The following is a 143,167-nucleotide window of genomic DNA, read 5'->3' as shown; positions in this document are numbered from 1 at the left end:
CTCAAGTTCGAGTGTTCGCCCTGCCATGCACTTGCTGGGTGACCTTGGAGCAACTGGCCCTGAGCCTCACCTATAAAATCAGAGGGTCAGGGGCTGTCCCTCCGTGGTCGGGTGCAGCATCCCTGTCAGGCACAGAGCTCACTGTGCTCTCCACCTGCCAGCTCACGGAATCCTCACCGCGGCCCAAGGACAAGGCGGGGGTGGGGAGGGGTCCTCTCATCCCGGCGAATGGCAAAGGGGGTGCCCCCAGGAAGTCAAGGGCACAGCCAGCCACCAGCCCGCCCCCAGCCATGAGACCCTGTCTCCTGGTCACGCCTGGGGCACGTGGACTCTTATTGCGTCCCCACGTCTGAACTGGTTTCTCCTTCCTCGGCAGGTCCAACGACAAAGATTAAAAGACATTTCATAATGCAGAAATACAAAAAGCAAATCGACAACTTCTATCAGTGACGTCATTGGCAGAGCTGCTCCCGGCTGCCCCGATGGTGAGACTGGCTTCGCTGGGCTGTGCCTCAGATGAGTCCAACACAGCTGGTCTCCCCCGAGCGGCAGGTAGGTCCCTGAGCAGAACTGCAGAGGCCTCGTGTGCACACGCACCCACGCGCGGCTGCCGTGGCTTCTAGGTAGTGTCTGCCCTCAACTCACGCTCTTCCTGGGTCCCAGCAGGGCATGCAAACTCCCTCCTGCTTGGCCACCAACTCTGTTAGCTGTTCTTCCTGCCTTTTACTTATCTCATAGAGGGAGCAGGGCAGCCTTCCCATCCAGGACCAGAGCTTTGGTGAAATGCCCAAATGTTTCCTTGTGACTTATTTGGAGAAGCCCTTTTGTCAAAAACTGTGGGTGGGGGACTTCCCTGCTGGCGCAGTGGTTAAGAATCCGCCTGCCAATGCATGGGACATGGGTTCAAGCCCTGGTCTGGGAAGATCCCACATGCCACAGAGCAACTAAGCCTGTGAGCCACAACTACTGAGCCTGCACTCTAGAGCCCGCAAGCCACAACTACTGAGCCCGCATGCCACAACTACTGAGCCTGCAATCTAGAGCCCGCGAGCCACAACTACTGAGCCCGTGGGCCACAGCTACTGAAGCCTGCACGCCTACAGCCCGTGCTCTGCAACAAGAGAAGCCACTGCGATGAGAAGCCCGCACACCTCAACGAAGAGTAGCCCCCGCTCACTGCAACCAGAGAAAGCCCGTGCGCAGCAACGAAGACACAGCGCAGCCAAAAATAAACAAATTTATATATTAAAAAAAAAAACAACTGTGGGTGGGAGAAGTTCTACTGGCCGGGAACCCAAGGAATGAGGTGTGTCGATCCACCCTGGGGGGTAAAGGACAGAGACTTGAGCTCCTCCCACCTACCCGTCTTCTCCCCCTTTTCCCCCAAGTCTTGTTCACAGGGAGCCCTGACGACATCAGGAATCACTGATAGGATTTTAGAACCCCAGCTAGAGGCACAGTGCAGGCAGAGAGGAGGATGCAGCTTCGGTTGTCCCAAGGGTCACCTGTAACCCTTTAGTGGTCAAATCATTCTCTTCTGATGCCCACAGCCTACCCACCTGTATTAGTTTCCTAGAACTACCATAGGACAAAGTTCCACAGACTAGGGTGCTTAAACAACAGGAATTTTTTTTCTCAAGGCTCTGGAGGCTGGAAGTCTCCAAGGTCAAGGTGTCGGCTGGGTTGGTTCCTTCTCAAGTCCCTCGCCTTTGCTTGTAGACGGCCGTTTTCTCCCTGCATCTGTGTCCAAATTTCCCCTTCTTATAAAGACACTGGTCCTATTGGATTAGGGTCCACCCTAATGATCTCATTTTAACTTGATGACCTCCGTAAAGACCCCAACTCCAAAGACACTTCCATCCTGAGGTCCTGGGTGTGAGAACTTCAACGTACGAATTTGTGGATCCAGCCCATGACACCACTGTATCCATTTTCTTTTCTTCATTGTTAACCGATTCAACTTCTCCACACCTTTGTTTGTCAAAGTGCCGTGGGCGAGCCCAGCAGCTAAACACATCACACTCATCATTCCGCGTCTTTTGCAAGATTTCAGATTTCACTTCGTGGTTGGGTAAGAGATCAACCAACACTGACGTGGGGGTGGGAGGTGGACCCTCTCTGCACCTGTGCTGTCCAGTATGGCAGCCAATGGCCCACAATGTGGCCCGTCTGAACTGAGATGTGCTGTGGGTATAAAACCCACACTGGGCTTCCAAGTCAGTGTACGAAATACAGAACATACAACACCTTATTCATATTTTAAAGTATTGACTGAATGTTGGAATGATGCTCTTTGGGACATACCGGGTTACATTAAATATAGCACCTAAGTCAATTTCACCAGTTCCTTTTTTATGTGGCTATTAGAATTTTTTTTTTTTTTTTTTGTTGCACGGGCTTCTCACTGTTGTGGCCTCTCCTGTTGCGGAGCACAGGCTCTGGACGCGCAGGCTTAGCGGCCATGGCTCACGGGCCCAGCCGCTCCGCGGCATGTGGGATCCTCCCGGACCGGGGCACAAACCCGTGTCCCCTGCATCGGCAGGCGGACTCTCAACCACTGCGCCACCAGGGAAGCCCTAGAAATTTTTCAGTTACCTCGGTGGCTCACGTGATACTCCTCCTGGCGAGTGCCACTCTAAAGTTCATGGGAGAAGGATTCTTTTTTTTTTTTCTCATTTCTAAGTGGATCCGTTCATTCTGGAATATTTCCATCTTACAGCACCCTGTGGGGTCTCAGGGAATGAACATATAATACATGTACCAAGGATCCCCATGTGATAACTTGTCTTTCTCTTCTCTCTAGCCTCCAAGAGGAAGACCCCATCACGACGTGATTTGCTGCTCTGGGCAGGGACTTGAGTCTCTCGTGTTTTTAAGAAGTCAGATTCCCCATGGGTCAGTCTCTTTGTCATCCACCTGTTGAAGAGGTACCCCCCTCTCAGACCTGCCATGCGTCTTGAAGCGACAGGGCCATCACAGACCTCTGAATTCCCATGAACCTTCAGGGCGTGATCCTGGGAAAGCTGATGGGGAGGTCTCTGAAGAACTGCCTGTTTTAAAGAAAGATCTGACCTCGTGGGTTCCAACTGGCTTTTTTTCCTCTTCGGAGGATTGACTTGAGACATCAGAGAAGAAAAGCTTTCACACGTGTGAAGAAGAACTGGGCCCCCGAACCTACTTGCCTTCCTGGGAGCAACTTGAAAACCCTTCCACTAAGTTCTGACAATAAAGCACTTCAACACCCCGTGTTCTGATTTTTGGCCAGATGCGAACGTCTTGTCCTTTGTTGAGAAGCTCAGACTCTAAAATCAGTTCTGGGTTCAAATTCTGACTGGCTGTGTGAGTCCAACCTTCTGAGTCTTGGGAGGGGACGTTATCTGTAAAAACAGACCCCCATCTCACAGGGTGGCCGCGGAGGGGCATCAAGATGACCAGAAGGGGGCAGTGTCTGATGCCCCAAAGCCCCTCACACGCGTGAACAGTGATCATCACAGCACCCCGTTGGTCCCAGTTAACAGCTGGGATTCTTTTTTTTGTATATATAAATTTAATTTATTTCTATTTTATTTTTGGCTGCGTTGGGTCTTCGTTGCTGTGCGTGGGCTTTTCTCTAGTTGCGGCGAGCGGGGGCTACTCTTGTGGTGCGCAGGCTTCTCATTGCGGTGGCTTCTCTTGTTGCGGAGCACGGGCTCTAGGCGAGCGGGCTTCAGCAGTTGTGGCTTGCGGGCTCAGTAGTTGTGGCGCACGGGCTTAGCTGTTCCGCGGCACGTGGGATCTTCCCGGACCAGGGCTCGAACCGGTGTCCCCTGCATTGGCAGACAGATTCTTAACCACTGGGCCACCAGGGAAGTCCAGCAGCTGTGATTCTTGATGAATTCCATCTTTCGGGAAAGATGAGTTTGCTGTTGTCATAAGGTCCAAGACAGCAGCAGTTTGAAAGAACACAGAACTTTCTTCCTCTCTCATCCAACAGTCCGTGTATGGACAGACAAAAGCTGATACTGCACGTCCACAGTATCTGGCCCTGAAAGAGTATCGGCGGGAGGAGCAGGGAGGGTCAGCCCATCAGGACAGGAGGAAGAAACCCTTCAGTGTCCCTTAAGGTTCTAGATATCCAGAGGGGCACCCCTTTTCTTTTAGTTTCAAACATCAAATTATAAATCGATAAGAAATGTATGAAGACGTTCTCCTTGCAAAAAGCATTTGATGCAGATAAGGCTTAAAGCCCGCCTCCTCAATTTGGCAAGTCTTTATGTTTTTGAATATGTAAGTATGGTCGACCCTCTTTATCTGCAGGGTCCATATTAACAAGTTTGCCTGCTCACTAACATTATCTGTAACCCCCCAAATGAACGCCTGTGGTGCTTTTGTAGTCACCTCTGGAAATGCTCACAGCACTGGCAAATTCTAATGACCCAACGTGCGCGTTCACGGCTGAAGGTCGAAGAAGGTGCCTCCTCGCTTCGGCTCAGACTGTTAACGTGTGTCTTTTGGGGGTCTGTTTAGTGCTCTGTTTTTTTGCATTTTTGTTGGTGATTTCACTGTTGAAAATGGCCCCCAAGTACAGTGCTGAAGTACTGACGAGTGGTCTTGAGTACAAGAAGGCTGTGAGGTGCCTTATGGAAAGATTATACACGTGTTAAATAAGCCCCATTCAGGCACGAATTATAGCGCTGTTGGCCATGAGTTCAATGCTAGTGAATCATCAATATACCTTAAGGTGTTCCCAAACAGAAATACACATTACACAAGGTATGTACTGATCAGCAGATAAAAATGTTGTGACCGGGGGGGCTTCCCTGGTGGCGCAGTGGTTGAGAGTCCGCCTGCCGATACAGGGGACATGGGTTCATGCCCTGGTCTGGGAAGATCCCACATGCGGTGGAGCGGCTGTGCCCGTGAGCCATGGCCGTTGAGCCTGCACGTTCGGAGCCTGTGCTCCGCAAGGGGAGAGGCCACAACAGTGAGAGGCCTGCGTACCACAAAAAAATAAATAAATAAATACATCTACACGTGGGACAATTCTCTCAGCAAACAGACTGGAAACTGACAGAAGAACCCCTATACGACCAAAGCTGCAGGAAAGATCTCTCTATAACTGGGTTGGACAAGAAAGAAAAAAAAAGCATCAGGACAGGACCAGCAACCCTGGGAAGGATCTGTAAGGAAGAGAAGGTCCACACAGGCAGACCCTCGCCCTGGGGAGCCCCGCTGCCTGCTGGGAAACTCGCTGGGACAGATAGAGGGGCTGGAGAAGCCCAGACTCCACTCACGAGGAGGGCATGCATGCCGGATTGCTAACAGTCAGGGTGGGGAGAGACAATCAGAGGGCTGGCGGCTGCCGCCTCGCTGCACTTCTCCAATCCGAAGGACCCAGTGTCCTGGCCTCACACACTCCACCGCAGAGCCTGGTGTGAGATCAGGGCAGAGATTCAGTCTAGCTGCGCAGAGACAGACCGGGGTGCCTGGGGGGTGATCCAGGCCAAACCACAGAGACCACTGTCCGCACACGCACGGGAGCGGCGGATGGAACTGGGCGGACACTGTCAGCGTGCACATGGGGCGGGGCCACAAATATTCACAGCCATGAAGCACTGAATCTCGGGCAGACAGGCCCTGGGAGAGGACTTGATCTACCTGCAGAAGGCCTGGGGTCTCATCCGGGGGGGGAACCGTGGAGCCCACTGTCAGCACGCACACGGCAAAGGGGGGTCTGGCATTGTCGGCCTGCACACCGAATGGTGCCACGGAAACACAGAGCGGCTGGGCGCCGAGTCTCAGGCAGAAAAGCCCTGGGCAGGAGCAGGTGGTGATTCGTTTCCAGCGGGAGCACCCCAGCTCCACCCACTCTACACAGCAGCTTGGAGTCAGATCTGAGGCGGACAGGTCTTGGGAGAGGCCTGCCACGAGGCAGCCCAGGTCTACTCCACGACATAGCCCGGCACTAGGTCTGGGATGAACACGATGGAGAAAGGGATGTGACCTTGGGCCACACTCCGGGCATTGCTGTGACCACAAGGGCCTCACTTGCTTCAGCGGTCACCTCCTTGAGGGCAGGCACTCAAGGGCAAGGGAGACTCATCAAACCCAACCCTCAGGACTTCTACCCCAATAACTGGGGAGCAGACCCCACCCCAGCAGGGTGGTGACAGCCATGGAGCAAAGAGGAAGCCCTGCCCAACACCCAGCACAGGCTCTGGATACCACAACACCAACCAAACCCCCTATCAAGGGGGTAGCTGCTAGCACACCCCGAGGAAAGACGTGGTTGGTGTCCATACCAAAACCAGCCCTTGCGCCAAAAGTACCGGACTCAACACAGTCTACACAGGGACGCTCCCACAGAAGAACTCCCCTTCAAGACCACGGTAGACAACTGTTTCTCCTAAATTCATTGAGACAGAGAAACTTAAATAAAATGAAAAAGCAGAGGAACTACTCCCCATTGGAAGAATGAGAGAAATCCCCTGAAAGAACAAATAACGAAAAAGATGTCACCAGTCTACTAGACCCCAAGTTCAAGAAAGAGATAATAACAATGTTAAAGGAATTAAGAAAGATTATTAATAGAAATGCAGATCCCTGTAACAAGGAAGTAGAAACTATAAAGATGAACCAGTCAAAATTAGACAATTCAACTGGTGAGATAAAAAGCAATCTAGAAGCAATGAATAGCAGACGAAATGACACAGAAGAACATATAAGTGATCTAGAAGACAGAACAATGGAAATCACCCAATCAGAACAGCAGACTGAAAGACAAATTAAAAAAATGAAGATGACATGAGAGTTCTATGGGATAATATAAAGCATGCCAACCTATGCATAATAGGGGCTTCAGAAGGAGAAGAGAAAGGGATCAAAAATGTATTTGAAGAAATTATGGGACTTCCCTGGTGGCGCAGTGGTTGAGAGTCCGCCTGCCGATGCAGGGGACACGGGTTCGTGTCCCAGTCTGGGAAGATCCCACATGCCGCGGAGCGGCTGGGCCCGTGAGCCGTGGCCGCTGAGCCTGCGCGTCCGGAGCCTGTGCTCCGCAACGGGAGAGGCCACAACAGTGAGAGGCCCGCGTACCGCAAAAAAAAAAAAAAAAATAAAGTCCACAAAGAATAACAATGACGAATGTTATATGATGACAAAAGGACCAAAACAAGAGAGGATATTACGTTCGTTAACATATATGCACCCGCCGTATAAGCACTTAAATATATAATACAAATACTAATAGACATAAAGGGAGAAAATGAAGGAATACAATAATAGTAGGAGACTTTAACACCCCACTGACATCAATGGACAGATCTTCCATACAGAAAATCAATAAGGCAACAGAGGTCCTAAATGATACAATAGACCAGTTGGACTTAAATGATGTCTACAGGATACTATCTCCAAAAAGAAAAAAAAAACCAGAATACACATTCTTTTCAAGTGATCACTGAATGTTCTCTAGGAGACCACATAGTAGGTTACAAAACAAGCCTCAGCAAATTTAAGAGGACAGAAATTATTTCAAGCATCTTCTGACTACAATGGTATGAAACTAGAAATCAACCACAGAAAGAAAAACCAGAAAATGAACATATGGAAACTAAACAACATGCTGCTAAAAAACCAATAGGTCAACAATGAAATCAAAGAAGAAACCAGAAAATATCTAAAGACAAGTGAAAATGACAACACAACCTTACAAAATCTATGGGATGCAGCAAAAGCAATTCTAAGAGGGATCTTCATAGCAATAGAGGTCTTCCTCAAGAAACAAGGAAAAAATCGAAATAAAAAATCTGAACTACCCCCTAAAAGAATTATAAAAAGAACAATCAAAACCTAATGTCAGGCTTCCCTGGTGGCGCAGTGGTTGAGAGTCCGCCTGCTGATGCAGGGGACACGGGTTCGTGCCCCATCCGGGAAGATCCCACATGCCGCAGAGTGGCTGGGCCCGTGAGCCATGGCCGCTGAGCCTACGCGTCCGGAGCCTGTGCTCCACAACGGGAGAGGCCATAACAGTAAGAGGCCCATGTACTGCAAAAACAAAAACAAAAACAAAACCTAATGTCACCAGAAGGAAGGAAATAATGAAGATCAGAAAGAAAATAAGTAAAATAGGGATCAAAAAAAAAAACAGAAAAGATTAAAAAAAACCCAAGAGGTGGTTTTTTTGAAAAGATAAACAAAATTGACAAACCTCAAGCCAGGCTCACCAAGAAGAAAAAGAGAGGACCCAAATAAGTTAAGAAATGAAAGAGGAGAAATAACATCTGATACAATAGAAATACAACAACAACAACAAAAATACACAAGAGAATACTATGAACAGTTTTATGCCAACAAACTGGACAACCTAGAAGAAATGGACAAATTTCTAGAAACATACAGCCTGCCAAAACTGAGTCAAGAAGAAACAGATAATTTGAACAGACAGATCATTAGAAGTGAAATAGGATCTGTAGTTTAAAAACTCCCTGCAAACAAAAGCCCAGGACCAGATGGCTTCACTGGGGAATTCTACCAAACATACAAAGAAGAACTTATACCCATCCTTCTCAAACTACTCCAAGATTAAAGAGAAGGGAAGACTCCCAAATTCATTCCATGAAGCCACCATCACCCTGATACCAAAACCAGACAAAGACACTGCAAAAAAAGAAAATTACAGGCCATTATCTTTTTTTAAAATTTATTTTTATTTTTTTATTTTTGGCCACATTGGGTCTTCCTTGCTGGGTGCGGGCTTTCTCTAGTTGCGGCGAGCGGGGGCTACTCTTTGTTGCGGTGCCCAGGCTTCTCATTGCGGTGTCTTCTTTTGTTGCAGAGCATGGACTCTAGGCACGCGGGATTCAGTAGTTGTGGCGCATGGACTTAGTTGCTCCGCAGCATGTGGGATCTTCCCAGACCAGGGCTTGAACCCGTATCCCCTGCATTGGCAGGCAGATTCTTAACCACTGCGCCACCAGGAAAGCCCCCGGGATGTTATCTTTGATGAACACAGATGCAAAAATCCTCAACAAAATATTAACAAACCGAATCCTACAATACACAAAAAGGATCATACACTATGATCAAGTTGGATTCATTCCAGTGTTGCGAGGATGGTTCAACATATGCAAACCAATCAATGTGATACACCACATTAACAAAAGTAAAAACAAAAATCACATGATCATCTCAATAGACAAAGAAAAAGCATTTGACAAAATTCAACATGCATTCATGATAAAAAAAAACTCTCACCAAAGTGGGTACAGAGGGAACATATGTCAACATAATAAAAGCCACTTACGACAAACCCACAACCAACATAATACTCAATGGTGAATAGCTGAAAGCGTTTCTGCTAAATTCAGGAAAAAGACAAGGATGCCCACTCTCACCACTTCTATTCAACATAGAATTTGAAGTCCCAGCCACAGCCATCAGAAAAGAAGAAGAAATAAAAGGTATCCAAATTGGAAGGAAGGAGATAAAACTCACTATTTGCAGATGACATGATACTATATATAGAGAACCCCAAAGTCTCCACACAAAAACTATTAGAATAAATGAATTGAGCAAGATAGCAGGATATAAGATTAATATACAGAAATGGGTTGCATTTCTTTACACTAACAATGTAATATCAGAAAGAGAAAATTTAAAAAAAAAACAATGCCATTTAAAATCGTGTCAAAAACAAAAACAAAAAAACCCACCTAGGAATAAAGTTAACCAAGGAGGAGAAAAACCTATACACTGAAAATTGTAAAACACTGATAAAGGAAACTGAAAATGATTCGAATAAATGGAAAGATATCCCATGCTCTTAGACTGGAAGAATTAATATTGTTAAAATGGGCATACTGCCCAAAGCAACCAACAGATTTAATGCAATCTCTATCAAACTACCCATGACATTTTTCACAGAACTAGAAGAAATAATACTAAAATTTATATGGGAACACAAAAGACTCAGAAATGCCAAAGCAATCCTGAGGAAAAAGAACAAAGCTGGAGGCATAACCCTTCCAGACTTAAGACATACTACAAAGCTACAGTAATCAAAACAGTGTGGTACTGGCACAAAAATAGACATATAGATCAATGGAACAGAATAGAGAGCCCAGAAATAAACACACACACCTATGGTCAATTAATCTATGACAAAGGAGGCAAGAATATACAATGAAGAAACAACAGTCTCTTCAACAAGTGGTGTTGGAAAAGCTGGATAGCTACATGTAAATCAATGAAATCAAAACACTCCCTCACACCATATACAAAAATAAACTCAAAATGGTTTAAAGACCTAAATATAAGACAGGACATCATAAAACTCCTAGAAAGAACATAGGCAAAACATTCTGGGACATAAATTTTCTTATACCAGTTTCCCAAGGCAAAAGAAATAAAAGCAAAAATTAACAAATGGAACCTGATCAAACTTAAAAGCTGTTGTATAGCAAAGGAAACCATCAACAAAACGAAAAGACAACCTATGGAATAGGAGAAAATATCTGCAAACAATGCAATCAACAAAGGGTTAATACGCAAAATATACAAACAGCTCATACAACTCAATGTCAAAAAACCCCAAACAACCCAATCAAAAAAAATGGGCAGAAGATTCAAACAGACATTTCACCAAAGAAGACATACAGATGGTCAACAGGCACATGCAAAGATGCCCAACATCGCTAATTATTAGAGAAATCAAAATCACAATGAGGTACCACCTCACACGGGTCAGAATGGGTACCATCAAAAAGTCTACAAATAGGGCTTCGCTGGTGGCGCAGTGGTTGAGAGTCCGCCTGCCAATGCAGGGGACACGGGTTCGTACCCCGGTCCGGGAAGATCCCACATGCCGCAGAGCGGCTGGGCCCGTGAGCCATGGCCGCTGAGCCTGCGCATCCGGAGCCTGTGCTCCACAATGGGAGAGGCCACAGCAGTGAGAGGCCCACGTACCACAAAAAAAAAAAAAAAAAAAAAAGTCTACAAATAATAAATGCTAGAGAGGGTGTGGAGAAAAGGGAACCCTCCTACACTGTTGGTAGGAAAGTAAATTGGTGCAGCCACTGTGGAAAACAGTATGGAGAGTCCTTAAAAAACTAAAAATAGTGCTACCATATAATCCAGCAATTCCTCTCCTGGGTATATATATGGAAAAAACAAAAACTTTAACTCAAAAAGATACAGGCACCTCAATGTTCATAGCACTACTAATTATAACAGCCAAGACATGGAAGCAACGCAAGTGCCCATCAACAGATGATTGGCTTAATAAGATGTGACTATATATATATATACATGTGTGTATACACACACACACACACACACACACACATCTCACACATAATGGAATATTACTGAGCCATAAAAAATAATGAAATATTGCCATTTGCAGCAACATGGTTGGACCTAGAGAATATTATATTTAGTGAAGCAAGTCAGACAGAGAAACGCAAATATTATATCACTTATATGTAGAATCTAAAAAATAATACAGCTTTAGAAGGTACAAGATGGCTCTTGGAACGGTGCCAGGCATGGGTGCCAGGCATGAATGCAATGTGGCTTTTGATGGCTTCTGGTGGACAGTTGTGTACCAAAGGGATGAGAACTGCTGCTGGGGTCTTAAAGCACAAGCTTAATGCTGTATCCATGGGCAAACAGGCACTATGCAGGAAGTTAAGCACTATGTAGGTACTAAGCTGAAAGCTGAAGGGGTGGACTTGAATCCTTGACCTGTCCGGGCCAACTTTTTGATCCTGGGTACACGTTTTTATCCATGGATGGCTTGCTTGGGGTGCAAGTTTTGGATATCTTTTATATAAAGGTGTCAAGAGAGGTACTGGCTACAACGCAGGGAGCAAGAAGTTTTAAGCAAAGGGCATTTATGACAGCAGTCATGCATCTTAACAGTTGACAGGCAGCTGGATGGATGCTCATGGGATAGGAGAGGAAACAACTTTCAATTTTTTTTAAAGCCTATTTTATTTATTGGCCATGCTGCACAGCATGTAGGATCTTGGTTCCCCCACCAGGGATTGAACCTGTGCCCCCTGCAGTGGAAGTGCAGAGCCCTAACCACTGGACCACCAGGGAATTCTCCAACTTTGAATTTTAATAAATATTTATGAACCATCAAAAAATAAAAATAAATTAAAAATAATACAAATGAATCTATATACAAAACAGAAACAGATGCACAGGTTACCAAAGGGGAAAAGGAGAGGGAGAGAGATAAATTAGGAGTATGGGATTAACAGATACAAACTATACATAAAATAGATAAGCAACAAGGATTTACTGTATAGCAAAGGGAACTACATTCAATACCTTTTAATAACCTATAGTGAAAAAATATGAAAAAGAAAAATATATGTATAACTGAATCACTGTGCTGTACACCTGAAACTAACACAGCATTGTAAATCAACTATACTTAAAAAAAAAAGTTGTCAAAGCAGTTCAATCCAAAAAAGATAGCTTTTTCAACAAACAATGCTGGATAATACGCAAATAAATAAATAACTTAGAAAACTTAAGATCTTTACTTCATACCATATACCAAAATTAACTCAAAATGTATCATACACCTAAAATATAAAAGCCAAAACTACAAAAGTGTTGGGAGAGAAAAAAACGTAAGGGAAAATCTTTGTGCCCTCAGATTAGGTAATGATTTCTTTTTTATTTATTATTATTATTTTACTTAAAATTTGGTATTTGTTAATTACAATTTGTATAGTCTTTTTTAATTTTATAAATAATTTTCAACAGTTTGGAAAAAAGATAATATTTGAAAACAAATGTGAAAATAATTTTTGATTTTTTACATTTAGTTTATAATTTTTATGACAGTATCTTCAAATTTTATACATTTTAAATAAACCACATTTTATTTCATTTTTTTAACATATTTATTGGAGTATAATTGCTTTACAATGTGTTTTAGTTTCTGCTGTATAACAAAGTGAATCAGCTATACATATACATATATCCCCATATCCCCTCCCTCTTGCGTCTCCCTCCCACCCACCCTATCCCACCCGTCTAGGTGGTCACAAAGCACCGAGCTGATCTCCCTGTGCTATGCGGCTGCTTCCCACTGGCTATCTATTTTACATTTGGTAGTGTATATATGTCAATGCCACTCTCTATGTTCCAGCTTAGGTAATGATTTCTTAGACATGACACCAAAACACAAACGATAAATGAAAGAAATGACAAAACTGGACTTCATCAAAATTTAAAATTCTTGCCCTTCAAACCATACTGTCAAACAAATGTCAGCTTTGAAAATGAAGACAAATGTATTTAAGAATCATGTATCTGCTAAAGGACTTGTAGCCAGAATATACAAAGAACGCTTACAATTCAATAGTAAAAAGACAAATGACTCAACTTAGAAATGAACAAAGGATTTGAATGAACATTTCTCTAAAAACATACAAATGGCCAATAAACACATGAAGAGACGATCAACACCATGAGCCATCAGGGAAACGCAAATCAAAACCACAACGAGATACCACTTCACACCTACTATGACAGCTAACATAAAAAATCTGATAATACCAAGTGTGGCTGAGGATGTGGAGGGACTGGAACCCTCACACATCACTGGTGAGAATGTAAAATGGCACAGCTACTTTGGAAAACAGTTTAGAAATTCCTTAAAATGTTAAATATGGAGTTACTACATGACCCAGCAATTCAGCTCCTATATATGCCCAAGAGAAATGAAAGCATATTCACACACAAAAAGTTGTACATGAATGTCCGTAGCAGCATTATTCATAATCACCAGATGCTGTGGAAAAGTCCAAATGCCCATCAACTGCTGACTTGATAAACACGATACATCCAAATAATGAAATACTGATCAACCATAAAAATGAATGAACTATTGATACATGCAAATGAACTTGTGCGAAGTAGAGAAAGCCAGACACAAAAGACTACAATGTTGTATTATCTCATTTATGTGAAATTTCTACCAAGGGGAAAACTACCTTGACGGATCACAGATCAGGGGTTTCCTGAGGCTGGGATTAGGAGCAGGACTGATCTCAACAGGCACAAGGGAAGTTTTTGGGGTGATAGTGTCCCCAAACTAGATTGTGGTGATGGTTTCATGCTGTATGAATTTATCAAAAGTCGTTGTACTGTTACAAGAGGTGAATTTTACAGTTTGTAAATCATAGCTCAAAAAATCTGGGAGATGGACTTCCCCAGTGGCACAGTGGTTAAGAATCTGCCTGCCAATGCAGGGGACACGGGTTCGATGCCTGGTCCGGGAAGATCCCATATGCCATGGAGCAACTAAGCCCGTGCACCACAACTACTGAGCCCGCACATCACAACTACTGAAGCCCGCAAGCCTAGAGCCCATGCTCCGTAACAAGAGAAGACACCGCAATGAGAAGCCCGCACACCGCAACGAAGAGTAGCCCTCGCTTGCTGCAACCAGAGAAAGCCCACATGCAGCAACGAAGACCCAATGCAGCCAATATAAACGAATAAATTTTTTTTTAAATCTGAAAAAAAAAAATCATCGGTGGGGCTGGAAGAGTATGTTCCGAAAACAAGCCCTAGTTCATCAGTCCAGAAGGCTCCATCACCTCTACAGCAGCTGACAGTGGAATCACGCTGTATCTGCTGTGACCAGGAAAACTGCTTATACTCAAGAGGCCGCTGAGTCAGGAAACTGCCGGCCAAGGCAGAAAGCTGATGCCACTGCTGCTGGCCCCAGAAGCACCTCGGCAACCAACCTGGCTCTCCCTGTTACATGTGGCACTTCCAAATCAGTCATGATTAGCAGAACCCAAGTTATGTCCAGAAACTTCCCTGCATGGGATTCTGGGGAATACAGTTTTTAGCTTTCTAGCTTCCGACTGTTAGAATGGGGTTGGGATCCATCATCCTCCAGGCAGTAGTGGTTGTCCTAGTGGCTTCTCTCAGGTAACATAAGTTCATTTGTGCATATCAATAGTTTGTTTTTATGGCTGAGTAGTATTCCATTACCTGGATGTACCACATATAACCATATGCATATCTTCGTTGGAGAAACGTCCATTCAAATTCTTTGCCCATTTCTGAACTGAGTTCTTTGTCTTTTTATTGTTGGCTTACAAGAGTTCTTTGTATATTCTGATTACAAGTCCTTCATGCTGTTTTAATGATTATAGCTTTATAAGGTGTTTTGATTTTGGCAGGACAAGACCTCCTTTGTTATTTTTTTTCTTGCAATTTACTATCTATGTAAACTAGTTTTTAAATATTTATTTATTTTACTTATTTATTTTCTTTTTTGGGGGGGGCTGCATCGGGTCTTAGTTGAAGCACGCGCGGGGTCTTCATTGAGGCGTGCAGGATCTTTCGTTGTGCTGTGCAGGCTTCTCCCTAGTTGTGGCATGCGGGTTTTCTCTAGTTGTGGTGCACAGGTTCCGGGGCATGTGAACTCAGTAGATGTGGTGCGTGGGCTTAGTTGCCCCGTTGCATGTGGGAACTTAGTTCCCCAACCAGGGATCGAACGCGCATCCCCTGCACTGAAAGGCGGATTCTTTACCACTGGACCACCAGGGAAGTCCTCCTATGTAAACTTTAAAACCAACCTAAGTTCCATAAAAATTCCTGTTGGGATTTTTAATGAAATGGCATTTATATTGATTAATCTGTGGAAGAATAACTTCTACAATGTTGATCCAGCCTTCTCATTCATTAATATGATGTCTCTTTCAATTTATTCATGTCTTTTCTTTAGTAAACCTTAATAATTTTGTTTTTTGGCCGCGTCCCAAGGCTTGTGGGATCTTAGTAACCTGACCAGGGATTGAACCCATGCCCCCTGCAGAGAAGGCACAGAGTCCTAACCACTAGACTGCCAGGGAATGTCCTAAATGTTAATAATTTTATTTTTAATTATCTCGTATAATTTCTGGTCAACTTAATTCTAGTTTATAGTTTGTGTTTCCATCGTGGATGTGATTTCTCCCTTTTTCTAGGTGGTTAGTGTTGATATATGGGAAAGCTGGGTTTTTTTGTGTTAATATTATAACTAGACACTTCACTGTCAATGTACTTCTCAAAACATATGGCTTTTTTTTTTTTACAGAGATGAGCATATATCTTCAGCAGTATTTTTTTACTTACTTTTCAATATTTATCCCTCATAAAGGAAATACATATAGCTGATTATATTGTACAAAAAAATGCTCAAACTCAGTAGAGAAATACATGTATTTTCTCAACGGTTCTCATCCTGGCCTCACTGTTCTCTTAACAGCTGTTCTTTAAGAAATGAAAGGCTACTAAGTTCAGAAAGGCTTTTCTATATATATATATAAATTTATTTGCTTTTAATTTTGGCTGTGTTGGGTCTTTGTTGCTGTGCACGGGCTTTCTCTGGTTGTGGTGAGCGGGGGCTACTCTTCGTTGCGGTGCATGGGCTTCTCATTGTCGTGGCTTCACTTGTTGCAGAACAGGGGCTCTACAGCGCAGGCTAAGTAGTTGTGGCGCACGGGCTTAGTTGCTCCGCGGCATGTGGGATCTTCCTGGGCCAGGGATCGAACCCATGTCCCTTGCATTGGCAGGCGGATTCTTTAACCACTGTTCCACCAGGGAAGCCCAGAAAGGCTTTTTTTTAAACTTATTTTTTAATTTGTGGTAAACACAAAACTTACCATTTCATGTTAATTTACCATTTAAAAATACATAGTTCAGTGTGATTAAGTAGATTAGATTGTTGTGCACGTTGCAAAACTGAAACACTATTCACATTAAACAACTCCCCACACCCCCTCTCCCCTGGCAACCACCATTCTACTTCCTGTCTCCATGAATGCCACTAATTTTAAGTACATAATAAGAGTGGAATATTTATCATTTTGTAACTGGCTTATTTCACTGAGCATAATATCCTCAAGGTTCATCCACATCACAGTATGTGTCAGAACTTCCCTCCTTTTGAAGGCTGAATAACATTCCATGGGACCACATTTTGTTTTTCCATTCATCTGTCAACGGACAATGGGTTGCTTCCTTTTGGCTACTGTGAATAATGCTGCCGTGAACATGGGTGTGAAATCTCTCTTCCAGTCCCTGCTTTCAATTCTCTTGGATATATACCCAGAAATAAGATTACTGGGTCATATGGTAATTCTATTTAATTTTTTGAGGAACCAGAGAGGCTTTTAAATGATTTCTTAGTTTATCAATCTCAACGGCATCCAACAATATTTGAAAATGCAGCTGTACACACACAGGAGACTATCTATAGATCATGCCTGGTGGGCTAATGAATTCATGAACCCCCAGGCACAGTGACTCAAAGTCCTTGACCTTTTGGGAGCCCTGGGTCCTGCTGACCCTGCCTTGCTTTTGGAAACCCCCTGCTTCTTTGGCCTCCATGACATCACACCTTCTGAGTCTGCCTCCTCCATCTCCCTACTCTTTTTCAGGCTCCCCTGTGAACTCCTTCTCTGAAAGCCAACAATGAATGCTGAGCAGTGACTCTGGAATCCCTCTAGCTTTCACACCTGAACCCAAGACTCTGCCGCCAGCTCCTCCCTGGAGATTGTCACCTTGGGAACCATGGGCTGTAGGGGCACAGGGTGAAGGGGCTTCTTGGGTGGACCCCTGCCCCCTAAGACTGGCCTCTGCAAAGGCGCAGCAGGCTGTGTTGCCAGGATGGATGCAGGCTGCGGAATCCACAGACAGGGTGAAAATGCGTTGCGGGTGGAAGGCAGGGGCTGGGAGCCCAGCTCTTTCAGCTTCCACCAGGGATGAATCTCTGCACGTGGGTTGTTGCGGGGGGGGGGGCGCCGAAAATACCAGAAAACAATTCTTTACTAACACGGCCAACAGGACCCCACGTGATCTGGCCCGCACCCCCTGTCTTGTCTCATTTCCTTCCACACCACTCACTTTTCCTTATCCTCCAGCCCCAACCGTCTACGTCACATCACTCTCTTCTCAGATGCTTCTCGCTCCCTTTGCCTGGTCAACTCCTACCCACTGTTCAGAGAAGCCTTCCCCGACCACCCTGTGATTCGGGGGGAGCCCAGTGCCTCCCCATCGCTGGTCACTCCCCGCCCTCCATTCGGCTGCAACCTTGCTTGTATGAATATCTGCCTGCCCAGTCCCAGGAGACCAGGTGCCCCGCAGACAAGTGCGAACAGACGTGAAAGTAACCTGGACACCGTGTCCTCGCCCAAGATGCTGAGCTCAACGAAGGAGAGACCTCACCCGCCAGTAATGAAAGCCAGTGGTGGCGGGCTCCTTGGGCCCCGGCTGTGGTTGGTGAGGCTCCCAGACAGACCAGTTTGAGGGCTGGGCCCCGCAGAGACGACCCAGGGTCTCTGAGCTGGCTTTGGGATCCCTGAGGTCCAGTCAAGATTTTTCGTTTTGGATAGGGGGACACTGTTTCTCTGCCTGGACGCTAGGCTGGGAGTCTGTGTGTGTGCAGGTGGTCACTCGCTGTCAGAGGCGCCTGGTCCCGGAGGGGAGGGGTCTAGAGGACCAACAGTTGGACTGAGTTGCCTGCTTGCTGGTGGGTCTGCTGCTGTCCTCTGCTCTCTGGGCCAGTGCATCTGTCTGTCCACCTGTCCCTGTGTCCTTTCGCCATCAGCGAGCCCCTGTCTTTCTCACTGTATCCCTCACGCCTCTCCCCTCACCCCACTCTCCCTCGACTTTCTCTGCCTGCATTGAGACAGGCTGGGACCTGGGACCCTTTGCTGCAGCGCCTGCACCTGGACACACCTCTCTTTGAGCAACAAAATACAAGGAAGCCATATGGGACTAAAAACTGCGTGCATAAGCAGGTGGGGCAAATTATAAACAACAAGATACAAAAAGACCAAAACCCCTCACAGCACCACGAAGCGGGTGGGCCGACCGCCTGAGCCACCACTCGCGCCCGACCCCTGGACCCTCACCATATAAGGAACCAGCAAGCAAGAGAACTTGTGACTTATTTTTTGCTCCTTCCTGCTGCAGCAGGGGCCGCAATAAAGCCTTGCCTGAATCTTCCTCACGCCTCCTATCAATTTCTGTAGACTAAGGAAGCCAAGATCCCTGCTTGGTAACACCATCAGTGCCACACCCCCGCCCCTGTGCCCGTCCTCCCCCGTCTTTCTCACCTACCTGGGGTCTGGGCCTGCCCTCACACCACCGCCGTTGAACCACAAAGCGGGATGGCGGGGTGTACCTGCCGGCACGAGGTCTCCTTCGTCAGAGAGGCACCCATCACTGTGGTGGTCTCTGGCACGGCCATCAAGTACGCCAACTACATAGCGCTTGGCTCCAAGCAGAGGAACACTCTGGCACCTGCTAGCCCACATCAGGTACCACGAGGAACGGCAGCGCGCTAACCAGGCCTTCCTCAAAGTGCCCTCCTGCGCCTGCGCACCGCCCTCTTCCCCTCCTGCGCCTGCGCGCCACTCCTTGGCGCCGCTTCGTCCCTGCTGCGCCTGCGCACTGCTCCTTCCTTCCTGCGCCTGCGCACCATTTCTTCCCTCCTGCACAGGTCCCTCGTTCCCCTCTGTGTCTTTGGCCGGTTTCTTTAAGGCTTCCTGAATTCGTGGGTTTGAATCTCAGCTTCACCACTACCCGCGTATTCTTGCTCAAATCACTTAGCTTCGCTCATCAACTTGTGTACATTAAATTCGTGTGATTTTTTTGTGGAAAAAAAAACCTACTTAGGGGCTTCCCTGGTGGCACAGTGGTTGAGAGTCCGCCTGCTGATGCAGGGGACACGGGTTTGTGCCCCGGCGCGGGAGGATCCCACATGACGCGGAGTGGCTGGGCCCGTGAGCCATGGCCGCTGAGCCTGTGCGTCTGGAGCCTGTGCGTCTGGAGCCTGTGCTCCGCTGCGGGAGAGGCCGCAGCGGTGAGAGGGCCGCATACCGCAAAACAAACAAACAAACAAACAAACAAAAAAACAGGGCTTCCCTGGTGGCGCAGTGGTTGAGGGTCTGCCTGCCGATGCAGGGAACACGGGTTCGTGCACCGGTCCGGGAGGATCCCGCGTGCCGCGGAGCGGCTGGGCCCGTGGGCCGTGGCCGCCTAGCCTGCACGTCCGGAGCCTGTGCTCCGCAGCGAGAGAGGCCACAACAGTGAGAGGCCCGTGTACCACAAAAAACAAAACAAAAAAAACCTACTTAGCATCACTGTGCCTCAGTTTCCCCATCTGTAAAATGGGGTATTATAGATAGATATAAATAATATTAAAATTTTAAAATTTATATGTGAACAGATCCATTTTATAGTTTAAATTTAAAATGTATTTCTTATACTGGCATTTTTACATAAATATATTAAAATGTATAATAGCACCTAGCACAAAGATTTGCTACAAGGATTCCGTGAGTTTACGCATAGCAAATAGATCCTGGACTTCCCTGGTGGCTCAGTGGTTAAGAATCCGCCTGCCAATGCAGGGGACGCGGGTTCGATCCCTGGTCTGGGAGGATCCCACATGCTGTGGAGTAACTAAGTTCGTGTGCCGCAACTACTGGGCCCACGTGCCACAACTACTGAAGCCCGCACGCCTAGAGCCCATGCTCCACAACAAGAGAAGCCACAGTGAGAAGCCTGCGCACCGCAACGAAGAGTAGCCCTCGCTCGCCGCAACCAGAGAAAGCCCACACGCAGCAACAAGGACCCAACGCAGCCAAAAATTAAAAACAAAAAAGACAAAAGGCTCAGGAAGTCTTTCTTAAAATATAAATTAATTATTTTTTAAAAAATAGCTCCTGGCACACGAAGCATTGCATTAGCATTAATTATTCTTCTTACAGTGGCTGTTACTAACTATGTCTCTCCTCCAGCGACTCTCATCCACGGCCAGGTCGTTCTTGATCACCCTGACTCCCCAAACTCACCACCCAGACTCACTCTCTATCACACACCCTTTTAAAATTTTCTGCCCGGCCCTACTGGCCCCCTGCGACCATGGTTGTATCATTTATTTGTTTAGTTGGTCAATTCCATGAGGGCGAGGGGCTGCACTGCCTTGTTCCACATGGGCCCCAGGATCTAGGATAGCACTGGCCCCTCAGGTGTGTGTTCAATGAATAAATGCCCACTTTCCAGATTCGGACAGGGCATAAGAGACTTCCAGGGGCTTGTCCAGTCAACATAATTAAGTATCCAGTGAGTACACAGTGATCCAGAGAAAACTGAAACAGGAAGGGGGTGGACTACTCAGGGCTGGGGTTTGAAATTTTAACATATGGTGGCCAAGGAAAACCTCTATGAGAGAGAAATTTCAAGAAAGACTTAAATGAGGTGGGGGAGGGTGCTACGTATCTGGTGGAAGGTGCTCGAGGCAGAGGTAATGGGGCAGTGTTAGGGCCCTGGGGCAGGAACGTGGCTGGCAAGTTGGAGGAACAGAGAGGAGACCACTCTGGCTGGAGCAAAGTGAGGGGGTGGGGGGAGTGGGAGAAGGTGAGGGCAGGAAGGGGACACGGCCTTGGGGGCTGCGGGGGCAGGTGAGGGGAGGACCTGGGGCTTTTACCCCAAGGGAGCCCTGGAGGACTGTGGGCAGCCCAGAACCGAACCTGACTCAGGTGCTCACAGGCGCCCTTCGGTGGCTTCAGGGAAAACAGACCGGGTGGAAACATGGTTGAGGTTGAGATGAAGATGCTTTGGACCTGGATGGTAGTGGGGGAGGGGATGAGAAGCGGTCAGATTCGGTCAGATTCTGGAGGCAGAGCCTTGACGGATCGGGTGTCTGAGAGAATGAAAGGCGCGGAGGATGGCCGAGATTTCCGGTCTGTGCAACTTGCAGGATGGAGCTGCCGGTAACTGCGATTGTGGAAGGCTGGGGTAGGGGATGACATCAGGGATTCTGTTTGGGCCGTGTTGAGTTTGAGATGCCTGTTAGACGGGGACACAAGGAGTGGGCAGTTGTAGCCGAGAGTCTGGAGTGGAGGGGAGAGGCCCCACCTGGATCAGAGGGCATCACCTGGTTCTGCCAAGATGAATGAATGGTGACCCATCTTGAATTTTCAAGTCAATCCAGACAACAGCACAAGTAATCATGTGTGCGGGCATAGCTGAAGCTACGAGGATGTTCACCCTGACATGTTATCTAATAAAAATGGAGGGAAGAAAACAACCCACCTAAGTATCAAACAATAAGGGGGATCATTGAATGATGGTCGGGCGGCACGGGGCTCCCTGATGGACATGCTGCGGCAGGTGAAGCCCACCATGTTCTATGGCATCCCCTGGGTTTGGGACAGATTGCCGGATGACCTGAAGACCAGCCAGCTGGCCTTGACCCCGTTCGGAAGACTGACCAGTGTGCCATGGGGCTGGGGCTCAGGGTCAACAAGAGTCAGCTGTCCAGAGGAGGCTGGGGCACAGGTGCCCACCGAGGTGCCCGCCTGGGCTGGGAATGGGAGTCCAGAGAGATGGCAGGTGGATCTGCGTGTGGCCCCCCTGGCCCGTAGGAGGCAATGGGGGTGGGGACCCAACCCCCCAGGGTCGAAGCGAGAGTGACACGTGACCTCAGAGGGGGAGCCCCCCCGCCTGGGGAGCTGGGTTTGGGGGCTGCTGGTGGATGCAGGGGCGGCTTGGGAGCTCCCTGACCCCTCAGCCCCAAACAACAGTGCCCGATCAACGTGCACACGCCGTCGCCTTCTGCCGGCAGCTCAAGAGCCTGTCCAGTGGGCTGTCAGATGTCGTTTACAACGGAGACCCTGTGGTCACGGAGTTCACTGGGCAGGCAGGGCATTGACACCGTGAACGTTGAGGTCACCTCAGTGCCAAGATCCTCAAGTGGACCATCCTCAAGCTGGGTGAGGGGGTCCGGGCAGGGTCGCTGCGCCCGAGGCCCTGGGGTGCTTCTTAAAATGCCATCTCCCTAGTGGGGACCCCCGGTGCCTCTGGGGAGTCTGACACGCAGGGGAGGCTGCGTCCACGACAGGATGGAAGTTCTCCTGGCACCCTGGGATGGGCCTATTGCACCCCTGTTCTCGGGGCTCCCCAATCAAGGCCTCCCGCCGTTCCGATGCCACTTGGCCCTCTGTGTCCTTAGAGCAGACTCGGCCGCTGACCCCTCGTCCCGTGGTGGTGGGGACTCCTGGTAGGGGTGGAGGGAAGGCCCCACCTGGAACTTGATGCCTTTACAGGGGTGACCATGAAACCGAAGAGGGCTGTGGTGCCCAAGGAAGCCTAGCTGAAACGGAAAGATTTTACGGGGAATATGACAAAGCCTAGGGGCCGGGAGAGCACTGTGGGCTCCTTTCCTCTAGGAAGTGACTGCTGACACCGCCCATCCCCTGCCCACCCGCCTCTCCTGTTGGATGATAGAGAAGCCACCTTCTAGAGGGAAGGGAACTGCTCCCAGGGAGGGAGCCGGTCTGAACTAAGATGCCCCTCTCTGGGGAAGCGTTTTAAATGTAGGAGAATAATAAGCTTGGTTTCACTAGAGCAGTGGTTCTTACCTGGGTGATTCTGCCCCTCCTAGCCCCAGCCCAGGAGACACTTGGCAACATCTGGAGACATCTGTGGTTGTCACAGCTAGGCAGGCAGGTGCTCCTGGCAACTGGTGGATGGGGGGCCAGGGATGATGCTCAACACCCCACAGTGCCCAGGACGGCCCCTCCCGTCCATAGTGCTGGGGTGCAGGGGACACGGGTTCATATGGAAACGTCCATAGTGCTGGGGTGGGTGAGGAGTTTCACGCTGAGGGCTCCGGAAGAGACAAAAACGGACGCGATAAAGCTTATGGGTGTCTTTACTTTGAAAAATACGGTTCTTCTTTCAGTGAGAGGTTGAGGGGTTGCTGCACCCCTTTTGAGAGATGGTGCGGGAACACCTCCTAATGTTCATGGTCACCCTGAGGTCCATCTGCGGAAGGGATCGACCAGCTCCCGTTTATACGGCGAGGGGGCCTGGCTGGGTTCAGGGGTTCACACACTGGACTTGGGGTTCAAAGGGTACATACTAAATGCCACCCTGCACCCGACCCATAGAAAAGACGTAAGAATTAACTGGTAGGCATGATCGTGCTACACAGCAGGGCCTCTGGCTCAGATAGGGGAATGGGGGGGAGGGGGGGCACAGCTGAAAGCGAGGCTCAGAGGGAGGATGATGAGGCCGTCACAGCCCAGGACACACTCAAGGGAACCCTCCTTCAATAGTCGTGTTTACAGACTCCCCTGGTGGTGCAGTGGTTGGGAGTCCTCCTGCCAATGCAGGGGACACGGGTTCGAGCCCTGGTCCAGGAAGATCCCACATGCCATGGAGCAACTAAGTCCGTGCGCCACAACTACTGAGCCTGCACTCTAGAGCCCACAAGCCACAACTACTGAGCCCGTGCACCACAACTACTGAAACCCACGCGCCTAGAGCCCGTGCTCTGCAACAAGAGAAGCCACCGCAATGAGAAGCCTGTGCACCGCAATGAAGACCCAATGCAGCCAAAAATAAATAAATAAAAATTAAAAAAACCAAAAAAAAGAGTCGTGTTTACAAACAAGGAACATGAAATGTCCAGAGAGGCCAACATCAGGAGACAAGAGGCTGACACAGAAGAACTGACACCCAGGGAAACAGAGCTATTTCCTTGGAGGCGGACTAGGAAATCACAGCCAAGAGATAAGCTAGGGGAGCTGGTTAGAGCAGTTTGCAGTCTGACGGGTAAAGGACTTGGGGGCCGTCACTTCTGTGCTCACAACAAGAAGAATGCTGAAAAACCGAGAATTGACACTTCTTGGGTCCGTCAGTGAGTTGAGGTCGCAGAGCAAACCCCTACCCTATAAACAGGAGAGGGGTGGATACACGGACACTCTGCTTACCTGGGGCAGAAACCACTGCCGGAGCCAGTGTCCGGTGGGGTGTGGAGCTGACTCACTGCTGGAGAGTGAGCGTGGATGAGCTTGAGGGGTAAGAACGCCTGGAGACCCAGGCTTGGGGCGGGGGGACGCACATTTCAAGAGCCCCCCAGGTTCTCACAGTGAAGATCTGAGAGAACAAGTAAAAACAAAATCAACTCTGGTGCTTCCTGCAGAAGGAGGGGGAAAGTAACTGTTTTGAAACACGTCTCAGAGCACTCTGTTCTCCTTAACAAAGGCCTGCCCTCAAGGGAAACTGTCTTAGCAGGGCCTGACCAAAGTGGGTTTTACCAGCGTTTAATTGACCTGGGGGAAGGGAAACACCCATCTCCAGGCCTCTCCAGGCTTCCTCTCACCTAAGGATACCAAACGAAACAAAACAAAAAGCTGAGAAGCACTTGTGAAGGTCACGGTCCAAGGGCACAAGCTCCCTAAAAGGTGGAGGCCACAGAACGCTTCCCGTCACACATTTTACCACCACACCAATAGGCCTCCTGTATAACAGGGTTTTACAGATAAAAAGGACTGCAAGGCTCAGACCCTATTTTAATTACAAAGAGTCACTAGGGAAACCCAGGGTTTCAGGATAGACAAAAACAAGAACACCTCCAGCTACAGCAAACAGTGAATGCAGCCTAACTCCTGGCCGGAGGAACATAAACCCTCCCCCTGAAGGCCTGTTCAGCTCAGTTCCTTTTCTCCAGTATACTGGGTCTAGCTTTCAACAAAAAAATTATAGAACATCCTAAAAGGCGAAACACAGTCCGGAGAGACAGGGCAAGGGTCAGAACCACACTCCAAGGCAGCGGAGATTTTGAATTTATCAGACTGTGAACCTAAAACAACTATGATTAATATGATTAACGTGCTACAGCTGAGGCCCTACTGGACATCATGCAAGAACAGATGAGTCATGTGAACACGGAGATGCAAACTCTAAGAGAAAATCAAAAGGAAAGGCTAGAAATCAAGAACTTCCCTGGTGGCTTCCCTGGTGGCACACTGGTTGGGAGTCCTCCTGCCAATGCAGGGGACACGGGTTTGAGCCCTGGTCTGGGAAGACCCCACATGCCACAGAGCAGTTAAGTCCGTGCACAACTACTGAGCCTGCACTCTAGAGCCCCCTAGCCACAACTACTGAGCTCCTGCGCCACAACTACTGAAGCCCACGTGCCTAGAGCCCGAGCTCCACAAGAGAAGCCACTGCAATGAGAAGTCCATGCACCGCAACAAAGAGTAGCTTCCACTCACCGCAACTAGAGAAAGCCATGCGCAGCCACGAAGACCCAGTGCAGCCCCCCAAAATAAATAATTTTTAAAAACCCAGAAAATTAAAAAAAAAAGAAATCAAGAACTATAATAGAAATGAAGAATGCCTTTGAGGGTCTCATTAGTAGACTGGACCAGCTGAGGAAATAATCAGGGACCTTGAAGATATGTTAATAGAAACTTCCCAAACTGGAAAGTGAAGAGGAAGAAAAAAGAAGGAAAGAAAGGAAAGAAGGGAGGGAGGGAGGGAGGGAGGGAGGGAGGGAGAGAGGAAGGGAGGGAGGAAAAGGATATCCAAGAGCTGTAGCACAATTGCAAAACGTGTAACATATGCATAATGGGAGTTGGTTAGAGATCTGAAAGGTGAATAATCCTGGAGGTTCCAATCTATGTCATAGGAGGTCCAGAGAGGGAGAAGAGAAAAGGGGAGGAGCAACACCTGAAGACACAATGGTTGAGAGTTCTCTGGGAGTCCACCAGATGGTACCCAGGATATGTTTTTTTTTTAAATTAGAATTAAAAACAATGTTAATGTGAAACTTCAGAACACGATAAAGAAAAACATTTTACAACATAAGCTGATTCGGTTATATGGAAAACAAACATGCAAGAATATCTGGGAAATTTCTTTAAAAATATTGAGGGCTTCCCTGGTGGCGCAGTGGTTGAGAGTCCGCCTGCCGATGTAGGGGACACGGGTTTGTGCCCTGGTCCGGGAGGATCCCACATGCCGCGGAGCGGCTGGGCCCGTGAGCCATGGCCGCTGAGCCTGCGCGTCTGGAGCCTGTGCTCCGCAACGGGAGAGGCCGGCATACCGCAAAAAAAAAAAAAAAAAAAAAAAAAAAGAATATTGATGAAGGGGGACTAGACCTACCAGATATTATATAAATTACAAAGCAGCGGTAACTAAAAGCTCAGTGATGGGCATAAATAGATATGCAGAAGAGAGAAGTCAGGGACAGACAGAAATATATGCAGGAAATGAGTAATGCATCAGTGGGGCCCTAGCTCACGGCAAACTGGAAGGTGAGAAAGAAAAAAGGAGAGAGGGAATAAATCATGAGAGAACTTTAAAAAAATAGAAAAATCATCCTAGACAAGAAGTAACAACCTCTAAAGCCATTGAAAGGAAAGACTCCAGCACGGTGGGAAATGCCATAAACGAAACCTGCAGGCAAACTGGGGGGAACAGAATACATTGCAAAGTCCTACACTTCATATTCCATAAGGAGCTCCTAAAGATACACATAGACACACAAGCACACAGACATAAATACCAAGAAACTTGGTAGAAAATAGGCAGGTCCACTGCCAAAGCTGTTCATCATAGATGCTATCACACACCTGCACGTGTATAGTTATGTGTGGTCACGGAATTAAATGAGGGAAAATGGTCTAAATGCCCACCAGCAGGACTAGTTATGTAAACTACTGTGCATTTACACAACATGCTAATTTGGAATGAACTCTAAGATATATTAAGAGAAAAGGATGCATGTATGCTGCCACTTGTAAAGGAACTATGTCTTCTTCATGCACAGATGGCTCTCAAGAGCTGTATAAGAAAGTGGAGAAGGAAAAGAAGTAGGAATGAGGTTCACTGCTTACTGCACATGTGCCCTTGAAAACTTTGAACTTGTGCTTGCATCACCCAAATATACATTTAGAATTTGAAAAAAAAAAGATTTGAAAAAATTCAAGGCAAAACATTGAAAAGGGCAGAGATGTCATATCGATAGAAGAAACAAATCGCTAAAATGTAAGAAACTGTTCACACGATACCCACAGGGGCAACAATGAGACTGAATGGCTGACTTCTCCACAGGAACAATGGAAGCCAAAAGACGATGGAGCAGCACGTGGAAAGTGGGGACAGACCATACCTGCCAATCTACAATTCTATACCTAATGCAAATATCCTTACAGAATAAAGATGAAATGAAGATGTTTATAGATGAACAAAAGCTGAGGGAATTCATTGTTGCACTAAATGCAATGCTAGTGAGATTTTTTCAGGCTTAAGCAAAATGATTCCAGAGAGAAACACAGAATGAAAGAAGGGGACCCCAAGGAGTCAGTATATGGATAAATACAAAGAAAGATTGACTGTAAGCAACAAAATAAACACATACCTGGTCTTGAGTCTCAGGGAATGCGCCTACTAGCTGTATTGTTGTAGGCGGGTCAACGCTTGCAGGCTGTTGCTTCATCTGTCGGTGGGGATTCTGACAGCAGTCCCTACCCTCATCGAGTGTTTGTGGAATCTGTGAGACAACTCCCAGCCCAGCGCCTGGCTCGTAGCAAGCCCTATTGTATTTTTACACATAAGTCGTCCTTTACTGTGTTATGGGGGCCTGGGAGTGGTGGGAACCACTCTGGACCCTCTTTCACTGTGTCCCTAATTTAGGAGCTCAGATGAGAAACTGTCCCCAAAGGCCTGCAGAATCTCTGGTAGGAAAGACAGGGCAGGGAGGCCATAGCCTTGATGTTGGAAATGGAAATTCTGGCTCCTGACTAGAAGAAAGAAGAAATGCTCCCGAGTACCCTGGTGTGGCCAGCTGACTCCCCAAGTGGCTGCCAACCCACAAAAGTGATTTTAATTATCTGCTGTGGGCAGAGAGTATTGGCCTGCAATGCCGACCACTCAGGAATGGAACTTCTGCTCCGCTGGTGGGACTGGAGCCCACAGAGTGGACAGGGCTGCTCAGATAGGGCCTGGGAGAGCCGTCTCCTTGGGGTTCACTCAGGTGGGGTTCACACCAAGTCCAGACAAACTGGCAGACAAGCACCCTGGCCCCTGGCAAAAGATGTCTCACATTTTCTGTCTGGCTATCATCCATCTACCCACCTATCCATCCATCCATCCACCCCCCCCACCATCATCCACCCACTCATCCACCCACCCATTCGTCCACACTGTGAAGTTAGGCTTGCTTTTTAACGCAAAACTTGCTGCCTGCGTGCAAGGGAAGAACACACCATCAGAAGCAGGACCAGACACTCAGTTCTCCGCCATCTCGCGCCTCTTGGGTTTCTGGTGGTGCCGACTCTCTTCCTACGGGATGCCAGCCTCGCTCACATTCCCTGTCCCCACTCGTCATGCCCAACAGGCTCGGTTCCAGCCCTCTCTCCTCTTCCTGGTCATCGGTCTGGAAGCACTGGGACGGGGAGAGGAGACGAGGAACCCCATGGTGCTCTGTGGCTCCACCCACCAACCCCACAGCGGGGGGGGGGAGCAAGCAGATACATGAAGCTGAACAGATCTCTGCTTTCCCATCTGACTTTATTTCACTTTTTTTCTATAAAACTCCTCCATAATTTCACAATTTAACAAAAAGTTTAAAATCCAGGACAGAAACAATCCTGTAACTTATTACAAACACAATTCTCCTTTATTCCTCTTATCCAGGAGTTGGTCTCGGGCCGATGAGTGTCCTAGTTCCTAGTTAGACACATTCTTTGTAAAAACCCTTGTGGGTAAGAAAGGTATTCGATACCTTTTGCTTTCAGGCGTCGGTTTACATTTTCTTCAGGAGATAGCAAAACACCGGGGTTTGCACTGGGGTCAGGGGGCTTAACACTAAACACACGGCAATCACAAAGTGCCGGCCCCTTCCTATGGAAGCGTCCCCAGAGCCCTGGTGGGCCCAGCTGCCGGGCAGCTGGGGGTGGGGTGGGGGGAGCAGCTGGGAATGCCGTGGTCGGGGCCCTGGCTGCCTGGCACGTCCATCAGGTGGTCACATGGCCAGCACTGGGGCCTTCTGGCCAGAGGAGGTAACAGAAATGGGTTGGTGCTTCCAAAGGCCCTGGAAACAGCAGGCAGGGCCAGATGCTGCTGCTGCTGCTACTGCAAAGGGCAGGCCCGAGAGCCCGGCCTTCCTCTAGCTGCCTCAGGGGCAGAGCCTGGCTCCTGAGCAGAGGGCCGCCCGAGTCACAGAGCCGGGAGGGCCTACAGCCCCTCCCAGGAGATCCTCCGGAAGGCGAAAGACTGGGGCCCTTGGGCTGAGGCTCCCACCCGCGACCCCCAGCGGCCTCTGTGCACAGAGGGCCAGGCAGCTGCTGCTCTCGGGCCAGTCCTTTCTGTCCAATGTCTTAGAGTTTCCAGAGAAGAGAAGTGCCCCACTTCAGAGTATTGTTGGCCTGCCTGGAGAAGGGGACGGTGGCAGCACGGAGCCTGCCACACAGGCCTGCCCTCTTCCTAATACCTCAAGGCAGTGGGGTTGGGAGAGAATCAGAGCAGATGGCGAGGAGTCACGGCAGTTTCCTCTGAAAGTTCTCGGGCCTTCCCCGAGTCCTGGGATCTCACCAGGAAGGCTGGCGTTCGGGGAAGCCTTGGAGGCGGGGCTCCCGAGGGAGTGTTTGGGGTCTGCCTGACAGACAGACAGAATCGGAGCAGTGAAAATGGTCAGGGACCACAGGGAAGGGGAGCGTGGCATGCCCCACGTGGGAATTCACAAACTGGGGGGAGGAGGGACCGTCCGACAGTGGGTGGGAGAGAAGTGAGCCTGGCTCCAGCCCTGGCCTCCTCTCCTGGAGCCGGTGGGGACCAGAGGAGCCTTGAGTCGAGGTCCCCAGCCCCCAGAAGCCCACCACAAGGTGGGCTGACTCTGTGAGGGCGTTCTGGCCGGGAGGGAGGACCTGGCTTGGCCCTTGGAGAGTTTCAGGCGTGCGAGGAGTTGGGTCTCCAGCCCTGGACCGGCGTGAATCGCAGGGGTGGGAGGGCCTGTCGCCGGCCGGGGCCCAGGCACGAGGGGCTGGTTCTGAGTCCTGACGCTCCTCAAAAAACTCCACAAACTATCCCGTCTTATTTGGCAAAAGCTCATTTTTTCCAAAGTTCGAAGACTCGGTCAACAGAAGGAAGAGGATCCTATGGAAGGAGGAAGAGGACGAGCCCCAGGACACCGACCCAGTCTCAGCCCGCGGCTGGCTGGGGGCCGGGAGGGCGGCTCCTGGAGACGGCGGCGCGCAGTGTTCACCGCCCCGGGAGCGGCAGGAGGCGTCCTCCCTGCACCTGGAGAGGGTGAGCTGGCGCTCCAGCCCGGCCCTCAGCCCGACGCCAAGGGCAGCGGAGACATCGCAACCTACAAGTCCCGCCTTACACCCCCCACCCCCACGTGCACTGCTGCCCTGGAAATGCACACCCGGAACCGCTCGGTACCTACAGTGCAGACATATATATATAATAGAGAGAGAACTATACAGCACGGAGTCCCAGCACAGTGAGAGCCGACACAGGGCCGTGTCTGGCTGACGCGGAGGACGAGCCGGGCCCGTCCTGGTGCGGCAGGAGCCCTCTGAGGTCCTGGGGCGCGGCGGGGTGTTCCGAACCGTTGGGGGAGGCCGGAGGCAGTGCCCCAGCCTCTCAGAGGGGCCCGGGCAGTGAAGCTGGGCCACACGCCCCACCGAGGAGCAAGGCCCCCACTGCAGGGCACGTCTCTTCCCCCTCGGGAGTACACAAGCCACTTTCCAAGGGGGGCCCAGGTGACGGCCCCAGGGTGTCGGGGAGCAGCAGCGCCGGCCTGGGCCCCTCTGCCCCGGGGCTCCCGACGAGGAAAGTGCAGCTGGCCGTGTGGGCCGAGGACAGGGCGGTCACTAAGGCAGTGCTGCGGGCGGGCAAGTTGAGAGAGGAGGGAAGGCGGGGCCCAGACGTGGCCTCCCAGGACCCCGGGGACACGGCCCGGCACCCGGCCCAGGGTCATGTGGCCACCGCCTCCAGGTAGCTCTGCAGCTTGCGCACGGTGGTCTCATCCAGGGAGAAGAGGTCGAAGTCGAAGGTGGTGTTGGTGACGTTGAAGTGGCCGGTCTCCTCGATCAGGTTCACGATCTGGAGGGTGGTGGCAGGTGGCTTCAGTGTACAGGGCGCTAGGCTGGCGTGGACCCCGCCCCCCACCAGGCCCTCGAGGAGAATGGAGAGTGATTCCCTGGGGCTGCCTAACGGGGTCAGCAGCCCACGGGCCTCAGGGGCACCCCACCCGGGACTCCTCTGAGATGCTTTGCCTTCCGGGGGCCGCGGCGTGGGTGGCTGCATCCAGTACCTGCTGCAGCACGTTGCGCTCCCGCAGCGCCATCAGCCTCCGGTGCAGCTCCACCAACTCGTCAGTGTAGGCCTGGGGGACAGAGAGGCGCTCAGCGCGTGGCCCCGCATAGCCCTGTGACCACACCCACGTCAGCTCCAGGCTGGTGCTGTCGTAGGCCCTCCCCACTCCCCCAGCCCCAACCTTGTCATAGCCCCCCCCACCCCCGCCCCAGCCCTGCCTTGTCGTAGGCTCCTCCCCACTCCAGCCCCGCCTTGTCACAGGCCCCTCCCCATCCCAGCCCCCTCCCCACTCCAGCCCCCCCCTTGTCGTAGGTCCCCCCACCCCCCAGCCCCCACCTTGTCGTAGGCACCCCTCTTGAGGATCTTCTCGGGCTTGCTGCAGGGCTCCGGGCTCCGGCGGCCTGACGTCTGCAGGGTGACCCCAGGTCTGTGTGAGGGCCAGCCCACACCCCCTTCCCCAGCCCCCAGGGCCACCACCTTCCCAGGCCCCAGGCCTGCTTGTCCTCCCTCCTCTGGCCCTGGACCCAACTCTAAGGGCAGCCCCTCCTGGGCAACTGACGATCTCTGGGGCCTGGGGGTGAAATGACCTTCCTCTGCGCCCACCACCCTGAGCCTCAGACGCTTGGAGAAACCCCAGGCCCAACCCTCAGCCGGCCTCTAGGACGCTACCTTGCTGTTGGGTGGGGGTGGCTTCTTGGGTGGAGGGGGCTCCCGGCTGGGTAGGCAGGAGTCGGCACTGTTGTCGCTCTCGCTGTCACTGAAGCTCAACCTGAACGCAGACACGACACCCTGTCAGGCCACCCTGTGCTCAGGGGAGGGGGCCCCACCCTGCGAACAATGCTCTGGGGCTCTGGGACGGACTCGGCCCTTCCCTGGGGCCAGGCCAGCGCCCGGCGCTCCCCCTACAGCTCAGGAGACCCCCTCAGCCAGCTCTAGGCGGTCACTGCCGGCTTAAAAGAAAAGGAAAGAAAGAATGCATCTGAGCTGCCTTCAAAGAGCAAAGAACCCAGAGACAAGCACGCTGGCTCTGAGAGGCTCTGGGATCCCGGCGGGGCTCGCTGCTCACTGCAGGCTCAGAATGCCGGTGCGGTGCGGCACCCTGCAGGACAGTCCCCGCCAGCGGCAGCCTGAGCCCAAAGCCCCGGGAGGGAGGGAGGGAGGGAGGGTCACAGGTGCCAGCGTGGTGACACCAGACGCCCGCCCCTTGCTGGGCGGGGCCCAGACCCCGAGTCTGCTGAGCCCACCCCACAGTCCTGGGGCCAAGGCTGGCACTTGCGCTGGGCTGGAGGCTGAGAACGCACAGCCATCCCTGAGGTGGGCTCGCTCCCAAGGCCTGGGGGTGTCCAAAGGAGGGGCCTCGGCTTACCCCACTCTGGGGGAAGGCCACACGTCATCTTCCCTGGGCCAGTGCACCTGGGGAAGGGGGAAGGGACCCCTGGCCCGAGCCCGAGAGCAGAGGAACCAGCCCCCACTGTCCCATACGCCTGGGACCAAGGCTGGTCCTCGGGCTGCTGGGCACCGCCTCGCCCCCCTTCTCGGGTGGTGATGGACTCCTCTCCCTGAGCGTCCTGCCCCTCCCTGCCAGGCAGTCACACCCTCCAGCGAGGGGAGGAAGGATGCCCCCCGAGGCCCCCAGGCCCACCTCAATGCCTAGGCAGGGCACCGCCCGGTGGGCTCAGAGGTTCCCTTTGCCTCACCCCGGGGAGCCCCCGTCCTGGCCCACCTCCTGGAGGCCCCACGATTACAGCAGGGCCAGGCAGAGCTGCCCCGGTGCGCCCACGCCCACTCCTCCCCTCCGGCCCAGGCACCTGGAGTCCCTTCCTGCGTTCGTCTTGCCAGCAGCCTCCTCGCCTGACGAAGAGTCGTCCTCGTCAGATTCCTCGGACTGCAGGTCCTCCACCATGGAGCGCAGGGGTCCTGGTGAGGGCCGCGAGGAAGGGTTGGAGGGAGGGAGGGGGAGAGAAGGGGGTTCAGGGCTCCACGTGCACCCCAGAGTCCCCTCCACCCCCAGGGCCACATGGAGCTCCTTGACGCCACGACCCCCAAAACACACCCAGGCAAACCCACCTCGGAGGTTCCTCTGGCCCGGTGGGGCCTGCCGCCTATCTCCAAGCACTGCGCCTGTGGGCACCCCCTCCTTAAGAGACCCCTGGCTCCCCCCACCCCTACCTTCCTGGCCCTCCTCACAGGCCTCTGGGCCCTGGCCCAAGACAGGACCGCAGGGCCCCTCCATTGCAAAGGAGCAGCCCTCCTCGGCTCCGGCTGCTGGGATCAGAGCTCTGCCTGCAGGCAGGACGAACCAGCCCTGGCTGAGAAGGGCGAGGCGGCCCGCAGCATGGGCCACAGAACACCAGCCCCCCAGCCTGCGCCCCTCCTCGGGCCTGCCCAGCCCCGTGGCAGGCCCCTCCACTGCTCCCGGCCCACCGTCCTCCCCTTTCTCCAGAGACACTCGGTTCCAGTCCCCTACAGACGGCATCTTGGTTTATATTCCTGTTACCAAGGCAACAGAGGGACACAAAGCCCTCAATTACCTTGGTCATGTGATCCCGTGCAGGGCAGGTTTCCCCCTCCCTTCCCCGTAGATAAGAACCGTTGGAGAGAGTGTGGGCTTGGAGCACCCCATCCCCCAGCCCCCTCAGGACTGCGTGTCTTTATGTCAGGCCCCCGGACTACGCTCGCCTCCCCCAGCTCTCCCCCACCCTCCAAAAGGGACTGCAGGCCGTGGAGGAAATTCTCAATCCGATCCACCAGAACAGGTGCTTCCAGTGCGAGGGTGGGCAGGGGTCGACGGGCCAGGGGGCCCTATCCACTCTGGGGCAGGAAATGGGTCTGGTGCCGCCTCCCAACAAGTACCCCAGGCGGCCTGCAGGGAAAAGGCAGCACTGCAGGCTGCGGGGGCCTGGGCCGAGTGCTGGCCAGGCACGCGGCAGGAGCGGAGTGCTTGGCTGGGTGGCTGAGGCAGAGGAAGGGACCCTGCGCTGGCCAAGTGAGCCTCCATCTGGGAGGAGCTGGAAAGGAGGCTTCCGGCAAGGGCAGGGCCCAAGTCACAACAGGGCCCTCCACCGCAGACCCACAACGCACAGCTCAAAGCCCTGTCGCACAGATGGGGCAAAGCTGAGGGCCCAGGCGACGGACAGCTGGCGGTCGGGTCATCTGTGCCAGTTCTGCTTTTAACACCGGACCCCTGAGCGTCCACACGCCTGTGGACACGGATCTCTAGGGCCCGGTCCAGGCAAACAGCGTATCCTGAAGTGAAACCCTGGGCAAGCTCAGCCCAGGCCCAAGCCTCCCTACCCTCCCTCGCGCCCTGCCCTCGGGTTTTTCTGGCCGTGGCGGCAGCGTTCAGACTCAGGGTGTGCTGAAACTCGGGCACGAGCAAGCCCACATCGGGAGATTCCTTGTGAACCCCTGGACTCCATACCAGACCCAGTGCCCCACTGGCCTCCGGGAAGGTCAGGGGGCTGCTCCCAGAGCAGTGAGCCTTTCCACCGGAAACCAGCCCCGTGCGTCCCCACCCCGGCTCTCTCCTTTCCCAGCACGCACCTTGACTGTGGTTCTGAGATGGCTCAAAATCCGAATCTGAACTGGAGTCGGAGCTGGAGCTGGAGTTGGATGGGCTCGACTGGGCGGACTTCACCCCACGGCAGCGCAGGCGGGGGGCAGCAGGGAGAGAGGACAACAGTCATCTTTCAGTCCAAAGAAAAGGAGCCCTCCGGTGGCGGGGACAGCCAGGCAGGACGCCCCAGATACGCACTCCAAAGGCCGCCAAGGCGCCAGGCCCCGGCACCCGAGACCCTGATCCCATCCCACCTCCTCCCCCAGCCCCAGGATGCCGCCGGTGTGCATTCAAAATGCAACCAATGACCTTTCTTTTCCCACTGAGGGACGGTAAATCTCCAGCCACGCCTGGTGCTCCCACCTGCCTGCGCAGGAGGACGGGGCCGAGGCAAGCTCTCGCCGCAGGGGGACTGGAGGCGGCGGCAGGCGACTGTGGCTGCTCTCACGTGTGGGCCCTACCCTCCTCCGGCGAGACCACAGCTGGCTGGTGTGCACTGCGGCGCTGCGGCCAACAGCTGGAAGGTCCGAACAGGAAAGGTGGGTGCGTTCTCATCCTGCCCCTCATTTCCTCAGTCTGTCCTGAGGCTGAGTAGCGACAACAAGCTGTCTCTCTGTCACTGGGTGCCCCTGAGGTGATGATGAGTGAGTGTGTGGGCAAGTGACAAGCACTTGAGGACACAGTGGACTCACAGCTGGCCCCACTGCACCCAGAGCCGGTCACATCCCCCTTCTCCTCTTCCTTTAGCCCTGACTTGGCCACCAGGGGGCAGTAAAAGCCCGAACTAGGAGCCCAGGCCCTAGGATACTAAGGCGTAAGTAGCGTGGGGCAGCACCTCCCACTTGAGAGGCCCGCGTGGGGAAGGGGCTGAGCCAGAACTGGGTGGCGTCTGCTCTGGGCCCTCAGGAGAAACCAACAGGCTGCTGCACAGGTATGCGCAGCAGAGTGATAAGCCCAGGGCCGGGGGCTGGGCCAGACTGGGCTCCAGTGGGCAGTCCATGGCTCAGAAAGCCTGCCAGCCCAGGGCGCCCAGACGCCGTCCAGCCTTCTGTCCTCGGGGACTGTCTGGGGGAGCTGAGCAGCCTGAGCACCTGGAAGGGGCCAGGAGACAGGCGGAGGAACCCAGCAGTGTCTCCTCAATCCTGGCACGTGCCACAGGAGAGGAGACCCCAGGAGAGGAGCCCCTCCCGCTGGCCCGTGGGCTGAGGGCAGCCCCTGCTCCCGGAAGGAGACCCGGGAAGGCTCAGGTCTCTCCTCAGCAGACTCAGAGAAGGATCCCACTGCCTGGGCACAGAATGCTTCCCAGCTGAAGAGCTGAGGGCTCCCTCCTCTGGGGTCCGCCACCGCCCAGCCTGACCCGCTCTGGGCCCTCCCAGCACGCCCCTGCCAACGTCCCCGACTTGCTGCCTTCACACGGGCCAGTGGTGTGCCCTGAGGAACCCTCCCCGGGAAACCAGCCTAGACTGCCATCAACCACTGTCCACTGGGTGGGTAGCACTCAGACCAGTGTGTGACCCTCCCCACCCCCAAAAACGGGCCTGGAGCCACATGGTCCCCCCTGCATGCATATCTCTCAGTTCTTATTCTGGCTCGGAGGTCCTGGCTTCTGACCTTGGCTTTCTCACCAACCGGCCAAGGCAGCCCGTGGTTTTAAGCCTCAGTTTCCCCATCTGTAAAAGAGCTGCCCTGCTGGCCTCTGCTAAGCACACGGAGGTCGATGCCGATTGCGCTTCTGACCTCTGGGGCAGGGAATTCGGACAGAGCTCCGGGGCAGGGAAGACCTGGCTGGGAGGCCACCAGCACGCAGGCTCGGGCCAACAGGCTCAGGAAGGTCCAGGGCAGGGTAGCACCTGCTCTGTCCTGACGTCCCAGGCCAGGTGGGCTTCTCAGCCACACTCGTCCCCTTTCCTTCCACATGAATCCAATAGGCGGGGTGTGGAGGGGAGGGGGGAATCGGGAAGTGGTTTCAGCCCCAAGAGCCTAATGGTTCCTGGGGGTCACAAAAGCCCTCGAGGGGCTGCTGACGTGTTCTGGGGCTCAGGCTACACAGGGCGTCCGGAAGGAGGGTGGAGGGCCTGCTGTGCTCCCAGTGCTCCAGGGCCTGTGACTGAAAGGGACTGAGTGTCAGGAACCCCACAGCCAAGGAGACCCCAGAGGAGCAGCCAGAGGAGAGCCAGAGGAGCTGGGGGGCTTGGCCCGGGACTCAGACAAGGAGCTGCCTGGCCCCTCTGAGGGCCGAGGGGGAGGAGGAGACTTGGGCTCCACGCAGCGGTCAGAGCTTTCCGGCAGTGGCGCCCACTCGGCCTCCAGCGTGGGACGGCCGGAGACAGGCAAGGGCAGCTGGGGAGGCCCGGGTCTGGAAGGCCGTCTCGCCCCCTTCGCCATGGCCACGTGTGCCTCGCCAGGTCCCAGGGTCAGGACATGTGAGTCACTGTCCAGCAGCCCTAGAGATCCCCCGGGCATGCTGACGGCCCAGACTCGCCGTTCAGAAGTCTCTCAGCGCGTGGGATGCGCCTCTTCAGCCAGGAGAAAGCCCTGGGCTTCCTTGAGCGATTCCAGCCTCAGGGCCGCGGTGGCCAAGGCCACAGACACTGGACACCCAGCCAGCCCCACCCCCCCGCACGGAGCAGGTGGAGGGAGCTGCCCACAGTGGCACGGGTGCTCACAACAATCACAGCAGGACGTCAGGGTGGACACCCGTGGCCAGGGCGCCAACATTCAGCCGGGGAGGCAGGGCTCAGGGAGGCCTCCACCTCTTCCCTACACAGGGGCACCAGCCTTGGGCACAGGAAGGTCTCTCTGGAAGCACCTGAGGCGGACAGGAGGGAAGCGCACCAGACCAGAGCTCCGGGTCTGAGCAGATGGAAGAGAAAGATGCTAGATGGGGCGCTATGAAGCACCCAAAGAACCTCCGGCAACCGAGAGGTGGCTGGGAGGGCCCTGGACTCCCAGGAGTCTCCAAGTAAGAGAGACGTTCCGGGGTCCTGCCATCCTCAGGTTCATTGGCAGACAGTCTCCCGGGCGCAAGAAGCGCTGGGCATGTGACATCACCAGCCCTGTGTGTGTCCCTAATTGTGGGGATGCACTGTTACCCATGAGCCAAACTGTCACCCCCAGCCACCTCCAACGAGGTGCCCCTGGAAGCCGCACGCTCACGACATCGGTGCTACTGACACAAACCACCTCTGGCTTCACCTCTGGGAACCACCTGCAAAGTCCCAGTGGCTCTCTGAGCAGCAATGCTGGAGACAAAGCTTCTGCCTTTGAGAGTGAATAAGAGTCTGGGAACTACAAAAGGCCACTGAGGGCTTCCCCGGTGGCGCAGTGGTTAAGAATCCGCCTGCCAATGCAGGGGACACAGGTTCGAGCCCTGGTCCGGGAAGATCCCACATGCCGCGGAGCGGCTAAGCCCGTGCGCCACAACTACTGAGCCTGCGCTCTAGAGCCTTCGAGCCACAGCTACTGAAGCCTGCGTGCCCAGAGCCCGTGCTCCAGAACAAGAGAAGCCGCCGCAATGAGAAGCCCGCGCACAGCAACGAAGACCCAATGCAGCCGTAAATAAATAATTAATTTTTAAAAAAAGGCCACTGAGGGCTGGGGCTGGTGATACAGGTGAGGGGGTCAATCGCTCACTCATCCATCCGTCCATCCAACTATGTATCCATCCATCCATCCCTCCAAGTCCCTGTTCGCTGAGTACCAGAGACCAAACAGCATGCAGAAATGACATAGCCCTCCAAGGCCCAGAGAGGTTTGGCTACCCAGTCAACAATCTGGCCCCTAGCTCCTTTGTGACTCAAGCCGTCTCTGATGGTGACATTCAGAGCCGCATGGAAATGCTGCTGCAGGAAAAACCCAGAACCTCTGGCTCCCGGACCCAGAGAGTGGGATGAAAACACACAGGGACACCACATCACGAGTGGAGGGAGGGGGTGCCCTGGCTGACCGAGCCTGCGGCAGCCGGGTAAAGACTCCATGGTGAGACACAATCGCCCACTCTGACCCCAAAGCGGCCAGTGAGACTCCGGCCCACACAGGGGGCAGCCCGAGAAGAGCTGTGAACGCAGGTACCAGTATCACGCTGAACTGGGACCCTTCATCCCAAGCAGATCTTGCGTCCACACAGATCTCGCGAGGCGGTTTCGTCACCCCCAACGTAAGGGGAAACTGAGGTCTGGCAAGGCAGAGGCTGCCCAAAGCTACATGGAGCAAGTGGGCGCCCAGCCTCCTTGTAACCTCTGGGCGGCTCAGAGCCTGCAGAGAGAGGATGAGGGTGGGGTGTGGGAAGGGGAGAAGGGCAGGGGAAGGAGCCACCTCACCTCGGTCTTGAAGGAGGCCTCGTCCTCCGAGTTGGACTCCTCCGCCTCCGGAGGCTTTTTGATCTCCCTGGGCTCGTTCTCAGGCTTGACCTTCTCCGCTTTGGCACCGCCCTTGTCCTTGGCCGGCTTTTTGTCCGAGAAGGAGGAAGATGAGGTGCGGGGTGAGGTGCTCGGGGCGCTCCTGGACCCCTTGGAGCTGCTCTTCTTCTGCTTTTTGGCGCTGGGCTTGGGTGAGTCGGCGGCGGCCGGCCGCTTGCTGGAAGACTTGGGCGGGGGCGGCGGCGGGGGCCCGCCTTTGGGGGACATGCTCTCCAGTTTGGTCTCCTTCAGGGCCATCTTGGGCTCCTTGAATGCGGCCTTGGGCGGCGGGGCCTTGTCCTCCTTGGGCGGCCGGCCCTCGCCCAGCTTCCGCGCGGCGTCCTTGGCGCTCCTGGCCTGCTCGCGCTCCGGCTCCTTGCAGGCGCCCCTGCTCTCTGAGTCCTTGCGCGGCCGCTCCCGGTGCTCCTTGGTCGTCTTGTGGGCCTTGCAGGCCTTGCCGCTCTCCCTGCTGGCGTCCTGCAATGCCGGGCAGGAGGGGGACACAGTCAAATGGCATCTCGGGGCCGCCCTGCTCCGCCTCCCACGACCCCTACAAAGTATAATCCACCTGATTCAGACTCAGCTAGAGAAAATCTTCCATAAAGCGAAAAAGTAAGGCAGCAGGTGAGAGTTTTAAATGGAGCTGTCCCTTTAAACTACTAGGAAGTGTCAGCAGGTCCCAGGCGGCTGCAGGCTAAGACTCCCCTGAGGGATTCAAGAAGAGTACACGGTGAGTCAGATACAGACAGGCAAGCCACACCGACCCACTCCCGCTCCAGCGCCTTGCAGCTTCCCGCGGGGCTGCTGCGGCGCGGGGGCTGGGGGCGCCAGCAGGCGGGGCCTCTCCTCTGTCCCCACCAGAGCCAGGTGCCTCCCCAGGTCGCCCCCACCCTGCCTGTAAGGCCCGGCTCCGGCCCGGCCTGGCCTGGCCCCAATGCATGCCAGCACCGCAGCTCTTTGATCGCCCTTTAATCTCCACATTGAGCATTAACTGAGCGCCTGCCAGGTTCCCAGGCACTGCGCATGACTAACGGCTCCTAGACGTATCCCGGTATCCCGGAACCCAAGCCGCCTGGGCAGCTTTTCTAAACCATGTGCAATGCCTCAACCTCCGCCTCGGAAACCGAGGGTTGAGGGTGGAGCCTGGACTCTGGCATTGATGAGCCAGGTCAGGGGGGCTCCCACCGGCAACAGAGGCAGTGAGCAGCCCTGCACCGGGCCGCCGGGAAGGCGGGCTGGTGGCCTCCAAGCCTGCACGCCTGCGCTCCCTCTGAGCAGGAGCAAGACCACCTACCTCACCAGGCGACAGTGCAGGGTGGGGAGGGCGGAGAGGGCGGACAGCGAGTGCACAGTCACCCCGCCCCCAGGCAGGAGCCCCGTCTGACACCTTGGCGGGCCTGCTCCTCGCCAACACCGTGTACACCGCATCACCACCTCGCCGCACAGCCAGGGCTGCGGGACAGGTGCCCGCTGCCGTCCGCTGCCAGGATTCTGCCCCCAACTCTGTGGGACAGGTGCACGGCTGGGCACCACCAGCAGCTAGACCACAGGGGCCCACCTGGGCGGGGCCCCCAAAGCAGCCTCCCTCTACCAGCTCACCCCAAGTGCTGAAGGGACGGGCGAGCCAGGTGAACACCCAGCAGCTGGGCCTCTGCTTCCTGCGCTCACAGTCTCCAAGGGTCCAGCGACAGAAGCCTCCCAGCAAAGAGCCACAGGGAAAGACGGCACAGCCTAGAACCACCTCTGACCTACTGGAGTCCCCGTTTTCTTGCGGATCCACTACCCACACCAGTGCCAAAGGTTCAGGGCCAGCCCCACGTGGCCATGGGCTCCTGCCACCTCCCTGGAGAGAAGTCGGCCCTGTGCCCTGGCCCCGGCCGTCACGTCACCACGGCAGCAGGAAGGGGTGCTCACACCACGAGCACCCCTTTAGAAGCCTGTGTAAAGGGGCACCCCTGGGAGGCTGCTGTGTGGAATGGGGCCAGTCTCTGGGGGCTCCACTCTCCAGCACGCTGTCCCCCCAAGGAGGGAGGCAAGAAGCAGAGACCTCCCACACCATCCTGGCCTCTTCCTGCAGCGCCCATGAGCCCGCCTGGGCCGCACAGTCCCAGCCCCGAGAGGTGCAGCGGAGCACCCCTGATGGGCACGACTGCCGACGGCCCCCTGCCCGGGGCGGCAGAGCCTCCCCGCTGTCCAGGGCCTGCCCAACTAGCAGGGGCCTCGGAGCGGCGGCTCTTCACCCGGAGCGCTGTACGGGCACCCAAGAGCACAGGCCCTCTGAAGTCACACACTACGTCTGTAGCATAATGTAGACGTTCCTGGGGCAAAGCTCCACTGCAGTCATGTTCTCAAAGCTGTCGAGGACCCAAAATGATTAAGAACCAAGTGTTAGAGAAAAGCCCACCAGGCCGACTGGCTGACATCAGACAAGGAGAGGCAGGGCGCCCTGAAGCTATAGGCGCACGAGTCCAGGGGGCGGCGGGACCAAAGGGAACAGCCACCTGCACAGTGAGCCTTCAGGGGGTCCCGGTCCTCTCCTAGGAGGCTCCACTTCCTGCCTGCCAAGCTACCCTCCGGGGGTCTGTGGGAAGAAACAGAACCACAGGGACCAATCCACCTGGGGCTGCAACAGCCAGACTCTCCAGCGGCCCCAAGGCCCTACAAGGACCACGCCCCTCCCTCCTGGCCCTTCTGCCTGGAGCATGCGGTCCAGCCAGTCAGCCTCTGCAGGTCCAGGCAGTGGAGAATCCGTCTGGGGGAAAGAGCCGGTGCTTCCTCAGCTGGAAGAAGAGGCCGATGACTCAGAGGCAGGACTGTGACAATGGGCAGAGGGGGTCTGTCAGAGAGCCATCAGCAGAAACCTTCGCAGGGACCCCCTATGTCACAGCGTTCAGGGGCTGCAGAAAGATGCTGGACCGGGAGGGGTGAAGAGGAAGGACCCTACCTGCAGGCCGCCCAAGCCTCGCAGATACACCCACTGGCTTGGGGGGGTCCCAGGGGTTTCAAAGACCTCAGCAAGAGATGCCACCAGCACCCCCAGCAGACGTGGCTCTGTTGGCCACTGGAGTGTCCTCACCACCTGGGAGGGGGCACTTCTCAGGTGACTTGCAAGCAACAGGTACAGAAGAGATGGCAGTTCCCACTCTTCCTATTTTGCACCGACTTCCGAAAAACCGTGGGTGGCTCGGAGAAGCTGCCAAGATCGTTAGCAAGAATTTTTCTTCAAGTCCCGTGAGGTTCAGGGAAAGACCTAGGAGTCCTGTGAGGGGAAGACCCTGGAGCCGCACTCTGTACTTGAAGACTCTGGCCTCACGCGTCCAGAGGGCTTAAGTCAGACAGATCTGAGGATTTCAGAGACCTAGTGGCCTTGTGGAAAGTGCCAGAAAGACCTTGCCTGGCTGACGTGGCCCTCCTCCAAGGTTGCTGATGAGCATAAGGCTGTAAGACGGCCCAAGAGTTCAACCTGTCCACCTCAACCAGGCCCCCGACACCCGATAGGGAGTGAAGCAAGAAAACTGCCAAGATGAGAAATGGATACACTTGCAGGGTTGGTGGCGGACGACTAGCAGCTGCCCTGAGAGCCAGGCAGAGCTTGGCCTCGGGGACACAGCTGTGTAGGTGGCTGCAGCGTAGGACGCATGCCCACAAGCTTCCAGGTCCACTGCGGGACCAGCCCGAGGGCTCCGGAGGCCACTCCGGGACAGCTGAGAGAGAGAGGTGTCGGGAGGGCAGAGTGCCACCTGCCTGGCTGGCCGAGAGAAGACGAGGAAACGTTTCTTCTTGAGGCGAAACAGCTGGCTCCGCCACATGATTCCACCCGGCCCTTCCCCCAGGCGAGCTCTCTCTGCCCAGAGCTGCTGCCAAAGAAGGAAGCGGAGCCTGGAGCAGCCGCGGGAGGGAGCGCCAGCCCCTACGGATGGGGAGTGCCAGTAACGCCCAGGAGGCAGCGGTGGACACGCTCTGTCCACGGCCCCCAGCCACGCCAGCCTCTTGCGGTTCTGTCCGAGTGGCCCTAGGCCCTCAGACTCGGTGGACGGGAGAACGGGGCAGGCTCTCTGGCCTCAAGAGGAACGGGGGAAGAACCTGCGATCATTTGGCTGTCTGAGCGGTTCAGGAGGGCAAGCCTCCTGATGAAGGGGCAGAGCAGCCGGGCGGAGCGCAGAGATGTGCTCCGAGAGAGGATGCCAAGGGAGCGAGTCCGGGGACGGAAGGTCCAGCTCTGCGGAGGGGCGCCCTGAGCCCAGGCCCCGCCACTGGGCCCCAGCGCTCCCACATGACTGGGCCTTCCGCCTCACTAACCTTGGAGCCGTGGGACGGTTTGGTCTTCTTGGGGTCAGAGAAGGCAGAGAGTGGAATTGTGGGTAACATGGGGTAGTCGGGGCTGGGCCTGGACACCGTTTCTGCTCCTTCGGGCATTACCATCACCTAGTGATAAAGAAGAGACAGATGTTATCAACGAGCAAGGAGGCAGGCTGGAAATTCGATCGGCAAGAGGAAGCCGGCCTGCGGAGCTTCCCTCCGGGAGGGGCCGAGTGCCGAGCGCTGGAGCCAAGCGGGGCCGGGCAGAGAGCGAAGAGAAGCCGGGTCCCAGGATGGCTGGGCGCGGTGGGCCGGGCCGGCCGAGAAGACGCGGAGCTGTGGCCAAAGCTGCCCCACACGCGGCGGTGCAGACAGACCAGAAGCACGGTTGGCATGGGCGGGAAGCCGGCCGGACACCCAGAGCAGGCAGCTGCGGCGGAGGGGGCAACCTCTGCGGGATGTGTGTGCCCGATGTCCTCCTCCACCGTGAGGCGGGCGGGGTGGACAGACAGGGAGAGTGCGGCCAGGCCAGAGGAGAGCTGCGTGGGGTGGGCGCGGGGGGTGGGGGGGAGGGCCCAGAGGAGGGAGGGTCCAGGGTCCTGCTAGGAGGTGCACGGGGAAACACCTGCCCGGCTCCAGCCAGGCTCCCGAGGCCCCGGCTGAAGGGGGAGAAGGCGGCGGGCAAGTCCTCGAAATACTGACACCGCAAATTGACCCTAGTAGCAGTCAGCGCTCAGAGGGAGCCTTCCAGACGCTGATGAGACAGAACAAAAGAATAAAGCGCACACACACAGAAAGAAGCAAGCATTTAGCCTGGTAGAACAGCCCCACGAGTAACCCTGAAAGCCTGGGATTCCCCGAGGAACCAGCGTTTCACCTGGGGGGGGCCAAGGTCACGCCTGGCTGCGGGGACGCCGGGTTGAAAGGAGGGCGGTGGAGCCCCTTGCCCTCCAAGCCCTGCAGCGGAGCCCGAGGCGGTGCTGCTCACGGGAGCCTGTCCGACCACCACGCTCTGAACCAGACACCCAGAAGCCGCCTGCCCCACCAGGCCCGGGATCACGCTGTTGGCGACCCGCACACTCCAGGCCACAGGGAAGCAACGGAGAGCGCAGCCCAGGAGAACGGCGGGGCCACGGGATGCCTTAGTGCGTCCACCCACAGACCTTTTTCTTCTACTTTCGCTGCAACTTCTCTCCCTTCAAATGAAGGTCCCCAACCAACCCTATCCCAGGACAACGCGTGGAGGCCTCCCGTGTCGCTGCCTGTCTGTGACAGCCCTTTGGGGCACATGGCTCCACGGGGACCCGTCTCACCCCTGGCCTCTGAAGGAGCCTCTACCTCTGCGCAGCTCAACTGCCGACGGGGCAAAGGATGAGACACAAGCTGAGGGGCCGGGCAACCGCCTGGCACAGCGGGAAGCAGCTCAGGTCACCGCTGATGGTGTCTGAGCCTCACGCGAGGAGCGACAGGGCTCAGGCAATCCCGGGAGAAGGGGCCGCACAGAAAGCAGTCCTCGTGGGCTCACCGACAGCCCGCTCCTCCTGCGCTGGCCTCCTGCGCTTCCAGCGCCGACATCAACGTCAATGCAGGCAGGCTCCGGGCCCATCCGCCACGGGATGGCAAAGGCGGTGCCACTGGGACCCAGAGCCCCAGAATGGCAAACAGGGACCAGGACTCAGGGCTCGGGAGCCACCGTCCCATAAAGGTCTCGGGCAGCTCCTAGGACCAGAAAGCACTGCCCTGCCATCAGCCTGGGGCGTGAAGCCCGCAGCCCCAAAGGGCGAGAAAGTTCCTGACCAGCCAACTGGCTCTCCAGGCAGCCCCAAAGGGCCAGAACAGCAGCCAGCAGAGACCACAGGGTGGCAGCTCGCGGGCCTCCCTCCCTCCCTCCCAAACTGCAGGCCGCGCCTGCCCTCCCCACCTCCCTCCCCAGCCCCTGCGCACCTCCTCCTCCCTGCCCTCCAGTTTTATGTGTTTAGATGATGCTCACTGAACCTGCATCTCCTCAGAGCAAAGAAAACATCTTTTTTTTTTTAAATTTCAAAACGTTTTAGTTTTTAAAAAATAAAATAAATGACTATAAATGATACAACCAGTTTTCCCATGTGACTCTAAAGGTTAAAAAAAAAAAACTTTACGTGGGGAGCCAAGGTCTCGGTGCCTGGGTCCTGGGACTCTGAGAGGCCCGTGGACGCTGTGTGTGTCTGTCTCCCAAAGAGAGGTGACCGTGAAAGCTTTGGGGGAACACCCGGGAACACCTCGGGAAATACTTTGGAAAATATTTGGCAGCAAAAATAAGGTAGAGAAGCAGAGCTGGGGGAGGACCGCTGAACCCAGCAAACTCAGGGCCAACATCTGTGTAAGCTGACGCTGCACCTCCCGGCTCTGTGACTGGACTCCGTGAGCCATCATGTGCTAGATTAGAACCGCACACTAATCTTTTGCTAGGAATACAGCATGACTTAATCACGTATTCTGCGATGAATGCGTGAGTGCTTTCATATTTTTAAAGAAGTTTATAGAAAGACCCAACTGGATTAAGTGAACAGGAAGGGACTGCTCCCCAGAGCCAAAGAAACCCAAGCCAAACGCCCTCACGCACTGGGGAGGTGCGCCTGCCTCGACGACACACACGTGCGCACACACAGGCTCTCGCGCCCCCAGCCCGACTCCCCCATCCCAGGCTCGGGATGTCCGTGTGCTCAGCCCACCGCCCTCGGCGCAGTCCAGTCCTCCTCCACGACCGAGCACCCGACCCAGCTCTCCAAAGGCCTTGCCACGTGCAGGGGGATCACTGGCCACACAACTTGCAACGGAGACCTGAGTTCTGAGAGCCTGTGTCACCAGGACAAAACCGCCAGGAGCGCGCATCAGCAGGGAGCCCCTACAGAGCCGGGGCTGCTCCCCCCACCCCCCATGACACGCCCCCGCGAGGCCTTGCTGATCTGGTTAAAACTGGCTCCGGCTCCAAGCTGACAGATTGGCCTCGCGCCCATGCCTGCCCCATCCCCCCACCCCGCCCCACCTCCATGGAGGACGGTGCTAATTGCCCACAGCCAACAAGAAGCTACAGGGTAACCAGAGACTAGTTAGTCACTCGCAGCGGACAACACCCTAGCGCAGACTCGGGGCACCTGGGTCCCATCCAAAGCTGCTGGGTGCCACCCGTGCAACCTGCCCCTCTGGGTCTTGGGTGCCCAACCACACGCTAGAGAGCCCCGGGTGCCCCCAGCACCAGGGCCGCCCAGCGCTGGGGGCCATGTTGGGGCACGTGGAGCGGCACACTCACCCCGCCGGCCATCAGCAGCTTGTACCGGAACTCCACGGTGGGGTTGTTGAAGGTGAGCTTCTCACAGCGCAGGTGGTTGACGGGCGGGTTGCCCTCCAGGTTCAGGAACAGGTCGTAGGTGAAGCAAACCTTCCTTGGCTCCTCCTTAAACAGAGAAAACAAAAGGAAGTCCACTCAGAGGGCTGGGCAGGAGGCTGCAGGGCAGCCACGGACCAGGCGGAGGCACTCCTTGCCGCCGGGCCTGCCCCCCTCTCCCCTCGGACCCTCATCTGCTTCTCTGTGTGTGTGTGTGCCTCCCCATCGCTCCGCTCATGCAAAACAAATCAACTTACTATTTGCGGAGCGGCAAAGCAGGCACCACGACAGAAATAAAGATCATCAGGATGATATTCTCAGCTGGTTAATGAAGCAGTCCTGCCGATGGTGTGCGGAGCCCCGCACACACATCCCCCTCAACCCTCAGTGCTCGGCCCATGGACGGGGAACACGACGCTCCAAGACACACAGCTGCTCAGCGACAATGCTGAGACCGGACCCCAGGCTCTAGGACCAGGATCCTGCAGCCTCAACCCCCGGCCCCTTTCCTGGAAGGGAAATTTCTCCAAAGACATACAGGCGGCCAATAAGCCCACGAAAAGATGCTCAACACCATTAACCACTAGGGAAGTACAAATCAAAACCACAAAATACTGCCTCACACCCACTAGGACGGCAATTATTTTAAAAAAGGAAAATAACAAGCCTTGGCAAGGATGTGGAGAAACCAGGATCCTGGTGCACTGCTAGCAGGAAGGTAAAATGGTGGTCCCTCTGGAAAAGTGTACGAAAGTTCCTCAGAATGTTGAATACAGAGTAACTGCATGACCCACATATCCCCCCTAGATGTATACCCAAAAGAAATGAAAATACACATTCACATAACAACTTGTACGCCTGGGCTTCCCTGGTGGCGCGGTGGTTGAGAGTCCGCCTGCCGATGCAGGGGACACGGGTTCGTGCCCCGGTCCCAGAAGATCCCACATGCCGCGGAGCGGCTGGGCCCGTGAGCCATGGCCGCTGAGCCTGCACGTCCGGAGCCTGTGCTCCGCAACGGGAGAGGCCACAACAGTGAGAGGCCCGCGTACCGCAAAAAAAAAAAAAAAAAAAAAAAAAAAACCCAAAAAACTTGTACGCCTATATCCACAGCAGCATCACTCACAATAGTCAAAAAGCGGAAACAAACCCAAGTGTCCATCAACAGGTGAATGGATAAACATATTGTGGTCCATCCATATAACAGAATGGTATCCAGCCACAAAAAGGAATGAAGCACTGACACGTTACCACGTGGATGAACCTCAAAAACACGATGCTCAGTGAGAGAAGCCAGACACAAAAGGCCGTGCAGTGTGTGATTCCATTTACACGAAGCGTCCAGAACAGGCATATCCAGAGACAGAGTGGTTTCATGGTTGCCAGGGGCTGGGGGTGGGGAACGTGGAAACTAACTGCAAATAGGGATGAAGTTTCCTTCTGGAATGATGAGACCGTCCTGGGAACTAGAAAACTGTGATGACTGCACGACACTGTGAACACGCTAAAACCACCAAATTTCGTGTGCTTTAAAAAGGGTGAATTTCCTGGTATGTGAATTACACCCCAATTTTTTAAAGTGCTATCCGTGGGAGAGAGAAAACTAGGAGTACAGGGAGCCAGTGGCGGCCTCTCAGCAGTGCACAGGAGGTGAGGAAGGAGGGGCAGGGCAGCAGAGCCCTCTCGCTGGCACTTCCCGGGCTGGCTTCTCTTTGCCCCTTCCTCCTGCGGTGGTGCACCAGGGCCCCGGCCGCCCCGCCATCCCTGGGCAGATGGCGCGTGGTGAGCTGGTGATGCAGGGAGCGGCAGCCTGGCTGGCCACACGCCCACTTCTGAACAAAGGGGACAGGAGTGAGGTCCTGCAGTTGCACTTGGACGACTCTGTCCCCCCATCCAGGCCACAAAGGTAGAAGGTGCATCTGTCACGCGATGGAGCCGCAGACCCTGCCCTCCAGGAGCTGCCAGGCCTTCTCAAGCCAACCTGACGCCACCGACACCGACCCGGCCCCTCCCCGGCCCCTGGCCCCAGGAAGAATAGGTTTCTACCCCGCCCATCTGCAGAGACTTGGAAATCAGTCCCCTTGTCCAAGGTGGACAGTGACCTAGTTTGAGGCGATGAGATAAGGGAGGTCAGCCTAGGGAGGGCTTTCCTTTCCAAATCAAAAAAGTGCAAGAAAGTCTCAGCATTTCTCTTCTTCCTGCCTAACTGTGAGACGGTACACGGTACACCTGCAGGCCGGCATCAGCCACGGCACAAGCGTGGAGGGAAGCCGAGAGCACCCCAGGCTGGCAGCCCTAGTGCCACAGAGCTGCTGCCTCCCACTTCTTGTTAAGGAAGAGAAAGCAGCCCCTGGTAACCACTGTTACGCCCCTACATGCAGCCAGTGCCCCTTCTCTGTGTCCACCCATATGGAGGCATTTGTCACACTGGGTGTGTGTCCCCACCAAGCTGGGAACCCCTGGAGGCAGCAGCTGTGGGGACTCCTGTCCTGCACCCCCCTCCCCGGGTGCTGGCCCTGGGGAGGCGCTCCATATATTCGCCAAAAGAATGAAATGTGACCGCTGCTGGAGAGGGGCCTGACCCAACAGTGGGGGTGGGGAGGGGCCAGGAAGGGCCCATGGAGGCTGTGACAGGCTTGGAGAACAGCTAGAGGGTGCAGAGAAGCGCCACAGGCCACAGTGTCCTCTCTGGGACCCCGAGAGCCCACGTGGCTGCAGCTGGAGGGGAGGGTGGACAGCAGTGGCAGCAGGGGACCCAGAGAGAAGGGCCTTGGCCGCCACTGAGAGGGTGAGCCTCATCCTGGGGGCAGAGGGCTCTACGGGGGTTGAGGCTGGGGAAGAGAGAGCACAGATTCGTGTGCTGGGGAATAAACAGCCTCTGGCCGGCAGAACGTCTGTCGAGACTGGGAGCAGGGCCTGAAACTGGCAAACAAAGGAGGCGGGTGGAAGCAAGCATTTGTCCCGCTTTCCCACTAGGTAAACACACAGACGATAAGAGGGGTAAATGGCACAAACGTATCCCGGCTACTACAGGAAGAAGGAACAAGATTACCACCCATCTGTGACTCCTGACAGGTCGGTCACCCAGGCGCTGTCTGTTAACCCTACCAACCTCACCAGCATGGACCCCCTTCCCGGGAAGACCTCACCTCCAGATTCAAGTGCACGTTGTCAGGGAAGACACAGATCAGGAGACTGTGCTAAATGCAGACACCACGGGGACGAAAGCAGCAACAAGGCAGACGGTACCAAACTCTACGGGACAGATGACGCAGCTTCTCCAACAAATAAAGTGCAAAGAAACAAAAAAAAGAAAAAGAAGGTAGAAGGAGAATCTATAGATTCAAAGAGACTTAGGAGACAACCCCCTGAATGACAATGTGCGGGTCCAGCCAAGATCCTGATTCAGACAGGAAAGATCTTTAGGCTGGGGATTAAAAAATCGATAATTTGCAGGCGTGACACTGGTACTGTTACACTACTAGAAAGCAGCCCTGGGACTTCCTTGGTGGCGCAGTGGTTAAGAATCCACCTGCCAATGCAGGGGATACGGGTTCGAGCCCTGGTCCAGGAAGATCCCACATGCCACTGAGCAGCTAAGCCCGTGTGCTGCAACTGCTGAGCCTGCGCTCTAGAGCCCGCAAGCCACAACTACTGAGCCCGTGAGCCACAACTACTGAAGCCCATCCGCCTAGAGCCCGCGCTCTGCAACAAGAGAAGCCACCGCAATGAAGAGCAGCCCCCGCTCACAGCAACTAGAGAAAGCCCGTGCGCAGCAACGAGGACCCAACGTAGCCAAAAGTAAATTAATTGATTTTTTTAAAAAAAGAAAGAATAAAATAAGAAGCAGCCCTTATCTTTTAGAGCCACAGTCTGAAGCGCTGACACGTGAAATGATGATGCCTGGGATCTGCTCCAAGATGACGCAGGCAGGAGGCGGCAGGCCACAGACAGCTCCCAGGGGCCCATCCCATCACCCCGTCCACTCCTGCAGGGGCTTCCAACTTTCCCCAGTCACCTTCCGAGTGGACATAGGGCAGTGAGGCTACAGGCTAGGAGGAGGAACTCGGCTGAGGGCACCTGTGTGTCAGCAAGGGGAGGTCAGCAGACAGCTGGCTGTCCCCCTTGCAGGGCACAGGGTCAGGCTGGGCCTGGGGCTCGTCTCTCCCTGCACAAGGCCTGCCCTCCTGAGCCTCGGCTTCCTTACCTGTAAAGGTGGGAGGATGAGCTACAGCCACAGGGCTCAGCTCTGTGCCATCAGAGCTGAGAAACGGAAACCACTGTTTTCACCAGGAAGAAGCGGAGGCTTGACGAGGGCACGTGGAGATGCAGCCCATACATGGGACCCCCGCTGCCAAACTTGGGCGCCCGAGGCTCAGAACCAGGACTTCCTCTTGCCTCTGCCCTCTCTGGGTGACACCCCCTCGCCCGCGCCCCCCCCACCAGCCGCAGCCTGGTGGTGCAGCTGCAAGGCTGGTCCAGCCACTTCCCCAGTCCCTGGCCCCTCAGCCAGCCCCTCCTCGACTCCTCTGGACCACTCGCTGCCCCTACCACCCAGCTGCTTCTGCTGCGGCCTCCTCTCAACCCATGGAGTTTGAACCGGCTCCTGGCTCATCCCCAACCCACTCCTTTAAAGCCCGCCAATGGCTTCCCTCCGAGGGCCTCCTCTGACCATCATCCCCAATCACAGCCTTTGTCACGGTCCACAGGATGCATGTCTGTTTTCTGTCCACCACGCTTCTGGACAAAGGGACCCCTTCTGTTCCTATGGGGCAGCGCTGAGCAAGCACCCATGTCTGCTGAATGTGCCCACGTACTCGTCTGTCCTACAGAAACTTCACGGGTGCCCACCATGTGCCCACAGCACGACCAGGGCTGAGGAGGGTCTCCAGTGTCCTGAAGCCCTCAGGGCAGCAGCGATGCTGACATGACACCCACTGGTCTGTAACGTAACTCCGTGGAGTGTCCCTGAGGCCAGGCACTCTTCCAAGCACAGGTGCTCTTACTGTCCCCATTTCACAGATGAATAAACTGAACCAGAGGCAGAGTACACGCCCGGTGCCAAGAGGCCGGTCAGCAGGGAGCCAGGACGCCCTCCAGGCAGGCAGTATCCTCTGGAACCCCTGGCTCTTGGAGCATTCTCACACCCACACAAACCAAACAGGGCAACGCGCTGGCCCGAGACAGCGCCCAGGAGGAGTTCTCTGGGATGCCCAGGTGAGCGGTGAGGAGCAGAGCCAGGGAGTGGCATGTGGGCTGGGCAGGGGCCTCCCCCAGCACCCAGCATGTGCCCAGAGCACACTGATGATCAGAGCTCCCTCGGGACAAGACCTGGGGCCTGAGAGGCTTAGGAACTTCCAAGAGGGTGGCGGACCACTTCCTGCCCAGCCCCCAGGAAACCAGCCTCCTGAGAAAGCCAAGAGGCAGGCAGCACCACGGCACCCCAAGAGCCAGCAGCACACTAGGTGAGGGGTGGCCAAGTTCAAGGTGTGCAGGGTAGCAATCCCAAGAGTAACTAACATCCTTAGTCATTCCAGTGGGACCCCTGGACCCTCGGGATCCCGAGGCCGGCCTCAGGGGTTCTCAGGCCAGGCCCTGGGCCACTGGCCACTGGCCAGCATCCCTCTCTAGCCTCAGCAAACTAAGATGCGGAGGAACTGGCCAAACTGGTGTCAGCGCCCAAAGCCGGCAGCACACACATCTGTCCACTGCATGGGGAGTGCGGGCCACGGGGCCCGTCCGGGCCAGCAGCCCCCAGCCCTGGGCCGGCTGACTGAAGCTCTGCATTGGGCCCCGGCCACCACCTCAGAACCCACCCCCGGGGCCATCTCCAGGGCCCCCCCCTGCTGCAGCTGGCAGGGCCGGCCCAGAGGACCTCCAGGTCAAATGGAAGGCTCCCGCAGCCTCACTAGCCGAGGAGGACCCCTGGTTCCTGAGGACCCTGGGGCTGTTTCCTCTGCCCTCCCTGGTCCCTCGGGCCTGTTCGACGTTCCCTGTGAGAGGCCCCAGGGTTCGCATATGCTGAGCTTAAAGGACAACCAGGTAAACCTGAATCTGACCATGGCTCCAGACCTAACTGGCAGTTTACAGGGCTGTAGTCAGCAACATCCCTATGGGACCACAATACAGCGTCTGAAAGTGCTTTGCAAGGGAGAGAAAGGGAGAGAGATGGAGAGAAAAAGATTTAAAGACGCTTAAGAGACACAGCAATTAGTAGCAACGTACTGACTTTATTTGAATCCTGATGTGAACGAATTATTTAAAATATATATACGTGAGACAGGGAAACTCTGATATTATTGGATATTTGACAATATTAAAGAATTACTGATTTATTAATTTCTAGATTTGATAATACTGTTTTAGGTTTGTTTGTTTTGTTTTGTTTTTAAAGAGTCTTATCTTTTTTTTTTTTTTTTTTGCTGTACGCAGGCCTCTCACTGTTGCGGCCCCTCCCGTTGCGGAGCACAGGCTCCGGACGCGCAGGCTCAGCGGCCATGGCTCACGGGCCCAGCCGCTCCGCGGCATGTGGGATCTTCCCAGACCGGGGCACGAACCCGTGTCCCCTGCAACGGCAGGCAGACTCTCAACCACTGCGCCACCAGGGAAGCCCAAGAGTCTTATCTTTTATAGACACGGGCTGAAACATTTACAGAGTAGAAAAAAATAGGATGCCTAGCACCTGATTCAAGACATGCTGGGTTATATAGCAGAAACTAACACACAACGATGCTCCAATAAAGATGTTAAAAAGAAAGAAAAAAGAAAAAAAAAAGACATGCTGGGAGCAGAGATGAGAACAGCACCGCCTGCAGGTAAGTAAGTGCAGAAGCTGGGTGGTGGGCGCTATGTGGTGGTTTGCTCTGCTGCCCTCTCTACTTCTGCATCTGTTTCTTGGTTTTCTATATTTAAAAGTTTAAATATACACGCCTAGCACCCCCAGCCTTCCCCACAGCTCCGTATTCGAGCATCTACTGACTACCTACGTGGGCTGCCTGTATCCTGGTACTGGGGACAAGGGTGCAGGCAGGCCCGCGGCCACCCTCCCACTGTCCCCAAGATCCTCCGTGGCCGCAGGTTTACGTCTCCCCCATCCCCCCGCCCCTGCCGCCGCCCTGCCGCCAGCAGCCCTCCCTGGGGTCAGGTGCCAGGCGGCAGGTTTTACTCAGCGCCTTATTTCATCCTGCAAAAGCTCTGAGAGTTAGTCACTGATCTCACTGCCCCTCGGGCAAGGAAACTGAGGTTTTGCGGCATTTAATCAACTGCCAACGCCACACGGAACCAATAAAGGCCGGACACCGGGTCGGCACACCACAGCCTTGGGCGTGTGCAGACCCCGCGCTTCTGTGTACTCAGCTCCTCCGGCCTGGCCCGCGGGTCCCAGCCCAAGCCGACCAGAACGGGGCTTCCAGGCGGCAGGAGAGAATCGCAGACCGCCCGGGAGAGACAGCGAGGGAAGCAACGCCTGAAATCCCACTGCCAGGATCGAGCCTACCCGCCTAGTAAACAAGTGTTCAGGGAGGGCCACTGAGGCAGCCCACAGGAGTGACGGTTGCCCTCAGCCGGGGAGGGCAGGTCCATGATGGCTGGTCTAAGCTGAGGGGCTCGCTAAGCAGACAGCGCGAAGAACTCGGCAGAGCTGTGGGTACCAGCACAGCAGGGTCCACAGATATTCAGTTTGAAATTGCATCTCTCTCTCTCTCTCTCTCCCCCTCCCCCTCCCCCCCACTCACTCAAACACATACACACAGAAGATGATGTTGTTTCTGGAAGGTGACTTACAGTGGTGACAGTGGCCACTTCAAGGAAACAGGCTGGAGAGGAGACCCGGATTCCTCGCAGCCTCCACATATCACCTTTGCAGTTAGAAGTACGAGAAAAACTTTTAAAAAGCATTAAGGAAAGCAGGGCAATGTGGGCTGAAAACCGTGGGCTTTGGGGTCTTGAGACCTCCCGGGTGTCACACCACTGCCTTGCTGTGTGGCACTGGACCCACCACTCCACCTCTCTGAGCCTCGGTGAGAGGAGGAAATAAACCCCCAGGGTTCTGGGTGCACAAGGGAAGGCAGGAGGAGCGGCTGTGACTAGCTGGCAGCACAGCATGGGCAGCAGCTGTCGGGCGGCCCAGGAGGCCAGGAGGCCGCCACACGGGTGACCTCGGTGCCTGCCAGGGCCGGCTGCACGGGGCACGGTCACTGCAGTGCTGCGGGAGACAGCCAGAGAGGCAAACCACCGAGATGCCAGTCAGGATGGCCCGGCTGGAGGTCAGGGGTGCCAGGGACATTCTCTTTTCTTGAAAATGTACCTCTGACATCTGAACATAATGGTGCATGCCCACTGAGGGAGGCTCAGACAGAACACAGTGACCCAGGGGGCAGACTCCGGAGCCCGCTGGCTCCTGCACTTGCTGGGGACATCGAGCAGGTGACATCACGCAGGTGACACCACCAGTTCCTGCTCCAGCTTCCTCACCTGTGAAATGAAGTAACAGACCCCAGAAACGCTGGTCATCATTCCACAACGACGTGGACAAGCTCCAAGCCCCGCTGCCCGTGGAGGAAAGCAAGAGCAAACCCACAAATCCAGGACAGGGGGAAAGCCCACTGCTCTAGAGCAAAGCCTCACTCACACACGAAATGTAAAACCCACGGGGGAACGGCTGGAGACGCACACCACCACTCACCCCTTAGGAGCAAAGACGCTGGGGGACGGAGACATGGAAAGGGAAGAGTTTCGCTTTTTTTTTTGCTCTGCATGCTTCAGTGTCGTCTGAATTCTGGGTAACCTATATTCTGAATATATCAGTGTATTGATAATCAATTAGAAATTAAAACAAGGTAGCAGAAAGGCAAAGCCTACAATTTAAAGAGCTTTGTATGGAAACAAATACTTTTATGCCTAAAGTTAGCTTCTATTATCTGGAGCCCTAACAATGGTTAGGCCCCAAGCGAACACCAAAAAGGGTGAGAAAGGAGCCAGCAATACGCACACACACGTAAAATGGCAATCTGGCAAGGAAACCTGGAGCAAAACAGACAAAAAAGAAGAAAGGGTGAGGCGTCCTGAGACGAGCCCATGAGTGCTTGGAGCCCAAGGGGACCCAGGCTTCGCTGGTCTCCTCCCTGGGCCTCACTGCCCCCCATCTAAGACCGCCCCCATCCCCAGTGCTGTCAAGACAAAGAGACACAAGAGCCAGGTATGCAAAAACGCGGATCAGCTCTCAACCTGGGACTGAGGCTGCCTGAGCCGAAGCTCCATCCAGGAGAGCACCCGGGCTGATGTGGAAAAGCCCCCTCCCCCTGCCTGCACCCCCCTCACTTTGGGGGGTGACAGTGCAAACGGCTCGGTTACACAAGTGGGTCAGGCCGCACCTCTTCTCTCACTCATTCGCTCTTTCAAGGCGTGCCTCTCCGGGGCTCCACACCCACCCTCTAGGAAATGCAGATGCTTCTGGGGTCCCACACGGAGGAGCAGAGGGATGCTACAGAGAAAGATGAACCGAGGCACAGCTGGCCGGCATCCACGCGGCCTGTCACAACTTGGCAGCCCCTGACCTCTTCCCTGGTCTCCTCCCATCTTGTCCCCTCTGTCCTGGCTCCTCGGAGATCCACCAGTGGGGCCGACCCCCCCCGTTGCTTTGACCAGCAACTGTCCCCAGTGCAGAGCAGCCGAGGGCTGCCCGCCCCCTGAACCCAGCAAGGCCCCAGAGAGCCTGGGAGCCGAGGGGTGTGCGGGGCTGGTGGTCCCACCAGGGGCAAGGGCCTAATCACTCAAGACCCACTCTCGCCCGCCGTCTCAACCCACACTGAGGGCAAGTGGGGAAAGCCCGACCGGCCGCCACCAGCAAGCCAGGCACCCAGAGCCGCTTCTGCCCAGGGAGGCTGAGGACCTGGGGGCCAGAGCACCGCCCACAACATGTCGCTGGTTCTGCCACGCTGCCCACACTGTCGTCCCCCCAGCACAAGTCAGCGGGAACGTCAAAGACGAGGCCTCTGAGGGCTTCCGGCTCAGAAGCCGGCCTCATTGTTTCAACTTACTTTAAAACACACAAACAAAAAATCCTTTCTGAATAAAACCACACAAAATTCCTAATAAAACGTACCAAGACGCCCTTTCTGTGACTTCAGCTAACGGCATCTGAGAAAAGTCACGTTAAGTCAGTGATGGTGAGCGCTCAGTGTCCAACAAGAGCTTGCTGGGGGCGGGGTGGAGGGCAGGGAGGATGTCCAATATTAGCAGAAGCCACCAGAGTAAACTTCTTCACGTTCTGCATTTCTGAAAATCGGGCTGTGTCCTGAAGTCAGCAGGCACCCATGATGTGTTCTCTTTCTCCTCCCGAAGTGTGTCATTAAGCGGACGGTACATCTCACAATGAAGGGGGGCAGAGACCAGAGGAAATGGGGCCAAGGTCAGCTTCGGGGAAGTTTTCACAGCCCAAATGGCCCAGCTGAGAGCTCCACACCCATGTGTGCCCAGGCCAGCGTTCACTCCCTAACAGACATCCGCAGGGCACAAGCGAGGGCCGCCGGCCCGACGTGGGATATGACAGAGCAGGTGTCTCTGAACTCAGATGACCTCTCATCCCCACCCTGCCACTGACCCTCTTCTCTCCTCTTGGTCTCACCAATCGCTCCAAGCCAGGAACTCAGGACTAAGGGGCAACCAGCTTTAATTTGAAAAAGAAAAAAATGAGATCAGCTCGTCCGCACCTGCTCCCACCCGAGACCAAGCCCCCAAGCCCCCCTTCACGTGGATACTTCAGGGCCCCTGAGCCCTAGACACCGACCCTGCTTCCCCAGGACACGGACAAGTACTTCCTGCTTGTCAGCCACTGAGTTATTCCCAGGAAGGCCTGGGCCAGGTCTGCCCAGTCATGTGACCGTGCTGCCACCAGACAACCTGGGACAGGCCCGGGAGAGGCACCTCACCGCGGAGTCTGAGGCCAAGGCCGAAAGATCTCGCGAGCAGAGGCAGATGGACCCAGAGGGGTCAGAGGGATCGACCCCTCGCTGAGGGTCTAGAGCACACCCACCTGCCGCGCACGGGCCTGAGGGGTCTTTTACACAGCGAGCGTGACCGCATCACACACAACCGGGCTGATCTCTCCAATGCTCCCCAACGCTCTCGCCCCTCCGGGCCTGCCTTTGAACCCGCGTGGCCCCAACCCTCACCAGGAAGAGTGTCTTCCCATCCGCTGTGTCCCGCGGACTCCCACCCACCCGCAAGGCTCTGAGTAAGCCTGGCTTCCTAAGGGAAACCTTTCTCGGCACCTCCCCCCCCGCCCCCTTCTAAGTGGGTCCCTGCGACGCGCTGGCAGCACTGAGGACTGGTGCTGACCTCGCTGCCCTCATCTCTGCTTGTCCAGCACCTCTTGTGCTGTCGGTCTGGGCGCTCCACCAGACGTGGGACCGGATCCACTTTGGTCCTCATTGTGTCCTAGACTCGGTAAATGTCTGCTGCTTGAATAAATCAATGAAACTGCAGAAAAAACAAAACAAAAACACCCCCAAAACAGGAGAAAAGCAATTCCCCCTCCTCACTGTAAATAAATAAACTTTTCTAAAAACCCTCAACTGCAAAGAATAAATGACAATGGCATCGCCTTCTAGATACCATCTTCCTACAGGCAATTTCCTTCTGCCTCTTTAAACAGCTGTTTCTGAACACGCTGCCAGTGGGTGGGCTGCAAAAACAAAACTCATGGGTTTTTAGATTCCCTTCACCAGACCCAAAGCACAAGCCATTAAAGAAAAAACAATGATAAACTGGGCTATCAAAACGTAAAACTTTTGCTGGGCAAAAGATACTGTTGAAGAGAATGAAAAGACAAACCACAGGCTTGGAGAAAATATTTATAAATCATGTACCACATAAAGAACTTGTATCCAGAGTATATAAAGAACTATTCAACCTCAACAATAAGAAAAAAACTAACCCAATTAAAAAAAAAAAGACAAAAATTCTGAACACTCACTTCACTTCTCCAAAGAAAATATATGAGTTGCAAATAAATACATGACAAGATGCTTAAGTGTCATCAGCCATCAGGGAAATGCAAATCAGAATCTAATGAGACACTACTTCACGCCCACCAGGATGGCTGTAATCAGAGAGACAGAAAGTGTGGGCCGGGATGTGGGGACACTGGAACCTCGGACGTTGTTGGTGGGAAGGTAAAATGGGGCAGCTGCTATGCCACACAGTCTGGCAGCCACTCAGAAAGTTAAACACAGCATTACCGAAAGACCCAGCGATGCCATTCTTAGGCATATGCCCAAGAGAAATGAAAACATATAGGCTCAGAAAAACTTGTTCACAAAACAGCTAATAGGTGGAAACACCCCAAACGCCCATCAGCCGATGAATGGATACACAAAAGGTGATCCACTCTAATGGAATATATCCAGCCACAAGAAGGAATGAAGCGCTGACACATGCTACAACATGGATGAACCTTGAAAACATTACACTAAATAAAAGAAGCCAGTCACAGAAGGCCACAGAGTGTGTGATTTTATTTATGTGAAACATCCAGAACAGGCAAATCCACAGAGACAGAGAGTGGATTAGTGGTTGCCAGGGGCTGGCAGAGGCGGGAATGGGGAATGACTGCTAATGGGGACGGGGTTTCTTTTGGGGTGATGGAAATGTTCTGGAATTCGTGGTGATGGTCGCACTGTATGTTTTTAGCTCTGAATATGCTAAAAACCAATGAAATGTACACGTCAAATGGATGAATTATATTGTATATAAATTATATCTCAATAAAGCTACTGAAGAGAGCTACCACTGTCTGCCCATTAGAAAGGCAAAATGGGGGACTTCCCTGGCGGTCCAGTGGTTAGGACTTTGCCTTCTATTGCAGGGGGTGCGGGTTTGATCCTGGTCAGGGAGCTAAGATCCCACATGCCTCCCGGCCAAAAAACCAAAACATAAAAAAGAAGCAATATCGTAACAAATTCAATGAAGACTTAAAAAAAAAAAAAGGCAACAGAGCTTATCAAGTGCTGGCGAGAACACAGGGCAGCAAGACCCTCCTCCACTGCTGGTGAGGGTGCCAAGTGGTAGCCACTTCAGATGGCAGTGGGCAGTTTCTCATAAAGTCCAACCTACCGGTACGGTGTCACCTGGCAACCCCCCTCCTGGGTATTTACCCAAGGGGACTGAAAACTTACATCCACACAAAAACCTGTCTGCAAACGTTTAGGGCAACTTTCTTCATAATCACCAAAAACTGGAAACAACCCAGATGTCCTTCAACCAGCAAATGGATAAACAAATGCAGCATTATCCACACAACAACGAGGAATGAACTATTCATTCATGTGACAACACGGATGAATCTTAAGTGCATCTCACCAAGTGAAAGAAACCAGACACAAAGGGCTACATATTGTAGGAGTCTATTTATGTGACATTCTGGAAAAGGCAAAACTCTAAGGATGGAAAACAGATGAGTGTTTTTGAGGGACTGAGGGTGGGGGGAGGAGCTGACTTCAAAGGGACAGCGGGAGGGGGTCTGGGGAGGAGCGAAGGGTTCTGTGTGGTGACGCTGTGGTGGATGCATGACTCTATCATGTCAAAACCCAGAATGAACTTCACTGAAGACAAACTAAAATGGTGATAATAATAATAACCAGATGAGTGGGGAAAGGGAACCCCAGACAGAGCGCAGACAATGACTAATGAATCTAACTGTATACACACGAATGACACAACCATACCAGCAACGATGGAGGAAAGGAGCTGCAACAAAGAACTTTTCACTGGATCCTGGAAGGCTGAAGACAGAAACTGCATGCAGACACCGTTACTTTACTTCTCACAGGAATATGGCTTAGAGATTCTGAAACTACTTTCCAGATACACTAAGGTTAAACAAATAAGCAAGTACATTGCAGGTAAGGAGAGCCAGGTGTCTCCCTGCAGAGAAAGAAGTTAAAATCAGCAAGGGTGGGGGTGAGTGGTGTTCGAGTGAACTTGGTGGCGCTGGACTGGAGGTGGAGGCAGAGGCATGAACTGGTGTTTACTTTTGTGTTTACATATACAGACAGCATCGGGATGAGCACAGGCGGGGCGGTTAGTATACATGCATACACTTCTCAGATCTGCCCTCTGAGGGGCCTAAAAGCAGTGACGCCCCAGGAGCAACGAACACGCTTTGCTCCCAGATCTTGGTTTTTAAACACCCTTCTCTAATAAAAGGGACCAAGGCTCCTTGGATAAAGGGCTGATTCTAGGGCTGGTGCAGGGGAAAAAACCAAGATAAGCTTGGAGCACCTTGTGGTGCCAGAAAGCGAGGAAGCACCCCAAAAAGCACAGAAACATGATGCAAAGGCCCAGGGGCCAACCTGAGGGAGCCCCCACCCACCAGAGTGAGAACAGTTTGAACCACCAAACAAATAACGATAGGCCTGGATTATAACCCCCCCAAAACCCCACAAAGATTCATGAATCCATACTGATATAAATAAAGGGCTGAATAAATAAATAAACGCAGAAGGGACAACTACCTTACAGAACAATTCCAGCTAATAAATGTAGAAGGAATGAGTGAAATGGAAATCACCATAGACGGATGCCAAAACTAGTGGATGAAGCTTGAAAAAAAACAAGTGATCTGCATAGTTTCAAAGTATCTCCCCCAAATAGATATTAGTTACTGTGGTGTATTTAACTCTGCCCACCAGGATGTGGAGCTTAATTTTTCTGCCCTTGAGTGAGGGCTGGCCATAAGCGACTGACTTTTAACAGTATGGAAAGGGACAGATAGTAATTTCACAGGAGAGACTGGCAGATGCCCCTTAACCAGATCAAGGTAACAACCCTAGTAATAAGTCAAGTTGGTATCAGGTCCACCCTACTATGAGGTAATGATGGGGGTGGGGCATGGTGGGGGTGGGTAGGGTGGGCTCCTCACCTCTGTGGTCTTCTTACCAAAACCTACAACCCCAGCCTAATCATGAAAAAACAAAACCAAGTTGGGGAGCATTCTTCAAAACGCCTAGCTAGTATATTTCAAAAAACATCAAGGTCATGAAAGATAAGACTAAGAAATTGTCACAGATGGAAGGAGGCAGAAAAGGAGACACAACCACTAAATGCAAGGTAGGGTCCTGGATGGATTCCAGAACAGAAACGGGGAAATCCAAATGAAGCCTAGTAACAGGAAGTACTGCACTAATGTTAATGTCTTTGTTTTGATCACGCACGGTGGTCACATAAGATGTTAACACTAGGGACAGCTGGATGTGGGGCAGAGAGGAACTCTCTGTATGATCTTTGCAACTCTTGTGTGTTTCTAAAGTTATTTCAGAATTAAAAGTTAAAAAAAAATTCGTGACGATGAGCCAGTCCTTCCTGGTTGGGTTACTCAAGACACCTTTATGCACACTTGGAGCAACTTGGGTTTGCAAAGCTACCTCTTTCTTTGACTGTGAACGTTATGGAACCTAAAGACATATCAAGTCCTTCCAATAAAATCTTGTGTCCAAACTTAGATGTGCAGTAAGTGTAAAGCCAAATTTCAAAGACTTAGTATTTTTTAAAGGAATATAAAACAGCTTGCTAATATTAAAGTACTGACTACACATGTTGAAATGCTAATATTTTGGATATATTGGGTTAAATAAGTTACAGTACTGAAATTAATTTCACCTGTTTCTTGTAACCTTTTTTAATGTGGCCACTAAAAAGTTTCGAGTTACATACGTGGCTTACATATTTCTACTGGACAGCCAGGGCACAAGATATAATTCACTTGTTGGAACAAGAAGGGCTTCAAGGACCTCAGGACACTTCTGGGACAACGATATCTATCAAGGGAGCATTTCAGCAAGACTCTGTTCATTCAGTTGGTCCTAGGATACTTTACTCATCCTGGACACGCTGTCTTGTCCAGGCATGCTCTCTCAGGCCACAACCAACACCCCAGATCACTTTCCAAAGGAACAACTTAGCCACAGCTCGTAGGGTTTTCTGGGTCACATGTGATCAGAGGGTGACCATCTGGATCCCCCTGGACGAGTTCAAGCTCCCAACCCAGAGAAGTTCACATCACACATTCATTCTGCCCAGCAAATTCTGTCAGCATCTAAAAGCGGGCACCTATCCAGGATTCCCAAAGAACTCTTACAACTCAACAACCAAAAAAACTACCCAATTCAAAACTGGGCAAAGGACATGAACAGACATGTCTTCAAAGACGATATACAAATGGCCAAAAAGCACATGAAAAGATGCTCGGCATCGTTAGGCACTAGGGAAATGCAAATCAAAACCACAATGAGATGCACTTCACACCCACTAGAGATTGTGTGAGGGTTATAGGAGCTATTTGTAAAATGCCTAACACAGCCCCTGGCCTATTATCATTCAATACTTTTCTCCCAAGTATAAAATTATCTGAGGTGTAACAATATTATAAGTAATATTGCTCAATAATTATTATATCTCCATAAGTGTAGAAGGAGCATATGAAAAACGCTCAACAAACTAGAAATAGAAGCCACAGATGAAAAGCCCACAGCAAACACCACACTCAACAGTGAAAGACTGAAAGCTTTCCTCTAAGATCAGGAACAAGGCAAGGATGCCCGCTTTCACCACTTTTATACAACACCTAGGAAGTAATAGCCAGAGCATTAGGCAAGAAAAAGAAAAAAAAAAAGGAAGAAAAGAAGAGAGGCATACAAATTGGAAAGGAGGTAGTAAAATTACCTCTTATTGAAGATGACATAATCTCACACATAGAAAATCCTAGATTACACACACAGACACAAAACTGTTAGAATTAATAAATTAGCAAAGTTACAAGATACAATAACACACACAAAAAAATCAGCTGCAGTTCTATACACTAACAACGAACAGTGTGAAAAGGAAATTAAGAAAACAATTCCACCTACAACAGCATCAAAAAGAATAAAATACTTAGAGATTAACCAAGGAAGTAAAGATTTGTACAATGAAAACTATAAAACATTGCCGAAAGAAATTAGACATAAATGAAAAAATACTCCATGCTCATGAATTCAGAAGACTTCATATTGTTAAAATGTCAAACTCCCTAAAGTAATCTAGGGATTCAATGCAATCCTGATCAAAATACCATTGACAGGGCTTCCCTGGTGGCGCAGTGGTTGAGAGTCCGCCTGCCAATGCAGGGGACACGGGTTTGTGCCCCTATCCGGGGAGATCCCACATGCCGCGGAGTGGCTGGGCCCGTGAGCCATGGCCGCTGAGCCTGCGCGTCCAGAGCCTGTGCTCCGCAACAGGAGAGGCCACAACAGTGAGAGGCCCGTGTACCACGCAAAAAAAAAAAAAAAAAAAAAAAAAAAAAACCATTGACTTTTTTTTTTTTGCAGAAATATAAAAATTTACCCTAAAATTCATATGGAACTTCAAGGGACCTCAAATAGCCAAAAAAATCTTTAAAAATAAGAACAAACTTGGAAAACTCACACTTCCTGACTTCAAAATTTACTACAAAATAGGGAGCCCAGAAATAAACCCATACATTTATGGTCAATTAATCTATGACAAAGGAGGCAAGCATATACAATGGAGAGAAGACAGTCTCTTCAATTAAGTGATGCTGGGAAAACTGGAGAGCTACATGTGAAAGAATGAAATTAGAACGTTCTGTAACACCACATACAAAAATAAACTCAAAATGGATTAAAGACCTAAATGTAAGACTGTAAACCATAAAACTCCTAGAGGAAAACAGGCTGAACACTCTTTAACATAAATTGTAGCAATATTTTTTTGATGTCTCCTGAAGCAAAGGAAATAATAGCAAAACTAAACAAATGGGACCTAATTAAACTTAAAAGCTATTGCACAACAAAGGAAGCCATCGACAAAGACAATCTACTGAATGGGAGAAGATATTTGCAAATGATATGACTGATAACGGGTTAATAGCCAAAATACATAAATAGCTCATACCACTCAACATCAGAAAAACAAACAATTAAAAAATGGGCAGAAGACCTGAGTGGACATTTTTCCAAAGGGGACATGCAGATGGCCAACAGGCACAGGAAAAGGTGCTCAACAACATTAATCATCAGAGAAACGCAAATTAAAACCACAATGAGATAGCACCTCACCCATCAGAATGGCTATCATCAAAAAGAACACAAATAACAAATGTTGGCAACAATGTGAAGAAAAAGGAACACTTGTGCACTGTTGGTGGGAATGTAACTTGGTACAGCTGCTGTGGAAAACAGAATGGAGGTTTCCTAAGAAACTAAAAATAGAACTTCCATATGACCCAGCAATTCCACTCCTGGGTATATATCTGAAAAAAAAAATAAAAACACTAATTTGAAAAGATACGGCAGCAGTATTTACAACTGCCAAGATACGGAAGCAACCTAAGTGTCCATCAACAGATGAATGGATAAAGAAGATGTGGTATACACACATACACACACACACACACACACACACACACACACCATGGAATACTACTTAACCATAAAAAAGAATAAAATTTTGCCATTTGCAACAACATGGATGGACTTGGAGGGTATTACGCTAAATGAAATAAGACAAACACTGTATGATACTACTCATATGTGGAATCTGAAAAATAAAACAAACTAGTGAATATAACAAAAAGGAAACAGACTCACAGATATAGAGAACAAACTAGTGGTTACCAGTAAGGAGAGTGAAGAGGGGAGGGGCAAGATAGGGGTGGGGGTTAAGAGGTACAAAACAAGCTATGAAGATACATTATACAACACAGGAAAAATAGTCAATACTTTATAATAACTATAAATGGAGTGTAACCTTTAAAAATTGTGAATCATTACATTGTACACTTGTAACTTATTTAATATTGTACATCAACTATACTTCAATTAAAAAAAATGTTTTTTAAACACTACAAAGCTATGGTAATTGAAACAGTGTGGTACTGGTCATAAAGACAGATATACGGACCAATGAAATAGACTAGAAAGCCCAGAAATAAACCCTCATATATGTGGTCAAATGATTTTCAACAGGGCATCAAGACCATTCAACAGGAAAATGACAGTCTTCTCAACAAATGGTGTTAGGAAAACTGGATATGCACGTCCAAAAGAATGAAGTTCAACCCTTACCTAACACTGTATCTGAAAATTCATTCAATACGGACCAAACACCTAAATGTAAGAGCCAAAGCTATAAAATTCTTAGAAGAAAACATAGGGCAAAAGCTTCACAATACTGGATTTGATAATGATTTCTTGGATATGACACCAAAGGTACAGGCAAGAAAAGGAGAAATAGACAAACTGGACTTCATGAAAATTAATAAAGGTTTATTCATCAAAGTACATGACCAACAGAGTGAAAAGGCAACCTACAGAAAGGAAGTAAATACTTACAAATCATATATGTGATAATGGATTATTACCCAAAATATATAGAGAACTCATAAAACTCAACAACAAAACAAAACCAAACAACCCAATTCAAAAATAGGCAAAGGACTCAAATAGATTTCTTTCCAAAGAAGATATACAAATGCCCAATAAGCACATGAAAAGATGCTCAACATCACTAATCATTAGAAGCAGCAAATCAAAACCACAATGAAGGAATTCCCGGGCAGTCCAGTGGTTAGGACACGCTGCATTCATGGCCGAGGGCCTGGGTTCAGTCCCTGGTCGGGGAACTAAGATCCCACGAGCCGTGCAGTGTGGCCAACAACAACCACAAGGAGATACCACGTCACACATTACTACTGATGCTATCCAAAAAAAAAAAAAAAGAGAGAGAGAGAAAGGAACAAGTGTTGACAAGGATGTGGAGAAACTGGAACCCTTCTGTACTGCTGGTGAGAATGTAAAATGGTACAGCTGCTGTGGAAAACAGCATGGTGGTTCCTCAAAATATTAAAATAGATTTACTATATCTATAATCCAGCAATTCTACTTCTGGGTATGTATCCAAAAGAACTGAAAGCCCACAACACTGTAAATCAACTATACTTCAATAAAAAAATTAAAAGAATTGAAAGCATGGTCTCAAAGAGACATTTGTATATTCATGTTCACAGCAGCAATATTCCCAGTAGCTAAAACACAGAAGCAACCCAAGTGTCCAAGATAGATGAATGGATAAGCAAAATGTGGTATATCCATACAATGGAATATCGTTCAGCCTTAAAAAGGAATGAAACAATGACACACACTACAATGTGGATGAACCTTGAAAACGTTGTGAATACAAAGGACAAATATTGTATGATTTCACTCACGTGAAGTACCCATAATAGGCAAATTCACAGAGACAGAAAGTAGAATAGAAGACTGAGGGTAGGAGAGGTTATTATTTAATTGGTACAGTTTTATTTGGGATGATCAAAAAGTTCTGGAAACAGATAGCAGTGATGGCTGCACAACACTGTGCATATTCTTTTCTTTTTTTTTTTTTACTTTTTTGGTGAATTTTTTATTGTGATAAAATATATGTAACATGATACTTAACATTTTAACCATTTTCAAGTGTACAATTCAGTGGCATTAAGTATATTCACGATGTTGTGCAACCACTGTCACTATCCATTTCCAGAAATTTCTCATCATCCAAAATGAAAACTGTGTACCCATTAAACATAACTCCCCCAGTCCCTGGTAACCACTATTCTACTTTCTGTCTCTGTGAATTTGCCTATTCTAGATACTTTATACAAGTGGAAGAACATAATATTTGGCCTTTTGTGTCTGGCTTATTTCACATCGTGTGTATTCTTAATGCCACTGAATTATACATCTAAAAATGGCTAAAACGATAAATATGTTACTGACACAGATACACCACAAGCCACACATGACAAAATCAAGCTGAGCTACATCAAAATCAAGAACTTCTGCTCTTTGCAGGACACTAAGAGACTGAGAGACTGAAAAGACAAGCCATAGATGAAGAAAATATCTGCAAAAGGAAGGTTTGATAAAGGACTGATATCCACAATATCACTATTATACAATCGATATATTATACACTCTATCACAGTTATACACTCAATAGTAACAAAATAGACATCCCAATTTTTAAAAATGGTCAGACACTTTGAACAGACACCTCATCAAAGAAGTTAAAGGCAAATAAGCTATGAAAATACGCTCAATGCCATAAATCATTAGGGAAAAGTCCAGAACCAGATGGTTTCACTGGTAAACGCTACCAAACATTCTAAGAATTAACAACAATTCTACTCAAACTTTTCCAAAAATAGAAGAGGAAGGAACACTGCCTAACACATTCTATGAAGTCATAATTATTACCCTGATACCACAGCCAGACAAAAATACAAGAAAACTACTGATCAATATTCCTTGTGAATATAAAATTCTCAAAAAAATACTAGCAAACCGAATCCAAGAGCACATTAAAAAAGGTTATACACATAACCAAGTGGAAACTTATCCCAGGAATGTAGGAATGGTTCAATCATTGTTAATATACCACATTAATAAAATAAAGGAAAAAAACCCACATGATTATCTCAACAGAGGCAGAAAGAGTTTGAAAAAATGTTATGCCCTTTCATGAAAACACTCAGTAAACTAGGAATAAAACAGCCAGACAAAAATACCACAAGAAAACTACTGATCAATATTCCTTGTGAATATAAAATTCTCAAAAAAATACTAGCAAACCGAATCCAACAGCACATTAAAAAAGATTATATACATAACCAAGTGGAAATTTATCCCAGGAATGCAGGAATGGTTCAATCATTGTTATACCACATTAATAAAATAAAGGAAAAAAACCCACATGATTATCTCAACAGAGGCAGAAAGAGTTTGAAAAAATGTTATGCCCTTTCATGAAAACACTCAGTAAACTAGGAATAAAAGGGGACTTCCTTAACCTGATAGAGGGCATTTATGAAAAAAACCACTGCTAACATCATACTCAGTGGTAAAAGACTGAACATTTTCCCTCAAAGATCAGGAACAAACTAAGAAAGACCACTTTCATCATTACTATTCAACACTGTATTGAAGTCCTAGCCAGATCAATGAGGCAAGAAAAAGAAAAAAGGCATCCAAACTGAGAAGAAAAAAGTAAAACTATCTCCATTTGCAGGTATCTTTTATATAGAAAATCCCAAAGAAGCCACAAAAAATTACTAAAGATAATAAACAGATTCAGTAAAGTTGCAGGGTACAAGATCAACACACACAAAAATCAGTTATGTTTCTATATACCAGCAATGAACATTCCAAAAGGAAATTAAGGAAACAATTCCATTTACAATAGCATGCAACAGAGTAAAATATCTAGGAATAAATTTAACCAAGAAAGTAAAATACTTGTACACTGCAAAGTACAAAATGTTTCTGAAAGAAATTAAAGAAGACCTAATCAAACGGAAAGACATCTGTGTTCTTGATTGGAAGACTTCAATATTGTTACGACGGTAATGTCTCCAAAGTATTTACAGATTCAATGCAATCTGTATCAAAATTTCAGTGGCCTTTTTTGCAAAAATGGAAAAGCCAAGTGTCAAATTCATATGTAATCCCAAGAGGCCCACAAAAACCAAAATCATATTAAAAAAAACAAACAAAAACCCCCAAAGTTGGAGGACCCACATATCCTGATTTCAAAACTTTCTACAAAACTACAGTAATCAAAACAGTATGGTACTAGTATAAGGACAGACATAAAGACCAATGGAATAGAGAGTCCAGAAATAAAACCAACCATACATGGCCAGTTGATATTCAACAAGGATGCTAAAGCCATTCCACACGGGAAAACAATCTCTTCAACAAATGGTGCGGGGACAACAGAACGATCACATGCAGAAGAATGAAGTTAGACCCTACCTCATCCCACACACAAAAATTAACTCAAAATGGGTCAACTATCTAAACATAAGAACTAAAACTAGTATAGGGAAACATAGGGGTAAATCTTCATGACCTCAGATTTGGCAATGGAGTCTGAGATTTGACACCAAAAGTGTAACAGAAGAAGAAAAGTAGATAACTTGAGCTTCATAAAAATTAAAAACATCTGTGTATCAAAGAACATTATCAGAATGTGATAAAAACCCAAAGAATGGCAGAAAACATTTGCAGATCACACATGCAGTAAGAGTTTAATACCCAGAATATATTAAAAACTCTTACAACAATTAAAAAAATAAATATTAAAAAAACGGGCGAAAGATGTATACAGCCATTTCTCCAAAGATACATATATGGCCAACAGCAGGTGAGATGTTCAACACCACTGTCATTAAGGAAATGCAAATCAAAACCTCAACGTGATACCACTTCACACCCACTTCGATGGCTACCACAAAACAAAAACAGGAAATAACAAGCACTGTTGAGGATGGGGAGAAATAGGAACTCTCCTACACTGCTGGTGGGAATATGTAGAGAAGAGTTTGCCAGGTCCTCAAAAAAGTTAAACATAGAATTACCACATGACCCAGCAATTCCACTTCTAGGCATACGCTCCACAAAACTGGAGACTGGAACGCAAACATGTACACGTCCACACACGTCCACAGCAGCATGAGTCACAGCAGCGAGCAGGCGGAAACAGCCCAGACGTCTACAAACAGACGAGTGGATAAACAAACTGTGGCAGAGTGGATCTTCAATATTCGTGCGTTCCCTGTTTCTGTATTCAGCTACTCACTAAAATTACCTATAAACCCAAAATCAGTCCTCGTGGCTTTCGTGTCCACTTGCAGACAGGCACCGAGTGGTGAGAAAGCAGCTGGCTGCAGGCTCGTCCCCGGCTGCTGTGAAACAAGCTGCACTCGGCCTTCCTGTGCAGTTCTCACACTGAACGAGTGGCCTTTTCACCACGTACGTAGTGCCATCTTTACCAAATTTTTATGCTTCTGCCATCTGAAATGGCCCCAAGCACAGTGCTGAAGTGCTGTCTAGGGTTCCCAAGCCCAGGAGGGCTGTGATGTGCCTTACAGAGAAAATATGTCTGCTGGACAAGCTTGGTTCAGGCATGAATGACGGTGCCTGGGCTGTGAGTTCAATGTTAGTGAATCAACAGTGTACAGTAAATAAGGAGGTTTCAAACAGAAGCACTCAGGAAACAAGGTTATGTATCCACCAGTTGACAACACTGTGACCAGAGGCTCGCAGGAACTTAACCCTTTAGGCCCCCTGTAGCAACCCTTCAGTTTTCACTAACTCAATGTCCCTGGTGACCTCACAGAGAGCATAGCTACTTCGAGTAACGAGAATCGACTGTACATACGTGTGTACCTCCATACCGTGGAATATTTCAATCAGCCATAAAAAGGGATGAAGTACTGGCACATGCTACAACTTGAATGAACCTTGAAAACCCTATGCTGAGTGAAAGAAGCTACTCACAAAAAGACACGTTGTATGATTCGTTTTGTACGAAATACCCAGAATAGGCAATCCATAGACGGAAAGCAGATTAGAGGCTCCCAGAAGATGAGGGTCGGGGGGACGGGGAGACGAAAAATTTGAAACTGGAGAGGCAGTGGCTGCATAACATTATGAATGCATTAAATGCCACTGAACTGTACACTGTAAAACGCTTAACTGCACGTTACGTGAATTTCACCTCAATAAAAATTTTATTTTACAATTGTGGCATCATAGAAAGATATCTGGCATTTGTCCTCAGTTCCCGGTCTTGGAATTTCCTGAGTGACGGGGTGACAGGAGCGTCTTTTGTTCTACCGAGGCGGCTCTTGGTGGGTCCCTAGATGGTTTCAGGATGGGACTGGTCCCCAGAAAGACCAAGTCTTGATTAGAAGCTCATCCCCCCTCCCGACCTCCAAGCTCCGGGGAGGGGGAGGGCTGGAGATTGAGTCAGTCAGCAGTGGCCAATGACTGACTCATGCCTACACAACGAAGCCTCCATAAAACCCCTCAACATGGGGTTCGGAGACCTCAGGGAGGGCAGGTGAGCGTGGAGGTGCCAGGAGGGCGGTGCATGGGCCCTCTGCCTCTCTCCCACCTGGCTATTCCTGAATTACATCCCATACACTAAACCGGAAACAGGGAGTAAAATGCTGATCGGAGTTTTGTGAGCTGTCAGCAAATTCTAGAACCTGAGGGGGCTGTGGGAACCCCCGATGGATAGCTGATCCATCAGAAGTACAGGAGGCGCAGCGCAGACCTGTGGCTGTCGTCTGAACTGGGGACAGCCCTGTGGGGCTGACCCCTGACCTGCAGGTCTGCGCTAATTCAAGTGGCTAGTGTCAGAAGCGAACTGAACTGCTGGGCACTCCAGTGGTGCCTGGAGAATCAGAGCTGGAGGAGAGGTGCTGGGAAGGACACCGTGCATTTGGAGTCAGAAGCATGTGAGTAAAAACTGCTCAACGGACGTCCTCGGTGGCGCAGTGGCTAAAGACTCCGTGCTGCCAATGCAGGGGGCCCGGTTTCCACCCCTGGTCAGGGAATTAGGTCCCACATGCCGCAACTAAGAGCCCATGTGCGGCAACTAAAGATCCCACATGCCACAACTAAGACCCAGCGCAGCCACATAAATAAATAAATATTTTAAAAGTATTAAAAAAAGAAGACACAGAGATTACTTTTATTAAGTCAGACAGACCCACCCCCCCACACTGCTTCTTTTTTTCGCTTGGGGGAAAGGAGGGCTTTATCTGTAAAAGAACATCCTGCCAACAGGTCAAGCGGAACGTGGCCTCAGATAAGTTTTAGCGCCAAACACCACATAACACAGAATTTCTCCAGCTAGCGCCACTGAGGCTAGAACGCCTCACGCTCACACGAGAAAACATCCCGCGCCTGAGAAAGTGTCCTTTCTGCTCTGGGTGCAGATCCCCCCACTGTCCGGAGAGGCCACATGTCATCCTGGGGCCTGAAGGCCTCAGAGGCCGCCTGCTCCACTCAACCCGCTCACCCAGGTGGACCCAGCAGTGACATCAACGACACACGTGGATGAAGCCCTTACTCTGTGCTGGGTACCGGGCCACACGCTAGCTTCCATCACTCCGAATCTTCCCAACAGCCTGAGAAGCAGACACAATTAGGAACCCATCTCGTGGACAGAGAAACTGGGGCCAAGAGAAGTGGGCTGTCCACAGTTGCCCCGCCTCTTCTTAGCAGGACAAAGACCAGCTCACCTTACTGACAGCTGGACAGTAAGGCAGGGCTGAAAGCCAACCGCAGCCCTTGCCTATGGCAGGGGGGAAAAGTCACCAGCAGACGCTCTCACGATGTCCCTGGTTCACATGCATCCCACGCCTACAGAAGCTGCTTTTGCCATGAACCGGCACTCACTTTTCCCCACACGTCCCTCAACAGGGACCCACATTTAGACAACAGCTGTACCACACGATACATAAAACAATACTGTCCCTGTCACCCAGAAGCAAGTAAACAACAGAATTCATGAGGAGCTGTCATCCCGGGTCACGCCTGTCTCGGGTATTGAAGCAATGGGTGTGCCTGTGTGAACACACGCTCTGCTGGCCCAAACCCCAGCTCCGCCAATCATGGTGCAGCCCTGACCACACAACCGGGCATCTAGGCGCCCCTTCATCCAGACTGGGGAGATCACCATCCTCTGGGGCCTGTCCGGGTACTAAGTAATAAGCACCGCTCAGCAGAGCGCCTGGCACAGCACACACACCCCACAGGACCTGTGACAGGACCTGCACCCCTTCCCGCTATGGGCCTTGCAGCGCAGGGCTGCCCGCTACAGCCCTGAGGGCAACGCCCCCACCAGGAACAGAGGATTCTAGTAACAGGATGCAGGGCACAGGAGAGCACCCAGCACTTATCCTGAGAAAGGGCTCACGGGGCCACGCCGGACCCAGCACCCAACCCTGCAGATACCAAGGCACCCACAGCTCAGCGCTCCCTCCCAATGGACTCGCTCTGTCTCCTCAACCACTCAGAGGGGCTACAATCAGCATCCCGTTTGCACAGCTTCCCCACGGGGGGCCCCAGGACTCACCCCAGCACTGGCACCCCGCCCCACGTGGACGCCCCCTTATCCACGCTCCCGGGGCAGCAGGAGGCCTCCCTGAGCATGGTCCCCAAGCTGCAGGGCGCCAGGCCCCTCAGGGTGCAGTATCCATCCCCCACCCGTGCGGACAGGCTGGGCTCTCCTCTCAACAGTGGCCAGTCACCGGGACTCTCAGGCCTCGACGCCCAGAGAGCCTCGGGATGACCCACAGGCCCCGCCGCCAAATCCCGCTGAGCCGCACCCGCTGAGATGTCCCTTGGTGCTCAGGGGGCCACGGGTGCCCACCTGAGCTCCACCCCAGAGGCCTCTGACGCCACGGGCTCTCAGAACAAGGGGCTCGTTAAGTGAGTGGTGGCACCCTCGGGCCCCCCAGGGGGATGTCCTTCCTGAAAGATGGCAGAGCCGCCCACAGCCAGTCTGGCTGGACTTGTGGAGGAGCAGCAGCCAGCCGGCCACCTTGGAGCCAGCGAAGGGCACTGCTGGCCGCTTGGTGGCACCTGTGAGGATCAGCAAAGGCACGCTGCCAGGGAGGCAACTGTTAAATGTTGGTTACTGGGCTCAAAAAAAAAAAAAAAAAAAAAAAGCTATGGCCTGAATGTGTCCCCCCCCAATTCCTATGCTGACTCCCACCCCCCACGTGATGGTGCTGGGAGGGGCTTAAGTCACGAGAATGGAGCCCTTGGGAATGGGATTAACACTTCCAGAAAGAGCCCCTAGGCCCCTCGCCGCTTCCACCCTGTGAAGGCACAGCGAGAAGCCTGTGACCCAGAGGATGGAGGACAGCCCTCAGCCGACCACGGCGGCACCCGATCCCAGACTTCCAGCCGTCAGGACGCTGAGCAAACAATTTCTGTTGTTTGTGAGCCATCCCATCTGCAGTATTTTGTTGCAGCAGCCTGAACGGTCTATGACTATTTCTACTTTTTCATTGTAAATGTTTAGAAAATACATATGGAGAGAAATAATACAAAACCCCGCTGTGATCCTGCCACCCAGATTACCTTTGTTAACATCTTTCACGTATATAATTCCTTTTTTCTATAAATGACACACATATAACTTGCTTTCCTCATTCAACAGCATTAAAAGCTCTTTCCCCCAAGGTCATCAAAGATTCTGTTCAGAAGATGCATAAGTGCATCCAACCAACAGCCCACTGTCAGACGTCTAATAACTTCCAGTTCTTTGCCCCTCCTCCCGCGAGGTGACAACCCCTCTAGGACAGGTCATAGACTCCGGCCCCACCCCAGCACGTGGCGGCTGAGCCGGGGACCCTGCCACTTTCAGGATGACTTATGGCGACGTGCCCCGGTACTCCCCCACCTGCTGCCGCAACGTGCCCGGCTCCCCAGCCCTGCCACCACGGGAGGGATGCGCGTGACGCTCCGCCCGCGGGCGCCCAACATGCAGTCTCTGCTACACATGCTGACATCCACCCTGTCACCCGGCGCTGCCGGTCCCACTGGCCCTTGTGTGAGCTGTGCATCCTCCTTGCCGCTACCCGGGCTCCTACCTTGTTCTTGAAGTACACCTCGATGGGCATGATGAAGCCTGCGTAACCCGACTCCTCCACTTTGTAGGGGGGCTCCTTGCACACTGGAAAGAAAGGGAAAACCGCTGTCAGCGCTAGGAGGCCAGCTCCCCCAGCATGGGAAACCCCAGGCCCCGTTCCATGCCAAAGGGGTCAAGAGGAAGAGAAGCAGCGGAGCAGGAGAAAGGTGACCCCGTGGCGCCAGGGTGGGAGAGCGCTGGGGAAGGGGCACGAGACCAGCTACGGCAGCGCAGCCAGCACTGGCCACAGGCCACACAGGTTCAACTGACTGAGGGCAGCACAGCAGTGTGGCTCAGCGAGGTGCCGGGCCAGGGGGCCCCTGGTCTCCCAGCAGGGCAGGCACTCTGCTGTGCCCTCCTCCTGCCATCGCCCACTCAAACATGGACACTGAGGCCCCACTTGGGGCCAGGGACACGGACGCCAGGAGATGGAGATGGACATGGCCCGGTCCCAGCGGGGGCTCGCCTGGGTTCCACCTCAGCACCTAAGCAAAGCATTCCCAGGTGAAGAGTGATGAGAGAGAGAGGGAGGGAGGGGGAGAAAGAAACTAAGAAGAACAGTAAAATAGAGATAAAACAATCTCCCGCAGTCTCACCCTCCAGGATGAACTGTCAATGTTTTGACAGGTATGCTGTCATTATGCAATGACAGCATTGAGAACAATATTGTCCTCCCGCATGTAAGAAAAAAAATCAGAACTGTACAGATCAAATCCCCCTTGTCCTCCGCCCCTCCCTCTCCTGAGGCAACCAGACCGGGAGATAGGAAAAAATAGGAAAAAACCTTTACACACGTATGTCTGTACTGTAATTCTTAAGGGGGCCAGAAATTGCCAGAAAACAGTGCATTGGAACATAATGAAACATGACTTTTTAGGGCTTCCCTGGTGGCGCAGTGGTTGAGAGTCTGCCTGCCAATGCAGGGGACACGGGTTCAAGCCCTGGTCTGGGAAGATCCCACATGCAGCGTAGCAACTAGGCCCATGAGCCACAACTACTGAGCCTGCGTGTCTGGAGCTTGTGCTCCGCAACAAGAGAGGCCGCAACAGTGAGAGGCCCGTGCACCGCGATGAAGAGTGGCCGCCGCTTGGCGCAACTAGAGAAAGCCCTCGCACGGAAACGAAGACCTAACACAGCCAAAAATAAATAAATTAATAAATTAATTTTAAAAAAGAAACATGACTTTTTAAAAATTAAAACCTCGTAAGATTTTTCTTAAAAAAATCATTTAAAATATCATATACCTCAAATATCTCATGTGTCTCATCTATCTGCGCAAACAAAACTGGTGGGGGGTGGGTTTAGAGTAACTGGGGACCCTCAAGGCCAGGGCTGGCTGTACAGCCTTGCACAGGACCCCGCTCTGCAAACCACAGGGGCGGGGCTCCAGGGAGCTGCGCGGACTGGCGGGTAAGTCGGCCCCAGGGGCTCCCCCTGCCCCTACGCCAGCCACTGTCCTCCAAGCCCAGCTCCCGCTCCCCCCACGCCCCCCAGGAGGGCTCAGCCTGCGCTTCAGGCTCCAGTCCCCACAGCCCGGGGCTTGAGGCATGCTCAGCTGGACGGACTTCCCTGCCAGGGGCGAGGGGGGCCGTCCCGACCGGGCCGTAGGACCCACCGCCCCCGCAGCATAGCCTCCCGTGGGGGCAGCAGTAGCCCGGCTGCCTCGGCTGAGCGCCCTGAGCACTGTCACCTGACCTCGGGGCCTGCACAGAATCATTACTGCTACCAAACGCTGCACTCGCTCATTTGTGCATTCACTCCACCACTATCCGCGCCCGACAGTGTCAGGTGCCCGGCTGACGCCAGAGGCCAAGGGGACACCTCTGGTCCCCAGGAGTAAGCTCAGTCACCTTCAGTCTGACGGTCAGCCCACCTGGAAGTAAGGAGTGCCCCTGCCTGCAGGCTGGGTCAATGGGCGGTGGCCCAGGCAGCCCGGGGACACTGTGGGGTCGACCTCGGCCCCAAATCCCTATTTGAGCCAGCTCCTACTCTGCTGCTCCTCGGAGAGCCTCCTGGCGGTGCTGGCTGGGCATGCCGGAAGCAGCCCGCCCCAAGATACCTCCTCGTTCCCTCTGAAGCCCGCGGCTCCCGGCGTCGTGCAGGTCAGGGCCCCAGCTGTCCACCGCTCCCCCGAGGACGCCTCAGCCCCTCCTGCCCCTATGGCTCGGTGGCTCGCCCGCCACCAAGCGCTGTGAAGGCTACCTCCAAACATCTCTGGGCTGCACCCCGCTGCCTGGCGCCCTGAGCCTCCGCTCCAGCCCCTCACCAGCCGGCCTGCCTCAGGCTTGCTCCCAGGCCTCTTCTGCAGAGGCCGCGGGAAGGACCCCTCTGAATCACAGATCTGTGTCCCGTGATGGCTCCTCACTGCCCTCAGGACCAACTTCCAGCCACTCCAGGGGGCCTGCACGGGGCTCCATGCCCTCCAGGCTCATCTCTCACCAGCCCTGCCACGCTGCCCCTCTCAGATCACAGACCACTTCCTCCGGGACCCCTTCACTGAGCAGCAGTCCCCGTCCCCCATCAAGTTCCAGGCTGCGGTTCCCTCCTCCGGCCCCGAGCGTCCTGTATCACTGGGTCTCAGCACTCCTTGTGCTTACTGTCTCCACCTTCCTCAATCCTACACGAGCTCCGGTTCATGCAGTGTGACACCCCCAGAACCAGCACCATGGCCAGGCCTTTTGGAAACATTCACTACATATCTGTCAAATACTGCTGAGCGGGCCACATGTCACACCTCTGTCAGGTCATCTACTGAAGTGAGAGGCCTGTCCAGGGACAGGAAGAAATGTGGGCAGGGAGGCCAGGTCACGGCCCGCCTCTCCCCGAGTCTCTCGATCCCGTTTGAGCAGACTGAGGGGGGGTTTCTCCACCTGCATGAACCCTGCCCGCCTAGTGCCCAAGCCCCCCCACTGTGAGCGTCCTGCAGTCTGCCTCATGTGCCCCGGCCTCGCACAGGGCCAGGCACCTGCTTGCTTGCTGAATTAACCTGCATCCAGGAAGGAAAGAGGAAGCAGAGAGGAAGGGTGGCCTGTTCTTGCTGCACAATCCCCCAGCAGAGGAGGGAGGGACCGGGGACCTGCCTGCACCCTCCACCCCAATGTCCATCTCCCCCCGCCCACTCCCAGTCTGAATCCCCTCAGCCATGAAGGCCCGAGTCAGGGCCCCCTTCCGCAGGGACAGCCCTGGCTTCCCTCGGCCTCTGACCCCCAGGTCACTTACTTCCACTCATGTCACCTCTGATCTTCATCTCTCTACCAGACGACAAACCCCTTCAGGGAAGGGACCCTGCTTTGCATTTCTCAATCTCTCTCTAAAGGCCTCTCGGAGGACGGGCACTCCCAGGCTGAAAACCACCTTATCCGTTGAGAGACGGGGCACAGGGGCCAGAGTACAGGCTTCCAGATGTGGGAGACCGAGCAGACGCCACCGGCCTGCCTGCCGTCCCACCTGAGGGCCCATGGCAAGCAAAGTGAGGCCAGGAGGAAACCAAATAATGCCGGGAGAGTAATGGGGAGGGAGGCGATGTGAACAGTCAAGAACTTTCTGGAAGGCAGAAAGTGGGTGAGAGCATGCCGGGCAAGCAAACAGGAAGAGGAAGCTGCAGCCGGGGACATGGCACAGGCGCTGCAGGGGGGGCCTGAGCCCCGGGAGGCCTGGGCTGGGGCATCTGCAGGTGCAGTGGGGAGCGGGTGGCTAGGGGTTTTTCTTGGGGTGATGAAAACGTTCTGGAATGAGAGAGGTGATGGCTGAGCCACTGTATGAACACAATAGACACGAGGATCGTACACATTAAGGGTGAATTTTATCATGTGTGACTCATACCTCAGTAAAGCAGTTATTAAAAAAAAAAGCCAACCAGAGCGGCTGTGACTGGAACAACAGCCCTGGGTATCCCTCCTGCGACCTTCCCCACCCCACCCCCTGAGTCAGGCCCTTCTCAGTCAGGAAATTGGGGGACCCACTCCCTAACCAGAAACCGCTGGTAAAGCGAACCCATCCTGCCCTGAACAGAGCACTCGGTAAGAGTTCCCACTTGGAAGAAAGAGGCCAAAGAAACAGGAATACTTTGGGGACCACAAGAGAACTTGGGAAAAGGAAAACAAAAACAAAAACAAAAACCTAGAGTCAATGCCCTCAGATGCAAGACTTGCTCAACAAATGAAAACAAAATACTTTTAAAAAGGAAAATTAGAGAGTAAGAAAGGGCTCTTAGACCTTAGTACAAATATAGTACTTACAACTTTTTAATTCAACAAAAAGACCAGAAAATAAATTCGATGGAATCTCCCAGAATGTAGAGCAAAAAGACATTTTTTTTAAAGGGTGAAAGGTGCAAAAACAACTCAGCAGATTAAACAAATGTCAACGGCAGCTAATATTCATAAAGCAACTACTGTATGCCAGGCAGTATTCTCAGCACTTTATACATTTAACTCATTTAATCCTCCCAACAACACTGTGAGGCAGATGCAGTTGTTCCCATTTTACAGATGAAAAGACTTAAACATAGACAAGTTATATAATAAGCATCCTAGAATGCGAAAAAAGAAATTAAATAGGTGGAAAGAAATTGTCAAAGAAATAGAAGCTAAAATGAAGGACACCAGGACTTCCATGGTGGCCCAGTGGTTAAGACTCCACGCTCCCAACGCAGGGGGCCAAGTTCAATCCCTGGTCAGGGAACTAGATCCCACATGCCACAGCTAAAAGAGCCCACATGCGGCAACAAAGATCCCTCACACAGCAACGAAGATCCAGCATGCCGCAACTAAGACCCAGCACAGCCAAATAAATAAACAAATATTTTTAAAAATAGTAATAATAAATAAAATAAAATGAAGGACACCACATGTCCAACATGATGAACAAACACACAACCAAAAAAGATCCCGGAAACAATGTCATAAAAACCATATTAAGTCCTTCTAAAGACAAAACAAAAAACTAAAAAACAGGTCATCTGCAACAGAACAAGAACCCAATAGCATCAGACTTCTCAGAAGACAAAGCAGCGACACTTCCAAAGCTCTAAGTGACAGTAATTCTCCAACTAGAACGTTACACCCAACTAGACTACTATTCAAGTGTGGGAACAGAACAAGGGCACTTCAAATACACTAGGAGTCAAGGAGTTTATTCCCCACACACCTTTCTTTGGAAATTGCTTCAGTAATTAATCTCCTGGGAAACTTCTTGAGAAATTATTCTAGTAAAACAGGAAAATAAACCAAAACATAAGGGTATTAGGTAAATCCCCCCAGGAGAAAAGTAAAGGAAAGTCCCAGCGTGATGGCTAAAGAGGAGCCAGTTCTGACTAGAGGAGGAAGAGACCAGAATGAAATATCTCGAAGGGGAAAAAACTCCACTGAATAAATGAAATGCTGGGGAGGATGGAAAAAAGGCAAAGCACCTTTGATGAAAAAGACACAATGCAAGGATGGGAAGAGAAGCAAAGGGTCAAATATGAAGCGCAGTAAACGGGGCCAAATTTTAACCAAGGATGATAAAAAGAGCCCATCTGACCTTGACATGAGCTTGAGCGTTCTCCTTGGAGTGGCCCAGAGTTCAGAGAGGATCCCGACCAGCCCGACAATGGAGAGAGTTGCTACGGTCAGTGCCCTTTGCCAGCTACCAACTTCTAGACTTAATCTCTAATCCTGGAGTGGAGCAACCTTAATGAAGTCAAGTGTAGCTCTCAGAGGGAGGGGTGTAAGGTTCAAGGAAGACGGGGTGCTCCTGCCCTTCTCTTCCTAAATGAAAAGTCAGGAGACCTTGGCCAAAGTTGACAGCATCGAAGAATGCATTCGTTCTTTCAACGAATACTTAGTAAGCACCTAAGTATTACTTAGGATACAGCAGCAAACTATATGGCCAGACACAAACCCCTCACTTGTCGGGGATGAAAGAGGGAGAAGCTTAGGAGAAAGTCTAACCCTTCACGCTAGTAAGTTAATAAACAAATGTGAAAAATCTAGAGATAAGAAGCAAATTTGCTTCTACTGCTTTAAGGTGTTAAGAAAGGACACGACCCAGAAAGGCCTAGAAATGTTGCCCCTGGGGTGATACCACCGCTGATGAGTTGGGAGGTGGGAACATCCCACCTGGCACATCTCTGCTGGGTCTGTTACGGGTGCATATTGTGGTGTAAAAGATACTTTTTAAGCACATAAAGTATAATTTCAGAGGCTGGAGCCCTATAAGAAATTCACTGGCTGCTTCACCTGATCTGTTTTTCACTGACCACTAAGCAAATGGCGAGTGAGCATTTACCATTCGATACCCGTGACGCAGGTGCCCTCTGTGTAGAGGCCGCACCGACTTTGCAAACACGCACGATTCACCTATTGAAACTCTGCCTGCAAAACGACACTTCAAAAGAGTGCACTTCACTCAAAACCCATGTTTCAGACATCGGGAGCTCAGAGAATGTGCCGCTTCCTCGTGACCACAAACAGGTGACTGGTCCTCTCGGGACCTCAGTTTCCACATCTAGATATGGGAGGGGATCCTGGGGGGCTCCCTGCATCGCACAGCACAGAGCGAGGGCAGGACAAACGTAGGCCGCTCTGAGTGTTACTTCTAGCGGCTGCTTGGTTAAGGACCGGAGGGGAGGAAGATGAAACCAGCAGCTGAAAGGTGGATAGGAGTCACCATCTGAGGCCCCTCCCGGAGAGAAAGGGAGGGACGGGAGAGGGCGGTGGTGAAGGAACCGCAGTAGCAGCTGTCTGGGAAAGCAGGCACCTGGGCCAGGAGCGGGCAGCCCGGCTTCTGCTCTGCGTCCGGACACAGCGACCACGGGCTCCCCCAGAATGAACAGGCGTGACCAAGCGCCAAGAAAAACGGGCATATCCAGCCCACAGAGCATAGACTCATGCTTTAAAGCACAGGCAGCTTACCTGGCCCCCTGAGCTTGCTTCCCCATCTGTAAAAGAGGGTCGCGGGGTGAACGAAAAGAGCTTGTGAGCAGGACGTGCCTGATAAGTGGCATGTATTACTACTATTATTATTAGCAGGTGCTTTACAGATACCTGCTGTTGCCAGGAACAAGATGGGCTCTCTCCAAGAGGCTCAGAGACGGAAAAAGGAAAAAGGGAGAGAAGCTGAAGACTCAGGAAAGGAGAAACGAAGGAAAAGGAACAGCGGAAAGCTGATGGAAGAATCCAGAAGAAAAAGAATCTCGAGCCAGTTCTGAACCAGGAGTTTCTACTCCTGTAACACACGTCACTTCCCCACTGGACAGCAAGACACTTGCCGGCCCAAGCCCAGGCCCCCAGCAGGTCCCGGAATGGGCTCCTGCTTCCACCCGAGGCTCCATGCTGTCACAGCATGACCCCCGGCCCCCTGGCCACCTACTGTGGGTAGAGGGGGCAGCAGCCCAGCAACGGCTCTCCCAGCCCTGAAGCCCTTTCCGAGCACAGAGTCCTTTGTTCCTTTATCAATGCATCCATTCGAGAACTATTTTCAAGACCCCTGTGACGGGCTGGGCTTCACATGGGGACCGAATGGTAAAAACAGGAGACAGGGCCCGGCCCCCACAGAGCTCCCAACATCGCCTCCAACTTCGCTCCAAATTCCCCAGGAAGTGGTCTCTGATCGCGCGCCCTGGGTGAGTTCCCGGTTCTCCACCCCGTCAGACAGCCGGGCCGCATGTCACCCTGTACTTCGCAGATGGCCGGGCACTCTGAGGGGTGAAGCCAGGGAGGAGGCGGCGGCGAAACGCAAGCCTTTTCTGCTTTTGCCCCACATACCATGGGCTCTCTAAAGGGCATCTCTCCTCCAACGTGGGCCCAGTAAGCAGCTTCCTGCTTACTCACCAGGGGGTGTAAGTCGCCCTTCCCACCCTCAACCACAGGGCTACATTCTCTGGAAGCTTCTCAGAGCCTGAGTCTAAGTGATGACACAAGATGCTGTCACCACCTCCGCTGGGTTTTCCCTACAGCCAAGTCCGCGGCCAAGGGAGAAGCAGAAGGGATGGTGGAGGCCCTGTGTGGAGGGCGAGCTCTCACCTCGGGCTGCGGGGTACAGGCCACCTGCTCCCCAGGGAGAGGGCAGGCGGCCAGGGTGGGGACACTCACCACGCTTGGGCTTGGGGAAGCTGTCGTGCAGCCGGAAGACCACCTTCTCCACGAAGTGCTGGATCTCACACTGCTCAGGGCCGCGGACAAACACCATCCAGTCATGCGTGAAGCCCTCCGTGGTGGGCTTCTTGCGTAGTTGGGCACGATGTCCCAGCTCTAACTTGACCTGGACAGTGCACTGCAGGGAGAGAGAGGCGGGCACAGGGTCAACGCAGAGCCCAGGGCAGGGTGCTGCAGGCCGTGCCCTCCCCCTGGCCCCCCGCGGCCTACAGAGCTCGTAAGTGAAGGGAGTCTGCGAAGGGGCAGCGCGTTCACAGGAGCAGGAGCCTACACGTGCTCATGTGGGCGGGGCCCGGACGGCTGTGCATGCCTTCGCTCCCCAGGAGGCCAACGGGGCCCCCCCCCCCCCGCGCCTCCTCCCCACCCTGCCCCAGGGCCTTGGCACCTGTGGTTCCCACTGCCTCGGATGCTCTCCCCCAGGCCTCCCCACGGCTGGCTCCATCCTGTCACCGAGGTCTCGGCTTGACTGTCACCTCCTCAGAGAAGCCCTCCCTGACCACCCAACCTGAAAGCACCCACCACCACCCCATGGCTCTTTATGACACAGTCTTCTCAGCAGTCTCCATGATCAGACATCATCTTGCTAGCAGTCTGCCTGCTCTCCTCTTGCACTGGCTCACTGCAAATGGCTCCCTGCCCGGAGTAGCAACCCTCACCAAGATCTCCTGGAAAACAGCAGCGTGACCCGTGGTGCCACTGCAGTCGCCCCTCAGTACCCATGCGGGATCGCTTCCCGGACCCGAGGATACCAAAATCCACGGATGTTCAAGTCCCTTAGGTAAAAAGGCTTAGCACTTACATGTAACCTACGGATATCCTCCTGCATACTTTAAATCATCTCTAGGTTACCTATAATACCTCGTACAACGTAAATGCTAGGTAAATAGTTGTAACTACATGTAAGTACTATGTAAATAGTTGCTGGGGCACAGCAAATCCAAGGGTTGCTTACTGGCACTTTCGGGAATCGTTTTCCCGAATATTTTCGATCCACAACTGATTGAATGTGCGCATGCAGAACCCACGGATCCGGAGGGCAGACTGTACCTCGTTCTACGAATGAGGCAACCAAGGCTCCAAGAGTGAGCTGTTGAGTGGCACACACGAGGCGCCTGAGTTGTAGGGAGATTCAGGCCCAGGTGTGTGTGTGTCACCCAAAGGCCACTCCCTTGGCCAGTGTGCCATCCTGCCGTCCTTGATTAAAGCATTTTCATTCTCCACCATCCCACAGAGTGCCTCCTGGAAAACAGAGACCCCTGGGGTCACCTGAGTCACCTGCACAAACGCTGGCTTTGTTTTCAAAGCAGAACAGCGGTTCACAGTGAGAATGGGGGGCAAGTGTGAAGCCAGCTGGGGACAGGTGCAGGTGGGCCCGCGGCCTCGGGCTGCCCTCCTCACACACATGTTGGCCACTCACCTGAGACAGGAAGCAGCTCGTGCCGGCCCCCCGCCACACACACACACTAAGCAGGCAGCCCCAACCCTTCGTAGAACTTGCACCAGTGAGGCCAGCTGAAACCGCCGACAGGGACCCACTGTACACATCTGCTCTGGCCTGTTAAAACCCTCTCTGGACTTCACAGAGATACAGTCTGACACCTAGTATCAAAATCAAGAACGTTACAAAGAAAGCAGAGGCCAAGTGGACACTTGCTCCTAAGTACTGAGATAACGAGGGACAAGCGGGCCAGTGGCCTGGATCCCACGCATCCGGAAGGAAACTCCCCTGTCGGGCTCAACAGCCCAGGCCCAGACCAGAAACCTCCCTCTGCACTCTCTTTCTCACCACCGGACCCCAGGCACCCCTGGGGCCACATTCCCTCCAGGACCTACCTCTTCTCTGGGTTCCAAAACCCTGTTCAGACCCACCACCGGCGTACTCCCCACTCTTCCACCCCTCGCTGCTCGGTCACTGCTGGGAAAGCATGGCCCGCCGCTCTCGGTCAGAATCGAGTCCGCAGGCCTCAGCATACCTCCCATCTCACACCTGTGCTTCCTCAAGTCTGGGGTATTCCTCGTTTACCATGCTTTCACCCAAGATCAGAGAGTATGTCACAGAGCCGTGCAAGTTTCCCGCGCTGCAATCCCCTGTACGTGCACACACACATGCTCGTGCACAAAGAAGATGCTGCTAAGTTCTGGGCAGGCCTTAGAGGCTGAGAACCAAGGAAGCACAGGAAAACGCACACACCCTGCATCCCAACTCAGTCAGACACCAGCCATCCCCAAACATACCGGGAACGTCCACTCCCATCCACCTCTGCTCCTTCCGGCCCGCAGCCGGGGGCGCCCTAACTCACTTCTCTCTGATTGGAATTCCACTTGTCCCTTAAGCCCTGGCTCAAGTGCTACTCTCTCCAGAGCCCCTTCTGATAGATCCACACCGGAAACCAACCAGACCCTGGTCTCCACAGCAGTCTGTGTACAACCAACTCCGCTGTGCCACTTCATCCCGACCCTGCTCCTGACTGTTCACTGCTGTCTCCCCCAGGGCCACATCCCACCCGTCCTTTTAACCTCTATCCTGGAATCACGCTGCACGAGGCATCAACACTGGATTAAACCAGAGAGGCTTCCTAGATCAGTGAGTTCTAAGTGGTGCGTTGGTTCCAAGAGGGAAGGGCCAAGGTGACAGATAAGGACAGGGTGGCCCGGACGCATGGACTGGCGGGAGGCAGTGGGTACTTAGCGAGACAACTGTAAAAACAGGGCAGGAGCCCCCCACCCCGCCGGCACAGGACGACAGTCCCCGTGGGGCTGCTTGGGAAAAGAGCAGAGAGCCCCGGGACCGGTCCACTCGGGGGAGGGGTGGGGATCCGGATGGAGCATTTAGATTCCACACTAGAGAAATGACAGCCAACCGTACGCAGGTGACGGATTGGAGGAAACAGCATCTAAGTGATAAAGCACCCCAGCAACTGTGTACACAGTCTGGGCTGAAGGCAAAAAGGACAGACAGACCAACAACAACAAGCCTGCTGGGAGGCAACCAGAGGGAGTGGCTGGAAAAGAAGCCTGAAACAGGAGAACTGGGAGGACCCAAGGGCGGATGCAGAAGGAGAGACAGGCGACCAGGCAGCTGGGTGGCTGTGATGATGCCCATGGAGCCCGGGTGGGTGGAGCGGGGGTGGGGGGTTGGGGACATTTGGGGGGAAATACCCCCTGACAGCTGGAGAAAAGGCCTGGACGTCTGGATAAACAAGTCATGCTCGAATCAACCACAAGCTTCTATCCGCAGAACGCTGCTTATGGACAACGTTCAAGATAAACAACCCCCAACAATATTTACATGATCCCAAATAGGCCATAATCGCCCTGTACACTTACGGGTGTGTAACAAACTCTGCCTTTCTCTCTGACCTGTTTTCACACTGAGGAGTCGGGAGACAATCCCTGGATTATGGGAAACCAGATCCACATAATCACAATGACAACAGGACACTGTTGAATGGCTTCTGGTATCAATACTTTCAGAGTTAACTCCTAGGTGATGAGATGCCCCCTCAGATTCTGCTGTTCACCAATCCGGAGATTAACAACCCTGCTCCAACCCCAGCTGCCTTCCCGGCATTTCTCATCACGTGGGGTTCCTACCCAGGGCACATGAGCAAGCCCGGCAGAGCAGTGATTGTGAAAGAAGGGAAGACCACAGTTCCATCCGAGGGGGAAAATGGAAGCGCCAAAAAGACGCTCCAGAGGCCAAAGTAAACAGGAAGGTTCTGAAGCGCGATGGGTAATCTTTGCAGCCGGCGGGCCGTGCCCAAAGCTCCGCCCAGGCGGCATCTCTGCCTCAGGGGCCAGCGCCAGCTCAGTCCCGACACCCCCAGACCCCAGGTGCCAATGACTGCATACGCCAGTGCACACAGGAGAAGTCTCCCCTGAATGCTGGAACCTTCTAAGAAGTAAAGATGGTGGAATATCACAGATTTGGGGACACTATATTAGAAAAGAAATCATTGATTCCGTAGGACACTCAAGCTACACCGAAGCGGAGGCAAGTAAAGCTGAGCCCTGGCCAACTACTCTGACTCGGTGAGTCACGGTAATTCCACCTCTGACAATTCCACCTCTGCAGGCTCTGCCCCCTCCTTCCTTACTCCACCTGGACTCCTTCCCTGTCCAGCAGAACTAGAGAACTGAAGCAGATCAGTCAGCTGCTTCTCCAGGAAGGGTGCCTGCTGGAGAGGCTCACTGTTGGCTGGATTAATAAGCCCGAGCTGGACTTCCCTGGTGGCGCAGTGGTTAAGAGTCCGCCTGCCAATGCAGGGGACACGGGTTCAAGCCCTGGTCCAGGAGGGTCCCACATGCCACGGAGCAACTAAGCCCGTGCGCCACAACTACTGAGCCTGGGCTCTAGAGCCCGAGAGCCACAACTACCGAGACCATGTGCCACAACTATTGAAGCCCATGCACCTATAGCCCGTACTCCGCAACGAGAGAAGCCACCTCAATGAGAAGCCCACACACCGAACCGAAGAGTAGCCCCCCTGCTCACCGCAACTAGAGAAAGCCCGTGTGCAACAAGGAAGACCCAAAGCAGCCAAAAACAAAATGAAAAAAGAAAAACTAATAAATTAAAAAAAAAAAAAAAGCCCGCGCTGCCTGGAGTGACATCCCTCACCTGCCCCGCGGCTGCTGGGAGGCCCCTTGCAGAGCCTCCAGAGGGAGGGCCCGGCCTTGGTCACTGCCACGTCCCAGCATCTTGAGGGCCACTTCGCCACCCACTGCCCCCACAAAAGCCCAGAACAAAGGGGCACTTTCCAGGCTGCTCCAGAAAGAGTTAACTATTCTACCTCTGGGAAATCGTCCCTAAGACCTGAGATGAGATGGAGTGGCACGACGGCTCCCAGGGCCATCTAGGGACAGTTAAGCTTGGGCTGAGGGCCTCCGCTGGGCACTGCCCTCGCTCCAGGCCAACTGGCGGCGGGCACTTGGAACCCAAGGGCCAGAATCCTAAGTCCTGCGAGCCAGGCAGACGCATCAGCCAGCACAGACCCCTGCAGGTGTGGAAGGGGAGGCCCCACCCAGCAGAGACAGAGCCAGCCTGGTGTCAACAGCCCTGCTGGCCTCACAGCCCTCGCTTCCCGGGATCCTTCCCACATCCCTCGAACCCTGCCCTCAGCCCGGCCCCAGGAGACAGGTCTTCAACAAGTGTATCTGTAAGATTTCCCCGGATCTTCTGGTGGGAATTCTCTTTACCAGATGCCCCCCCCCGCCGTCCCCCCACCCCGGGAATTCCCACTTTACCAAGTGGCCTAATTAGGCCTGGAGTCTGGCTACTGCAGCTAATTCCCTCAGATGCGCAATCCCCTCCCCTCCCAGGAGGAGGAAGCACCCAGGGGTCTTTTCCCTGATCAGCCTGGGACGATTTTGCCAAGTCTGATGACACCCAGCAGGGTCACTGGCAACGTGGTCCACACACCCACAAAGGGGGACAGGGGCTGGGCCCACAGAGCGGCAGCCACACAAGCCCGAAGTAAGCGCTCTTCACAGAACTTTCTCCCTCTAGACCCAGCGGGGGGCTCCCGGGAGCAGCCACTGAATCAGAGCACAAGACAGGGAGAGGACAGCCGTCCCTCTGAGACAATCCTCTCAAGTGGAGACTGCCTGCCCGGAGGCTGGGACCTCTCAGGACAGCCGCAGGAGGCCCTGGCCCTCTAATGCCTGGCCCACGGGGGCTGGTGGCTGCCCCTACACTCTCTTAGGGCTCCATCCGGCCTCAATTCTCTGACCCAGGGCACCAGGTTAATGACAAAGGGACAAGAAGGGGCTCAATGAATGTGCCTCTGGAAACTCTCTAAGGTAAGTGTGCAGACCGTGAGGGTGTGCAGATACACCCACAATCTTTAGGGCTGTCAGGCTGCTGGGAAGCCTCACCCCTACCAGCCCACCAGGGAGGCCTGGGACAGGATATGCATTAAATATGTAGGAAACGCACACAGACATGTAGATGATGCGTCGGCCATCCCCAGAGTTCTCCAGAGAGCAGTCTTGGGAGATTTTGAACACGAACAAGCCCAATAAAGGCATCTGTCACCAGGCCAGGTGGGCCTGGTGACAAAGGCAGTGATTCCTAGTCACTTTTATTTAACCAACAGTTGGCGAAGCTAAGTGCAAATCTTCGCATTACGAACTACGAGGGACCCAAAGGGGAGTAGAACTCTGGTCCCCGCTCTCAAGCACTTTACAACATGCTTCACAACTTTAAAACCTGGCATCGACCTGCTGTGACAGCTTCAGAGCCAGGTGGGGGAGGACCCCATCACCCTCTCATTAGCACTCTGCACAGTCCTGAGGTTCTCTATGCAAGGTCTGGGGGAAGAGCGAGCGCTCCCCCTAAACATCCCACCAGGCCTCGACTCCTTGCAGGGCTGTCCTGGGCCTGCGTTTGCACATCCGTGAAATGGGCCTTCCCCGTGAGAAACAAACCTCCCTTCTGCAACAGCAGAGTATGGTCACAGGCAGCTGTTCTCAAATCCAAACTTTGGAGATGAAGAGTCAGCGTCAGTTCAACCATGTGGCTCAGCGGGTCGGCCGCCCACCTCGCAGCCAGGCCCAATGCTTTTGTGAAGGGAGGACTCCCTGGTCCTTTGGGGAACAGGACTCCCCAGACGCTGATACCACTTCTAGCTCCCTAGGCAACCCCCCGCCCCCTGAGGCTCCCTTCCCAGCCTCCTTTCCATCTTTTCAGCAGCTGCTCAGTCTGTAACCACGCCCATTCCTTCCCCACCATCCTTGGAGATAAATCACATGGCTCCCAGCCATGACCCCTGCGTGAGCAAAGACCTGCCCCCCAAAATACATCACCATGTCCCCCCTAAAAAAAAATACAAATCCCGCAGACGACAGACGTGTAAGTACAGGCTACAGGTCAAGGGATCAAACAGGTGGGGGTGTGGTCAAGGCAAAGGGTACCAGAATGACATTTTCCCAGGAGCCAGAGCCAAATGCAGAATCCCCCTTCTCAGCTGGGCCTGGAAGTTCTAGAGAACACAACAGGAAGGTCAAGAGAACCAGTCTCCCAGAGCAAGCGGGCCGGGGCGAGCGGGGGAAGCCCTGTTGTTTCCCATCACACTGAGGCATTCACAGGTTTGGGGCATCGTGGGGGAGACAGAGAAGGCTGACTCTGCTGGATTCACAGCGTCTCCCCCACCCCTTCTCTCCTGCCTCCCCAGGGGCTGCTGCCCCCTAAGGAAGGGACAGAGCTCCTGGGCCTCTCCCAAATTTGCATGAGAACACAGCCGGGGATGAAGACTCAGACGCCTGGGTGGCTCAAGCTTTCCTCTGGGACCGGTTTCACTTGTCAATACGTGTGCAAGGATCCAGACCAGCGCTGTCGAGTGGAACCTTCTGCCCTGATGGAAAGGTCGCCTCTTCGTGCTACCCAATGAGGTGGCCGGCACCTCAGGAGTGGTGGTTCCTGGGCACTTAAAATGTGGGTGGTGCAACTGAGGAACTGACTTTTTTGTTCTCGTACTTTTAAGTTTAAATAGCCACCGAGTGCTAGCTGCTGCCGCGCTGGGCAGTGGCGAGGTACCTCTCTTTGGCCCAGGGTGCTCGCCTGCTCCCTGCACCCCCAGCAGGACGGCTGTCTCCCTCTGTCACCGACCCAGAACGCCGCCCCTTCTCACCGCTCCGCTCATACAGATGACAGCCACCCAACCAGCCAGGGCGCCACATATCACAAGGGGAATGGACACAGCTGGGCCTGAGATGTTTCCCTGGGAGGCCCGGCGGGTGGGGTGAGGGGCGGGAGCCATGCTCTACGCCCACAGGGTGCCCAGCAAGACTTCCCCAGGGGCCAGCTTCCTTGAAAGTGGACACTGAAGGTTTATTTTGTTTTGTTTCTTAACTCAATACAGATCGGAGGCAACGAGCTCTGTCCCTTCAAGGGAAATGAACTCACACCACTCTGCAGAAATCCCCCATTCAGCTGTCATGAACTATTCCCTACTTCTCAAGAAAGAGGTACAACACCAAGGCTGAAAGGAAATCGCAGTGAGAGGGTGCCCCCAAGCACAGGCCTCAGTGATCCTGCGCCACCAGGCGGCTGGGATGGGCGGGGGGGAGGTCTCCCACCCCCCAACCCTGAAACCCCACGGCCACACAGCACCTTACGAGCCAGAGCTGCCTGAGTGGCGCCGGCAGCCAGGGATGCCCCAACCTGCCCTGACTAACAGTGGGGATTTCAGCTGCCAGCCCCACTGCCCCCACACTGCCTCTCCTGGCTTCGAGCCCCTGGAAGGCAGGGGCAGTAGGGGAGGGTGAAGAAATAAATGATCCTATGTCGGGGGTCGCAATGGTCCAGGGCTTGGGGAGGGGTAAGGGGCTTGGGTACTGAAGAGGAGAACAGCCTTGGGTTCGCCAGGACTGGCTCAGGGTTTCCAGATAGAAGGGAAAGGGGCCGTGGGGAGAGTTTAGGGAGGCTGGGGAACACCCTAGGTTTGCAGCAAGGCTCTCGGTGGCGGCTCCAAGATGCTGGGGAAGGCAGGGAAAATGGGGTGTGCTAGGGGGAGAGGGTAGTGGGTCAAAGTCACGGCATCAGACTAGGGGATGCTGGGAGGAAGTGGGCGACCCTGAACGTAAGGAGAGAGACACATGGGTTCAGGAGAGACTGCAGGTCTCTGCAGGGAGGATGACTATGGTTACAGGAACCAGAGAGAGGAGACCTGGACTGGGGGACAACGTGGGGAAGCGTAAATCAGAGTCACAGGGGCAAAGAGGGCCCGAACTGAGGGAGTGAGGCATCTGGTGTCTGAAGGGCGTGGAGGCTCCAGGTCCGAGCAGAAATGGTCCCTGGACCTGGTCAAAGAGGGTCTGAAGGTGAAGAGACAGACCCTTGGGGCCCTGCGGTCCAAGGGAGAGTGATCAGGGCCTGAAAGCAGAGGGGGCTGAGCAGCAGAGTGGGTCAAAGGCATCTGAAGAAGAAAGCCCAGGTCCAAAAAAGGGGGCCACTCAATGCAGGCCTGGGTCCTGGTGGGAAAAGACCCGGGACCCTACCAGGGTTTGAGGAGGAACAGATGCTCAGGCTGAGGCAAGGGCAGGACCAGAGGGGAGAGAGGTCAGCGTGAGCCTGGGTTCGAGGAAGGAGGAGGCTGCAGACCAAGGCCCCAGGAGTTGTGGGGAACTCAAACCCCAGCAAAGGTTTAATGCCGGGAGTTTGAGAGGATTCAGGGCCAAGGGGCCAGAGGAGGCAGGAGACACCGACTGGCCCTGGATTCAGACAGGAAAGGGGGTACAGGCCGGATCAGAGGAATCTAAGGGGCCCCCGGGGGGGCTGCGGGGACTCAGGACTGTGCCGGGATCCCGAGGGATGTCCCAGGGGGCGCTGGGTCGGATTGGGGTCACAAGGGGCGTCCCAGGGGGATGTGGGCCAGGCCGGGGTCCCGAGGAGCGTCCCAGAGCGTTCTGGGCTGAAGTGGAGATCACGGGGGGTGTCTCACGGGGATCTGGGCCAGACCGGGGTTCCGAGGAGCTTCCCAGGGGACTCTAAGCAGCGGGGGACCGGGGTTCCCAGGGGGGTCCGCGGCGCTCTGACCCGGCGGGGGTGGCGGATGGGGGATGGGCGCCCCCGCCCCACATAAAGGCCCGGGGAGCTGCGGGCGCGCACAAAGCTGGGCGGGCGGGCGCCGAGCGGGAGCGGGGAGGCCGGGACCGAGGAGGGTCGGGCCCGGCCGGGCGGGCGGGTAAGGGAGGGAGGGAGGGAAGGAGGGAGGGGGCCGGGCGGGCGGCGCGGGCCGCGCTGCGGCGGCGCGGCCGCTCCTCACCTGATTGTCCATGGCTGGCTCCCCGCCCCGCCCCCGGGCCCCGCGTCGCTCGCCGCCGCCGCCGCCGCTCAGCGCCGCCGCGCCGCCCTCATTGTCTGTCAGGCGCCGCCGCCGCCTCTCCCGGCCGCCCGCCCGCCCGCCAGCCCCGCGGAACCGGAAACCACCGCCAACCCGGGTCGCGCACCGACTGCGGGCCCCCGCCGCCGACTCGGGCCCGCTGCCCGGACTGACAGCTGCCTAGGCCAGTCGACGACGCGGACGGCGACTTGTGAGGCGGGACTTCCGGCCTGGCGGGGGCCTGCCGGGCTGCGGTCGGAGGGACGAAGACCGCAGCCAATGGGAGGCCCGGACCGGAGGGGCGGGAGGAGGGAGGGAGGGAGGCGCGAGGCGAGCCCCGCAGAGGGGAGCGCGAGGTGTGCGCCGCACGTGGAGGGGGGCGGGGGCGGAGGCGGGACGGGAGCGCCGCGCCTGCGCACTGTGGCCCCAGGGGCCGCTGCCCAGTGACCGGAGCTTCCCGGGGCTGAGCCTCCCCCGGGCCCCAACCTCCCCGGTAGGGAGGAATCCCCAGGGACACTTTTGTTTCCTGGCCACGTGTTGCTGCTGTGTGATGGAATGAGACCTGGGCTCTGGAACTGAAGATTAATTTTCCAATCCTGGAACTGTATCATGGTCAACTCCCTTCTTACCCTAAATCTCAGTTTGCATCTGTAGAATGGGGACCATCACGGTGTGATGCTAGTACGTGGTAATCTGAATGATACAAATCTAAAATCTGCTGCATTGACATAACCGAGAAGTTCTCATTTTATCCACGAGATTTATCATGCTAATCCCTCCAAAAACCGCTTTTTAATTTACCCATGATAATATACCGCGACTTGTAAACTGTTTATATCGAATGTAAACATATGGCCCCATCTTTTTCAGGATCCTGTAAGCCACTTGTCTCTTGGACCTTAGGACTTCTACCTACGATGTGCAGTTATTTTAAATCCCTTCTTATAAATAGAAATCAGGGTTTTTTGTTTGTTTGGCTATTTTCCCCCCTCCACTTCTCATTTAAGTGTCAGGCAAGTATTCATTAGGTGGTGTGGCCTGTGCTTTGCGCTGAAGAACAGCGCCGGAAAATCAGTTATTTTGGGATAGAAGTAAGTCCAAACAAAAACTCTGAAGAGGGCCAGATCACTGTCATAATACATAGTAACACCGTACTTTTTAATCTAGGGCAGGGCGAGCTGGTTCGTGGGGGGAGAGGGGAGGGTGGAGGTCATGCTGAGAAAATATGCAACAACTTTTTTTTTTTTAGATATTCTTCATAATTATACCTAATCATCATCTATTTTGTTTATTTATTTATTGTTTTTGTTTTGTTTTGTTTTTCTGTGGCCGCGCCGTGGCATGTGGGATCTTAGTTCTCCGAGCCCGTGCTGCCGGCAGTGGAAGCACGGAGTCTTAACCACTGCTCCGCCAGGGAAGTCCCAGCAGCACCTTTAATGTGGGTACAACTTTAACTTTTTTTTTTTTAAATCCTGTAACTGAATGTAAGTGGATCAGTGGTTCTAAGTGGTCCTTGAACCAGGAGGTTCAGCATCTCTGGGAACTTTGTTACAAATGCAATTTCTGGTTTCTCTTGATTTATGGAATCAGAAACTGGGTGTGTGGCCAGCTGGGGGTGGGGTAGTGCAGAAATTTGTCTCTGAAGGAAGCAGGCAGTGAAGAACCTTTAAGCTACAGTTGTTGCAAAGAAAAGCTTCAGGAACTCAGCCTCCTCCCTCTTACTCATCTGGAAACTATCCTTAGATGAGATTCTTAATTGTTGGGGGTTTTCAAAACTACCTCCCTGGAGCTCTGACTAGATCAGGTATAACTTTTTGAGCATTAGAAAGGATAATGGGGAAACAACCCAAGTGCCCATCAATGAATGAACAGACAAACAAAATATGGTCTGTCCATACAATGGAATATTATTCAGCCTCAAAAAGTAAGGAAATTCTGACATGTGCTACAACATGGATGAGCCTTAAGGACACTGCGCTCATTGAAATAAGCCAGACACAAAAGGACAAATACTGTCTGATTCCACTCACATGAGGCCCCTAGAGGAGTCACATCCATAGAGACAGAAACTAGATGGTGGGGGCCAGGGGCTGGGGGAGGGGCTGGGGAGTCAGTGTTTCATGGGGACAGAGTTTCAGTTTGGGAAGATGAGAAAGTTCTGGAGATGGATGGTGGGGATGGTTGCCCAACAATAAGAATGTACTTAATACCACAAAACTGTGCACTTAAAAACGGTTACAATGGCAAATGTTATGTTGTATATGTTTCTACCACAATAAAAAAAGGACCATTTAACTCTGTGAACATACAAATATACATGAGTCCATAGTGATATTAAAACAACGAAGCACATTTGTCACCTTCGAAGGTGACAATTGTATGAACTCCTCACTTACCAAGCCTTTACAGCATGAAACCAGCTCCAGTTGATGAGGGAAGAAAGCCCTTTTTGCAGAAAAATGCCAACAAATAATGCTAAAAGGATGACAGAAAAATCACTGTTTTGAAACCCCTAATGAACTAATCATCACAGACAAGAGTCATCAATGGATGCTAACACGATTAACTGAAAGGTTCACGGGAGACTGGATAGTATCAGGTCCACCAATGATCTCCTCATAGATTGCCTGCTAGATGCAAAGAGGGAAAAAATAACTTTCCAATGGAAGCATCATACCGTTGCCACCTTTGTTCAGTGACTTTTAGCAGCAGGGCAGTGGGACAAGCAGATGACAAGTTCCTACTAGGTGCAATGGTAAATACACAGCACCAAAAAAGTGTTCATGCCCCAAACGTTTAACTTGAATCACACCTCTAGTTCCAGTTTACAGAAGAAACACAAAGGATAGAGGCACATGGCAGATGACACCATGAGAAGCAATCAGACAAGTCCAGAAGGCGTAACTCTCAACAGCCTGGCTTTCTGGAGTCAACAGGATGGGAGGAAAGAAATGAGGACCGCCCAGAGTTCAAAGAGATGGTGTCACACCAAATGCAATGTTGGGTACTTCATTGGATCTTGGCTTTGAACAAACCAGCTGTGTCAACTGGGGACATTTGAACTTGAATTATATTGCATTATATTTAAACTTGTATTTTGTTAGGTGTGATCATGGAATTATGGTTGTGTAGGAAAATGGCCTTATTTTTTAAAGCTGCATAGGGGTGAAATGCCCCCAGGCTAATCGCCTTTAAAATACATTAATTTAAAAACTAGACAGTGCAAATATGGCAAATGTTAAGAATTGTTCAATCTAAGTGATGGGCATATGGGATTTCATTACTGGTCTCTATACTTTTCTGCATGTGGGACATTTCTATAATAAAAAGTAAAAATGTTAAAAATGCATCCTTTGGGCTTCCCTGGTGGCGCAGTGGTTGAGAGTCCGCCTGCCAATGCAGGGGACACAGGTTCGTGCCCCAGTCCGGGAAGATCTCACATGCCGTGGAGTGGCTGGGCCTGTGAGCTGTGGCCGCTGAGCCTGCACGTCCGGAGCCTGTGCTCCGCAACGGGAGAGGCCACAACAGTGAGAGGCCCGCGTACCGCAAAAAAAAAAAATGCATCCTTTGCCTAAAATTGAACCACTCTTTTCCTTCCTCTGGAGGTAAACAGAGGGCTGCCCCATTTTGTCATTAGCATGGCCATGTCCTAGCCAACACCTGCTGTACACAAACTCCAGAGGATGAATTTTAAACTCATTTCATCTTGACAATTGTAAGAGGTAGGTGTCGTTGCCCCCATTTCACAGGTGAGGAAACTGAGGCCCAGAGGAGGTGAGTTACCTAAAGTCCCATGCTGAGTATATGGCAGAGCCAGGGACCCACCAAGAGTCCAGAGCTACATATCTGCCGCCCTGTGTCTTACCTTAGTGCCTACTAGCAGCCTCCCCCACAAGAGCATCTGTACACATTTGCTGAATAAGGATATCAGGGAAGACTTCCTGGTGGTGGTGGGGAGGGGGGGAGGAGATTGAAACTGAGACTTGAATTGCATGGAAGGTGAATTCTGATTTCTTTCGGAGGAATGAAGAATGTTTAGATAGTAAGTTAGAAGGTGGCACTGTGCACAATATTGCTCTGGTTGTCATTTGCTATATAACAAATCACCCTAAACTGAGTGACTTAGAACAACACTAATCATTTATTGTTGGGACCCAGTTGTTGGACCTTCAGAGATTCTGGTTTCATTAGTCTGGAGTAATACAGGGCCACCTCCCCCTCCCCCCTTTTTTAAGTTCAGCTGGGGAATCTCATGTGCAGACTGGGTTGAGAATCACTGAGCTGAAGTTAATAACACTTTTTGTTGTTATTGTATCTAGTTTTGTGGTTATTTTTGATCCATGGCAAATGACTTCTGTAAGTGACACAATGTTTCCTATTGACTTCAGTAAGAGCAAAGGGAGTAGATTTAAAGAAGAACATAAAGCAAATGGTAGTGTGAGCATTTGGCGGAATGCATGATTGATATACATTATCCTGATGTTGCAAGCATCTGCAATTCAGGCAGGACTTGGCAGATACAGCGTCTCTGTGCCCCTCATGATGTGAACTTACTGAGGCCAAAGAATCTCTCCAACACAGCTCACTCACCACACCAGCAAGTTGGTGCCGGCTATTGGTTCTTCTCCATGTGGGCTCCTCCACAGGGTGGCTTGGGCTTCCTCACAGCATGGTGGCTGGGTTCCAAGAGTGAGTGTCCCAAGAAAATCAGGAGATAGCTGCATTGCCTTGGATGAACTAGCTTCAGAAGTCACATGGAGTCACTTCCACCATAGACTAAGCCCACCCACATTCAAGGGCTCCTTCACAGAGGAGCATAAAGGTCACATTGTTAGAAGAACATGTGGAATGGGAGATGTGGTTGCAGCCATTCTGGAAAATATACCGTCTTCCACAGTTATTAACTCCAATATCTGAAGACCAGGTCCTGGGTAATTATAGATGATAATGATAAACTTTATTTAATTTGCTGTTAAATAAAGTAAAGCCCAAAGTCTGTATAAATATCTACAAGGTCACAGATGAGGGGGACAGGGAGGCACAGACCTCCCCTATCTCCCCATTGCTCACTCTGCTCCCTATACCCTGAACACACTGCCTGGTACATAGTAGCTGCTCAAAAAACGTGTCTGTTGCGTGACATGAAATAATAGTGAATCACATCGTGAGAAGGTTAGTTCCTGATGATTTCTCTTCTAGTCTTTCTAATTCCTTCAAGAAGGAAGCCTTGGCTTGGTGTTCACAACTCTTAAACTCCTCTCTGGCACCCTCTTATCTTCCTAATGGCAAGAGAACAGACCAAGGGTTCAGACCCCGGGACAGGTGACTTACCTGGTACAGGGCCCTGCCTGTTCATTGATGTCTCTCGAGGAGCTTCAAAAAATACCAGTGCCCGAGGCCCACCTTCAGAGATTCTGGTTTCATCAGTCTGGAGTATAGACTTTAAATTGGGGTATAGTTGACTTACAATATTATATTAGTTTCAGATGTACAACATAGTGATTCAATATTTTTATAGATTATACTTCATATAAGGTTATGACAAAATATTGGCTATATTCTCTGTGCTATACGTCACATCCTTGTAACTTTTTTTTTATACCTAGTAGTTTGTACCCCTTTATCCCCTTCACCCATTTTGGCCCTCCCACCAGCCCTCTTCCCTCTGGTAACCACTAGTTTGTTATCTGTATCTCCACCCTGCCCCTGACATTTCTTTAAAATCAGCTGGGTAAACAACACGGTCCTACTATATGGCACAGGAGACTATATTCAACAACCTGTTATAAACCATTGTGGAAAAGAACTTTTAAAAGAATGTATATATATATATATATATACATATATATATATAACTGAATCGCTTTGCTGTACAGCAGAAATTAACACAACATTGCAAATCAACTATAATTCGATAAAAATATTTTAAAAATCAGCTGTGGATTCTCATGTGCAGACTGGGTTAAGAATCACTGAGCTGAAGTTAATGGGACTTCCCTGGTGGTGCAGTGGTTAAGAATCCACCTGCCAATGCAGGGGACACAGGTTTGATCCCTGGTCCAGGAAGATCCCACATGCCGTGGAGCAACTAAGGCCATGTGCCACAACTACTGAAGCCCCCACACTCTAGGGCCCAAGTGCCACAACTACTGAGCCCACGTGCTGCAACTACTGAAGCCCGCATGCCTAGAGCCTGTGCTCGGCAACAAGAGAAGCCACCACAAGGAGAAGCCCGCGCACCACAAGGAAGAGTAGCCCCCACTGGCCGCAACTAGAGAAAAAGCCCACGTGCAGCAAGGAAGACCCAACTCAGCCAAAAAATCACTGAGCTGCAGTTAATCACACTTTTTGTTGTTACTGTATCTAGTTTTATGGTTATTTTGATCTATGACAAATGACTTCTGGAAGTGACCCAATGTTTCCTGTTTAAATACATCAGTGTGAGCAAAGGGAGTAGATCTTAAGAAACAAAAAGCACATAGTAATCTGAGCATGTGGCAGAATGCATGATTGATACATGTTATCAGGCACAAGTCCCACAGCTACAAAGTAACATTTTGGACCTGGGGAGTCTAGCTTCCAGTCTGTAACTGAACTGCTATATTAGGTTTCTATCGCCCTCTAGTGGTCCAGTTTATTTGCACCCAAAGGGAGGACTTCGTATTAATTCCCCTACCTTTCACCTTGTAGGTGGTTCAGCCTTCGGAGACTTTTTTTGGAACCCTCTTTCTGGCCTTCAGCACGTTTCCTGTACCTTCCCGTTTCCTGCCAGCCACAAATGTACACACAGCCACTCATAGCAGTATCGAATAAGACCAAGCTGGAGCAGAGCCTAGTGGGGTGTTGGAGACCTACCCCAGATTAACTTCAACTCAGAGCAGAGCTTGAATATCACACTGAGACACTTGTCTCTTATCCCATAGGCAGTGGGGAGCCATGCATGGTTTTGGAGCAGACCAAAACTATGTGCAACAAGGCATTTCCCCAGAAAAGGGCACTACACTGGACATTTGCAATTTTCTCCCTCCTAGCATCATTCTCCCTTATTTTTTTTTGCGGTACGCGGGCCTCTCACTGTTGTGGCCTCTCCCGTTGCGGAGCACAGGCTCCGGACGCGCAGGCTCAGCGGCCATGGCTCACGGGCCCAGCCGCTCCGCGGCACGTGGGATCGGGGCACGAACCCGTGTCCCCTGCATCGGCAGGCGGACTCTCAACCACTGCGCCACCAGGGAAGCCCCCATTCTCCCTTTTTTATTTTCTGGCAACAGTCCCTGATCTGAGGGCTCCCTCCAGTATAAGCCTGTAAGTCACCTTTGTGTGAATTTTTAAATGGCAGCCCTTCTGGGAGGATGCCAACTCATGACAGGCACAAAGCTTAAGAGAGGACTTTGACCCCCACTTGCTCCCTCTTCCCCCCAATCAGACTCACAGTCAGAGTGAGGCTCCCCACCCTCCACAGAGGAAGCATATGCCCAAGTCTGGCCACTCAAAGGGCTGCATCCTTCTCGCTACCGGGATCGGTGGAGGCGGTTGCGAGAGGGCATGACCTAACACCAGCCAAGAGTGACTCTGGGAGCTTTCTTAAATTCTAATTGAGGTAAAATTCACATAACGTAAAACTAACCATGAACCGTATTAAAGCGTACGATTCAGGGGCATCTAGAACCTTCCCAGTGTTGTGTAACCATCACTTCTATCTAGTTTTCCAAGACCTATTCTTCACCCCAAAAGGAAACCCTATACCCATTAGTAGTCACTCCCCATTCCCTCCTCTCAGCCCCTAGCAACCACTAATCTGCTTTTGCCCTCCCTTATGGATTTGCCTGTTCCAGACATTTCATATACGTGAAATCATAGAATATGTGCCCTTAGTGTCTGGATTTTCACCGAGTGTAATGTTTTCAAGCTTCATCCATATTGTGTCATGTGTCAGAGCGTCATTCCTTTTTAAGGAGGAATACTATTCCATCGTATGAATGCACCACTTTTGTTTATCCATCAATGGACATTTAGGTTGTTTCCACCTGCTGGTTCTTATCAACAGTGCTGCTATGAACATTTCTGTATGCATACTTGTTTGAATACCTGTTTTCAATTCTTTGGGGTATATGTCTAGGAGTGGAACGGATGGATCACATGGTGATTCTATGTTTAACTTGTTAAGGAACCAGTAAACTATTTTCCACCACAGCGGTACCATTTCACATTCCTACCAGCACATCACAAGGGTTCCAATTTCTCCATGTCTTCATCAGCACTTATCTACTGCCTTTAAAAAATATTATGGCCAACTTAGTGGGTGTGAAGTGATATTTGTGGTTTTGATTTGCATTTCCCTAATGATTAATGATGTTGAGCATCTTTTCATGTGCTCTTGGAGCTTTAGTGTATACTTTTCTACTTGGAAGGCTAGAAGCCTAGTGGCAGCCACCTCCTACCCATGAGACAGACCAGAGGGATGGAGGGAACCTGGCCCTGGTGACATCATTTGAAGCCTAGATCCAGCCACACCTGCAGCAGGCTAACTTCAAGGGTATATATGCTGATTATCCTTTTGTCATTCCAGCCAGCTAGAGTTGAACATTTTGTCCTTTGCCACCCAGAGTCCTCCATGATGGAGACTGGGACTTGCCAAGGTCCCATGGTTAGTTAGAATTACACACTGGATGAGTACCTAGACCTCCTTCCTACCTGCCCACTGCCTCCATGCCCCAAGAGGAGGCTGTAAGGAGGAGTCAGCAGGGGCCAGGAGACAGAAGCTGGGGACAAATCATGGCCATGTATTTACGGATAGAGGCAAGAGGATTAGGAAGCAGATACTTTTCTATCCGCCTGCCCCCAGAAGAGTTTGAATTGAGATTCTTAACTATCAGAGTGTCAGATGCCCTTTAGAGAATATCATGGAAGCACAGCTGCTCTCCCCACCAGCAACACCAGGACACAACATTTTGCAGACAATTCACAAGTCTGTAGAAATTCCCTCCGTCTCCACCCCCTCCTCCCACCACAATCCATCCTGAGGCCATAGGTGAAGAAATTCTGGTTTCTAGAACAAGAAAGTCAGAAAGACCCAGAAGGAGGAGACCTGAGATCCAAATACAGTCTTTCTTCTGACTCACTGTGGAGCAAGGAGTTTGGGGGAAGGACAGTCCTGGCTCAAGTCCAGGCTGTGGGGGCCTGGGCAAGTTGCTTGCCCTCTCTGAGCCACATCTATAAAATGAAACTATTCTTGTCTATCTGGAGGGGGGTGTCGAGGGTTATTAGGGTCAATGCTGTGTGTCAGGGACATGTAAATATGAGGGGCCCCTCTCCTTCCAATGTCCCCATCTCTCCAGCAGGCCAGATGGTCTTGCTTCTTCTCCTTTTGGAGTGATGCAGTCCAGGGGCTTAGATAACATGCCCAGAAACCCATCTTCTGCAGAGAACATCAAGTGGTTCATGGATACGAAATGCATCCCGGCCCCCCAGGTTAAGAACCTCTTACTCTGAACTCTCTCTCATTTACTGAGCTCCAACAGCAGCTTCCTTTCTGTTGTTCCACTTCATTCCCACCCCAAAAGTTTCACACTTGCCATTCCCTCTGCCCAGAATGGTCTTGCCCAGTTCTTGGAATGGCTGGTTTCCTTGTTATTGAGGGCTCAGCTGGAAAGTGCGCTCCCCACTGATCATCCATTTGAAATGGGCGCTCCCCACCCCATGGTCTTGAGAACATCACCATGCCTTATCTTTTTTGCAGCACCCATCAGTGCCTTGGTTATGTGTCTTTTTATTTATCTAATGTTGTCTCCTCATTAGGGGAGGGACTTTGCATGTCTTTGTTGTCATATATCCCCAAGGACTAGTGTCAAACATATAGTAGGAACTCGGTATATATTTGTTGAAGAGATGAATGACTGACTGAATGAATGAATGAATGAACAGGTGGGAAAATAGATGAACGGAGGGATGACTGAATGATTTGGATGGATAAATGAATAAATAGATGGCTAAATATGGATGGATGGATGAATGGATGGATAAATAATTAAACAAATGGTTAGACAGAAGGATAAATGAAAATAAATGGATGGCTAGATATAGATGGATGGAGGGATAGTTAACAGCTGGATACATGGATGGGTGGAAGGATAATGAGTAATGGATGATGGAAGGATGAATAATAAATATATGGATGGATGGGTGGGTGGATAAGTGGATGAGTAGATGGATGTATGGATGGTTCAATGAATGGATGATACATTAATGAATAAGCAGTAGATAAAAAAGATGGATAACAGATAAAAGGATGGACAAATGAAGGAATAAACTAGTGGATGAGTAAATTAAAGGATAGCTAGATGGATAGTTCAATGGACAGTTCAAAAGATGGATGGATGGATAAATGGATGGATAAATTACAGAATGAGTAGATGGACAGATGTTTGCCAGACTCCATGCTAAGCACTTTATATGTTATCTTGTTTTATCTACACAGAAATCCCAGGAAGGAAGGAATGTTTTACAGACATGGTCCTTGAACCTCAGAGGCAGGAAAAAATCGCTTACCCCGGAAAATACAAGTAGGAGATGGTGGAGCAGAATTCGAACTTACATTTGCCTGACTCCAAGCCCTGGGCTCTTAACCGCCATGGAAATCACCCTCCCCTTCTCCCCTCGCTTTGAGAGCCTGTACCGGCCACTGCAGCTCCCGTACTGATGCCCGTGCCCCAACAGTACCCAAATCACCCAGTCCTGGCCTCCAAGTTGCTCTGCTGTCAACCCCACAACTCCATGGGAGCCGGTGTGAGCCCGTGTGAGGATCTGTGAGGTCTCTGCACGCATGTGTGAGTGTAGAATGAGGTGACTGGAAAACATGTCCCTTCTCTGGGATACCCCCCAAGTACCAGTGACATTGCACAGCCAAAGACAGGTCCAAAGAGTCTCATAGTGACCGCCACTCTTCATAAGGTGCCCGGGGACCAAGCCCCAGCCTGAGGTCATTCCCAGTGGCTGCCACAGAATCACAGCACCAGGTCATCCAGCCTGGTCATGTGACAACAGTGAACCAGGAAGAGGAAGTGAAAGAGAACAGGGGCAGGTTGTGGAGGGGAGCTCTGCCAGGCAGCCGCCCAGGGTCATCAGACTACAGCACAGAGAGGTTGTGAAGTCCATCCCCTGCCTCAGGATGGGGCCACGGAGGACCAGGAGGATGGGGAAATGGAGCTGGAGGATGGAACTGCGAGTGTCTCTCAGTCTCCCCATTCAGGTTTCTGTCCTCAGGACGCAGGTAGCTGGGTGGTCAAGAAGCTGGCGGACCTCAGCAGCTCTTGTTGTCATCACTGATCTCCACGTAGGGCAGCCCCATGGGCCAAGTGTCCCGAGGCCAGTAGCAGACTTTGAGAGTTTTGTCTGGCATCTCATACGTGGCATCCACCATGGCCATGATGACAATGCCATAGGGGAAGGTGATGCTGATGAGTACATGCCTATGTGACAGGGTGATGACGGGACAAGATGCCCCTGCAGCCAGCTTGATGCCCCCATCCCCACCTCTCCCTACCTCTCATGGATCCTGACCATCCCAAAGGACCTCCTGGACCTGATCTCCGGACTACACCGTCCCCCAACACACACAGACATACATACACACACACATCCCAGTATCTGTGCCTCCCCACCCTGCCCCCAGGCTCCTGCTCCAAGCTCTGGCATCTGAGAGTTTCTGCTGCTAAGGCCCAAGACCACAGGGCAAATGCTTACCAGATGCTGTACAGGTAGGAGAAATTAATCCACTGCCAGAAACTGCAAAGCCAGCAGTCACTGATCCAGCTGTTAAACGCAAAAGCCCATGAAACCATGGTGACCTCAATTAGACGCCGAAGCTCCTTATTACTGGTCCTAGGGAGGGAAGGAGGGAGATCAGAGCCTGACTCAGCTAGCAGGGCCCAAAGGAGCTGACGGGAAACTCCTCCATCCAAGGAGATGAGGCTGGGAGGAGGGAAGGATCAAGGGGGCAAGCGGGGAGAGGGTCAGATCTGTGCTAACACTTGCTGAGCCCTTACAAGATGCCGGGTCCTCACAACAATGCTATTATTCCCATTTTGTAGGTGAGAAAACTGAGGCACGCGAGATTAAGTATGTCCCAGCCCCACCCCAAGGTTACACGGCTAGTAAGTGGGGTCTGATTCAGGTTTATCAGAATGCAGAACCCGCAACCAACAAGGCTTTCCGTGTTTGTGTTTTGGGGTGTAAGTGTGTGTGCCCCTGTGGGTCGGTGCATGAGAATTTATGTCTATGTGGCTATGAGAATATATGTCTGTGTGTGGGAGGGTGTATTCTCTGAGGCCATGTCTCAGGACAACTCAAGATTAGAATCTGTGTTTCCCAAACAGCAGAGCTAACCCACTGTCCCTTAGGAAACAGTTTATCAGGGATTAATGGGGCAGTAACTCCTTTATGGGTAAAAGTACAAGCCCTGCCCGCTAGCCTAAAATGGGACAGTTTGAACACCAAAAAAAAAAAAAATCATAAAAATTGGTGAAATCTAAGGAATTCCCCAGTGGTGCAGTGGTTAGGACTCTGCGCTTCCACTTCAGGGGGCACAGGTTCGATCCCTGGTCAGGGAACTAAGATTCTGCATGCTGGGCAGTGTGGCCAAAAAAAAAAAAAAAAGAAAAAAAATTAAAATTAGTGAACTCTGAATAAAGTCTGTGATCTAGTTAACAGTATTGTCCCATTATCAATTTCCTCCTTTTTGAGGCTGGACTGTGGTTACATCCGATGCTGCCATTGGGGGAGCAGGGGGGGCATCTGGGTAAAGGGTACACAGGACTCTGTACTATTTTTGCAACTTGCTCTGAGCCTGTAATTATTTCAAAATAAAAAGTTAAAAATATAGGATAGTGACTGCAATGGATTGAAACACTTCAGAGATATAAACACGCATGAGTTCATAATAATACTTAAAGAAAAAAACCACTTCGTTGGTCCTTACTAGAGATGGCTAAGGCACCACTAACTCATTGCTCTAGAAATTGATTTTTAAAAGGGAAAGAATCAGTGCCCTATCCTGTCTTTCCTGTCCAAACTGTATTTCAAGGTTGATGAGCAAAAGTCCTTCTATCTGGATGGATGAACTCCAGATAATCAATGCAGAAGGAATAACAGAATCTGAAAATCACCCTTTTGCACCCTCTAATGAGATCACAGATGAAGACGGCATGAAACAGCTGCTGGAATCATTAGGGGAAAGGTCAGTAGAAAACTTTACAATGAAGGGTCTGGATGACAACATCCGAATCTACTGATCAATCTTAATGGCACTAAATGTGGGACAACCATTCATCATGGGGTCTTGATTGGCTGGAACAAGCAGCACCCAGTGCCACACATGAAATGAAGAAATTAAATGTAAATCTAGATCTATTAATTTTCAGGAAATACAAAAATAAAAAAGAAAGAAGGAAAAAAGAAGAAAAAGAAAGAAAGAAGGAAGGAAAGAAAAAGAAAGAAAGAAAGGAAGGAAGAAAGAAAGAAAAAGAAAGAAAGAAAAAGTAAGAAAGAAACCACAGCAATCAGTCGGCCAAATCCATAATGCAGGATGTTGTACAGGACAAACGATCGATAGAGTTTCTGTTATCAAATCAGAGGCGTGAAGAAAGGGGGAGGGGGAGGGGGGAGGGAGGGGGGAGGGAGGGGGAGGGGGGAGGGAGGGGGGAGGGAGGGGGAGGGGGAGGGAGGGGGAGGGGGAGGGAGGGGGAGGGGGAGGGAGGGGGAGGGAGGGGGAGGGGAGGGAGGGGGAGGGGGAGGGGGAGGGGGAGGGGGAGGGAGGGGGAGGGGGAGGGAGGGGGGAGGGGGAGGGAGGGAGGGAGGGAGGGACTGCTATGGAATAAAGAAGGTCTGAGAGACTGTGTTTGCCTTCTGATTTAAACAAGACCAGGTGTAAGAAGATGTCTTTGGGAAACTGAGGAAAGTTCAGTGCAAAATGGGTATTAGATGCTATTTTAAGGAAGGATCTTCTATTCGTCCCTCTAGATCCTTCCCTGCCTTTCTCCACTCTGCCCTGTGCCTCAGAGGGCAGCAGGGGCAGGGGAGCTAAGCTATGTGGACCTCGAAATAAATATTCCAACAGTATCCTCCATCTACCCTTTGGTTCCCTACTGGGGCTCCCCATTGGCCAACCCAACTGGAAATCATTGGGCAACCCAACTGGAAGCCCAAGGACAAGGGAGCCCCTGGATTTGGTCCACACAACCTCCCTGTGGGATTGGCTCGGGCTGGCTACAACCAACAACTGGAGGCCACAGCTCTTGCCAAGGAGACCCCCCTCTGCTAGCTCTCTCCTTCCAGATTCTTGCAATCACTCCCTCCCATCACTCCCCATCCCAGGTCTCCCGATGATCACAGAATCCCGCCGTTATTAACACAGAGCTTCTAAATGATCCCTAGTGATTTTCCTACAGTCTGCCCTCTCCTTTGTAAGGAAACGTTTTATTCAACTCTCCTCAAAGGGCCCCATTTGAGAGTCCCCTCTCTAGCCTGCTAAGACCTAGTATGGACTAAAAATAATAATTCTTTATCAGGTGAGTGAAACCCTGAACAATGAATGGGTGACATTATATGAAATCTGGGGGGAACATAGGACGCAGGTCGGCAAAATGCTAATGTTTGCTGGGGCTGGTTAGTGGGCACACGGAAGTTTGTGATACAATGCTCTCCACTTGTATGTGTGTTTGGGGGTTTTCAGAATAAAAGGGACAAACTCTGCAGTCAGAGACAACCTTAGGTTCAAATCCCGGTCCTGCCCCTATTTGGTGAATGACCTTGGGGAAGGGACATCACCTCTTTAACACAGTGAGGTGTTGTGGGTTTTTTTGGCGGGGGTGGGGGGCGCGGTTCTTGGAAGGGAAAGGGGAGCCCCCTCCCCGGGCACCTGCAGCCACCACCCACTTTTTATATTCCTGGGCCACGATGTGCAGGGCAATGCTGTTGAGGGCGTACGCGTTGATCATGGGTGTCAGGAAGGACAGGAAGGTACTGACCACGGTGGCGGTGATGACCAGGCAGATGTACTGGGGCCTGGGGAGAGAAGGGATCAGCCGTGGGAGGTGGTTGGGGGGTGTTCCTGTGGGGTTTAGGCGGAGCAATAGGGTGCTCTTGTCGCAAAGACGGATGAGAAAAGGGAAGCTCAGAAAATGGTCTTAAGACTCCCAGGTGGGCTCAGTAAAAGGTCTCAGGGGTCCCAGGAGGATCACATGAAATTTCCCAGGGAACCCAGGTGGGCACAGGCAGGGTCCAAAGGGGGTCCCGGGGTAGGGGATGGGTAGGATGACAAGGGGGTCTCAGGGAAGCTCAAGGGGGCTTAGTCAGGTCAGAAGAGGGTTCCAGAGCCCAGGAGAGTTCAGGCAAGGGATTCAGGTGAGCCGGGCGGGATTAAGGAAGGAACTACAGGGGTCCCAGTGGCTATTAGGAGAGGGGTCCTGGAAGGCTCAAGTGGGTCACACAGGGTCAGGAGAGAGATTCAGATGGGTCTTGAGGTCAAAAAAAGGGCCCAGGAGGATCCAATGAAAGATTCCGGGCAACTCAGGTGACAGGCTCAGGGAAGAGGTCTGTGGGCCCCAGGTAAGCTTAGGCATGGGGTTCTGGGACCCCACAGTTGGTTCAGACAGGGTCTGGAGAAGGTCCCAGCTATCCAGGTGGGATCAGAGGAAGAATTCCAAATAAGCAGTAGGATAAGGGGAGGACTTCCAGGGGTCGCAAGTGCACTCAGAAGAGGGGTCCCTGGAAGTCCAGTTAGATCAGGCAGGGTCAGGAAAAAGTCCTGGGGTGTTGAGGGGAAGGATTCCAAACACCCCAAGAGGGCCTGGGCAGGGGACCCGGAGGATAGGTGGGCTCCAGCAAGATCGACAGGGGACCGGCCCTCGCCCCACCTGTTCTCCCCTAGGAAGGCAGGGAAGTAGCAGCGGGGCATCCATATGCTGTGGCCACTGGCCAGCAGCCACAGAATAGCGATCTCATCCAGCATCTGGCCCAGGAAGCTGAGTGTCATGGGAAAGTACATAGAGAACAGACCTGGAGCGAAAGACACAGGCAGGTGGTCAAGGGAATTGTCCCTTCCCGCCCCCACTACCGTACTGTCCCAGCCCCCCACCTACCTACGACTGTGAAGAGGATGAAGGTGACATAAATGTAGCGGGAACGTTTCTGGACATATGGGTGCATCAGAAACATCATGAGAGGCCCAAAGATGAAGAAGGTGACATTGCTGAACTGGAGAAGGAAGGGGGAAATACGGGGAGGGGGTTGTCAGACAGAGGACGAGGAGGGGGGCTGCCCTTAGTCATTACCCAGTCGGTCACCTATCACCTTTCAGGCAGTTGATCAACCCAGGTTCTATCCATCTTTCAGCTGAACTTAATAGCCAACCAGTCATCAGCAGATCCATAACTCCATCCATTATTCTATGGGTTCATTCATTCATTCAATGCATGTGGCAAAGTCTAGCTACTAACTTTCCACATTTTCCTTTCGGCAATAGTGTTCCCCAAGTTTGAGCTGGGCGTCCAACTATTCAACGAAAGACTACATATCCCAGCCTTCCTTGCAGCTCACCGTGGCCTTGGGACCTGGTCTAGCCAATGGGATAGGAATGTAAATGAATCTGTTGCTTCCAGGTCAGTCCTTAAGAAGCAGCTTAAGGCTTGCACTCCACATCTTGTGGACTGAAATGCAAACTTGATGGTCATGAGTTGGCCTTGGCCTTGTAGACAAGGAAAGACAATGTAATACCCTAGTGACTCGCTTCTAAAAACAGCAGGAAGCAGAAGTGATGGGGCGTGACTTCTGAGGTTGCGTCAATAAAAGTACTGTGGCTTGCACCTGATGGTCGCCATCTCAGAGCACGAGACATTGGAGCTCTAGCCACCATGCAAGGAGATGGGGTACCCTTAAAGCTGCCATGCTGGAGAGACCATGCGGAGAGACCACAGAGAGATCGAGAGAGATGCTGGAGGAGCCCCAGCTATTCCAGTCCCCAGAAGTTTGACTCTTCCCAGCCCAGCTACCACACACAGAAGTGAATGAACCTTCAGATGATTCCAGTCCCCTTCCCCCCTTCAAGTCACACCAACAGTTGTCAAGTGGAACACAGATGAGCTGTCCCTGCCAAACCCTATCCAGATTACTGATTCATGAGCAAAAATAAATAAATAAATAAGTGGTCATTGTTTCAAGCCACTAAACTTTAGGGTGATTTGTTATGCAACATCAGCTAGCTGAGACAAAGAGGAAATATTACTGTGGGCTGCGGTAGGAGAGGAGAAAGGTGTATGGGGGCCAGCTGGCACTGCACAGCTATGCCTTGTCCAGAACCCCATGATTGCACAGCTATGTTGTCTGTGGATTAGTGATTTGCGTCCTTGTAATTAGACATTCACAATGTTCTGGGGCCCAGGCAAGGTTTATTATTCCCAGAATCTTTTCTCATCCTCAAAACAACCCTGCCAGGTAGGTTGTGCATCACCACACCATAGAAGTAGATACTGACTCTCAGAGTGGTCCAATGGCCCAGCCCAGGTCACCCAGCCAGTAACTGGAGAATCAGGATTTGAAGCGAGATCCCACGTGAGTTTCTTGAGACAAGAATCAGAGTGCTGTTTATCACAGAAGCAGAAATTGCTTCATAGACCTCAGTCGATGTTTGATAATAACACATGATTCAGATAACTAACAATGACCACTAAGAATATGGCAGTTATGGCAGACAGCGGGAATCGAGCGCTCAACAACCATCCTCCCTTCTTCCTCCTTAACCAAACTGATTTGGTTCAGTATTAGGAAGACATATCCTTCTTGGGAGGCAAAGGGGAATAACAATGGGCACAAGCTAATCTGATTCTCTCCTTCTTCTATGTAACAAGGCCACCAAGCTAAAGACTACATTTCCCAGATTCCCTTGCAGCTCCACACAGCCGTGTGACTGAGTTCTGGCCAGTAAGACATGGGCACAAGACATAAGTACAGCTTCTAGGTTGTCTTCTTAAAGGGAAGGGGTGTGCCTTCCCCTCAATCCCTTTCTACTGGGATGCAGATGTGGTGGGATAGCTTCTTGAGCCGCACAAATGACAGCAATGGCCTAGAGATGGGAAAACAACCATATAGAAGGAGCCTGGATGTCTGGTACCCCAAAGCTCTCACACCAGCCCTGGGGAGCTTATAATTGGATGTTATGTAAGAGAGAAACAAATTTCTATCTTCATTAAACCATTATTATTTGGGGTCTCTGCTACAGCAGCTGGACTTATGTCTTAACTTATAGATACCCCCTTCCTTCCTTGTTAAATAAACCAGAATTTTGTTCAGGCATCAGGAAGACATGGCTTTTAGGGAGGCAGGATTTGGCCCCAGGGCATAGATCATCCCTATTGCTAAGGATTGGTTAAGGAATGAATGTGTGGTATGATTCTGGCCAATGAAACGTGATGGAAGATCTGATGAGGGGCTCCTGGGAAAGTTCTCTTTACTGAAATCAGACTGAGTGAAAAGCCCTTTGGAGATTGTTGTGATGTTTCAGATGTGGCAGCCATTTTGCAACCATGAGGAAACAAGGTTGACAGCAAAAACAAATACTTGAGGACAGTGGTCTCAAACATTTTGGTTTCAAGATCTTCTTATATTCTTAAATATTACTGAGGACCCCGAAGAGCTTTTGCTTGTGTGAGTTACATCTATCAAGATTTATCTTATTAGAAACTAAAACCCCAAAACTTTCAAGACACGTGACTACACAAGCCCACATTCGTTTGGCCATCAGAAAGATGATGTCATCACACGTCATGCAGCCTCTGGAAGGTTCCATTGTACCCTCGTGAGAGAATCAGAGTGGGAAAAGGCAAATAATACCTTAATATTATTATGAAAATAATTTTGACCTTGAGGAAACCCTGAAAGGGTCTCAAGGACACCAAGCAGGGTGGCGCTTGGACAATATTTTGAGGACCACTTCTCCAGGGATAGCAGAGGAGAAAGATGGGAAGAACCAAGTAGCCTGATGATGTTGGGCTCTGAGTTAATCTATTCGGGAACCATCTACCTCCAACTTCCATTTAAAAAAAAAAAAGATATTGTCCTTTCTATTTAAGCTGTTTTAGTTGGCTGTTTTGTTTGAAACCAAAGCATTCCAATGAACGACCTTTGGGATCCAAGTGGTGTGGGATTGGATACATGTTCCCTTGCTCATTAACCGTGGAGCCTTGAGAAGGTAACTTCAATCCCTTAACCTGCCATCTCTGCATTTCTGACATAGGCATAACACCACCTGCCTCTTCATGCTGTTGACCCAAAGGTCCCCAAGCCTCACTGGACTCATAAATACAATTAAGGTCACAAGAACATTTGCACCAGAATTTCAACGGCTCAAAGTCCCCAACTGCTGATGCAGGACTTTGATGCCCCTCGAAGCCTCCCCCAGATATGTTGGGGTCACAGTGAGTATCTCACATGGGCTCAGAAACAGGTGTTCTCATGGCCTCAATCCACCTGCCAATTTGAGGTCAACCAGCTTGCTCACTCAATGACACCCTTCCCTCCCCCCAAAAATCTTCCCCTTGTAAAGGTCTCCTAAATTGTCTGCATTCCATCTTAGAAAGTGAAGAGAGAGCACCCTCTTAACTAGGATGCTCTGTTATTTTTCAGAACCCCAGTATTAATGATGCTGACTCAAAAATACAGGGCACAGTGGTGGGTGTGGGGGAAATCATTCACCTGATACAAGGTCAGCATCTACTAGCCTAGGTCCTGGGCACCTGTACAGGTTCCCAAGACAGGAGGCCTCCTGATTCCAGGAAAGTCCACAGCTCTCCTGGGGCAATGGGAGAACCAGCTCAAAGGTCACAGTCTGAGAACCCAGCCTTGGCAAACTGGTTCCCCAGCCCATGGTCCCACCTATGTCCTTATTTTCCACGCCAAGTTCTCTGGTGTTTGTCAATGGACAGAGTCAAACGCATCTCCAGGAGGATCACCCAGTTCACAGTGGCTACCCCAGAACACGGAACACCCCCGACCTGCCCTGTCCGTATCATGAGACCCTACCCCACCGGAATAGACACCTATCCCAAAGCAGGATATCAGACTTTTCTTTGGTGAATTTGAAACTTGGAGCAGACACAAAGCCTGGGAGTCATAATTGTGTGGCACCGTTGGCAACTCTCTAAAGAGGCCCTGGGATATTGTCATGATGTTTAAAATACGGCAACCATCTTGCCACCCACAAGAAGACAAGGGTGAGGAAAAAAAAAGCAAATACTCGAGGGTAGTATTTGCCCTTCTTCTGAATCCTGCACACCTACCCTGGGTCACAGCTTTCCCAAAACAACTCATCTTTCCATTTTCTAAGATATTCCACAATATCTTTCTTTCTTTGTTTTGGTTTTTGCTTAATCTACCATTCTATTGCCTGAATCCAACAAACCCATCAGCAGTAGTAATTATTAACTAGGGTTCTTTGGTAGCAAGCAACAGAAAATGATTCTGGTGAACTTACACTATAAATATAAATGTGTGTGTGTGTGGGGGGGTTACTTATTTAATTAACCAAATCATTCATTCATTCGTTCGTTCGTTCATTCATTCATTCATTATAGGGAGCTCATTAATCAAAGGAATTGCAGAAACCAGAACAGCTTTGACCCTCTAATGGACAGTCTCTTCAGGGGGCAATTTTGGGTATGAATGAAAACAACTGTGTCCAGTCCTTCTGTCCAAGCCCAAGCTTCAAATTCTGGAGAGTGTAGCCTGGGCCACATCCCACCCTTGGCCAGAGGAGGGGGACCACCTTGATTGACCATCCCACCGAGGCCATAACCAGGTGGTTGATGAAGGGAAAATGGGGCCATGGATACTGAATGGGCAAAACCCCAAACAACTCTGATGGTCCCTCTGTCTTCAACCAAACGGCAGCCCTTGGGCAAATCAGGCATAGCCTGAAGATGCTGAGCCATCCAGCCTCCCAAACTGTTAAGCCTCCACTCAAAACACGTCCGTGACTCTCATCTATAAAATCCAGATTCTTCAGCTTGGCTTATAAACTCCCTCCATGACTCACCTTTCTCCACCTTCAACTTTATAATCTGGGTGGAAGGAGTAACTCAGTTCTGAATGAGCCATCCTTTAACCTCCAGGAGTTCACACATACTGTTCCCACTGCCTGGAACACTCTCATTCCCACTCACCCCTCTTCGCCAGGCCAATTACTCCGCCTTTAACCTGGGCATCACTTTCTCCCTAAAGCCTTCCTAATCCCCCAAGGCAGGGTCAGGTGGCCTTCCTTGGTGGCCCTGTGCCGTCCCACTTTCCTGACACTTGTCTGGCTGGAACCATCTGGCTCTCCCGCTAAACCTGGCTTTGAGAATGGGGACTGTGGCTTCCCCCTTCTCCATTATAACCTCAGGAACCAGAATATAGTAGGTGCTCAATAAATCCTGTTGGCTGGATCTCAAAAGAATTCAGGTGGATCACCTGTCACACACATGAAAACACTTGGCAGAGGGTCTTGCATCTAGAACCTTCTGAATAGAAGGCGCTACAACTGTCACTTTCCAATCTATTGACAGCCTGACTTTACAGATTGTTCCTAATCCTAGCACACCCCCTCAAGGTCCGCCTTTCTAGTTCTTGTTTGGCAATGGGGAGCTTAAGTCTCAGAGAGGTGGAGTGATCTCTCTGAGGTTGCACAGCTCTGGGGGACTCCGAAGTTTGCTTTGACCCCCCTGCTTTGAAAGATTGGAGGACTAGATGGGTGGTGAAGATGAAGAGGGGGCTCCCCTGCTTCCCGGCTGTGTGATCTGGTGTCTCTGGGTCCCCCTTTCCTGCGCCAGTGAAGTCGGAGAGGATCATCAATGCCACCGTGAAGGTTGTTGGGGGGAGGGGGATGCATGAGGCCAGGCATTGAAAAGCTACTTCGCCAGGGACATGGTTTTGGCTCAAGAAATAGCAAAGGCTGCTGCTGCTCTTGTTACTGTTGAAGGAGATAATAATAACAGGCTTGTGGTTGGTATCAATGCTCCACGCTAAGTGGCCTGCAGGATGAAGACAGGTGTTCTCAATAACGTCCCTGAGTGTGCAGAATGAGGACAGAGCAACGGGCAACGCCTATAACTAATGGGCTCCGAATGCCGCCGGGGTTTGTGATAGAATCAGAGACCACCCTGACACCAGCGTCTCCCTCTCTGCCCTCTGGGGCTGAGCCCCCGCGTTTCCCAACCACCGGCCCTACCCAGACTCAGAGAGGCAGGCAAGGTACCCGCCCGAGATCGTGGCCAGTCCTGAGCTCTGGATACAGGTGAGCTGGATTCCTTGGGCCCCAGCCCCAGCAGGTGCCTTCACTTTCATTCATTCATTCATTTGCTCAACAATCATTCCTTCAGTACCTACTACGTGCTCAAGGACCTTACCAGTGCCTGAAAACAAAGTCACTGCCTTTACGGTGTATCCAGTCAGAGTTTGGGGGATGCTCTATGCTTCATTTTCCTCCTCTATAAAACAGAGGCCCTATCTCCGAGCGCCACGGTGAGGATTCGAGAACTGAGTGCCACGGGACCAGGGAGGTCGGCAGTTTTGTTCACTGCTACAAACCCCAGGTGTCTAGGACAGTGCCTGGCACACAGTAGGTGCTCAGTGAATTTTGGTAGCGAATAATGCATGCAAAGAATACGTGTCAATAATGCACATAGGTGTCTGATGCATGTGCTGTGTACCACGGGGTGACTATTATTCTAGAATGCTTTGATGTTTTGATCACCCGTACCCAGCAGGACGTCTGGTAAGTGGATGTGGCTGGATCCTGAGGACCGGAAGGAGGAAAAGGGGGAGAGATGGAGGGAAGGTGGGGAGAAGGAGGAAGGAAGGAAGGAAGGAAGGAAGGAAGGAAGGAAGGAAGGAAGGGGATTGACCTGAGTAGACGCCTCACCTCAGTCTTTTTCACTGCTTACTGCTTTATCATCTCTGCCCTCCCCACCGGACTGTGACTTCCAAGAGGACAGGAAACACCTGTTTTATCCCCAGTCAGTAGGCTGGCATGCACTCAAGAAAAATATGTTGACTCGGTCAAATCAAGAAACATGGCCGGGGGGCTTCCCTGGTGGCGCAGTGTCTGAGAGTCCGCCTGCCGATGCAGGGGCCGCGGGTTCGTGCCCCGGTCTGGGAGGATCCCACATGCTGCGGAGCGGCTGGGCCCGTGAGCCATGGCCACTGAGCCTGCGCATCCGGAGCCTGTGCTCCGCAACGGGAGGGGCCACAATAGTGAGAGGCCCACGTACCACAAAAAAAAAAAAAAAAAAAAAAAAAAAAGAAACATGGCCGGGGGTGGGAGGGATAAACTACAGTTTGAGATGAACAGATGCACACTACTGAATATAAAACAGATAAACAACAAGGTCCTACTGTACAGCGCAGGGAATTATACTCAATATCCTATAATAAACCATAATGGAAAAGAACGTGAAAAAGGGAATTCCCTGGTGGTCCAGTAGTTAGGACTCCGCACTCTTACTGCCGGGGCCCCGGGTTCAATCCTTGGTCAGGGAACTAAGATCCCGCAAGCTGCATGGAGCGGCCATAAAAAGAAAAGAAAAGAAGAGAAAAAGAGTATATATTCTTTTTATATATATGTATATATCTAAGTATATATATATTTGAATCACTTTGCTGTACACCAGAAACTAACACAACATTGCAAATCAACTACAGCAAAAAATTAAAAAAAAAAAAAAAAACATGGCCAAACCTCCCCTTTCTCTTTCTCCCCAGTGCCAAAGCTCAAACTCCCACCACCACCCCTGGCCCTGTCACCTGCCGAGGACCCCCGTATGCATCCATTCCACTCATGCACATGAGTGTCAGTGCTGGGCTGGGGGCGTGGACCACCAGCCACAGTCCCTCTCCGCATGGGACTTACTTGCATGAATTAAGATGCACACGACATTGTTAATCACTCAGTAACTGAGTGGCCTCACAGCACTGTGCGTAAGTGAGAGACTCTGAGACTAGGTGGCCGGGGTTTAACTCGGGCACTCTCAGCATTCACACGCTTGCAAGTCACATGCTGTGCAACCCTGGGAAGGAAATGTACCCTCTCTGAGCCTTTATTTCCCCCATCTGTAAAATGCGGAGAATAAGAATTTTATGAGGATTACAGTGCTCTTTTATTTGACATTAACAAAATTAATGTCAAATAAAATTAATATATGAAAACTTTCTCATTTCTCTGTGCTATATGTATTTCTAACAACAACAATAATAATAGCTTCAACTTATTCAGTGCTTAGGATGTGCCAGGAGCTGTGAGTTTTTTTAAATACCTCTATTTTTTAAATTACAATATAACTCACAGACTATCAAATTCATTCTTTGCAAGTGTACATAATCTATTCAAATGTTGTGCAACCATCATTGCTAATTCCAGAACATTTTCATCACCCCAAAAGGAAACCCTGTACCCATTAGCAATCACTCTCCCTTCCCTTCCCCCAGCCCTTGGAAACCATGAATCCACTCTCGGTCTCTGTGGAGTTGCCTGTTCCGGATGTTTCGTATCAACAGAATCGCATACTGTGTGGTCTTTTGGGTCTGGTTTCTCACTGAGAATCATGTTTTCAAAGTTCATCCATGTTGTAGCATGTGTCAGTGCTTGACTCCTTTTTAAGGCTGAATCATATTCCATTGTGTGGATGGAGCACATTGTGTTTATCCATTCATCCACTGATGGACATTAGGGATGTCCAGTAGCTGTATCATCCTCTCCATCGTCCTATGAGTCAAAAATTACTAGCACCTCACAGAAATCCCCTTTTTGCACAGGTACTCAGTAAATATTTGCTGAATAAAAGGAATGAATGGAGACTTCCCTGGTGGCGCAGTGGTTAAGAATCTGCCGGCCAATGCAGGGGACACGGGTTCGAGCCCTAGTCTGGGAAGATCCCACATGTCGCAGAGCAGCTAAGCCCGTGCGCCACAACTACTGAGCCTGCGCTCTAGAGCCCGCGAGCCACAACTACTGAAGCCCGCGCGCCTAGAGCCCGCGCTCCGCAACACGAGAAGTCACTGCAATGAGAAGCCCGCGCAACGCAACGAAGAGTAGCCCCCGCTCACCACAACTAGAGAGAGCCTGAGCGCAGCAACGAAGACCCAATGCAGCCCAAAATAAATAAATTAATTAATTTAAAAAAAAAAAAGGAAGGGGCTTCCCTGGTGGCGCAGTGGTTGAGAGTCCGCCTGCCGATGCGGGGGACGCGGGTTCGTGCCCCGGCGCGGGAGGATCCCACGTGCCGCGGAGCGGCTGGGCCCGTGAGCCGTGGCCGCTGAGCCTGCGCGTCCGGAGCCTGTGCTCCGCAACGGGAGAGGCCACAACAGTGAGAGGCCCGCGTACCGCAAAAAAAAAAAAAAAAAAAAAAAAAAAGGAAGGAATGAATGAGTTTTTCTTCCCTAGCGTGTACCACCCCCTGGCAACCTATAGTCTTGACTCCTGTTTATTGCCTGTCTCCTCCATCCCCCAGGACACCAGCCCCACGAGAGCAGGCATTTTTGTCTGCTTTGATCACCACTGCGTCCCCAGAGCTGGAACAGTGACTGGTTGCACCAATTCCCAATGAATGAAGAGTGAAATAAAGGGGTCATTTCAATCTGACCCCTGTGTCAGCCCCGGGAGGCCAGCAGGTTGCAGATCAGCGCTGCCTGTTTTTCCGAAGGAGAAGAGAGGCCCAGAGGGACCTATCGAGCCTGGGTCTGGGATGTATCATGAGCATGGTCACCAGTTTCATGCGTGCAATTATTCAATTAATCGCATCTCTCCTCCCTGAGGGCAGGAACCATGCCCTCCTCGGTTCTGCGGGACCTGGCATACAAGAGGTGCCCTGTAATTAATTGCTGTTGCTGTGAGTTTTGAGGAGGAGAAAGGCAGAAGAGGGAGGTGTGGTTTAGAGCTCATGGGACCTGCTGGTCACAGCCAGGCGCTCAGAGAGGGGCGGGCCTCCCGCCTGGGTCACACAGCATCCAAGGAAGAGAGAGACTGGAGTTACTAGCACACTGCAGAGGCCAACAGCACCAAGGCTATTGGAAAAGAAGGTGGGGACGCTGTCGGAGGTGTGCACTGCAGCCTACACCCTCCCCGCTCTCATCTCCCTGTCTCTTTGATACCCACCCACCCCCAGACTCCCCCTACTCATCCCCACTCCTGTGCCTTTCCTATGCAGCTCCCCACGCCAGGCACACCATCCCTTTGTTCTGGATCTGAGCATCTGAGAGGGAGTTTTCTAGAGAGGATGAGATGCGGAGCTTCTGAAGATTTGGCAGGATCCCAGGGAAGAAATTCAGCAGCACGGCTGCCTCTGGGAGCCTGGGGCGGGGGGCCTTGAAACATCTCCCCACTCCACTTGAAACTCTCGTAAGTTGTCAGCAGCCCAGAAGGAGGCCACACCTGGAGGCCACCAGGCCAAAGCAAACAGGTGCCAACTAGAGCGGCCCACACCTTGACTTCTCCCCCTGCCCCACCTGCCCCAGCCCCTCCCACACCCCCGACCTCTGCTCCTGTTGGATCGCCCTTCCTGGCTCTCGGTTAGACTGTGAAACGCAGCCAGGTGTTCCAGCTGCCCCCAGATCATCAACTCCGCCATGCTCCGAAGTCAGCCATGGCTCCCGCGTGCCCTCACGATGCAGCACGCGCTCTTTTGCCCTGCTTTCCTGATTTAGCCCCTGGAAACCTCATCAGCACTTTTTCTCTCCTTCGTTTCCTCCCCCTCAGGCAGGCAGCCTGGGCATTGGCTCGAAGCTAACAGTTCTTTTCTCTCACCTCAAGACCTTTGCATATGCTGTTTCCTTTGCCCCATATACCTTAGAGAACATTTACTCATTCCTTAAGCATCAAGGTTCCCTCCCCATTCAACAAACAGAGGCGTCACACTCCACCCCATGGTTCCTCACCATCCCACATCTGTTTTTCTCCCTTTGTTTTTCTCCCTTTGCCACGAGCTAACTGTGGGGGTGTCCATTTCTAATTCTGAACCACCAGCCCAACAACCCGGGGGCACTGAGCCTCTCTGGGACCCCAGCATCACCCAGCACAGGTTGGTTTACAGCACTTTTGTTGAATGAATGAGTCCGTCAGTGAATACAGGATAAATTTCAAACACTCCAACTCAGCATTGAAAACTTCATCTTTATCTCTCCCCATATTTTAGCCACAGAGACATACTTTCCCAAACTGGTTGTCCCTCTTTTACTTCCAGGACTTAGCACACCCTTTTCTTATCTTCTGCTCTCTTTCCCAGACTCCTGCCCTACTTGGCGAGGTCCTATTCATCCTTCAAAAGCCAACGCCTAGGTGCCCTCCTCTAAGAAGCCGAGTCCTCCAGTGCGTCCTTCGTCTGTACCCTGACCGTGTGCTGGGCTGGGCTCTACTTCCTCCAACCCCAGGCTCAGAGCTCCTTGCATGTAGATCAACAAGAAAGCAAAAGATTCTTCAGAGAACACTCTTTTCCAATTACGAGTTGTGATTCCTAAGTGGATCATGACAAAATCCATGTGAACAGATTTAAAATTTTTTTCTGCTATATATGTGTCTTTCATTGACATACCTAGACCAAAAGCATGCTTTTAAAAGACTGCCTAGGGCTTCCCTGGTGGCGCAGGCGTTAAGAATCCACCTGCCAATGCAGGGGACACGGGTTCGAGCCCTGGTCCGGGAAGATCCCACATGCCGCGGAGCAACTAAGCCCGTGCACCGCAACTACTGAGCCCGTACTGAGCCTAGAGCCCGTGTTCTGCAACAAGATAAGCCACCACAATGAGAAGCCCAAGCACCGCAATGAAAAGGAGTCCCTGCTCGCTACAACTAGAGAAAGCCCGCGCGCAGCAACAAAGACCCAGTGCAGCCAAAAATAAATAAATAAAATAAAATTTAAAAATTAAAAGCTGCCTAGTAGTTTGACATCTATTCAAGCCCTACAAAGATTAGTGAAAATGTTATGGCTTTTGTGTGGTCCATGTGCTAAGGATGATGTTTCCAATTTTAAAAGGGACTTCCCGGGCTTCCCTGGTGGCACAGTGGTTGAGAGTCCACCTGCCGATGCAGGGGACACGGGTTCGTGCCCCGGTCCGGGAAGATCCCACATGCCACGGAGCGGCTGGGCCCGTGAGCCATGGCTGCTGAGTCTGCGCGTCCCGAGCCTGTGCTCCGCAACGGGAGAGGCCACAGCAGTGAGAGGCCCGCATACCGCAAAAAAATAAAATAAAATAAAAAAGTAAAAGGGACTTCCCTGGTGGTCCAGTGGTTAGGATTCGGCGCTTTCACTGCCAGGGCCCAGGTTCGATCCCTGGTGGGGAAACTAAGATCCCACAATCCCTGAGGCGCAGGAAAAAAAAAAAAAAAAAAAGGTTGAAGGAGGATGTCATGGAGGGGAATTTTGCATGAGAGCACATGGATGCGGAAGCAGCCCACATATGAGCCAGCCCTCTCTCCGTGCCTTCTGCAGGGTGGGCTGGACAGGGAACTTTCTGGACTAGGGAACGCAGAGAGGAGGAGTCCAGAACCCCACACCCTCTTCTCAGCCTCCAGGCACCAGCACATTCAGCCCTCTCCCATTTTATAGGGAAGGCCACTGAGGACCAGAAAGGGTCGGTATCTCTGGCTCAGGAGAAGCAAAAGCTGGGGCGACCTCAGGGACCCTTTGAATCTCAAACTCTTGCCTCCCAGCTCTGGGAAGTGGTGAGGTCAAAGGTAACAGAGTCAGAGCAACCTGACACTGAGCTCCCCTCCCCCAAAAAAACACCTCTCCCGGATATGCCAAGTTCAAATCCCACCTCTAAGTACCACAGTTACCCTGGGCATATCCTTCAATCTCCCTGAATGCCTGTTTCTTAATCTGGAAAATGGGATTAACTAACTCTATATACTATACATGCTGCCTAATTCCCAATGTCATGGTGAAGATTAAATGAGGTTTTCTCAGGCAAAATGTTTTGGGCAATGCCTGGCACACAGTAAGTGCTCGGTAAAGGCCATTATTTGCGTGAATTCATGCTCACCATTTATTGAGCACGTACTATGTGCAGGGCACAGAGCAAAGGATATTGTCTCATTATCCACCAATCTGGGAGCTCCAGGAAGGCAAGCCCACTGCCTTATTCACCACAGTGTCCCCAGCACCCCACACAGGATAACTGTACGTGTCTCTGGTCGCTTGCATCTTTCAAGCTTCGGTTAAATGCCATTGCCGTTGAGGCATCCAAGAGTTTTGAGCCCTTCCAGTGTGGTCCTGATAGCAGGGGCTGGGTGAAGGATGACCAGCCATCCTATTTTGCCTGGAACTGCAGGGTCTCCTGGGACACGGGACTTATGGTGCTAAAACCAGGACAGTCCCAGCATACTGGGATGAGTTGGTCACCCTGGGCTGGGGATACAGCTGAGAACAAGGCAGACACAGCCATCTCCTCCAGGAAGCCCTCCCTGATCCACCCCTCCACCAATGGCTCAGGAGCTGCCTCTAGGCTTCCCAGAAGCTGCCTGTGCGCCTCCCATTACAGCACCATCATCCTGGGTTGTGGACACCTGGAGTCACACTTGTATCCTCTGCTCTGGGAGGGCAGACGCAGCTCTTTTCCAGGTTACGGCTGCATTTCCAAAACCTACCACAGAGCCTCATGCCTAATAAAGACAGTCTAATGAATGAAAGCCAGAAGGCAGGCGTTGCCCAACAGATGAGCAAACTGAGGCTCAGAGAGACGGCTGCTCGGGTAGGATTTCCCTGCGGGGAGGTGGAGCAGCTGGGGTTTGAACCCCTGTTTGCTGAGACTCTGTCCCACCAGAGGCTCCCGCCCGGCTCTCACCGTGTTGTAGAACTTGGCCACCAGCTCCCAGTGCTGGTAGTTGCTCTCACACCAGTCCACCTCCGAGCTCTGGTAGGCGAAGATGCTGGGCATCCTGACGCAGTGCCTGCCATCCGCTGGCTGCGTCTGGCAGAAAGGAGCACGGGAGCCTAGAGAGGGCCGGGCCCAGCCAAGGCGGGGAAGAGACGGTGGGGTGCCCCACAGCAGGCAGAGAGGAAAAACCTGCTGGACGGCTCCCTGGTGGCACCAGGACAGCCTGCCCGGTGTGGTGGTGGCCAGCCGCTGTCCTGGGCATAAGCAGAGGGGTTGGCACTGTCCAGGCAGGGCAGGGGCGAGTGGGGAGGGGGCCTCCCTTCCCTGCCCCCCTAGGAGTGGGAGTTAGGGGGACTGTGTTTTGGAACAGTAATTTAAAATAATGGTGATGGGGACCTCCCTGGTGGTCCAGTGGTTAAGACTCCACTCTCCCAATGCAGGGGACCCGGGTTCCATCCCTGGTCAGGGAACTAGATCCCACATGCTGCAACTAAGACCTGGAGCAGTCAAACAAATAAATAAATATTTTTTTAAAATAAATTAATGATGATGATGATCCCACTGGGATGAGTACTTTGCCATCCCCACTTTGCAGATGGGCAAACTGAGGCAGAGAGCAATGTCATTTGCACAGAGCATGCAAGGTGATGACACCAAGATGTGAAAACAGGCAGGCTCCAGACTCCGAGCTTCTTTTTAATATATTTTTTCTTTTCTTTTTCTTTTTTTTGACCGCACTGTGAGGCTTGCAGGATCTTAGTTCCCTGACCAGGGATTGAACCCGGGCCACCGTGGTGAAAACGCCAAGTCTTAACCACTGGACTGCCAGGGAATTCCCCAGACTCCAAGCTTCTAACCATTAGGTTTTACTACCTCCACATCGCCAAAGCTCCACGCTGCTGCTTCCCAGATTAGGGCCAACAGCTGGACACCTGCCCCAACAGACTCCGCTCAGCTCCCTTGGAATCCTTGGTGATAGAAACTCCTTTGGGGGCTTCAGTCTTCCTGTCTGTGCTATGGAAGGCTAGGCTGGATTGAAGCCATTTCTTTTGGGTGGACAAGACCTCATACACCTAGAGTGTCCCAGCTTCCACCAAAGCATCCCTGAGGGGAGGAATCTGTGGAGTTCTGGGCCTGGGGTCCCCAGTCCTGGCTTCCCAGGGCTGTGGAAAGCTCTGGTTTGACAGTCAGACAGGCCTGAGTTTGAATTCTGAGTTCCTCCTGTTCCTACGCTGTGTGGCCTTGGGCAAGTGAATGCACCTCTCTGAGCCTCAGCTTTCTCGCCTGTAAGATGGGAATAATAATAGTACCTCCCTCTTAGGGCTACTGTGAAGATTTAATGAGCTGATACAGCATTTCCCTAGGAAGAAAATTTTTGGTGATGGTGGCCCTGCATTGAGAATCACTGAACTGTGTGGCGAGAAATCTTACTCCCTTTTCAGTTCTCAATAGTTCCAGGAGAGGGGCTCAGTTGGTGCTAATACATGTTTATGCCTCAACATTTAATCCCTTTGTTTGTTAAAAAGCCCTTCAGCCGGCAACAGTATCCAGCTAGACTGTCTTGATATTATTTACATGGTATTTATTTATTTCACTTTTTAAAATAAATTTATTTATTTATTTTTGGCTGTATTGGGTCTTCATTGCTGCGCGCGGGCTTTAAGAATTAAAAATGGTTAACGTGGTACATTTCATGTTATGTATATTTCACCACATTTTTTTAAAGTAATTAATTTAGTTTTTTAAAGGGGGTGTCATTTGACAAAATATCTTACGTAAATAAGAGTTTCGGTGGGGGGTGGATATAGGAAAACCCTGAGGGTCCTCTGTAAATTCGAAACTTGGGAACTATTGAGGTTGTGTAGGCTGAGGCCTCGGCCCAGAGTTGGCACTGAATGAAAAGAGGCTATTAAACCATCGTCATCATGATCATCATCTACAACAGCGGTCCCCAACCTTTTTGGCACCAGGAACCAGTTTCGTGGAAGACAATTTTTCCATGGAAGGGGCCAGGGGGATGGTTCAGTCTTTAATGCGAGCGATGGGGAGCACGGCCTGGGGGTTGGGGATCCCTGATCTACACGGTGTAAAATGCTTCCGCGTTCACACTCTTCCAGATACGCAGAGAGCCGCCTTCAAGATCCTTTGGAGGGATGAGAAAGACGTCACGTTTAGAGGTGACAGAAGTTTCCAGAGCCTGAATTAAAAGCTCGACCTGGCTCTCTACTCCCCTAGATCAGCAAAAAACCCACCTGTAGCCATAGCCCTGGCCCCAAACTCCTTCCCCAGGTGGACCAGGAGAGCAAACACACACCACTGGGACTTCCCCGGTGGCACAGTGGCTAAGACTCCGGGCTCCCAATGCAGGGGGCACGGGTTCAATCCCTGGTCAGGGAACTAGATCTCACATGATGCAAGGCAGCTAAAGATCCCATGTGCTGCAACTAAGACCCGGAACGGCCAAATAAAAAAATAAATATTAAAACACACACACACACCGCCACCACTGCCACCCCAGCCTCTCCCAGCCCAGCTGGAAGTAGACAGCCTCCTGTGTCCCTCCCTAGTCAAATCTGGGCGAGGACACAGCCATCAGGATCTGGCGCTCCTGGATCTTGCTTAAGGGTTTAGCAGCCGGAAGCAAGGTGGTAACAGGTGCCCACGCCCACTGCAGCCTGGAGTTTGGGAAATCACCCCGTACTGCACACGCGCACAGGGGCAACAGGACGGTGAGACAGGTGTGTGGGTGCTGAGGGGGTGGTGCTCCCCCTCTACCAGCGAGCAGGTATGAAGGGCCAGAGCTTGGGTGGAGGGGTGATGCGTCTCCATGGCCGCTGCAACAGATTAGCACAAACAGTGGCTTGAGACTACACGCATTTACTATCGTACGGTTCTGGAGATCAGGAGTTCGGAAGGCGTCCTATGGGGCAAACACCCAGGTGTGGGCAGGGCTGGCTCCTTCTGGAGGCTCCAGGGAAGAATCCACATCCTGGCTTTCTCTGGCTTCTAGGGGCTGCCTGCATTCCTTGGCTCAGGGCCCCTTCCTCCATCTTCAAGGTGCATCATCCGGGACTTCCCTGGTGGTGCAGTGGTTAAGAACCCACCTGCCAATGCAGGGGACACGGGTTCGAGCCCTGGTCCGGGAAGATGCCACATCCCCGGAGTAACTAAGCTTGTGCACCACAACTACTGAGCCTGCGCTCTAGAGCCCGCGAGCCACAACTACTGAGCCCGCGTGCCACAACTACTGAAGCCTGTGCGCCTAGAGCCCGTGCTCCACAACAAGAGAAGCCACCACAATGAGAAGCCCATGTGCAGCAACAAAGACCCATCACAGACAAAAAAAAAAAAAAAAAAAGGAAAAAGAAAAGAAAACCAAAATGCGTCATTCCTCCTTTTGATGCCATAATCTTACCCCTTTTCTCTGACCTGGAGCTTCTTATAAAGACCCTTGTGGTGGGGACGTCCCCGGTGGTCCAGTGGCTAAGACTCCGTGCTCCCAATGCAGGGGGGCTGGCTTCGATCCCTGGTTAGGGAACTAGATCCTGCATGCCGCAGTTAAGACCTGGTGCACCAGATAAATAAATAAATACATATTAAAATTAAAAAAAGACCCTTGTGATGACACTGGGTCCACGAGGACAATGCGAGACAATCTCCTCCTCTCAAGATCCTCAATTCAATGACACCTTTGCCATGGAAGGTGACATATTCCCAAGTTTTGGTAACAAGGATGTGGACATTTGGAGGGAACCAATCATCTACTCATGGAAGAGGGTGAGCGGGCTGGGGGCTGGGGCTGAACTAAATTGAGGTTGAGATAGACACGAGGATGGAATTGGGGATAAGAATGGATACAGGGCTGGGAACTGGCCTGGGGATCAGGTTGGGGTGGAGGGTGGAGGCTGAGTTGGGATTGGAGATGAGGCTAAGACAGCATTGGAAATGGAAGGCATTGGGGATGGAAATGGGGACGGGGACATGGACAGCGTTGGGGGTGAGGTGGAGAACAACATTGGGATGGGTTCGGGGATGAGGATGGACTTGACAGCACGGTGGGGGATGGGAATGGGGACCTCACCTCATCGGAATTGAAGCAGTGGATGGGACTCTGTCCATGATGGACACGGGCATCTCACCCCAGATCCGTTCCCATGGGGCTTGAAAGGGTGGGAGGTAGATGCCAGTGGGGGTGGTGAGGAGGTTGACAAAGAACTGCCAAGAGAAAATGAAACTCGCTGATAACCTTACAGTCCAGAGATAACTGCTGTTAATACTGGGCTAGGGTTTTCGGCTTAAACAATCATTCGTATTATTATTTTTTTTTTTTTTACAAAGATTTGGGAGCCGTTGTATGTCGTTCCCAATTTTTTCACTTAAAATGCCATTAACAGCCTTCCATATCTTGAAGACTTCTTCACTATAATTCTTTTACGTTTTATTCCTACTTTTAACTATGGGAAAATACACAGAACGTAACGCTTGCCATCTTAACCATTTTTAAGTGCACAGCTCAGTGGCATTAAGGACATTCACACTGTTGGACAACCATCCCCACCCTCCATCTCCAGGACTCTCTATCTTGTAAAAATGAAACTCTGTCCCCCTCCCCCAGCCCCTGGCCCCCACCATCTACTTCCTGTCTGCATGAACTGGACTCCTCTAGGACCTCCTATAAGTGGAATCATTTAGTACTTGTCTTTTTTTTTGGTGTCTGGATTATTTCACCGAGCATCATGTTGTCATTAGAATTCATGTTAGCTGTTCCTCTTTACTTTCCAAGATGTGGCTACTAGAAAATTTTAAGTTGCACATGTGGGTCACATAAGATTTCTACCGGACAGTGCTGGGCTAATGTTTATTCGCAGTTCTAAGCACTGTGCTAAGCGTTATCTCATTTCATTGTCTCAGATACCCCAGGAGCTCCAGGGGTGGAACCAAACCTGGGTCTCCAAAGTAACTGTTCTGGGACTTCCCTGGTGGCACAGTGGTTAAGACTCCGAGCTCCCAATGCAGGGGGCCCAGGTTCGATCCCTGGCCAGGGAACTAGATCCCACATGCATGCCACAACTAAGAGTTCGCATGCCACAACTAAGGAGCCCACGAGCCACAAGGAAGGCCCAGCGCAACCAATTTAAAAAAAAAAAAAGGAAAAACAATAAAAAGTAACTGTTCTTAGGGAATTCCCTGGTGGTCCAGTGATTAGGACTTGGTGTTTCCACTGCCAGGATCCAGGTTTGATCCCTGGTCAGGGAACTAAGATCCAGCAAGCTGCATGTCGTGGAGAAAAAACAAAACAAAACAAAGTAACTGTTCTTAATCACCAAGGTCCCTGCCCCTCAGATGGGTGATGTGCCTTCCCACTTCACAGATGAGAGAACGGAGGGTCTCAAAGGTTCAAGTGACCTGCCCCAGAGTCACACACAAGGAGAAGACAGTGTTCCCCAAAGTGTGGGACATGCACCCCTTTATGGCCTTGAAGAACATTGGATCCCATTATGAGACAGTATTTTTTTTTTTGGCCTCACCATGTGGCATGCGGGATCTTAGTTCCCTGACAAGGGATCAAACCCATGCCCCCTGAAATGGAAGCATGGAGTCTTAACCACTGGACCACCAGGGAAGTCCCAAGACAGTATCTTTTGATGTCTCTTTCTGGCTGATTCAGCCAATGAGAAAAGCTCGGTTGAATGCTAGTGTGTCTTCAGAGCCTCTCTAACAATTCTTGGTCTCCCCTTCTGGGCTAGAAATTTAATATCACCTTTTGGCTTCTCCATATTGATTTTTTAAAATAGCGTGATTGACAGCCACTGTGGAGAACAGTATGGAGGTTCCTGAAAAACTTAAAATAGAACCACCATATGATCCTGCAATCCACTCCTGGGCATATATCTGGAGGGAACTCCAATTCGAAAAGATGCATGCACCCCAATGTTCATTGCAGCACTATTTATAATAGCCAGGATATGGAATCAACCTAAATGTCCACCAACAGAGGAATGGATAAAGAAGATGTGGTATATAGATATACAATGGAATATTACTCAGCCATAAAAAAGAATGAGGGACTTCCCTGGTGGTCCAGTGGTAAAGAATCTACCTTCCAATGCAGGGGACATGGATTCAATCCCTGGTCGGGGAACTAAGATCCCACATGCCACGTGGCAACTAAGCCCACATGCCACAACTACTGAGCTTGCACGTCTCAACTAGAGAGCCCTAGTGCCGCAAACTATAGAGCCCGTGCACTCTGGAGCCCATGCACCACAACTAGAGAAGAGAAAACCTGCATGCCACAACTAGAGAGAAGCCCGAATGCCACAACAAAGAGCCCGTGTGCCACAACGAAAAGATCCCATGTGCCTCAATGAAGATCCCGTGTGCTTGCAACTGAGACCAGACACAACCAAAATAAATAAATAAATAAATAAAATAATTTTTTAAAGTATGAAATAATGCCATTTACAGCAACAGGGATGGACCTAGAGATTATCACAAGTGAAGTAAGCCAGACAAAGACAAATACTATATGATATTGCTTATATGTGAAATCTAGAAAACTACTTATGGTTACCAAAGGGGAAAGGGGAGAGGGATAAACTAGGAGTTTAGGATTAACAGATACACACTACTATATATAAAATCCTTAAACAACAAGACCTACTGTATAGCACAGGGAACTATACTCAATATTTTGTAATAACCTATAAGGGAAAAGAATATACATATATATACATATATCTGAATCACTGTGCTGTACATCTGAAACTAACACAACATTTTATTATTTTTTTAAATAAATTTATTTATTTTTGGCTGCGTTGGGTCTTCCCTGCACGCGGACTTTCTCTAGTTGCGGCGAGAGGGGGCTACTCTTCGTTGCGGTGCGTGGGCTTCTCATTGTGGTGGCTTCCCTTGTTGCACAGCACGGGCTCTAGGCGCTCGGGCTTCAGTAGTTGTGGCACACGGGCTCAGTAGTTGCGGCTCGTGGGCTCTAGTGCGCAGGCTCAGTATGTGTGGCACATTGGCTTAGTTGCTCCACGGCACCTGGGATCTTCCCGGACCAGGACTCGAACCTGTGTCCCCTGCATTGGCAGGTGGATTCTTAATCACTGCACCACCAGGGAAGTCCCAAGCATTTATTTTTGTTTTGTTTTGTTTTGGGGTTCTTCATTTAATAATTAGGTTTTTAAAATATATATATATGGCACATACAAAGCTTGACCAAGAGCTCACAATCATGAAAATTGAAATCAGTGCAATTTAAATTTCTAAGATATATTTTTTTAAGATATATTTTAACAGCACAGTTTTTTAAAAAAGAAAAGCAGCTTACTATCAAAAATTTAAAAATACAAGAAAATATGAGGACCCCAACTACCCAGATATATCCTCAGTATTATTAGCATTTTGGCCTTTAACTTCCCTTTCTTGAGATGTGTGTGTGTGTGTGTGTGTGTGTGTGTGTGTGTGTGTATGTGTGTGTGCATATACACTAGTATAAGCTTTTAGAGTTGCTTTCTACTTGCTTACTTTTCTAGCTTTCCATTTAGGGGAGCAATGTAAAATTGCCTCCTGAAATAAATGTATGTAATTACCTTTTTGAAAAGTGAGTTCATTTAAAGATGATGTTTAAATAAATCATGGTTACAGGCGCAGAGGGGCAAAAATTTAAAGTCTGAAAATGCCCAAGGCCATGAAGGACATGGCTGGGCAATTGGTGAACTTTGAATACGAACTGTTGATTAGATAATACTATTATATCTGTAGAAATTTTCTGAATTTGATAAATGAATCGGTATGTAAGAGAGTGGCCTAGTTCTTAGGAGATACATGCTTAAATATTTAGGGGTGAAGGGACGTGATGCTCACAAGCTGCTTTGAAATAGTTCTTCAAAAATAGAGAGGGGGGAGGGGAAAATGGCAAAATGTTAGTGATTGGTAAATTTGGGTGAAAGTTACTCTGCAGTTCATTGAACTCTTCTTGCAACTTTTCTGTTGCAACAGAAATGTTTCAAGATAGAAAGTTGTTTTTTTTTTAAGTTGGCAAATTAAGGGAATTCCCTGGTGGTTCAGTGGTTAGGACTCCATGTTCTCACTGCCCAGGGCCTGGGTTCAATCCCTGGTCGGGGAACTAAGATCCCGCAAACTGTGTGGCGCGGCCAGAAAAGAAAAAAAAATTAAAAATAAAGTTGGCAAATTAAAAGCATTGGTGAGAATGAGAAGCAAGGAAACCGTTCATCCCTCACTGACAGAAATGTGAGGTGGGCAACCATTTCGGAAAACAATTTCACATGATCTAATATATTACTGGGCAGGGTCAGTCAATTGCTGGAATAAGAAAATACAGCAGATCTCGGTATCTTAAGAGTGAAAGTTTATTTCTTACATAAGCTAAGTCCACTGAATGTGTGCTTCTACCCTGGAAGGCAGTCTGTCAAGTGGTCCAGGCTCCTTCCGTCTGTGATGCCTCCATTCCCAACATGTGGCTTCCACCCGCCCGGCATGAAGCTTTCAGAGCAGCCCTAGCAGGAAAGGACAGCATGAGGAAGACACACTGCATCCTTAACCATCTCAATCCTGAAAGACACACCTCCCTTTGGCGTACTTTCTATTGGTCAAAACAAGTCATAGGACCTCAACTAGCTGCAAGGGAGGCTGGGAAATGTAGTCTCTGGCACAGCAGCTGCTGCCCAGGAACAACCTTGCCCCGTGGAAAGGGAGCTTGACTCTTTGTGACAGGTCCAGTAAAGCTGAAAATGAATGGATCCTGTGATTGGGAACTCCCTTCCCAGATTTACGTCCCCCTGAGAAACTCTGACACGTGGATCCAGATTTCATGTACAAGATTATTCAGAGCAGCCCTGCTAGCCATAGCAAAACCCTGGAATATTCCTGAACTGTAGACTAGATGAATAAATGGTGGGGTAGTCATTCAATGGATGACACATAAAATAATGAGCAGCAGAGACATACATTAATGAGAATGACTCCCAACAAGATCGTGCTGGGCCAAAACAAAAACAAAAGAAAGAAATTAAACCATGTCATAAAACAGTATATCTGTTTATAGAATGATTAAAAGAAAATAAGGCTACACTCAACAAATAGTATTTAGGGCAGGGCTGCTACCCAGCAGGCACACCTCTGTATGAATGTACCAGTTGATAAAATATGGCAAAACTGGTTGGTAGGTAGCTGCTCCTCCCAGCCTCCCTCACTCCAGCACGTTCCTGAGCACCCTGGCTTTGCCCCTGTGACCCTACAGACTTCTTCACGACCCAGCAGCTAAAGGGTTAACACCTGGCCAATATTTTTAATATTGCCTTAGGTTTAGGGGGACATGCATATGCGATAAAATGCTTTTTTTAAAAAAAAAAAAAGCAAAGGAATGGTGAACACCAAATCCAGAGAAGTGGTCACCTCAGAGGGGGGAAGGGGGGGTTGCACCTTGTAAGAGTCACACTGGGTTTTCACTGGGGTCAGTGTGTGTTGTGAACTGTTTCCGCTTCACCCACACCCTGAAGGGGCCTCAAAGTTTCAAAAACTCCATCACAATAGCCTTCTAACGTGGATTAACTCCATTACTCATTTGGAAACGGGTTGCCAGAAAAAATGCAGGATGCCCAATTAAATTTGAATTTCAGATAAACAGTGAATGATTTTTAGTATGAGTGTGTCCTCTATATTGCGTGGGATGGACTTACACTAAAACATGATTTCTTGTGTATCTGAAATTCACATCGAAATGGGCATTCTGCATTTTTCTTTGCTCAATCTGACAACTGACTTGCAAGTATCTCCTTAAGCAAACCTCTGTCCTGTTCCTACCTGGAGTGAGAAAGTTCTGTGACATGTATCTTTCAGTGCCTTCTCTTCCGAAATCCATTAACCCCCAATGGTTATTCTGAGATTAACCTTTTTTGCACACCTTCTGTTATTCATCTGCAGGGGAATGGTGACAAAACTGAGGAGACATATTGCCAGCTGGGATTTCTCCCAGATTTTAAGGTTCAAAAGATTCAGACTTGTAAATCTAGCCCCAAAGGCCAACGTTTCTCTTCAACATCAAAGCTGAGATCACTGTGGTCCGCAGGGGGAGACTCTGCCTGTCCCTTCCCAGCCCCCTCTCAAAGGCTGGGTTATGGGTTAAACTGTGCCCCTCCCCCCAGAATGTAAGTTGGTTCAGCCACTATGGAGAACAGTATGGAGGTTCCTCAGAAAACCAAAAATAGAGCTACCATATGATCCAGCGATCCCACTCCTGGGCATATATCCAGACAAAACTCTAATTCAAAAAGATCCATGCACCCCAGTGTTCACGGCAGCACTATTTACAACAGCCAAGATGTGGACGCAACCTAAGTGTCCACAGAGAAGTGGATAGAGAAGTGGATAGAGGAGTGGATAGAGAAGATGTGAAATATATATCTATATCTATATATAGATATATATCTCACAGAAATTATCACATGTCTATAAGCTAATGGCAATAATGGAGAAGAGAGGGGATGTCTGCTGTTATGAGAGAAAGCAGAGACTTGTTAGAGCGATGGCCTCGAGTGGAGTGGAATCCAGGGTGTAGGTGGAAAGTTGACCTTGGCTGGAAGCACAGACAGCTCCGTCACAACAACATAGAAGAAGGCAACGCTGACAGCCCAGATGAAGGGACATGGGTAGGTGTTCTGAGATGCTGTGGAAGTTCTCTTCTGTGGCTTGGTTTTTGCAGAAGGTAGGAGGTGAGGTCCAGAGCTGAGAGTCAGGAGGAAGGGGGAGGCTTGAGGGGAGACGGAAGGTAGGACATCAACCTATGACAGAGTTGGCGAGTGAAGGGACTGGGGGATGTGGTAGGAGTGCTGAGCAGCGGGCTAGAGGTCTAGAGTCTCAAGGGAGACCAGTCGGCACGGCTGTGTGCGAGACTGCCCAGGTACAGGTGAGGAGGGGATGGAGTGTTGGTTTTAATTAAGTCCAGCCAGGTCAATGGGATGAAGGAAGAGATAGAGGAGGGAGTTGAGGGTATATGTCAAGGAGGGATTGTAATAACAGACCATGGCTCTAAACTGGGTGAGGGCACAGGGGAAGGGGGCAATGATCCATGGATGACAGCTTCTAGCAGAGCTAAAGGATTGTTTGAACAGGAACACCAAAAGGAGTGAGATGGAAAGAAAAGAAGTGTGGGTCAATGAGTGGAGTGTTTCAGAATACGGAAAGGGATGCAATTCCTGTACACGTCAAGGTCTAAAATAAGACCATGAGAGCTGGAGGCTGAGGTAGAGGGGAGGACGAGGTCATTGGGAGAGAAGAGTTAAAGGATTTGAAAGTCACACACCTGGAAGGCTCATCAAGTTCCATGGTTCTCCATGAAGGGCGAGTCTGCCCTCCGGGGGACACTGGATCACATCTAGAGACATTTCTGGTTGTCATACTTAGGGGTGGTGGGTTCTCTACTGGCGTTGGGTGGGTAGGGGTCAGGGGCGTTGTTGAACATCCCACAATGCACAGGGCAGACCCCACAAGCAAGAATGACGTGGATGTCAACACTGTTAATCTCCAAAGGTCAACAGTGCCAATGTTGGGAAACCCTGGCCCACGTGGATCCTGAAATCACTAAGAATTATGCCCAGGGGAGTTTTCAAGAAAAGAACCAGGAGGGAAAATAGTAAAGGAGGGGGTGACCTGAGGGTTGACGGACAAAGCAGCAAGGACAGGTAGTAGAGAGAATTGTTTGACGGCCTGAGATTCGAAGCTGCAGAGTTTGAGGGGAGAGTTAGGAGCAATGATGGGGCAAAGACACCCACTTCATCACAAGAGGCACAAAAGTGCAAAGAGTTGGAGAAAACACAGCCACAACTTAAGAGCTTCCAGTCCTTGGGAAAGAGCCAGGCATCTGTTAGGGCGAGAAGGTAAAGACAGTGATCTCTGAAGATGTTGAGAATACAGGGAATTTTGCTTATGAAGGACCATGACTTCTGGCACAACGGAAGCATCTCAAGATTTGACGAGGACCATTTAAGAAATGAAAAGGCACGCCATTAACTGGAAGAAGGTATTTGGAATACATATATCTGACAGCTTATTGCCAGAACACATAAAGAACACTTACAACTCAATAAGAAGAAGACAAGAGAATTCCCTGGGGGTCCAGTGGTTAGGACTCCACGCTTCCACTGCAGGGGGCAGGGGTTTGATCCCTGATCAGGGAACTATGATCCCACAAGCCACCTGGCGCGGCCGAAAAAAAAAAAAAGACAAACAAAATGGCAAAGGGTTTGGAACAGACACTTTGCAAAAGAAGACACAGAGATGGCCACAAGGCACATGAAAAGATGCTCAAAAGCATTAGTCATTGGGGAAATGAACAGGAAAACCACCATGAGATATCACTACGCCACCTGCTGGAAGAACTAAGATTTTAAAACAGTAACTCGTCCATACAAAACGATATTGAGGACGTGGAGCAACTGGAACTCTCAGACGTTGCTGCTAGGCATGGAAAAGGGTGCAGCTGCTTTGGAAAATGATGTGGCAGTTTCTTCCCAAGTTAAATACACTTTCCATATGATCTAGCCATTCCACATTTGGTATTTACCCAAGAGAAGCAAAAATGTATGCTCATACAAAATCTTTTTTTTTTTTTTTTTTTTGGTAAAGTTTAGTTCTCTTTTCTTTTTCTTTTTTGGCCACGCCATGGCTTGTGGGATCTTAGTTCCCTGACCAGGGATTGAACCTGGGCCCTTGGCAGTGAGAGTGCAGAGTCCTAACCACTGGACTGCCAGGGAATTCCCTCTTTTCTTTTTTCCCCCCACACAGTCTTATACACTAATGTTCAGAACAGCTTTATTTGTAATAGCCCCAAACTGTAAACAACCCAGGTGTCCAGAACAGATCAACTCTGGTACATCCATATAATGGAATATTATTCAGCCACGAAGGGGAGTGAATGAATCAATGAATATACACAAAGGCGCGAGTTAATCTCAAAAACATCATGCTGGGCTTCCCTGGTGGTGCAGTGGTTGAGAGTCTGCCTGCCGATGCAGGAGACACGGGTTCGTGCCCCAGTCTGGGAAGATCCCACATGCCGCGGAGCGGCTGGGCCCGTGAGCCATGGCCGCTGAGCCTGTGCGTCTGGAGCCTGCGCTCCTCAACGGGAGAGGCCACATCAGTGAGAGGCCCGTGTACCGCAAAAAAAAAAAAAAAAACAAAACAAAACATCATGCTGAATGAAAGAAGCCAGTCACAAAAGACTACATACTATATGGTTCCATTTATATGAAATTCTAGTAAAGAGAAATCTAATCTAGAGTGACAGAAAATTGCATCGATGGTTGTTTGGGGATGAGGATGGGATGGGGGTTGACTGCAAAGGGACCCAGGGGATTCTTTTGGGGGTGATGGAAATATTCTCTGTATTGATTGGGGTAATGGTGACACCATGGATTTGTCAAAACCCATCAAACTGTACACTTAAAATGGATACATTTTATTAAATGGATATTATACTTCAATAGAGTTGACTTCAAGCCAACTTGGACAGGGAAGGGAGAACGTAAAAAATAGGGATGTACAGAGTTCTGGTCTTTGGGTGATGGAGTCGTGGCCTCATTGAGAAACTGGCAGAAATGGGTCAGGGGTCCGATGGGCTTAGCTGATGGTTCTACTGGCATTTTGAGGCAGTCAGCTGTGAACATCTAGGCCAGCTTACCAGGAGCATATGGAGAAGTGGGGCTCCTCTCCCCCCACTTAAAAACAGTGTTTTGCTTTCACTGTACTTTCTTGTTCAATTTCTGGTATGTCATTCCATTTTTCCATGTACGGCAGTCATTTAAATTTTCTATTTTAAAATAAATGTATTTAAATGTTTTAAATGAGGGGATTTAGAATAAAATTATTCATGATTGTATAGCTGGCACACATTTGAATGACTTAAGTTTAGAAACCCTCATGGTTTCCCACCATTTTTTTTATTGTGTTCCTGTCATGAATACCGAATTTTAAAGGCTTGGTCTACCAGATGGACTGCATTTTTGAGCCTGTGTGTGTGTGTGTGTGTGTGTGTGTGTGTGTGTGCATGCATGCGTGTGTGTGTGTGTGTGTGTGTGTGTGTATAGGGGGTAAAGGAACAGAGAGAGACTTTTATGATGTACCTAATCACTTGACCAGAAGAGGATTCTCCCCATTTGTCGGGTGAGGAGAATGCAGTTATGAAACGTTCAGATCCTCACCCAAGGCCCCAGGAAATAAGTAGTGGGGTAGAGATTGAACCCAGGACTCTCTCCCCTTACTCCACCACCCCTTAACTATTTGTTATTAATTAATTAATTAATTAATTTTATTTTTGGCTGCGTTGGGTCTTCATTGCTGCGCGCAGGCTTTCTCTAGTTGCGGCGAGCGGGAGTTACTCTTCGTTGCGGTGCGTGGACTTCTCATTGCGGTGGCTTTTCTTGTTGCGGAGCACAGGCTCTAGGCACGCGGGCTCAGTAGTTGTGGCTTGCAGGCTCTAGAGCGCAAGCTCAGTAGTTGTGGTGCAAGGGCTTAGTTGCTCCCCGGCATGTGGGATCTTCCCAGACCAGGACTCGAACCCGAGTCCCCTCCATTGGCAGAAGGATTCTTAACCACTGCGCCACCAGGGAAGTCCTTCACCTCGATTTTTAAAAAAGCACAACATGCTCATGATATGACCCACAAATGAATAAAAAGAAGAAAATAAAAATTACCTGAACCCCTGCACTCACAGACTCTTAGCATCTAGTCTAGGGGTGTGTGGTCCCATCCACATACATTTGCAACAATGAGATTGTGGTGTCAGCATTGTCTTATTACCTGCTTGTTTTCCCCCTTACAAATTACATCAAGGGAATCAAATGGTGCTATCTTGGGATGTCCAGGATGTATTGACTGAGAAGGGACATGGAGGAACTTTCTAGATCTTGGACGGGGTGATGGTTACTCGGGTATACACCCATCTAAAAAAAAATTCACTGGGCTGTACAGTTAAGATGTTTGCACTTTACTGAGTGTATGTTTCACTCCAATAATTTTTAAAAATACATCATGGGACTCTTTCCATGTCAATAAAAATGAACGCACGACATCATTTTCATTGCCGACACCCCATTTAAATGCCCCTCCCCCTCACAATGGCTTCCCAAAGCAGCTGATGCTTCTAAAACTGATGGCTGGGAATTCCCTGGTGGTCCAGTGGTTAGGACTCTTTGCTCTCACTGCCGAGGGCCCAGGTTCGATCCCTGGTCGGGGAACTAAGATCCCGAAAGCCAGCCAAAAAAACAAAACAACAAAACAAAACAAAAAATGGAGCTGGGGCTTCCCTGGTGGCGCAGTGGTTGAGAGTCCGCCTGCCAATGCAGGGGACACGGGTTCGTGCCCCGGTCCGGGAAGATCCCACATGCCGCGGAGCGGCTGGGCCTGTGAGCCATGGCCGCTGAGCCTGCGCATCCGGAGCCTGTGCTCCACAACGGGAGAGGCCACGACAGTGAGAGGCCCGCGTACCGCAAAAAAAAAAAAAAAAAAAAAGGAGCTGATAGCTGATCTCAACAGCTTGTGCACCTGCCAGACTCGTTCTTCTGCTTGATCCATTCTCTTCCTTGGACCTGTGACTGCCCCCACCCCCAGTCCTGGTTCCCTCTTCTCACTCCAACCTGGTCCTGGGGCAGGGTGGAGGAGAGGAGATCTCACCTTCTCCCACGCTCCCTGAGTGCCAGAATTACAGAACCATCGGCTTCCTGGAAATCTCCACTTGGATATCCACAGGCTGCCCTAACTCACCAGATCCTAACCCAGTGGTTCTCAACCGGGGATACTGGGCAATGCCTAGAGACCTTTATGGTCGACATGATTGGGGGGATGCTACCGACACCTAGTGGAAGGAGGCCAGGCGCATGGGATTTCCAGCCCCGACAGCAAAGAACTATTCAACCCCAAATGTCAGTAGTGCCAAGGTTGACAGACCCTGCCCTAAACTAACTCATCATCTTCCCCCAAACCTACATCCCCATCTCAGTAAAATGCACCTCCATGCATCCAATGGCCCCAGCCAGAAAGATCTGAAGCTTCCCTCCCCTCCTCCACCGTATTCAATCCACTCCTGAATTAATTACGTAATAGTAGCTGCTACAACGAACAAATCCCAAAATGTTTAATGACTCCGATATGATGGAAGTTTGCTGCTCGGTCATCTAAAATACAAAATGTATGTTCCTGATTGGCAGGTGGCTCCCTCCCCAGGCTCCTTCTGCAGTTCTGCCATCTTTATCAGGCCGCTGCATTCAGCTGCAAGAGCTGGTGGAAGGGGAAGAGAGGGGAGAAGTCATAGCTGCTTCTAAAGCTCCTTGGCTTGGAAGGGTCATACACCATCTCCTTGCAGGGTCCACTGGTGAACTCATCACATGACTCTTCAGATGCAAGGAATGCTGAGAAATGCAGTCCCAGGATGGAAAGGTGTGGCAACCACCCTTTGAGATGATCTCCAATGATGCCCACCTCTTGGTATTCACCCCTGGCATAGTCCCCGGCCTCACACTGAATTGTGGCTAGCCTGTGTAACCACTAGAATACTGTGGAAGTAACAATGTCTGACTCCCAAAGCTAGGTTGTTAAGATATTACAGCTTCCACTGTGCTCTTTTGGATCGATTGCTCTAGGGGGAAGCTGGCCACCATGTTGTGAGGACACTCAATTAACCAAGAGGTCTACATGGGGAAGAACTGAAGCCTCCTGACAGTAGCTAGCCATCCAACTTGTCTGGCATCCAACTTGCTAGCCATGTGAGTGAGCCATCTTGGAAGTAAATCCTTCAACTAGTTGACACTTTATTTATTTATTTAGTTTTGGTCGTGCCTCGAGGCATGCAGGATCGTAGTTCCCTGACCAGGGATTGAACCTGGACCACCACGGTGATAGTGCCAAGTCTTAACCACTGGACTGCCAGGGAATTCCCAAGTTGAGCCTTTAGCTATGACTACAGCCCTGGCTGATAGTTCGACCCCAACTTTAGGAAAGCTCCCAAGTCAGAACACCTAGCTAAGCTGCCTGTAGGTTCCTGACTGACAGAAATTATGAGATAATGTTTATTTTTAATGATAATGTTTAATGTATTGTTATTATTTTAAGTCACTAAATTATGGGGTAATATGTTACACAGCAATAGGTAACTGCTAGAGGAGAAGTATGACTTTTGGAGAATAATTGATCCCACAATCTGCAAGCCCTGTCTGTTCTCCCTAAACGTTTCACAAATCCATCCCCCTTCCCCTATAGATTGTACCTCCACCATATTTCTCTTTTGAATGGCTACACCTGCCCTGTCACTGATCTCCCTTTGTAGAAGATGTCTGTCATGTCTTTTTATTTTTTGTGGGTTTTTTTTTTCTTTTTTGGCTTTCCAACATCCAATTATTTCTTTTGGGAGGGGGGACTTCATTCCTTGTAGCAGTGTCCATCATGGTGGCTGTGACCTCCTAGCCAACTTGCCCCTAATGCTCAGCCTCTGGAAACTTCTGCCTATTTTTTTCCAAGGTGGAGATTCCAGACTGACACAGATGCTGGGAAACCTCTGGTGTCTACAAGATTCCCCCGTTTTTTTTTTGGTCAGACACTTTGCACATATGATATCTTTTAATAAAAAAAAACCAACCCAAGCAGAGAAGGTAAGAGAAAGGGGGGCTCAAAAGTGAGGGGTGCAAGCTAGAGAAGTACATGAACACCCACAGAGGCCTTTGTAGCAACTAGGTCATAATAATAACAACAGCTCGCCCTTAACAATTTAAAAGGGTTTTCACCTATAATTCTCACAGCACCTCTGGGAAGGGCATGATTATCCCAGTTTTGCTGTGAGAACTCTCCAAATACAGGTCCATTTCCACAGAGTCAGCCATGCTTCTCTGGTCCTGCTTTAAATATCTCCTATTTTCCCACCTCTTTAAATTTACACGGCTCCAAGTGTTACTGCCTTGATATCTGTGTAGTTTAAGACAGAAAAAAAGATGCCTCTGCTTCAGAGCATTAACTTGCAATGTTTCAGTAGATAGGTCTTTGGTAGGATTGAAAGGGCCCTTGGAAGGATTTCCCCCTTTCCCTTGTAATCGACATTAGATTATGATGTCGTAATGGGGGGAGGAGGTGACTGCAGTTGTCCAGGTAGGAGATGATGGTAGCTTGGATCAGGGATGCAGCATGGACTGGTGAGAGGGGGCTGGGTTCTGGGTAAACTTGGGACGTTGAACCAACTGGATTAGCCAACAGATCTGGGGAGAGAAATCAAGGTTGACTCTGGGTTTTTTAGTATGAGTGTAAGGCTGAAGGAACAATGCACAGGGGCAAGGAATAAGATTAGTAACCCATCTCAAACATTTTGAGGGGCCTGATTAGACCTCCCCGGTAGATGCAGGGAGGAAGGTCTGGGAGAGAGAGAGTTATCTGGACAGGAGAGAGAAACACAGGACTGGTACGCAGGTATTTAGAGCCAGGAGACTAGATGAGATTACAGAGCAGATCGGATGGAGATAAAGAAGATCAAGCCCAGGGGCTCTCTTCAAAAGACAAATCTGATAAGGGAAAAGAATCTGAAAAAGAATATATATATATATACACACACACACACAGACACACATATACACATAGAAAATATGTATAACTGAATCACTGTGCTGTACACCTGAAACTAACACAACATTGTAAATCAACTATACTTCAACTTTTTTAAATATATTAAAAAAAAAGACAAATCTAGGAGTTCCCTGGCGGTCCAGTGGTTACGATTCAGTGCTTTCACTGTCGGAGCCCGGGTTCCATCCCTGGTCGAGGAACTAAGATCCCACAAGCCGCGCAACATGGCCAAAGAAATAAGACAAATCTGATGATCGGTAAGATTAAAAACAAATCACCACAAGAAGATACCCACGAACAAAGGACTGATTCAATAAATTAAAGGTCTTCTTCATACAGATGGCTAACAAACACATGAAAGGATGCTCAACATCACTAATCATTAGAGAAATGTCAATCAGAACTGCAGTGAG

The 143,167-nt window shown here is 51.1% G+C and overlaps 3 protein-coding genes across 7 annotated transcripts in view; 1 reads left to right on the top strand and 2 right to left on the bottom strand.

The window, feature by feature from the left end:
- ACSBG2 (acyl-CoA synthetase bubblegum family member 2) overlaps window positions 1-3,248 on the top strand; it is a 69,391-nt gene extending 66,143 nt beyond the window's left edge. For all 4 annotated transcript variants that reach the window (XM_060145441.1, XM_060145438.1, XM_060145440.1 and 1 more), the window contains 2 exons: window positions 377-552; window positions 2,804-3,248. In XM_060145441.1, coding sequence (XP_060001424.1) covers window positions 377-450 — 74 coding nt within the window. In that variant the 3' untranslated portion in view covers window positions 451-552; window positions 2,804-3,248. The remainder of the gene's footprint in view (window positions 1-376; window positions 553-2,803) is intronic.
- Window positions 3,249-29,363: 26,115 nt separating this feature from the next.
- On the bottom strand, window positions 29,364-94,387 carry MLLT1 (MLLT1 super elongation complex subunit). Of its 2 annotated transcripts, XM_060145425.1 has the most exons (12): window positions 94,188-94,387; window positions 84,358-84,538; window positions 76,245-76,327; window positions 47,678-47,821; window positions 44,389-44,514; window positions 40,012-40,566; window positions 35,680-35,767; window positions 33,945-34,053; window positions 32,806-32,905; window positions 32,473-32,544; window positions 32,135-32,206; window positions 29,364-31,923 (listed from the first exon to the last, which is right to left on the bottom strand). In XM_060145425.1, exons 1-12 carry the CDS (start codon window positions 94,197-94,199, stop codon window positions 31,795-31,797), a joined length of 1,671 nt encoding a protein of 556 aa, XP_060001408.1. In that variant the 5' UTR covers window positions 94,200-94,387; the 3' UTR covers window positions 29,364-31,794. The 2 variants fall into 2 exon arrangements, with proteins under 2 accessions (XP_060001408.1, XP_060001409.1); XM_060145426.1 differs by lacking the exon at window positions 44,389-44,514.
- An 11,055-nt stretch (window positions 94,388-105,442) lies between these two features.
- On the bottom strand, window positions 105,443-124,190 carry ACER1 (alkaline ceramidase 1). The gene is made up of 6 exons (XM_060146721.1): window positions 124,098-124,190; window positions 110,378-110,492; window positions 110,153-110,294; window positions 109,173-109,301; window positions 105,984-106,121; window positions 105,443-105,709 (listed from the first exon to the last, which is right to left on the bottom strand). The coding sequence occupies exons 1-6, from the start codon at window positions 124,188-124,190 to the stop codon at window positions 105,541-105,543; spliced, it is 786 nt and encodes a 261-aa protein (XP_060002704.1). The 3' UTR covers window positions 105,443-105,540.
- Window positions 124,191-143,167: the final 18,977 nt, after the last annotated feature.

Source organism: Lagenorhynchus albirostris, chromosome 3, assembly GCF_949774975.1.
Source record: "Lagenorhynchus albirostris chromosome 3, mLagAlb1.1, whole genome shotgun sequence".
Lineage (NCBI taxonomy): Eukaryota > Metazoa > Chordata > Mammalia > Artiodactyla > Delphinidae > Lagenorhynchus > Lagenorhynchus albirostris.
The sequence above is the reverse complement of the archived record's forward strand: the minus strand, read 5'-3'. Positions and strand labels throughout refer to the sequence as shown.

Bases quoted from the DNA above. Each gene is read 5' to 3' on its own strand.
- MLLT1 (XM_060145425.1), bottom strand. The intron at 44,515-47,677 runs GTGAGTGTGCCG...CTTTATCACTAG, and splicing joins AGCTGCTGATGGCCGGCGGG to GTGATGGTAATGCCCGAAGG. The intron at 34,054-35,679 runs GTGCGTGCTGGG...GGCCCTCACCAG, and splicing joins ATCTCAGAACCACAGTCAAG to GACCCCTGCGCTCCATGGTG.
- ACER1 (XM_060146721.1), bottom strand. From the start codon at position 124,190: ATGCCCAGCATCTTCGCCTACCAGAGCTCGGAGGTGGACTGGTGTGAG. The intron at 106,122-109,172 runs GTGGGTGGTGGC...TTCCCTCCCTAG, and splicing joins GTGGCCCAGGAATATAAAAA to GACCAGTAATAAGGAGCTTC. The intron at 105,710-105,983 runs GTAAGCATTTGC...CCTGTCACATAG, and splicing joins TCCTACCTGTACAGCATCTG to GCATGTACTCATCAGCATCA.